Source organism: Mauremys mutica, chromosome 4 (assembly GCF_020497125.1).
Source record: "Mauremys mutica isolate MM-2020 ecotype Southern chromosome 4, ASM2049712v1, whole genome shotgun sequence".
Classification (NCBI taxonomy): Eukaryota; Metazoa; Chordata; order Testudines; family Geoemydidae; genus Mauremys; species Mauremys mutica.
Genome location: NC_059075.1, coordinates 120,097,968 through 120,235,218, shown reverse-complemented (window position 1 = coordinate 120,235,218; position 137,251 = coordinate 120,097,968). Strand labels below are relative to the sequence as shown.

Below are 137,251 nucleotides of genomic sequence, written 5' to 3'. Positions count from 1 at the left end.
TGCCAGGTGCCCCAGAGGGAGTGAACCTAACAGGCAATGATCAAGTGATCTCTCTCCTGCCATCCATCTCCATCCTCTGACGAACAGAGGCTAGGGACACCGTTCTTACCCATCCTAGCTAATAGCCATTTATGGACTTAGCCACCATGAATTTATCCAGTCCCCTTTTAAACATTGTTATAGTCCTAGCCTTCACAACCTCCTCAGGTAAGGAGTTCCACAAGTTGACTGTGCGCTGCGTGAAGAAGAACTTCCTTTTATTTGTTTTAAACCTGCTGCCTATTAATTTTATTTGGTGAACCCTAGTTCTTGTATTATGGGAATAAGTACATAACTTTTCCTTATCCACTTTCTCAACATCACTCATGATTTTATATACCTCTATCATATCCCCCCTTAGTCTCTTCTTTTCCAAGCTGAAGAGTCCTAGCCTCTTTAATCTTTCCTCCTATGGGATCCTCTCTAAACCCCTAATCATTTTAGTTGCCCTTTTCTGTACCTTTTCTAGTGCTAGACTCTCCTCTCTCCCTTCTCCAGCGACAACAAAAGGGGGAGCCTTGTGATGTTCGACGGCATCGACTCATCTTACTACCCTGGGAGCCTGAACTGGATCCCTCTCTCCGCTGAGACTTACTGGCAAATCACCATGGACAGGTATTGCCCACCCCTTGGCCATTCCACCTGGGGGCTACTGGAAGACAGGTCAAATGTTAATGAATTGTACATCGGAGCCAGGGAAGCTCAGCTGTCAGAGTCTAGACAAGATGAGAGACAAGGGAGCCACAAAAACACCTTCCATGGAGCCATAGGAATGGGACTCCCCCACTAGGTTAGGTCAGGTCAGTGATTCTCAGCTTTGTCCATACCAGGACCCCTCTCCCATCTGTCCAGCTCCGTTTAGCAGTATGGGAAGGGCAGGGTAGCTGTGACCATCAGTCCCAGAAGGCTGTAGCACAAGGAGCGACGGACAATAGCCACGGAAGGAAAAGTCAAGGATGAGACGTCAGAACAAAGTTCTTAGCAGTCATAGCAAAGGGGCGGTGGGGCACCTCCACCCCACAGGATGCTTCCTGGCTGCTTGTGGGCCTAGTGGGGATGAGATCGGGAGTCTTCTTGGGGACATTCCCCTGACTCTCTCTCTCTCTTCCAGCATCACCATGAATGACCACCTTATCTCTTGTGCTAATGGCTGCCAGGCTATCATCAACACTGGCACCTCTGTGCTGATGGGGCCCCCGCAGCCATCTCCAAAATCCTACACTATGTTGGTGCCCGCAGGGACTCCGGCGACCTGGTAAAGTCAGGGAGGAGGGATGGATGTTTCTAGGGGCTTCTGCTACACATGCACGTGGCCGAACCCCCTGATTCCAACACCACTGCCCACAAGCTGCACCCAGCTAGGACAGGGATCAACTGGGTCACTCTGCAGATTCCCTGGTGCTTCCACCCTCACCGTAGGAACACTGGAGAGGCTGCCATCCCCAGCACGTGGCCAGGCCACGTATAGAATCCGGGACCGTCTGAGCTGACAAAATTGGTTCAATCCACAGAGGTTCAAGCTTTCAGAGCCAGAGGTTCAATCCCTAGAGAGGCCGCAGTCACCCAGATCATTCAGACCCCATTGCTAACCACATGCAGCTTCCCTTTGCCCAGATGCGTCACCTGCCTCGCTGGAGAGTTGAGTGCTGGAGCCGTGACTAACCAGGCTCCTGGGTGTTGCCTTTCTCCCTACAGATCAGCTGCAGTGCCAAGCACAGCCTGCCCGACATCATCTTCATTATCAATGGCATCAAGTTCCCTCTGCCCGCCACCACCTATATCCGCCAGGTAAGTATCGGAGTCGGGGCCTCTCAGCAAGGGCTTGTGCCTGAGGCTGCAGGGCCATCACTGAAATGCAGCACAGAGTCTGTCCTTAGCATGGGGGGAGGGACAAAGAGCTCATCCCCCAAAGGAACTGTACAGGCAGCCTGTAGAGCTGGCTGCCCCAGGAAATCACCGTGCCAGGGGACTTACAAGAGAGGGGTTTAATAAGCAGCTACCCTGGCTAGGAGGCTAGCTCAAGAGAATTCACTGCCTCATGCTTTTCCCTTCTCTGGGGTGGAACTGGTGAGCTGTTTCAACAGGCAAGGAAAGGCAGTGAAGAAGCCCCAGTCCAATCATAATCACAGGGGGGGTTAGGGGAGCAGAATATAATTGAAGACAAGTGGAAGAGATTTAAACAGGGCCTTGCATTGTGTCTGCAAGCAACGGGTGCCAGTGAAAAGGGAGGCAATCAGATGTAGCCTTATTTCTGACGAGAGCAGGTTCTGGTGCATGTGTGTCTAAAATTTCAGTTAAGTCAGGCTAACTATGGAACTGTATTACAAGAATGCAAGGAGTACTGCACTCCACATAAAACTGAAACTTAGGAGAGTTTAACCTGAGGTTCCAAAAGGAAAGTGAAACTAGAGTAGAATTTGTTCCTGATCTAGAGCTGGGGAGCCAATTTTGCAGGTTTTTTTAGGGGGCAGAGCGGGGACTAACCGAGTCCCTGAGAAGAGACAACACTGTGACTGGAATGTGGAACAAAGCCAGGAGACCCAGAATCAACCCTTCATGAAGCACTCCAAGTCCAGAATGAACCTCGTGGAGGATGGACAGAGCTCTGGCGCTGCAGGCATGATTGAGAATCCAAAATGCTGTAGGAAACCCAAAGAAGAGCTCTGTGTAGCTCGAAAGTTTCTCTCTCTCCCCACCAGAAGCTGGTCCAATAAAAGATATTCCCTCCCCCACCCTGTCTCTCTAATAGGGAACCTAAGGCAGAAAGGCACACGCAGCTCAGACAGAATCAGGGAAGAACAGCACCAGCAGAAGTTCAGGCAATGCCTGGCATATCAGAAGAGATACAAGAACCGCCATGAATTCCATCGCTTTGCAAGAGTTTGCCAGCACCGGCAGAGCACACGCAGCCTGGACAAAGAGGACAATGACAGTACCACTAGCTCAGCTGTATGTTTCAGAGGAGCAACGGTTGCAGCAAAAGATGACCAGGCTGTCACAGCCGAAAAGCAAATGAGAGGTTTATTGATGTTACGTTGAACACTGGTGCACAAGACGGTGAGTTGCCACAAACAGTGTTATTGACACTAAAAGAAAAGCCACAGGTAAACTCAGGGCTTATAGCAGTGCCCTTATCCCCACTAAAGGAGTATGTGAACTAGACATATGGGTCAACTGGGAAAGCTACAATGTGGGATAGTACCCGGGAAAAGTGCACATGTTACTGGGTTAAGTGTGTCAAGCCCCTGGTCTCATCAAGAGGGTGCAAAGAGTTTGAGGACATCTTCCAGGGGATGGAGACTCTTTCAGCAGAGTACAGAATAGATCTGAAAGAGCCCAAGCGTCCCACAATTCACACCCCAAGGAAAGCTTCCCTCACCCTAAGGCAGAGGCTGAGAGAGGAGCTGGATAGACTCATTGATCTGGGAATCACAGAGCAGGTAGAGGAACTAACAGAGTGGGTATAATCACTGGTTGTTGTAGAAAACAGATAGAACCCTTCACTTATGAATAATCTCAAAAGAATTGAATGTCTTTAGAAAGGGGACGTTTTTCACTACTACAGGGAAAGACATTTGTGGGGATATGGCGAATGCCAAGTGTTTTTCTACAGGGGATGCATCACAGCAGGGTTCTGGCTGGTGCCCTAAGAAGGACAGAGTACATGTTTGTTCTCCTTCAGCATCTCCTTTGGGAGACACCATTTCCACAGATAGACACCTGGCTTGTGTTCAGCACCAGTGTTTCACCGGAAAATACAACATGCTTTTGATGGTATGGAGGGTGCCATGGTTTACGCAGGAGATGTTCTGATCTGGAGAAAACCAATAGAACATCATGACCAGAGGCTCTGGGCAGCTGGGAAATGAACAAGCATATAATTTCTGTGTAATGGAAATAATGTCACTGGGCGAGAAGTTAGTCTAGCAAGGGGCACAGGTCGATCACAGAGTAAGTGAGACCATCACCAACATGCCGGCCCCAACAGACAAGGAAGGGTACAATGATTCCTTGGAACAGTGAACTATGTAGGGAAATTTGTGCCTAAACTAACAGCTCAAACAAGCCAGCTGAGAGCACTGCTGTGCAAAGACATGCAATGCACTGTGGTGGAAATCTTCATAGAAAGTTTGAGACAATGAAGGGGTTTAAAAGGCCACAGTCCTGTGAAACTCTGACAGTAAGCTCAAAACTCAGTTGTCCATGGACACCTCTGAAGACGATATTGGCACAGCCCTCCTACAGCAGGATGGTCAGAACAGGAGACCAGTGGCTTACGCATCACAGACGCAAACAAAACCGGAGTGTCCATACACTCAGAGAGAGGAGGAAACTTCAGATTTTTGTCCACGGATGTAAAGAGTTTCATGTCTTTATTTCTGGAGGCCAGTGTTTGCTGAAACTGACCAGAAACCACGTATTACCATTGCCAAAAGGAGCCACGTATTACCATTGCCAAAAGGAAACTGACCAGAAACCACGTATTACCATCCCACTGCCCCCAAGAATACAAAGATTACTTTTTCAGCTGCAAAGATAGGATTTGCAAATCGAATACGATCCTGGGTGGTCTCCGACACGCTCCCTAGAGCATTTGACAAGACAGCAGTGGAGCAAAGTCCAGAGCTGTTCTACATGTCAATTAGATTAAAAAACCCATCCAGCCTCAGACAAAACATGGACTGCTATTGCCAGAGTTACTGCTTAGGACGAGATGCTGCAGAAATCGGTTACGGCTATTAGCACTGAGTGACCATGACCACATGTTCCCAGCCCCATCACCAGTTCAGGGAGAAGCTCTCAGTCCTAGATGGGATTTTGTTGAAAGGCACCAGGACGGTGATCTCTGAGCTATTGCAGCAACAAATGTTAAAAAGGAGACATGAAGGTCATTTAATGATTGAAAAATCAAAGCAAAGGATCAGAGACATTTTACACTGGCCTCAAATGAACAACAACATTGAGGAAGCTGTCAAGGCTTGTTGTATATGCCAAAAATACAGACCTAGTCAAGCAAAAACCTCTGTTAGTGGCAGAGGAAAATTTTTCCCCCTGGAGTAGAAATTTGTCTATATTGGCCGGAAAAAGGAAGACTATATATTTCTCCTAAACTACTAGTCTCACTTCCCTGAGGCAGCCATACTAAAAGGTACTACAGCTACACAGTTGATTGTGCATTTCTATTTTCGCTAGTCATAGTACACCTGCCATAGTGATGTCTGACAATGGGCTGCATTGGGGCATGAGTTTTAGCGGTTTGCTGTGGAGCTTGGGTTTAGAAGTGGGGAGAATATGGAAATGTCTGTAATATTTATAGGGAAAATATGCATGACTCAGTTTCCCCTACTTATTTTGTATTGCTAAGCACTGGGTCTGGAGGAGTTAATTTCTTCTCAGGGACAGGGCGAATAAGAGATGGCTGCTGGTCACCGAAGCCTGCCCAGGTTGGCATGACTGACCTATCAGGAACTGACCTCATAGCAATGTAGTGCCCTGCAGAGACAATGGAAGACCAACAACTGGGCACTGATTGGCAGCCAAGGGAAGTGGAACATGTGACCACAGTGGAACTGCAACTGGAGATGAGGACAGACTGTTAAGCAGGCTGCTCCCAGTTCACAGAGATTACATCCACGAGGCTATGGAAGAGGGGGCAGGTGATTCCGCCAACATGAATATAGAGTTAAATTGTGCTGTCCTGGGCTAATCTAAGAACTCCTCAGCCCTGGATTCCAAGTGACTAATGAATGCTGGATTGTTTTGAAAAGGCAGCACAGCAAATCTCTAATGGTCATATTGCTCCCAAAGAGGTAAAATCTCACTCGTTTGGACTCACTGGAGAACCCTGTTGAAAAACACAGCGGCTGAATCCAGAGGGCCTGGTCTTGAAGTACTGGAGCCATGGGGCTTGCCCTTGAAAAATTGGGGGCCTAGGGCCTAGTATATTAAGGGGCGCACTCCCAGAGAGACTGTATAAAGTTTGGAGGCATGGCACACCCTGTAAAAACCATGCTAGTCCCCATTATCCCACATCCAATAGAACGGTGACAAATAGTGTTAAAATAACAAAGGGCTGAGAATCAGACTCTGATCCATGCTTATCACAGTTCAGCTATGGGATGGCACCAATGAACATGGGTTGTCACCTGCAGACGTGGTTTAACAGAATACTGAGAACTAGAACGCCTGTGACAATAGAATCTGCTGTCCAAGGAACTGGGGATTTGCAGAAGAATAAAGAGAGACAGAGACAACTAAAAAAAGTCAGATGATTTGGGATCCCAGGAGCTTCCACCAAATCGTGGACATGATGCAGTGCACATCTGTGATGGAAATCAATGGCCACCAACAGCGGTGAGGTCACGTGAGGCTGCCCTGAGCTTGTATGAGGCAGTCATCCCAGACGGACACATACTGAGGAGGAAGAGGTGACACCTTCTCCAATATCCAGAAGGGAGGGAGGAGGGGCGCTGGGTCAGCTGGTTGGCGCAAGGAAGTCTCACTTAGGCAACAAATAGAGCAGGTGGAGACAAGTGAGCCCCGGGACATACCACCATGGAGCAAATGGACTGACTGCCTCCTGACAGCAGTAACACTGACACATCAAGGGAGATGGGCAATCCTAGCTATGAACGAAGGGTGCCTTGGAAATCAATTGAGCGTTACTAGTGGTTGGTTATAAGTATATGGAAAAGAGCATTCTATGAGTGCTGTTTACGTAGAGTTGTGACTGAGTTCTGTCTGGAAAAGGAGGCGGTGGCATTGGTCACTGTCCCTTAAGAGGGTTAGCATCCCAGACAGGAAGTCTAGGGGAGGGGCTGTTCTGCAGAAGCAGTTAGAACTGAGCACCAGGGAATTCCTTCAAGCACCTTGATCCCAGAGTGGTCACTGTATATCCCGTCTGAAGGGCAGCGACCCCTAGCAGCTGGCTGAGGCATTGAGTCGGTACTGACTCACCAACTGTACTCATTGCCTGTCTCCTATCCATGCCTGCTCCAGCCTCATGCAGCTTAGCTTGGGAGCTCTGAGATCTCAGCCCAACATACAGGGAGTCAGTGGAGTTCCAGCCCAATAACCCATGTCCCATTTTCCCCCAGCGCAGAACTCAGGCTCTTGCTCTCCCGGCAACCCCATAATCAGGCATGAAGTTGTAGATGTCTAGGCTCTCTACTAGACATCTTTGCTTTTCTGCGCCTGGTATGGCCCACACCTGCAGCATTTCAACATTTCCAACCAGGGTTCAAACTCCTCTTCCCCAGGAATTGGGATGCAAATAACCTTAATTTACAGTAGGAGTGTAATGTAGCCTGGGACAGCACAACCTTTTCCAATGTTCACCCCAGTGCTTTTGCCCAATCAGGGGCATTTCTAGACATTTTGCTGCCCCAGGCAAGGTGGCACGCTGCGGGAGGCGCTCTGCTGGTTGCCGGTCCCGTGGCTCCGTGGACCTCCCACAGGCATGCCTGCGGGAGGTCCACCGGAGCCACCTTCCGCCCTCCCAGCGACTGGCAGAGCGCCCCCCGCGGCGTGCCACCCCAAGCACGCGCTTGGCGGGCTGGGGTCTGGAGCCGCCCCTGTGCTCAATCATCGGCACAGGCTGCAGCCTGACCACTCAGGGTAAAGCACAAAGCAATTACCTGATGGAGCAACAGTGACACTGGGTGGCCAGTGGAGGTAAGGCACAAATCATTTCTCCCAAAGTACAGCAGTGACACCCAGCGGAATGTTAGGGGAATGCACAAAGCATTTCTCTCATGGAGTAATAGTGACAGTGTGTGTGAGTGCACGGAGCAACAGTGATAGCAGTTGTCCACTCGGTAATGCACAAAGCATTTCCCTGATGGAGCAATAGTGCGACTAGGTGGCCACTCGGGATAAAGTGAAAGCATTTCCCTCGCGAAGCAACGGTGATACCGAGTGGCCACTCTTGGTAATGCACAAAGTATTTCCCTCCTTGAGCAACAATGACACCAGGTGGCCACTTGGTTTAATGCACAGAGCATTTCCGTGATGGAGACACAGTGATACCAGTTGGCCACTCAGGGTAATACAGGTCTGTCGCATTTTACATGTGCAATTTCAGCTTTACGCGGTCAGCAAAACCTAGAAAAAAACAAAAAAGAGAAAAGTAACAATTTAAATACTCTCACTGTAGTGCAGGCGATTCCGCCCGCCATTACATTCAATGTAATTTTGACTATATGCGATTTTCGCTTTAGGCGCTGACTGCGGAACGTAACCCCAGCGTAAGATGAGACAGACCTGTACACAAATAATTTCCTTGAGAGAGCAGCAATGACACCCCAGGTGGCCACTCAGGGTAATGCACAAATCAATTCCCACACAGTGCAGCAGTGACACCCAGTGGAACATCAGGGGAATGCACAAGGCATTTCACTCATGGAGCAATAGTGACACCATGTGGTCAAGTTTGGGTACTGCACAGAGCATTTCCCTCATGGAGCAACAGTGACACTGGGTGGCCACTTGGGGGAATGCGCCCCTTTTCCACCTACCTTCCCTTGTTCCCCCCAGCTTAGCCCATCTGCCCTGTGCACCCATGCCCACTCCCGAGGCGCTTTTGCCCCTGCCCCCTTTTCTTGTTCACTGCACCCCTTCATGATGCTATAGTCCCCCCCAATTCCCAGTCCAGCCGGAGGAGCCGGTATCCCTGCCCCGCACCAGTACTTGCACCCCCCTTTCCCTTCCTCGATCGGCTCCCCTGTTCCCCCACCCCATTGGCACCCTCCTCCCCTGCCCGCAGCCTAGCAGGGAGCAGTGGTAGGCTTCTACCTTCTGTTTCCCTTCGTCCCCTTCCACAGGTGAAGCCCCCTGCCCCTTGGTAACACGGCAGGGAAAGTGGGTGAAGCCCTTCCCATTGACTCTGTGGTCCCGTCCCCCCCTCCACCACCTTCCCCGTGTCTCCCGGCAGCTAACCTCTTGACCACCGGTGCCATCTTTGCCACCGTGAACACCTGGGGCTGTAGGGTGGGTCTCCGCAGGAGTCAGGTGCTCTCCTTCCTTCAGGAGTGGGGGGTACTCTGTGCTTTTCCTGCAGGAGAACCCACATGGCTCCTGCTTCGGAGGCTAGCTGGCAGCTGTGGTGCGGGAGACAGGGTGTACTTTAGCCACCTCTACACCCATTCAGCTGGGGCGGTGACCCTGTTCTCCCCCAACCTAGGGCCCGAGGTGCTGGGGGTCACCAAGGTCATGCTGGGTCACCTGCTGGGTCACCTGCTGCATGTCCGGGCCTGTGTAGAGGGGCTGACGTTGAATTTAGTCAACATCTATGCCCTAACTTCAGGCCTGGAGTGGGTGCATTTTTATCAGCAGGCGTCCACCTTCCTCGGCACTCTGGATCCTTGCGAGTGCCTGGTCCTGGGCAGGGATTTTAATACCAGCCTTGAGGACTGGGATCGCCAGGCTGCCACAGGCGTCCTCAGGAAGATCGTCAACCATCACTCCGTGGTGGATGTCTAGCACGACCACCATCCAGATGTCAACACCACCTTCACTTATGTCCGGGTGGAGGGTGATAGGTCACGCCACTCCCAGTTGGACCATATTTATCTATCACATTTCCAGCATTCGGCCGGCCCTGTTCTCGGATCACCACTTGCTGACCATGAAGGCCTCTCAGCTTGGAGAGACTGGGGCCAGCTTTGTGATGTAAGCAGAGTCAGGATGAGCTCTACCCTGACATCTGGTGGTAAATTATGGGGAGTGCAGAAAGAAGTTTCATGTATTCGCATTGGTATTTCAATTATTTGCATTGGCACACCCACTCCCATTAGCATAGCGCACAGCAGCCTGGGATGGCTATTTTCACCGCTGTGGGATCCCCAATTTCTTTGTTATTGGGGCAGGAGGAATGAAATGTTGTCACCCTGATTGGGTAAATGGGGAACTACAAAATTATCTTGTGATGGGGGGTTTCATTGTCAGCTGGATAGCGCTTGCTAGATGGGGCACATGGGTTCCAAAACCCATTGAAAAGAGAGAGGCTGGGGACAGATGTCTGTACTTGGTGGTGCAGGCTCCTTGTGTGAGCCAGAAGCACCAGTTCCACCTATGCCTTTCTCCACTGTGGAATGTCATTGTTAATTTTTTGATTCCCTTAAGAATCAAGATACCGGTTACTGAGCTGAATTCATGGGCACTGGGCTCCCCTACTATGAGCTGGGATCACTAAGAGCTGAACTCACTGAAGAGCTGGACTTGCTGAGCTGAGAGTGCTGAGTACTGTGCTAATGAGTGGGGGAGCCTGAAGCCATACTGTGGAGCAGAGCAGCTGGCAGAGCGGAGTGGAGCAGTTTGTGCAGCCACTGGGTGAGTGGAGCCAAGCAGCTCGCGAGGACGGCTGGAGTGGCTCACAGGACAGCTGGTGGACCAGAGCAGCTGGCAGAGCGGAGCGGAGCTGTTTGCGGGGACGACTAGTGGAAGCAGAACCCCACGAAGAGGCAGGGCAGTTGGCCCCAAAACCACGTAAGGTGCCCCTTCTACCCAGGCTGGGGAGGGGGACCTCTGCAGAGAGACTCTTGAGCTCTGGGGCTGCACTGACCCGGGACAGAGACTTTTGGATTGTGGGACTTTTGGGACGGTGGGTGATTTGGGGGTTGCTGGACTCAAGGGCCCCGAGAGAAGGACATGGCCCAATTTGCTGGAGTGGGTCTTTGCTCACGGTTTGACCTATGAACTCTAGCTGAGGTATTTTCCCAATTTAATGCTTGTTGTTTGTCATGTAATTAAACCTTTTCTGCTACACCAAGACTCTGTGCTTGCGAGAGGGGAAGTATTGCCTCTTCGAGGCGCCCAGGGGTGTGTGTAAGATTTTCCCAGGTCACTGGGTGGGGGCTCGAGCTGGTTTTGCATTATGTTGTGGGGAAGGGACCCCTATGTATTGAACCCGGCCCTTGCTGCTATCGTTTCGGCCTGGCAGAAGGGTTACAGTGATAATCCTTCCGGGAGTTCTGGCTGGTCTGGCGAGGGCAGAGGCGCACCTTTCCCTCGGCGTGGCAGTGGTGGGACCTGGGGAAGGTGCGCGCCCGGCTCTTCTGCCATGACTACAGCCAGGACCCCAGCCAGTGGAGGGATGCAGCGATAGGGCAATTGGAGTGGGAGGTCTTGGAGCTGGAGAGGCATCTGGCCGCCAGCCCCGGGGATCCATCCCTCTGCGGAGCATGCCGGGAGAAGCTCCGGGCCCTGGAGGGTCATTGGGCCCAGGGCATGTTCATTCGATCCCACATCATAAGAACATAAGAACATAAGAAAGGCCGTACCGGGTCAGACCAAAGGTCCATCTAGCCCAGTATCTGTCTACCGACAGTGGCCAATGCCAGGTGCCCCTGAGGGAGTGAACCTAACAGGCAATGATCAAGTGATCTCTCTCCTGCCATCCATCTCCATCCTCTGACGAACAGAGGCTAGGGACACCATTCTTACCCATCCTGGCTAATAGCCATTTATGGACTTAGCCACCATGAATTTATCCAGTCCCCTTTTAAACATTGTTATAGTCCTAGCCTTCACAACCTCCTCAGGTAAGGAGTTCCACAAGTTGACTGTGCGCTGCGTGAAGAAGAACTTCCTTTTATTTGTTTTAAACCTGCTGCCTATTAATTTCATTTGGTGACCCCTAGTTCTTGTATTATGGGAATAAGTACATAACTTTTCCTTATCCACTTTCTCAACATCACTCATGATTTTATATACCTCTATCATGTCCCCCCTTAGTCTTCTCTTTTCCAAACTGAAGAGTCCTAGCCTCTTTAATCTTTCTTCATATGGGACCCTCTCTAAACCCCTAATCATTTTAGTTGCTCTTTTCTGAACCTTTTCTAGTGCTAGAATATCTTTTTTGAGGTGAGGAGACCACATCTGTACACAGTATTCGAGATGTTGGCGTACCATGGATTTATATAATGGCAATAATATATTCTCAGTCTTATTCTCTATACCCTTTTTAATGATTCCTAACATCCTGTTTGCTTTTTGACCGCCTTTGCACACTGCGTGGACATCTTCAGAGAACTATCCACGATAACTCCAAGATCTTTTTCCTGACTCGTTGTAGCTAAATTAGCCCCCATCATGTTGTATGTATAGTTGGGGTTATTTTTTCCAATGTGCATTACTTTACATTTATCCACATTAAATTTCATTTGCCATTTTGTTGCCCAATCACTTAGTTTTGTGAGATCTTTTTGAAGTTCTTCACAATCTGCTTTGGTCTTAACTATCTTGAGCAGTTTAGTATCATCTGCAAACTTTGCCACCTCACTGTTTACCCTTTTCTCCAGATTATTTATGAATAAATTGAATAGGATTGGTCCTAGGACTGACCCTTGGGGAACACCACTAGTTACCCCTCTCCATTCTGAGAATTTACCATTAATTCCTACCCTTTGTTCCCTGTCCATTAACCAGTTCTCAATCCATGAAAGGACCTTTCCTTTTATCCCATGACAGCTTAATTTACGTAAGAGCCTTTGGTGAGGGACCTTGTCAAAGGCTTTCTGGAAATCTAAGTACACTATGTCCACCGGATCCCCCTTGTCCACATGTTTGTTGACCCCTTCAAAGAACTCTAATAGATTAGTAAAACACGATTTCCCTTTACAGAAACCATGTTGACTATTGCTCAAGAGTTTACGTTTTTCTATGTGTCTGACAATTTTATTCTTTACTATTGTTTCAACTAATTTGCCCGGTACCGACGTTAGACTTACCGGTCTGTAATTGCCGGGATCACCTCTAGAGCCCTTTTTAAATATTGGCGTTACATTAGCTAACTTCCAGTCATTGGGTACCGAAGCCGATTTAAAGGACAGGTTACAAACCTTAGTTAATAGTTCCGCAACTTCACATTTGAGTTCTTTCAGAACTCTTGGGTGAATGCCATCTGGTCCCGGTGACTTGTTAATGTTGAGTTTATCAATTAATTCCAAAACCTCCTCTAGTGACACTTCAATCTGTGACAGTTCCTCAGATTTGTCACCTACAAAAGCCAGCTCAGGTTTGGGAATCTCCCTAACATCCTCAGCCGTGAAGACTGAAGCAAAGAATCCATTTAGTTTCTCCGCAATGACTTTATCATCTTTAAGCGCTCCTTTTGAATTTTGATCATCAAGGGGCCCCACTGGTTGTTTAGCAGGCTTCCTGCTTCTGATGTACTTAAAAAACATTTTGTTATTACCTTTGGAGTTTTTGGCTAGCCGTTCTTCAAACTCCTCTTTGGCTTTTCTTATTACACTCTTGCACTTAAGTTGGCAGTGTTTGTGCTCCTTTCTATTTGCCTCACTAGGATTTGACTTCCACTTTTTAAAGGAAGTCTTTTTATCTCTCACTGCTTCTTTTACATGGTTGTTAAGCCACGGTGGCTCTTTTTTAGTTCTTTTACTGTTTTTCTTAATTTGGGGTATACATTGAAGTTGGGCCTCTATTATGGTGTCTTTAAAAAGGGCCCACGCAACTTGCAGGGATTTCACTTTAGTCACTGTACCTTTTAACTTTTGTCTAACTAACCCCCTCATTTTTGTATAGTTCCCCCTTTTGAAATTAAAGGCCACAGTGTTGGGCAGTTGAGATGTTCTTCCCATCACAGGGATGTTGAATGCTATTGTATTATGGTCACTATTTCCAAGCGGTCCTGCTATAGTTACCTCTTGGACCAGCTCCTGCGCTCCACTCAGGATTAAATCTAGAGTCGCCTCTCCCCTTGTGGGTTCCCGTACCAGCTGCTCCATGAAGCAGTCATTTAAAGTATCGAGAAATTTTATCTCTGCATTTCGTCCTGAAGTGAAATGTTCCCAGTCAATATGGGGATAATTGAAATCCCCCACTATTATTGGGTTCTTAATTTTGATAGCCTCTCTAATTTCCCTTAGCATTTCATCATCACTATTACTGTCCTGGTCAGGTGGTCGATAATAGATCCCTACTGTTATATTTTTACTAGAGCATGAAATTTCTATCCATAGAGACTCTATGGAACCTGTGGATTCGCTTAAGATTTTTACTTCATTTGAATCTACACTTTCTTTAACATATAGTGCCACTCCTCCCCCTGCACGGCCTGTTCTGTCCTTCCGATATATTTTGTACCCTGGAATGATTGTGTCCCATTGATTGCTCTCAGTCCACCAGGTTTCTGTGATGCCTATTATATCTATATCCTCCTTTATCACAAGACACTCTAGTTCACCCATCTTATTATTTAGACTTCTGGCATTTGTGTACAAGCACTTTAAAAACTTGTCCCTGTTTATTAGCCTACCTTTTTCTGATGTGCCAGATTCTTTTTTATGCGACTGTTTATCATCTGATCCGGCCCTTACATTATACTTCTCATTCCTCTGCTCCTGACTATAACCTGGAGATTCTCTATCATCAGACTCTCCCCTAAGAGAAGTCTGTGTCCGATCCACACGCTCCTCTGCAGCAGTCGGCTTTCCCCCATCTCCTAGTTTAAAAACTGCTCTACAACCTTTTTAATGTTTAGTGCCAGCAGTCTGGTTCCACTTTGGTTTAGGTGGAGCCCATCTCTCCTGTATAGGCTCCTCCCATCCCAGAAGTTTCCCCAGTTCCTAATGAACGTGAACCATCGTCTCATCCACGCATCGTCTCATCCACGCATTGAGACTCTGAAGCTCCGCCTGCCTACCTGGCCCTGCGCATGGAACTGGGAGCATTTCTGAAAATGCCACCATAGAGGTCCTGGATTTCAGTCTCTTCCCTAGCAGCCTAAATTTGGCTTCCAGGACATCTCTCCTACCCTTCCCTATGTCATTGGTACCTACATGTACCACGACCACCGGCTCCTCCCCAGCACTACACATAAGTCTATCTAGATGCCTCGAGAGATCCGCAACCTTCGCACCAGGCAGGCAAGTCACCATACGGTTCTCCCGGTCATCACAGACCCAGCTATCTACATTTCTAATAATCGAATCTCCCATTACTAACACCTGCCTTTTCCTAGAAACTCGAGTTCCCTCCCCCGGAGAGGCAACCTCAGTGCGAGAGGTAACCCCAGCACCATCTGGAAGGAGGGTCCCAACTACGGGAAGGTTTCCCTCTGCTCCCATTGACTGCTCTACTTCCCTGGGCCCTTCTTCCTCCTCAACAGCACAGGAGCTGTCTAAGCGGAGGTGGGACAATTCTACAGTGTCCCGGAAAGCCTCATCAACATACCTCTCTGCCTCTCTCAGCTCCTCCAGTTCCGCCACCCTGGCCTCCAAAGTCCGTACATGGTCTCTGAGGGCCAGGAGCTCCTTGCACCGACTGCACACATACGCCACCCGCCCACAGGGCAGGTAATCATACATGCGACAGTCAGTGCAATAAACTGGATATCCCCCACTCTGCTGCTGGGCTTCTGCCTGCATTGTCTCCTAGTTAGTGAAAGGGTGGTTTACGGAAAGTAGTTTTAGAATGTAGTTTGGTATATCGGTTTTAGGATTTTAGGGGGGGGGCACGGGGAAGGGGTTAGGGCTGGCGAGGGGCTCCCACTCCCTTCCCAAACTCCCTTGCGAAACTCCCTGTTAGCAGCCCCTGGTCGCAAAGCTCCCTGGTCGCTTGTGCGCGGCTTTATAAAGCCCTGGCCTGAGTGAATGCCCCGCCCACTGATTAAGGCTCAGCCAATTACCAGAGGCTTCGAGCTTTCAAACCTGCCTCCAACTGCCAGCCAGAGCACACGGTCCCTCAAACAACCAAACAAACAAACAGACTGACAAACACAAGCTCAGCACACAGCAAGTAACCCCCAAACACAAACAAACACACACTACAGACAGTCACTTACCCCACAGATGCTGTATTAGCTCCTCCTTCACCTGGAGAACTCCCTTGCAAAACTCCCTGTTAGCAGCCCCTGGTCGCTTGTGCGCGGCTTTATAAAGCCCTGGCCTGAGTGAATGCCCCGCCCACATCCATCTCCCTCAGGAGTTGGATAGCGGCTCACTCTTCTTCTACGCCCTGAGGAAAAAGAGGGGGGCTAAAATGCACATCACCTGCCTTTTGGCAGAGTACAGTGCCCCCCTCACAGATCCGGAGGGGCCAGCCAGGCTCGGGGCTGGGCCAGGATCTGCAGCTTCTTGGGGGACCATCCAGGCTCAGGGCGGGGCCGGGGCTGGCAACATGCTGGTTTGCCATCCAGGCTCGGGGGCATTGCCAGAGCCAGGGCTGGAACCTTGTTGGGGGGGTGGCCAGGCTCAGGGGCAGTGCTGGGGCAGGCACCATTGTGGAGAGATGGCCAGGCTTGGGGACGGGGCACGGGCCGGCACCATGCTGGGGGGCTGCCCAGGCTCAGGGACAGGGCCAGGGCTGGTGACTTGTGAAGGGGCCGGCCAGGGTTTATGCCATGCTGGGGAGTCAGCCAGGGTTGGGGGAGGGGCCAGGGCCAGTGCCTAGCTGGGGGGCGGCCAGGCTCGGGGATCGGGCCAGGTCCGCCGATTTGCAGGGGGTTGGCCAGGCTCAGGGGCAGGGCCAGGGCCGGTGCCTAAGTAGGGGGCAGCCAGGCTTGGGGGCGGGGTCAGGGCCGGTGCCTTGCTTGGGGGACGATCAGGATCGGGGGTAGCATCAAGGCTGGTGCCCTGGTGTGGGGCTGGCAAGGCTTGGGGGTGAGGCCAGGGCTGATGCTGTTCTGGTGGGGTAGACAGGTTCGGGGATGGGGCAAGTGCCAGCCCCTTGCTGGGGGCCGGCCAGGCTCGGGGGCGGTACCAAGGCTGGCGGCTTGGGGGCGGGGTCAAGGCTAGTGCCTTGCTGACGGGTCGGCCAGGGTCGGGGGTGGGGCCATGGCCAGCGCAATGATGTGGGGCTGGCCAGGGTTGAGGGAGGGGCCAGGGCTGGTGCCGTGCTGGGGGCCCCCAGATTTGGAGGCTAGGCCAGGGCTGGCGCCATAAAGTGGGGACAGCAAGGCTCGAGGGCAGGGGCAGGGCCGATGGCATGCTGGGGGCCCGTCCATGCTCTGGGCATGGTCAGGGGTGGCACCTTGCTCAGGTTCTTTGAAGAATGTCTTTTATCTCTGAATCCAATTGGCAAGTGGTTGTGGTTCTGATATTTTCTTCACCACTAGAGGGGTGTTTTATTTGTTCTGACTGATGGCTAGGAAGGAGGTACAATTTTTCAGAGTGTTCCATTATTTGTTAATTAAAAGGCCTGACAAAGCTCAACAAAGGCCTGATAAAGCCCCCAGCCTGTTTTACAATTCGCGTTTTTCTTTTGAGGGATGCCTTTTTATCGCTCAGCTTTTTAATAATCCGACGTTTTCTTTTTAGTACACTTATTTGTTGGGGTTTCAGAGGAACGTTTCCTTTTAAAGTATCGAGTGCTATTTCTGAGATGGCCGCTACCAGGTCGTCAGAAACCGACTACAAAAAGGCGAAACTTTACGAGAGCAAGAGGAAATTCGATCTCCTGAAGTCAAGAGGACTCCGATAGGGTGGAATGTTTTTATGAAAGCCTTGGCAGAGGTGAACGTGCCTAGGTCCATTGTAGGACATTACCAATAACGAGTTTTTAGAACATCTAAAAACAGGTCTAAAGCCTGCCAAGGCCATAAGTAGCATCACCCCTTTTAAAAATGTACCTGCTAAAAAATGAAAGCTTAATTGATTAATGGTGTAAAATAAAAGACGTGAACAAAATTCAACATGTGCTTTATTGATGTACCTCTTTAAACTCACGACATGACAAACATGTCTGGACATGTTGAAACATGTTTGGGACGAGTCTGGACATACCTGCCCTTTTCCCTTTTACAAACCGCACCACAATGCAGTCATTTTCTGGTAAATCATTGGTGTACAATTTTAAAATGCGATCCAAAGAAACTCCTACTATGTTGCTTTTAAAAATATATACAGTGATAACCGCAGGTTACAGCTAGAGGGGGCTGTAGTTGTCTCTGGTGAAACACATTATTAGAGTTACGGTTTTAAAAAGTTACAATAGATTTAGGAAAGAAGTTACCGTCTGGAGGAAATCTGCAGGAGTCAAAGAACTCACCTGGCCCCTGTTTTGGTAAATAGAGGGCCAGCCAGTGTTCCCCGGGTAAGTCATGGGGGTGCGTATAACTTAATAATAAGCCCCAAAGGTCTTCTTGACACAAACCCCTTTGGGAGCAAGTCGCTAGGAAAATCATCTAAAAAAGAAGCATTCTTTGATAAAATATACTTTAGCTGCATGGTGTTCATAATCACATATAGTCAAACAGGACATTTCTTCTATGATTCACTTCAAGCACATTATCAAAAGCCCCATACACTATCATGTTAACCGTAGAGGGTAGCGCCGTTGCAAACCAAATCTCCGCTCTCAGGCTTCCAGTTTTAATCAGAGAATAATGATTGGTGCACTCCTGGTCTGGGGTCAGATCGAAGGCGTACAGCATGTAGCCCTGGGCAAATTCACTACAGTCAATCATATACATATTTCCCAGTAGCCTGCACGAGCTGCATATACTCTCTCACGTGGTTTCCATTCTCAAAATTGGGTTGTAGGGGTTTCGCCAGCACCGGTTCGCCATCCACATACAAGGCCACAAAATTAATATTGTAATATTTAAAGGGTTTTTAACATCACTGCCGCTGAAAGCATTGTTATCTATAAAAGCAATTACGAGCTCCTTGGGTAACTGTCCCAAAAAGAGGTTTTCCTGGTTACTGACATGACTGCTGGCCACAATGCTAAACAACCTTTACGCCCACCCTATCTACTGGGTACTTAGGGTTGGCGGCCATTAGAGCTTCAGTGTGCCCAAGAGGACCCCCGGAGCCGGACGGCCGGGGAGGGATGCAGGGCCGGGCAGGGCCGCGGCCGGAGCTGGAGCCCGAGCCCGAGCCGGGCGGCGGGGGAGGGATGCGGGGCCGGGCAGGGGTGCAGCCGGATCCCGAGCCCGAGCCCAAGCCGGGCGGCCGGGGAGGGACGCGGGGCCAGGCAGGGCCACCGCCGGAGCCGGAGCCGGGCGGCCGGGGAGGGACGCGGGGCCGGGCAGGGCCGCGGCCGGAGCCGGAGCCGGGCGGCCAGGGAGGGCCAAGGCCAGAGCCGGAGCCGGAGCCAGGCAGCCGGGGAGGGACGCGGGGCTGGGCAGGGCCGTGGCCGGAGCCGGAGCCGGGCAGCCGGGGAGGGACGCGGGGCCGGGCAGGGGAGGGACGCGACCGGGGCCGGGGAGAGACGTGGCCGGGGAGGGACGCGGCAGGGGCCGGGGAGGGACGCGGCCGGAGACCGGCCGGGGCGCACGGCCCTCCTCGTTCCCTCTACCCCTACCTGAGCTCCGTCTTCCTGGGCGTGAGCAGGAAGCCTGCTTGCTTCTCAGCCCTCCCAGGCTTCCCGCGCAAACAGCTTATTCGCAGGAAGCAGTAGGGGGAGGAGAAGCAGGGCGGAGCATTCATGGGAGGAGGTGGAGGCGGAGCTGAGGTAAGCTGGGGCCGCAGCAGCGAGCGCTTGTTAAATTTAAATGCCCTTTTAGAACAAGTTGTCCCAGGCGGGACAACCGGTTCTAACAGGGCGTCTAAATTTAACAACCGGTTCGTGCGAACCGGTGCGAACCGGCTGCAGCTCACCACTGGATATCCCACTCGAGAGCATTGAGGTGTGTGAAGAGGTTACCGTAACTGAAAAGACAGTGGTCATGGCTGTGCTGCAAAGACACTGGCAGGTATGATCAAGCAGGTCAAGCCTGACTCACAAAAGTTGCCTAAGATGAACACTGTGGGATCACAACCTGCACCCAGCAAAGCTTCCCACAGAACTGGTAGATTGTTGGAGCAAGTTCATAAGGAGATGACAAGCCTGCTGGTCAGGGAATAATTAAAGAGTCAAATAGTCCCTGGGTTAAGGAAGTTGTTTTGCTGATGTTTACAGGGAGCTCCTCCTGAGTGTGGGGGGCAGAATGGGAGGAAGCATTAAGGGGCTTGTTTGAAGATTTAACAAGGGAGTGATGGTGGTTAGCATCATGGACCATGTAACTGCGAACACTGTGTGCCCTTAGCCCAGGGGTGGGCAAACTGCCCTGTCTGCAGGAGCCATCCTGGAAGCTCCCATTGGCTGTGGTTCCCAGCCAATGGGAGCTGCAGGGGCAGTGCTTGGGGCAAGGAGAGCGTGTGGAGCCTCCTTGCTTTTCCTATGAATAGAAGGCAGATAGGAGATGTGCTGCTGCTTCTGGGAGCCACATGGAGACATGTCACTTGCATTTTTGTCGCTCTTATCTGGACTCTCTACAATTGGTCCACATCTTTTCCTGAAAAGTGGTGCCCAGAACTGGACACTAGACTCCAGTTGAGGCCTAATCAGCGCGGAGTAGGGCAGAAGAATCACTTCTTGTCTCTTGCTTACAACACTCCTTCTCTTACCTCCATATTACAAGTGACAAACAGAGGCAAAGGGAGACTAAACCCAGGTTTTTTAAAGGTATTTAGGCCACATAAATCCCATTGATTTCAATGGAAATTAGGAACTGAAATCCCTTTAAAAAATCTGGCCCTAAGTGATTTGCTCAAGGTTGCAAAGGAAGTCTGCAGCGGAGGCAGAACTTAAACTTAGACCCCTCAAGTCTTAGTCGAGTGCGATAACCTCTGAACCATCCTTCCTTTCTCCTGTGTCTAATGACGTGTTTCTGTCTATCTAACCCCAGACATAACCATGTCTCTGTCTATCTATCCCCATAGAAAAACATCCGTCTGTCTAGTGTCTAGCTGTCTACCTACTTTTCCATAACTAAGCCAGGAGCTATGCTATTTATAATAAGTCAATTAAAACCACAAACTAGGAATAAAGTCTGATTACGTTCAATAACCAGCATTCTTGTTGAAATCAGTAAGATTATGTTCACACTGGTTCACTGTATATTAACTGAGGAGATATGAATGAAGAGCAAAGTTAAGCAGCGGGAGCTGAATTAAAACTATGGGTGAAACCCTCATGCCTGCTCTGGCTTCTTGCACAGCCTAAAACTGGAGTTCTGCAGTGGGGAAGCAGAGGCAGCAAGTGAGTTTGGAAAAGCTTCCCCCTCCAGAAGAAAGGACCCTAATGAATACTAAGTAAAACATCTCCCTCTCTCCTGTGCTCACATGCAGTATCTTATCATCCTGTACAACCTACGGCTACAAATCTCTATAATTTACCGTGAGTGAGTGGAGACAGTGGGAGGACCAGCCTGTCCTTCTCAGAAGATAGTTCGTTAGCAGAGTCATAAAGCAGCTTCCAGAGAATACCCACTGATCTCCACCTAAAGGGCCACAATGAATTGCAGGTCAAATAGCATCAAGAAAGATGGTTCCCTTGGAAGCTAGGTGGGTCCAGATGTTCCTGTTCCTTCTCCCGCTTCAAACTAAGAAGAAAATCTCTCTTGCATAGTTGAGTTTCATTCCCTTATCGGTGTGTATCCACCCCGAACCCATGAGACCTTCCATGGGGGCAGAGAATGGTGCACTGAAGAAGCCCATTCCATACTGTACTGTCTTTATTCACAATCTTCTCTCTCCAGGGCTGTCGACTGGGAATATTTCACTGGCACAAAACCCACTCTGGGAAATTTTAAATGAAAATGTTTGATATTCAAATAAATGAAACACATTTTTAGAAAAAAAAGAAAAAACCCTCCAGTAAACAAGATTCTGTGAAACCAAGGGGTAATTTTAAACAGACTATCTTCATCTTGATTTGCACAGCGTATGACACCTTTTAACTTAGTACAGCACAATGGACCAGACACTCAGTTGGTATAAATCACCGTCGTTTTGCTCATGCTGATGGATCCGTGACAACTGATGCCAGGTGATGATCTATCCTGATATTCCCAAACTATGACATGCACCATCCAGGATAGTTTAGGCAGTTGGTCCCATTTCACTGCAAGTTATTTTGTGAGATAAAATGAAGACAACATTTTGGGGTCAAATGCATCAGCACTTTGAGAACAGAAAAGCAATCTTTTCTCTTGGTAGACAGAATGGATTTTGAAGCTTTCCTCAGGTATTAGAACTGAAAGAAAAATAGACCACTCACCTTAGTCTTTGCCCCGTAATGTTAAAACTTGTTGCAAGACAGATCAAAAATGTTTTGCATTTAAAACTGAGTTCTTAAACAAAGGAAATAGCTGCAGTTAATGAACTGAATTGATACCTTCTGCTCACCACGTCCTTCCAGATGTATGAACTGGTAGATCTCATCCCCTCACACCTCATTTTTATTCATAGATTAAAGGAAGAAAACATGTTTGCCTGCTTGGTCAACTCCCCAAGGGTTTCTTAAATCCTGTGAATTTGTCATTGAACCGAACTAGTTGAATAAACTGAAATGAGGAAAATGTTCTTCCTGCACTTTCAAAGGAGGCTACTGCTGTCGAAAGCTGTTTTAGCGCTTCAAGTAATTCTGGTTCTAGGGGCTTCAGTGGTTTGACTGTCCTTAAAACTTGGCAGTAAATATGTACTGCTTAATATTGGTTTTCTTCTATTCTCTTTCAATTATTTTAAGAGATTATAATAAGGTGAGGGTTTAACATAGGTTGTCAATTTCAAATTTAATTTTAAGCAGGTTTAGTTTAACAAACAAATCTGTGGTTAATTTAATTTAAAAAATCCAGGTCACATTTTAAAAACAATCTATTTTTAATCCATCTGCCTAGCGATTGAAAAGCCTCCTAGCTAATCTCCCAGTCCAGGAAGGGCTGATCCTCCTCGATCTAGGGCCTTGTGCTCCTCACTCTGTACTGGGCTGAACTGAAAGCCCAGATGTAAATTCTAGGGATTTGGATCTGAGATTTAATGGCCCAATGCTGTACAGCGCTTACAGGGCGGCTTTCCCTGGTTAAATCTCAGAGCGCTGACAACAGTGGGTAAGTGTTATAGATCCTGTTACTGATGCTCTCAAAGGGAGTGTTCTTCTAGTGCTCAGTGCAGGGGCCTGGACACAGGACTCCTGGCTCCATCCCTGGCTCTGCCCCTGGCTCCCAGTGCGACCCTGAGGCAGTGACTCCCCTGCCCAGGCCACAGTTTTCCATCAGGGGGGTTGGGGTCCCGCCCCCATAGCCCAGGACTTGTCAGGCATCAGGAATGTGAGTAAGGTGCTAGCAGACCCTGAGCTGGGAGGTGCTGCCTGCAGTAGGTCCGTGTTCTGGACGCCAGCTGCTGGCCTGAGTTTCTCCATTCCTTGGCAATAAAACATCGTCTTGTTTTCAAAGCCACGGTAGGTCTCCCGGTTTCTACACCCGGCCCTGTCGGCAGGGCATTGCACCGCGCAGCGCAGCACCTTTCCCAGCTCACATCGCGGCGGGAAAGCAAGGAAGAGGGCCAGGGACAGACCAACTCGGAGCATCTGCCACCCAGCTCCACGGCACCTAGAACAAGTGAGTGGCATGTAGTCCATCCTCAGGGGCTTCCCTGTTCTTCCTGGGTAGGGGCAGAAATGGGGGGAATCTCCTCCCAGGGAGACGAGATTTGCTAACCCTTGCAGCCCTTCGCTCTGGGCCTGGGCAGCACGTTTCCTCCCAGGTGTTCTCCAGAACTGTCTCCAGTGTGGGGGAAATGTCCCAGCAATGGGACTCCCGGCCTCCCCCTGTAGGAAACAGTTTCCCAGGCTGAGTCTCTGGGGGAGCCAGACCCTGCCAGGTGCTGATCACCTAGACCCCAGTCAATGAAATCAGTGAGAACTGGGGGGGCTCAGGCCCCATGTGACTGGGACCTTGTCAACTTTAGCTGGGGGTTCCCAGTTCAGGCTGAACCTCCTTCCCTCTTTCTCCAGCCTGGAAGGGAGCGTGGCCTGGGGCGAGGGGAGCTGCTGGTCCAAACTCACTGCAAACCGCACTGCTGTGACAAGATGAGACTCCCCTGGTGTCCCGGTGCCTCAGTGCTGAGGGGGAACGTTGGGAGCAGCCTGTCCTGGGAACTCCTGCCCATGCGTGTAGATTGCAGTCCCTGTGCCTCGGGGTGGGGTGTGCGCTGAGGGGGAGTTGCCCCAGCGGAGGGGGGGGGAGCAGGGAGGCCTGTTAGTGAGAGGCTGCCTTGACACCACACTCATGGCTGCTCCCCACTCAGTTCCAGGATGGAGAGGCTCAGGCGGATGCTGCGGAAGGAGGCTGTGAAGGTGGCTCCAGGGCCCGTTAGAATCCACTGCCGGCTGCCACAGGAGGAGAGCGGCCCCTCTGGCCCCGCTGCAGGGACGCAGGCTCAGGCCTGGCCAAGAGGGGGAAGTGCCTGGTGTTCTGGAGGAGGGAGACACCAGTTCTCAGAGCAGGCCTGAGGCATCTTCTGGGCCAACATGGAGGTGGCCCAGGGTGCAGCTGTGCGGGAGGGACCCAGAACAGGGCGGGAGCCGGGCACGGCCGCTCTGGGGCTTCATCTCCTGGAAGCAGAGGAGCCAGGAGCCCAGCCCCAGGGCCCAGCAGGCGCCGTCCCCCCCGCTGGAGAGCCCCCAGCCTGCACAGAGCAGGAGTTGGGCGACCAGGCTCCAGCACCAGCAACTCCACCTGCTCCCGAGGGGCCAGCAGCAGCCGCACAGTGGAGTGTGAGTACACGGATGCTGAAGGCTCCCCCATGGCAGGTGAAGGGAGACACCGGGGAAGGGAGGAGGACGGGGGGGGGCTAGTAACACCTGGCACACGTCGGTTCACCAAGGCATCAGGCCTGAGCCATGTGAGCCCCCCTGACACTCACAGATGCTTGCAGCGTCCAGCAGCAGAACTGGGCACTGCAAGATGGAGGTTCCCAGGGATGTGTCTGGGACTGGAGATATTGGCTGGTAACATTTGGTTGCACAGTCCAAGCAGCAGCTGCCCAAAGTGCTCACTCCCGGAGCTGGGAGCAGCTCACATGCCAGAGGCCATGCGGGAGCAGCCTGGGGGTGGGGGTATCTGTCACGGACTCACAGATCGTGCCCACTCTTGGCCCCGTGCGGTCCGTGGGGAGTGCCCCTTTCAGTGCAACAGCCCTTCTCGGGGGTCCACTCTCTCTTGGGGTCAGGCCCCTCCACCTCCTGGAGCCGCACCTCTCTGAGCCTGAGCACACCTGTTTCTTGCCGTGGGCCCCCTCAGGGAGTCCACGCGCTCTGGACCCCCCGGGCCTCCTCACCCCCGAAGGGGTTGATGCAACCCTGCTCTCTAGACCAGAGTGACTCTCAGCCAGCCTAAAGCAGGAGGGCTTATTGAGAGTTGAACACAGCACAGGACACTCTCAGGGCCTCAGGCTTGGCCTCTCTCAGTAACAGCACATCCCAGTCTCCCTGCATCCAGGTGGGCTCTGCCTGCTTCCCCTCTCCAGCCCACAGTCCCCCTGCTTCCCAGCTGGGCCTCCGATATCCCCAGCCCCATGCCCCGCCTCTGTCCATTGTCTTCTCTCCAGGTAAACAGGGTCGTAAACAGGAAGGCCTGGGTCTCCTCTCCTCTTAGCCCTCCTCTGGCCCCCTCTGGCTGGAACCAGATGGTCTGGTCACCGGGGTCCTCTCTCCGCAGCCCATTGTCCTCCCACTGGCCAGAACCGGCTGTGTCTCCTGAGCTGGGTCTCCAGGTCACCAGGTCACCAGTTGCTGGGGTCTCCATCCTCCAGGCCATCAGCCGGAGTCCCGAGTCCCTCTCCGGTCCTCTGTAACAACAAACTACCTCTCCCCTCACCTCGTTAAACCAGTAACATGCGGGGACACTGAGTCCCACCCCCTGTGCATGCAAACCACTGGAAAACACAGAAAACCCCAAGAAAACCCCCAACTTTGTCACAGTATCCCAGCGGAGCAGGGTGGGGCTGGCTCCCAGAGTCAAGGGCTGGAGTGAGGGGCCCCCCATGAGAATGGGGCCCCCATGAGAATGGCTGAGGCTCTGGCCCTGCCCCCGCCTAGTAGCGTAGCTAGGGGGGCAGCAAGGAGAGTCCTAATCTTAATTTTTGCTTAATAAATAAATCCATAAGAAAACTCTGTTGGGAAACTGCAACAGTTTACTTAGAAAGTGCACTTCTCCTAGGTCATAAGGATCCTATCTGTCTGAATACTGACTGCTCTTTCTTTCTTTGATCTGCAGAGTGACTGATGCTGTTCAGATATCAGTTGTGGGTACAGGAGGGTTTCATTGCATCTTCTTTCTTGGCCCCAGCTACTGTTCTCCCTTCTTGTTACATTGATAGTGGGTGGGTGTGTCTTGCCTTTTTTTTTTTTAATCATATATGCTAGGGATAGTCTTGTCCTCTTCTCCTCTCCTGATGTCAGTGTAGATGCAGGCAGTGCAAAAGGTACTACAGTCATATAGCAAAGCTGCAATTCTCTGATCTGAGGTTTGAAGAACAATGTGGAACTAGCTATTTTATGGGATGTCTAGATTTCATTCCTGTAGTAACAGAACTGGTGATAGGAAAGCAGGAAGAGGTTTTTTTGTTGGTTGTGATGGTGGTGGTGGTGTGTGTACAGCTTAAATTGGTTAAAAACACTAACTTTCAGTACTCAGTGTTTCAAAAATGTTAGACTGCCAACCTGTGTCGTAGAGATGTCTTTTGTTTAAAAAAACACTCCATGAATAAAGCTTCTTTAAGGGAAATTACTGATTTGTCCAACCCTGAAGAGCTATGAGATCTTTGCTCACCAATTCTCATAAAACTTCTATTTGTCATGTGTTTTTGGTGGCTTTAGTATTACAATCTATTATAAATAAAGTGCATTTCATTGATTGATTTTAAAATGAAATTAGTAACTGGAAAAAATGGCCAGTATTTTTTTTTAACCTGTGACAATTATAAACTACTGTATTCTGTCATTATACTTTAGATTTACTTTCTAGAATCTAAAGTTCTCCTGTGAAATGCCGGTTGTGCAAACCCTTCTGTGGCTGGATCATTCTTGTGTTTTTAAGTACAAATAAATATGTATAACAAATTTAAAAGTATGTAATTAGTAATTTGATATGTCTGGTGGCGCCTTTTTTTATGTGTTTGCTCCCCCTGATGTTAGAACCTGGCTACGCCACTGTGCTTCTGCCTTCCCCCATCCCCTGGCGCCTCAGCGCGCCATGTCCAGGAGTGGCCCTGGACACAGCTAAGGTGGCATGGCTCCAGAGAGGCCTGAGCTCCTCCCCACACAAAGCCGCGTGGTAAGGGGATGGGGCTGTGAGCTGTAGACGAGCGGCAGGAGCTCAGGTCCCGCTGGAGTCACACTGCTGCAGCGCTGTCCAGGGCCACTCCAGGACGCAGCGTGCTGAGGCTCCAGGAGAGGGGGGAGGCGGGGGTAAGCAACATAGTAAGGGGCCGGGGGTAGGGTTGGATAAGAGGCAAGGAGTCCCGACCTGGGGACAGTCAGGGGACAAGGAGGGGGCAGAGATTCTTTGGGGTGGTGGTGAGGGGAAGGGGAACAGGGGGGTTGGATCGTGGGCATTCTGGGGGTCTGTCAGGACTCGGTGTGGGGGATGGATAGGGGTCGGGGCAGTCAGGGGACAGGGAGCAGGGGGAGTTGTTGGGAAGTGGGGTCCCAGGGTGGTAGTTGGGGAGGTTTCAAGGGGGAGGTGAGGGGACAAGCAGCAGGATGGGTTGGAGATTCTGAGGGGGGCAGGAAGTGAGTGGGGGTCAGATAGGGGGCAGGGCCATGCTGTTTGGGGAGGCACAGTCTTCCCTACCCTAAAGGTCATTCAGCATTTTGAGGCTTGCAGACAGCTATTTAACACAAAGAGCCAAGCTGTTATCTTTTCCATGGGGGAGGGATCACATGAGAAGAGCAATATCCAATACCACCTACCTCCTTCCCAACCCTACCAAGGGAGACCCCCACTCCCCTGCATTCCCCGAGGCTCAAGAGGGGTTTAATTTTAGCACCCTGTGTCCATTCACAAGCATGTGCTATTTTGAGCATTTCAGTTTTCACAACATAGGCTCATCCCAGATTCTGGAACAAGCTCAAATGCTCAGTTTGTGGAGTATGTACATAAGCTATACTAAAGACAAACCCACAGTAACTGTCTCATTTGTGAGGGACCCCACAGAGCCAGTTTCTAGGAAACAGATAAATTCATGAACATTAAGTCCATTAATGGCTATTAGCCAGGATGGGTAAGGAATGGTGTCCCTAGCCTCTGTTTGTCAGAGGGTGAAGATGGATGGCAGGAGAGAGAGATCACTTGAGCATTACCTGTTAGGTTCACTCCCTCTGGGGCACTTGGCATTGGCCACTGTCGGCAGACAGGATACTGGGCTGGATGGACCTTTCATCTGACCCAGTATGGCCGTTCTTATGTTCTAACCTAAATGAACCCAAAGTTTTGGAGACAGATATGAGTCAAGGAAGCCAGCAGAGTATCAGAAACCTGGAAAAATCTCTGACTGGATGGGCTCAGGCGTTTGGTCACAAGCTGAGGTGGTTCAAAAGATTTGGATTTTTTTTAAGGAGAATTTTTTTTATTGTTTCTTTAAACAGTCAAACACAGCAAATATTTGGCCACACACTTCTGAAACCCCAAACCATGTTCACGTTTTGGCAGACTAATTTCAGCTTTTCAATTAAAAAAAAACACAACAAATTTTGAAGGAATGAAGACATTATTTGTGATTTTTTTCTGCTTTTTAAAAAAACCTTAGTTTTTGATCCAAAAAAAAAGTTTTGACGGAAAATATTTGTCCAACCCTTTTAATGAGCTTTAGTGCCTTCTAGCACTAGCTGATGCTGAGAATCAGTGATACCTTGTAAAGGTGACTTGAAAAGAAGTTCTCAAAACTGGGTTTGTGCCAAGATGTGGAAGGTTTTTCAATGTTTATTTTTCCCAGGGCTGCCCGGGGGGGTGGGGGGTGGAGTGGGGCAATTTGCCCTGGGGCCCGGGGTCCCCACGAGAATATAGCATTGTATAGTATTGCAACTTTTTTTATGGAAGGGGGCCCAAAATTGCTTTGCCCCAGGCCCCCTGAATCCTCTGGGCGGCCCTGGGTTCCTTTCCATTGATACAACACAGAATTCAAGCCCCCACCTAGTACTTGGGAAATTTACACGCCACCCAGGGCGCCTCTGCTAGGCAGTACTTCCCCACTTGCAAGCACAGAGTCTGAGTGTAGAAAATAAACTTTTTATAAAAGAAGGGAAGTAACTTGGCATTAATTTTGGAAAACACCATAAACAGGGTTCATAAACATAAACCATGAGTAAAAGACCCACCCCAAAGCAGGTTGGGCAGTGTCCTTTTCCCCTCAGGTTCTTAAATCCAGCAACCCAAAAGTCCCCTTCACTTGCCCAACCTTTCTCTGCACCCCACTCAAAGTTGCTGTCCTTGGTCAGTGCAGACCCAGAGTTCAGAGGTGCATCTGCAGAGTTCATCGTCTCCCTGGGCAGGGTAAAGAGATACCTTACTCACTCTGCTGCTCAAGCACTCGCTTGCCACCCCTCTCTGCCAGCCACCCTGCTGGCCACTCACTGTCTGCTCCTGCCAGCTGCCCGTTCACTGATATTGCTGTGCCTCCTCACCAGCTGCCCTGCTGGCCACTTGTCACACCTCTCTGCTGCACCAGCCACTCATTCACCAGCTGTCAGTCACCTTTTGCTGCCATCTGCCTCTCTGCTGTGATCTCTGCACATCAGTCTCTTAGTACAGGGCAGAAACACAGTCCTACCACAACTGATTGCAGCTCTGAATGGGCATTTAATATAACAAAGAGGCTCCTAACAGAGCCTCTTTAGCTTTATTTTTTGAAGGGGGGGAAAGAAGAAGAAAAACAGGTTAAACCAACCTAATAAGGACCTTTGATGAGGGCATATAGACTCCAAGCAAGGATATCTGTTCTCACTCCTCTTATTTTCACAGGGCACTGACATTTGAGCCTGTGGCTTAACAAGGTTCTTTCAGCTGAGGGTGACACCTGGGACAGGTTAAACACAGTCCTGTTTTACTGTATTTCTACAATAATTACAACATTGGTACCATATTTCGCTACCCCTGCATTCAGTACTAAGGTGATTTGTACCCAACATCAGCCAAAATTGATCACCATGACACCGCTGTATCTGCTAAATATGTAAGCTGATCAGGAGCAACTGTATTTACATAAACACAACCAAACTCTCTCCTCCTCTCAGCTAGCTGCTAGGGAAGCATTCATTCAGACCCTGCTTACATAGGCATCAGATATTTCTACCCAACCTCCCTTCTTGAAACCTGTGATCCATTTTGCCTCTTTGTTGAAAGCTTTCAAGGGGGGCATGGAAAATAAATTCTGCCCATTAACGAGACTAGTACCAAATTCCTGGTGCCAGAAATGTGCGGCACGGGGGGACACCTGAATAGGGTGGTTTCCGGGAGCACTCTTTCATTCCAGACCAGTTCTGCTCAACCAAACTCTAGGGAAATGAGACTTTTCCATATGCAATGTAGCACGGTCAGATCTGGCCAGTACCAGGTCCTTTCGTTGGGGCTGTAGCTCAGCATAGACAGCTTCATTCCCAGCCACGTCAAAAAAATTATCCTTCCCCTGGTGTCAATTGCTTATCCCAGCAGGCCCCGTCTATAGCACACTGGGCCGGGATTGCAGCCAAGTCTGGCCCAGTAGTCAGACTTTAGCTTTGCGCTCCCCTGCTATTTCCTAATGAGCTACCTGCGCTGTAGCTCCCAGCCTGAAGATGGTCATGGGCTTTAATGAATCACACTCATGACACGCACCAGTCCTGGTGTCTAGCACCCTGGAGCTGATTGGGAGCTGCCCGGTTGCCCAGTAGGCAGGGTTGGTTTTAGTTTTGGCACCTGTTATATGTTGGGTTTAATTTCCTTGAAATTGGTAGGTATAATCACCACCCTTCATTTAAGATAATAGAAACGGTTAAGCTCCTTTATAAAAATAACAGTGGTCTCCTGCCAAAACAAAGGCACAGGAGAGTCTGCACGTGGGCAGAGTTTTGCTGGATATTGGTTGGTGGAGGAGTCTGTGTGAGAGAGAAGCAACAAACACACCAGAGAAGCAGGAAGAAGGCAGCAAGAAAACTTCAGACACAAGCTGAACAAGCACTGAGCATGACCCTTTTCAAAGCCTAGAGAGAGGTTTGGGGCAGAGTGCTGGCTGAAAGGGCCTCGGAGCTGGGAGCACAGAAACTGTCTCCTGTTGTTTGATTTCCCCTGTGTTCAGAGAAAGAGGCCTTTGTACATTCTGTGTAAATAGGCAGGCTTGCATCAAAGATATCTGACTCCACCACCAATGTCTCCTCCTAATGGAAATAACCCAGACATTGACTTGTCACTCAGGTCAAAAGAGGGTAGCACCATTATTAAGTTTTGGTTGGGAAACGAAGATGTGGTCTTGGGAACTGTATCTGTAACAGTTTAGCTTCCCCACCAGGGAAGTTTGGGAGAGGGGCATTGTAGAACCCCATGTTCTGTTCAACAGAGGCAGCTGGAAGTGGGTCACTGAAGAATTAGGATCTCTTTCAGTGATCAGTGAACAGCCCATTGTCCATCTTGCCCAGTGTTCTGTCTCAGACAATAGCAAGTACCAGCAGAAATCCCACACCTGCCCATGGCACAAGTCTCCTCCTGGCCTCTGTTCAAGGTTGCCTTTAAACCTTGAAATCATGAGGGTGTTTAGCCCTTCCACACTTTTTTAAACCCTTACTAACATCTCTCTCATTATCCAGGTAAATGTCTGATGGACCCTTTTGGGGATCCTGCTAAACACTTGGACTCACAGATTTATTGTGCAGGTGAGTTCCACAGGCTCCTTGTGCATGGCGCAAAAAAAAAAACCCCACAACATTTCACGGACATACAAATATCTCTGTGTGTGTGGGTCCAAGGCCTGGTCACTTTCACATCAGGGACACTCACATTCTAAAACTCCCCCGCTTCTTAACAAAGTTGATTTCTGCCAGAAAGAAACACTGAAATTCTGACCTTAAATCGTTTTCCTTTTCAAAAAGTTGCATTTTTGCTTCAAAAATACTTTGTAAAAAAAAAAGTGAAAATATGTCCAATTTTGCTCTCTGAGAGTCTTATTTTTGAACCAAAGCAAATGTTCACACTAGCTGGGATTTTTCATTCCCTTGGAGTGTAATTAAACATTCACAAGGTTTGCGTTAAGGCCTTGCCTTTTGGAATTTTTTCGCACACGACCAGCTGGGGGCTGATATTCATCGAGGATAAATATTGAGGGGAGCAGTTGGGAAAGGGATGTTGTGCACTAGAACGAGGCTAGTACAGTGCAGGGTAAGATGTCAAGGTTAGGTTATGGTGGTAAATCTAAATCCTAGCCCACTGACTGTAATGTTTCACCCTCTCATGTTGTTCTAGCTCTTAGCCCAATTATAACCTTATAGCGAACCATAACCCTAGTGCTGGCCCCAACGGACTACAATGCTAACCACAGAATAGCCCCAAAGGACTTTAATCTTAATTCTAACCCCAATCCCAATTCTGCTTCATAACCCTACAAAGAACTTGGCCATGGCCAGGCTGCTGCAATGCTGACAGCACAGCCTATCATGCTGGGCCGTATTGTCTCCTTGTGTTTTCCAGTCTGTCAGTCTCTTTATTTATATCTTATCAGCTTCATGGGGGACAGCCGTTCTGTTCTGTGTTTGTACAGCTCCTAGCCCAATGGGGGCTTGGCCTGTGACAGGGGCTTGGCCTGTGACGGGGGCTCCTAGATACCATCACAATTCAAATAAATAATAAATTACCCCATCCTGTGACCTGGGGTTCTGCTAGGACTGGAGTTGGAACTAGGCTGGAGATAGGGCCTAGAAGGGGAGATCGAGATGCGGCAAGTCCAGTGAGGGTTCGGATCTCCGTGTGCAACTGATTAGCAGTTTTGGCCCAAAGTTCAGACGTGTGAGCCCAAATCCTACATTTGTGCAGTGTGGCAAAATACCTGCCCCTCTGCTTGTTAGCTCAGTCCGTCCTAGCTTCAGAGGCACAGGCTAGGCACAAGGGAAAAAAAAACCCTTCTCAATCTCACAAGGCCGGGCTGATTCCTTCTCAGCCAGCCTCCTAGTTCTAGTTTCTTTTCCCCACCCTGGGGAGAATGCCCTCCGTCCTGCAGCGAGTCTCAGAGTTCAGCTGTCCCTCCTTGCTGGCAGCTGCCCTGCTTCTCTCGTCCTCCTTCCCCCCTGGCTTCCTTGTCAGGGAGGGTTTAAAAAGGTCTGTAGCAACTGGGGCCAGCTGAACCTGATTAGTTTCTTCCCAACCCCTGCCCCAGCTGAACCTTATTTTGCAGGCTAAGCCTTCCTGGCTAATTGTTACCCCTCTCCAGGTAGCTAATTGGCCTGAATTTGCCACATATCCCCCCCCCCCCTGCTCAACACTACGGGGTTGGGCCACTTGGGTCGGAAAACAATGTACCCTTGACAGGCCATCCGCATTGCCATGTTGAGACCCGGACCGGTGCCGAACCGTGAAGTGGAAGGGCTGAAGCGACAGGAACCATCTCGTCACTCGCGCGTTCTTGTCCTTGTTCTGGTGCATCCATTGCAACGGGGCATGGTCCGTGACTAGGGCAAATCTCCGTCCCAGTAAATAATAGCGGAGGCTTTCTACGGCCCACTTTACCGCCAGACATTCCTTCTCCACGATGGCGTACTTCCGTTCTCTAGGCAGGAGCTTTCTACTGAGGTAGAGGATGGGGTGTTCGTCATCTCCGACCATTTGGGAAAGCACCGCCCCCAGGCCTACTTCCGAGGCGTCCGTCTGTAGGACGAACTCCTGCCCCCAGTCTGGGGCTACTAGGACAGGGTCCGTGCAGAGGGCCGTTCGTAGATCCACAAAAGCGGCTTCGGCCGCAGCAGACCATTTCACTATGTCCGGGCCCCGAGCCCTGGTCAGGTCCGTTAAGGGGCATGCCCTGGTGGCAAAGTGGGGAATGAACCGCCTATAGTACCCCACGAGTCCCAGGAACGCTCGGACCTGCTTCTTCCGCAGTGGCCGGGGCCACTTCAATATGGCGTCTAGCTTGTTGAGCTGGGGCCTCACTACGCCCCTCCCCACTACATACCCCAGGTATTTGGCTTCAGCTAACCCGATCGAACACTTGGAGGGGTTCGCGGTCAGCCCGGCCCTTCTCAGGGTATCTAATACTGCCTCTACCTTTCCGAGATGCGTCTCCCAGTCGGGGCTATATATGATGACATCATCAAGATAGGCAGCAGCGTACTCCCTATGGGTCCGTAACAGCTTATCCATTAGCCGCTGGAAGGTAGCGGGGGCCCCATGTAATCCAAAGGGAAGAACGGTGTATTGATATAGTCCTTCCGGGGTTGCAAAGGCCGTCTTCTCTTTGTCGGTCTTCGCCAGGGGGATCTGCCAATAGCCCTTGGTAAGGTCCAGGGTAGACATGAACCGGGCCTTTCCTAATCTGTCGATCAGTTCGTCGATCCTGGGTAAGGGGTAGGCGTCAAACCAGGATACCTCGTTCAGCTTGCGGAAGTCGTTGCAGAACCTCATACTGCCGTCTGGCTTTGGCACCAGAACCACGGGACTGGACCACTGGCTACGAGACTCTTCAATAACCCCTAGGGCCAGCATCTTCCTGACCTCCTTCCGAATTTCCTCTCTTTTGGCCTCCGGGATCCGGTATGGCTTGACGTGCACCTTCACCCCGGGCTCTGTGAAGATGTGATGGTGCACTTCCGTAGTTCGACCGGGCTTCTCCGAGAACACGTCTTGGTTGCGTTCGACCAGGCTGACCGCCTCGGATCGTTGTTCTGGGGTCAGCTCCAGGGATATTCCCACCTGGTTGGGCCGATCGTCTTTAGGGGGCGGCGCCCCCAACCCCGTTACCAGGGTTTCTCTATCCTGCCAGGGTTTCAGCAGATTTATGTGATAGATCTGCTCCAGCTTCTGGCGACCTGGCTGCCAGACCTTGTAGTTGACTTCCCCTACTGCCTCAATTACCTCATAGGGTCCCTGCCATCTGGCCAGGAGCTTGCTCTCTGCCGTGGGTAGGAGCACCATCACCCGGTCCCCCACCTGGAACTTCCGGGCCTTTGCTTGACAGTTGTAGTAGGTCCGTTGTGCCCCTTGGGCCTTCTCCATGTGTTCGCGTACTAGGGGGGTGACCCTGGCGATTCGGTCTCTCATTTGTAGCACATGTTCCACAATGTTTCTCCCCGGGTTTGGCTGCTCTTCCCAGTCTTCTTTAGCCAGGTCCAGTATGCCCCTGGGGTGTCGACCATATAACAGCTCGAAGGGGGAGAATCCCGTGGAGGCCTGAGGTACTTCCCGGACGGCAAACAGCACGTATGGTAGCAGGGTGTCCCAGTCTTTTCCATCGCAGCTGATCACCTTCCGCAACATGTTTTTCAACGTCTTGTTAAAGCGCTCAACGAGGCCATCGGTCTGGGGGTGGTAGACCGACGTTCGGAGGGTCCGTATGTGGAGCAGGTCACACAAGTCCTTCATCAGCTTGGAAACAAAGGGGGTCCCTTGGTCTGTCAGGATCTCCCTAGGTATCCCTACTCTGGAGAATATCTGGACTAATTCTTTGGCTATGGTCTTGGACAAGGTATTCCGCAGGGGGATGGCCTCGGGGTATCGGGTGGCATAATCCAATACTACTAGGATGTACCGATGGCCCCGGGCTGACTTTTCTAGTGGCCCCACTATGTCCATAGCTATACGCTCGAACGGGATCTCAATAATTGGTAGAGGGACCAGAGGGGCCCGCAAGCATGGTCGGGGCCCATGTAGTTGGCACTCCGGACAGGAGGAACAATACTGCCGGACGGCTGCATAAATGCCAGGCCAAAAAAACCTCTGTAGAACCCGGTCGAGGGTCTTATCCATCCCTAGATGGGCCCCGAACAGATGACTGTGGGCGAGGTCCATTACCGCCCTTTGATGCTTCCGGGGGACCAAGAGTTGTTCGATGACTCGCTCTTGGACCCGGACTACTCTATACAGCAAATCCTTTTTAATCATGTAATACGGTCCTGGTCCCTTAGCTCTTCCCTCCACCGGGACCCCGTTCACCTCGACTACTTCTTTAAAAATGTTATGGTATAGGGGATCATTGGCCTGGTCCTGACCAAAAGTCCCACGTGCGGCCCCTATGGGCCCCATTTCGGGGGGTCCTCCTCCCCCTCTCCCTCAGAGATAGCCTTCGGGGAACCCGGCCCAACAAATGGGCTGGAGTCGGCGGGCCTGGCCCCGCTGTCAGCTGCGCCCCTTCTTTCCCCCACCAATGTAGGCGTCAGGTACCGGGTCAGGATCCTCGTCCCCCTCCTTTTGTCGGCCCTCCGTTCCCTCCGAGGTTTCCTGGGTTTCCCCGGTGGGGAGAACACGTCCTGGCCAAACTCGTGGAAAGCGGGGAGAGGGTCCCCCGTCTGGGCCGCCCCTGGGCCCCCAGGGTTCTCCCACCCTTCCTCCTCTTTCCCGGGGAGTAGGCCATCAAATCCCGGGAAGTCCCGTCCGATAAGGACAGGGTAAGGGAGTTTCGGAACGACTCCTACCGTCACCTCGGTGGGGTTTCCGAGCACCTCAATGCGTACAGGGACGGTCGGGTAGTAGCCGACATCCCCATGTACACAGGATATTCCCGAGCGCGGGGCCTGGGATAGTTGGCCCGGCTTGACCAGCTTCCCAGAGACCAGCGTAATCGCACTGCCTGAGGTTCCTTCACCTCCTGCCTCCCCTCCATTTTCCAGGCTGGCCTCTGATATTGGCGCCTCCCTCCCCTGGGGGTCTGAGATAGTACTTGGGCTGCCAAGTGTCTCTCCACGAGAGCAACCAGATCATCATAAGAGGAGGGGTCGTTTTGGCAGACCCACCCCCGTATGTCCGGCGGCAACCCTCTCATGTATCTGTCCAATACCAGTAGTTCTAATACCTTCTCCGGACCATGGACCTCGGGGCGGAGCCACTTCCGAGCAAGGTGTATCAGATCGAATAGCTGGGACCTCGGGGGTTTGTCCTCCCGGTACTTCCACTCGTGGAAGCGCTGGGCCCTTATGGCAGGCGTCAGGCCTGCCCTCGCCAGGATCTCCGCCTTCAGCCGAGAGTAATCCATGGCTGCTTCCGCGGGCATGTCAAAGTAGGCTTTCTGGGCCTCCCCGCATAGAAATGGAGCCAGCAGACCGGCCCACTGGTCCTGTGGCCAGGCCTCCCGCCCGGCCGTCCTCTCGAACGCGAGGAGATAGGCCTCTACATCGTCCTCTGGTATCATCTTCTGCAAGTAGTTGCTTGCCCGTAGCGGTCGGGTCCCCTGGGCCCCCTGCGTCATCGTGGTCAGGGCCTTCAACTGATTCACTACCTCGGTCAGGTTTGCTCGATCTTGGGCTGCCTGGCTCATCAACAGCTGGTTGGTCCCCTGTTGCACCCGTACGGACTCCCGCTGGGCAGCCACCTGCACTCTGGTGGCCTCTTGTTGGGCCGCAGTGGCCTGCATCAGTGCCTTCAGCACATCCTCCATTTTAGAAGAAAAAAATTTTTTTTTTTTTTTTTTTTTGGTGGTCTTCACCCTGCCCAGTTACGGCTTGCCATGGAGCCTCACTCACTGGGCGTTCCCACCCCTGACACCACGTGTGGCAAAATACCTGCCCCTCTGCTTGTTAGCTCAGTCCGTCCTAGCTTCAGAGGCACAGGCTAGGCACAAGGGAAAAAAAAACCCTTCTCAATCTCACAAGGCCGGGCTGATTCCTTCTCAGCCAGCTTCCTAGTTCTAGTTTCTTTTCCCCCCCCTGGGGAGAATGCCCTCCGTCCTGCAGCGAGTCTCAGAGTTCAGCTGTCCCTCCTTGCTGGCAGCTGCCCTGCTTCTCTCGTCCTCCTTCCCCCCTGGCTTCCTTGTCAGGGAGGGTTTAAAAAGGTCTGTAGCAACTGAGGCCAGCTGAACCTGATTAGTTTCTTCCCAACCCCTGCCCCAGCTGAACCTTATTTTGCAGGCTAAGCCTTCCTGGCTAATTGTTACCCCTCTCCAGGTAGCTAATTGGCCTGAATTTGCCACATGCAGGCAGAGGGAAGACACAGGTGCCCGAGGGTGGCGGCTGCAGCCCCAGGTGCCCATCTGCATGGGCGAAGAAGAGGAGACTTGCCTGTTCCACTCAGAACATAAGCAGCTGCTTCCGGAAGCCAGGGGCTGATGGTCAGGTTGGATTCTGTCTGAGGGCCGTCCCCGAGGAAATATTTCAGCCTGTGTTGACACCCAGTGGCGACAGCTGGTATTACACACTAAGTGAAATGACTTTAGTCTGGGGCGCTGGCTTGACAGCCCTGGGATCTGGAGTCCTTCACCCATCGCAGAGGAATGAGCAAAGTCTACGTGAGCTCCCCATGCACTGGGGAAAAACCTTGTCTAAGGCTGAGATCGTTCCTCCCAGACCACATAGCAGATACCTGCTCCCAGTCACGGGGTCCCATCCTCTCCCCCATCCTAGCCAGGAGCTGAGTAAAGTTGCTTGGGGAGAACAAGCCGGCAATAGGCTCCTCGCTCTACATCCCCTTCACATCAGACACCTGCAGCCCCTCCCCTGCTGAGATCAGCCACTGCACGAATTGCCAAATCCAGGACTGGCTGAGGAGATGGTGGTAGGAGAGGAAGAACCTGCCACCTCCAGGCCATCACCCCACCATTAAGGGTATCAGCCCTGGGGTTGCTGAGCCCACCCAATCTGCACTCGTCCCCATGGCCAGAGCCAGCTGTAGGTGGCAGCAGGGAATGCTGGGATTAGTAGGGAAAACTTTATTACTATTCATCGTAGAATGGGCAGGCTGGCCCTGATGGGCAATCAGATACCTGTCCATCACGGGGAGCTTGGGAAAGCCTCCCAGCAGCACCAAGGAATCTAGGGTGGGAATTGCAAAGCAGCCCAGGGGATCCAGATGCCCAGTTGGGAACTGGGTGTTCAAATTCCTTAGGAAGTTTTGAAATCTCAGCTCTAAGGTTTAAACATGAGTCTGCAAGAAATGGTGGGAGATCTCAGGGCTGGATCCAGGGGCCCTGGGCCTGGCTGAGGCAGGGACCACCCCAAAGGGTGGGGCGATTCACCTTTCTCAGGAGCCCTGCACAGGGATCAAGCTTTGGGACCAGGTGGGCGCGTCCCACCCGATGCAGGCAGCTGGGCATGCTCTCGGCCCTTCCCCATCTCCTCCCGCACTTTGGTTGTAAGGAGGCTGGCAGCTCGCATATGCCTGGAAAATCTTGAGTCACAGTATCTCAGCTAGGCACCATGTCCTCCCAGAGCATCGTGGCACCCCTCATCTCCTGGGATTGCTCAGGCAGCCGGGCCAGGGCCAAAGCACTTCCTCCCCAACAGCAGGATGCGGAGCCGCCCACACGTTACCCCTTCTGAGGCGTCTGCTGTCCAGCGGGATCCAGGGAGGGAGCAGGCGAGGCACGGACAGGGGACGAGGCAGTGGTTCTTCCCATACATGCCGCTCAGAACAACGTGACGCCTCCTTTCCCTCCCCCACCCCGTTCGATCAAGCTCATCTCTCCTGCCAGCTTCCTCCTCCTCCTCCTCATGCTGCTGCAACGGGTCTGGCGCTCCCCATCCCCTCGACGAGGGGCACTAAGCAGCTGGCCAGCCAGGCGTGCTTTCCTCACGGGGGCGTGGCTCCACCCCCTCTGATGGGAGCGCAGAATGCTTCTGAGGAGCAGGGACCAAGCCAGCACTGGGGATGAGGGTCCGGGGGGCAGTTCTGGGCCCTGCAGGGGTGGGTGCAGGGGGCTGATCGGAGCTTGGAACTGCAGTCACCGGCCCAGAGGTTTCTATCAGAACGGTGGGGCGCAGAGAAGCCCCCGAGGGAGCCATATGGGATCCCAAGGACCCTGGCCCAGCTGGAGGGGGCCCTGCTGGAGGGGGCCCAGCATCCCAGCGGGGCATGTTCCTTCCTGCAAGGAGCTGGCGCTCTGGGCTGGGAGAAGCAGGAGCCGGGGAACTGGGGCAGAGGCGGCAGTCACTAGCCCTGGGCTGGTCCATGGAGTTCTCTCTGGGATTGCGGGATGGGGATTTCCCAGCCTCTGCGTCATCTGCGTGGACAGGGACAGGGCTGCCCTCCAGAGGGACTGGGGCGTCTGTGGTTAATGGAGACAGGGACATCATTAGCGCCTTCCCCCAGGGCTGTGGTACACCCATCCGGGGGCATGGGGCCCATGGGGGGACCAGAGTGCTGTACAGCAACGGCCTGAGATTAGGGAGCCCCAGGAACACAGGCACAAAGCCTGCATGCCTGCTCCACAGCCTGGCACTGTGCTCCCCTACATGAGCCCCTCAGGCGGGGATGGGGGGCTTGTCCTACAGGGCTACCTTAACCCCGGGGGCTCTCCCACCCCAGACAGTGGCACCCAGTTACAGCCTCACCTGGAGGCGCTGCAGTGACTGACATGATGTCACATCCCAGGGCCCTGTGGGCGGGAGGTGCCAAAGGTGCCCACGCATCAGGCCTGCTCTCCATGCCCCTCTAGTAGCCTTGCCACACACAGGAGCTTCTGAGTCAGCTCTTGTCGCTGCCGTACGAAAGGGCCTGCTCCATAGCTCAGGCAGCGGAGGATCAATTTTCCACTCCAGCCCTCCTAGCTTCAGTCCATGACAGCGACCTGTTCAGGGTCATTGCCACAAGGGCAAAGCTCCCTCTGTAGGTGGGGGAGGGGGGGGAGAGAGGGAAGAGCCCGTGCCAACCCCAAGGGCACAGGGACGGGGAGGCCAGGTGTGCAGGGCTATTACCATGGCAGGCAGGGCAGCAGGCAGCCGGGAGTGCCGACGGCTCAGTGCAGGAGCGGGCACAGGGCCTCCTCTCGCAGCTCACCTCCCCCAACTGAGAGAGGGGGGAAAGAAACGGGTGAGACATGACAGCCTGTGTGCACCCGCATTGTCCATCTCTCTGCCAGGCACGGACAAACAACCCCGATCTGTGGGGACAGCAGGGAGCCTCCCAGCTCCTCCACACACCCAGCAACCCACTGGCTTTTCCTTCTGTCATGCCTAGGGTCCACTGGACCTTTGTCCAAAGCAAAGGCCTGCAGCACTACAGGAGCCAAAGGGGAACTCCCAGCATCCCCTCCAGGCCCCAACGCTTCCCCGGAGGACAGTTCCCAGTGTCCCCTCAGCCCATATCGCACCAGCCCCCCGGAGGACAGTTCCCAGCATCTCCTTGGCCCATATCACACCAGCTCCCCCGGAGGGCAGTTCCCAGCATGCCCTCGGCCCATATCGCACCAGCCCCCAGGAGGGCAGTTCCCAGCATCCCCTCGGCCCATATCACACCAGCCCCCCGGAGGGCAGTTCCCAGCATCCCCTCAGCCCATATCGCACCAGCCCCCAGGAGGGCAGTTCCCAGCATCCCCTCGGCCCATATCACACCAGCCCCCCGGAAGGCAGTTCCCAGCGGGGCTCAGCGTCTCCTCACACCAGCCCCTGGAGACCACACAGGATATACACTCATGGCAATATAGTCCATGGGACTCTTGGTTGATGCTGAGGGATGCCCATTCCCATCCTTCCCCCAGTCACCGCAGAACAATCCCCATCATCTCCCTCCTCTCCAAGGGACACAGCTCACCTGGCAAGTGCAGTGAATGCAGGGCTCACCCTCTGGTACAAACGTCTGTCCATTCACCACCTTCCTGCCTTCATAGTTACAATCTGCAGGAGACAGACACCCAGCCAGGGGGAGAGACAAGCTTTAACATTACAGTAACTATATAGAGATTGGATGTGATAGTAACACGCACAGACAGAGAGAGTAAAAGAAGGAGGGAGACAGTGTGGCCAAGTAGATAGAGCCCAGGGCTGGGAGTCAGGACCCCTGGGATCGATTCTTGCCTCTTCTGGGTGACCTTGGGCAAGTCACTGTGACACTCCGTGCCTCAGTTTCTCTTCCCGCCCTTTATTTGCCTTGCCTATTTAGGGATAGTCCCTGCCCTGAAGAGGTTGCTGTGTGTATGTACAGTGCCTAGCACAATGGGGCTCTGATCTCAGCTAGGGTCTCCAGGCACTGCTGTAACCCAAACAACAACAGAAGAATCACTTCACCCAACACTGACATGCAGCCACCTCTGAGGCAAGAATGCTGCAGGTGTTTAGCAGCCCATGGCCATGCTGCACAAGAGAGTGTAGGACAGGAAGTGAAGCTGAATGTTGTACCTAATTCACACTGCTTGGGGACTTACCCCAAACCTCACTAAAGTGCAAACGGAGTTTTCATGACCACAAGTGGTAGGACCTTCATCTTACAACTCACCCACAAGAAAGCATATCCGACTGCACAGTCTCCCTGGCACTGCACTGGGACACTGGGGTCAGTGCTGACTGTAAGAGGAGAATACCCCATATCGAGCCTCCCTGATGCATTGGGAAAGCCTTCTACTGAGTAACCTACCCCACTCCCTGCAGCACAGCACCCCATGTTGCTCCCACAGCACAGATCCTGGCTCCCTGGGGTCAGCCCTGACTGTGAGAAGAAAGCACCCTCTACTGAGCCCCCATGCCACCCTCAGCAGCACAGCACTCCTAGCCCTGCACAGGGGCATTGGGGCCAGCAATGACTCAGAGAGGAGCTATCTGGACTGTGCCCCCCAATGCCCCTCCCTGCAGCCTGTGAGGTCTCCCATCCCAGTACTGACCACACCAGACCCTCTTCCCCCAGTGGTGAGATCAGAGGTGGTCAAAGCCCACGGTGGTTTGGAAGCAGCCTGGGTAGAACTCCAGGGCTCGCCAGGGCTGTGGAACTTACCATAACAGACAGGGCAGCATTCTCCCTCTGGGTGGAATGGATACATACAGAAGATGATACAGTCCACAGGGGAACAAGCCACAGAGCCCAGCTGTAGGACACAGAACAGCAACACTAGGACTCTACCTTAGCGGCAACACAAGATAGGCTGGTGACTGGGAGAGTACGACTGGCAGGAGACACAGTGGGTTACGCCTATGGCTGATGAGAAATTCTCCTTTGAAACAGCTTTTCAACGGAAATTGAGTTTTCAACAAAATGAAACGTTTTGTAAGAAGTGTCTGCTTTCCATGGGAAATGTCCATTTTTTGTCCAAAACACCGAATACCCAAAAACCATAATATTTTGATTAGAAACTGCTCTTGCATTGACCCATGGGCGCTTTAGTTCAATTGCCTCATGTCCCCATTCTTCTCTATGGGCTGGACTCCCTGCCTAGACTACATCTCCCATGATGCAACTGCCTCCCCTGGTGCATGGGAGATGTAGTCCAACTAGGGAGCCCAGCCCATAGAGGAGACTCGGAGTATGAGGCAACCGAACTACAACTCCCATGATGCACAGTGACCATTTTTAATAGAAAAAAGAACAGGAGTACTTGCAGCACCTTAGAGACTAACAAATTTATTTAAGCATAAGCTTTCATGGGCTACAGCCCACTTCATCAGATGCATCCAATGAAGTGGGCTGTAGCCCACAAAAGCTTATGCTCAAATAAATTTGTTAGTCTCTAAGGTGCCACAAGTACTCCTGTTCTTTTTGCAGATACAGACTAACACATCTGCTAGTGTGAAACCATTTTTAATTGAAACATTTCTGCTTTCCAGTTTCCACTAAAAAATTTAAGTTTTCTGCATAAAATTTAGAAAAAAAACATTTTTTCCCCATTTTTGTTGAAATTTTCTGCAGAGGAAAATCCCCCATTTGTCAACCTGGGGAGGGCAAGCCAGACTCCCTCTGCTCCAGACCCACAGCATCCGGCCAGCCACCCTCTTCACATCTTGAGCTATCCAGGGAAGACAATCAGCAGGACTCTCCAAGGACAGTGGCAGCAACAGTAGGATGATTGAGTTCCAGGACAGTGCCTGACCTCAAACCTATCTTCACCTCATTTTCGCCACAGATGACAACCCCCATGGCACCTTGCACTCACAGCCTCACCCCACTGGACTCTTCTTCCCTGGTCCAGGGACCTTGGTGCCTGCCTCCATATTCTGCATGTTATACCCATCTGGAGCAGCCCTGGGCCTGAAGTTGAAAGTGCAGCCCCAGGCTGGATAAAACCCCTTGGCTTAGACCGTTTGGTCTAATGGACCTGAGAGGCCTTACCTACAGGCATGCTTGGAGGGAAGGTGAAGCCCTTACCAGGCAGATGCAGCTGAGGCAGGGATCTAGAGCGGAAGGGAAGGTTTCGTTGTTGTAGAAGATCCTTCCCATGTAGGTGCAGCCTTCAGGGAAGAGAGAGAAGGAAAGGCACAGTCATGGCACCTTCCACCAGAAAGTCAACTCCCTCCTGGGGGGCCAGGGCACACCTGGCAGATTGGAGAGACCAAGAGCAGGAACAGAGCCTGTGTGGGACACACCCAGAGCCCTCTACACCAGGACGGCTCAAGGGATGGAGGGAGAGCCATTCGCAGCTGGGTCTGGTTCAAAGTCAGCCCCACACTGGTGATGACCAAAAGCTGTTCCTGTCTGAGGGCTGTTTGGCCTATAGGAGGGGGTTGGGTCTCCATGTCCCCAGGAGCACTCAGTGACCTGGCTGACGTCTGTCTGAGCAGAGAGGACGAGGGCTGGTTGGGCCATGGAGGGGGAGCTACTCTGTTCCTGGGCTTCTCACTGCAGATGGTGGCTCCCTGGGAGGGGACCCCAGACCTGGTTACCTGCTGAGCAGTCTGGGCAGCACTGGCCGGGGATTTGAATGGGGTGAGGACATGTCTCCAAACAGTCTGTCCTCTTGCAGCTCACCAAGCCATCTGCCTGCAAGAGAGAAGCACTTGACAGAAACTCATGGCACACACGGCCTGGCCGACTGCCCCCCACAGCCAGCCCTGGCCCATCGATGCTGTGTGCTGCCACAGTCCACCCGACAGGGGCCTGCATTTCAGTGCCAAGTGAGCACGCACCAGCAGAGAGCTGTGGGGACCTTCTGGAGGGTTCAATATCCATAAGGCACAGCGCTCGGCCCCAAGCCCCAGCCAGGGAAAGCTAGCACAGGGCACAGGGCGGGGGGGCGCTGCATGCTGTGAAGACAGGTAAGGAGAGTGAAGTAGAGCAGGTTCTCATTCACCTGGCAGATGCATAACTCACAGGGATCACCCGGAGACCAGATCTGTCCGATCGGAAATTCTACCCCATTGTCATCCACGAAGCAACCTGGCCAGGGAGAGAGAGCAAGAGCTTCAGAGCTGGGCTGGGGCCGACGGGAGAGGAGGGGAGTAGAGAGGAGGGGCAGGGAGCCCAGTGGGCACAGCCTGAGAGGTGAGGGGCCCTGGACAGATGAGAAGGCCTGGCACTGTGGGTAATAGACACACACACACAGACAGAACCTTACACCTACCCACCCATCACACACACACACCTTGCCCATGACAAAAACACCCTGTGTGTGACACACAAAAGCCCCTGCCCGTCGCACATACATGCACACGCCCCTGCGCAGGCTCTCACCTGACACTGGTGCAGGCTCCCGGCAGGAGAAGCAGCACTGCCCCGGCGCCAGCAGCCAGTCTTGGCGGGGACATGCCAGCTCGGGACAGGGGGCGAAGGAGCACTCCACCTCGCCACTCTGGGAAAGAGATGTGTCGCACACGAGCTGGCAGGAAAAGGGGGCAGGGCGGTGCCCCACATTTCCTTCCTCCCATGCCTCATCCTCACTGCACCGCAGGCCCTGCCAGAGCTTTCACGCAGAGGGCTCCAACCGAGGCAGCCTGGCCTCAGCTCTCACTCCCTTTCCACATCCCCGCCACGGGCTCCTAAGAGAAGGGGCCCTCTCCCTGCTAGCCCCCCAGGCTCCTACCCTGGGCATCCCCACAGGCCATGCCTTTCCCTGGCACCTAGGTCTCAGGTGGAGTAGCCCTTTCCCTCTGCAATGCGTGAGCAGGCACTGACCCCAGGTGGTGAGGACCCCCCTGCACTGTGCTAGGGAGCCCGGGACGGGGAGCTGAGGCCTACCCGGCAGATGCAGGTGGTGCAGTTGTCTCCGTCCAAGCTGAACTCGGCTCCGTGCATGTATGTGCGCCCATGGAAATCGCACGTGGCTGAGGAGGTAGGAGGAAAGGGATGGTTGGTACCGGAATGGCAAGAAACGCGGCCAGCTGTAGCCGTCACACAATGGGACCCTGGCTTCTCAAACAGGCCCCATGGGTGCAAGTCTCCAAGTGCATTAGACCAACCCGCCCACCCCAGGGGTCACACTCCCCATTTCTAGGCAGGGAAACTGAGGCACGGTGAGCTTAAGCAACTTGCTCAAGTTCCCCCAGCTGGGTAGAGAACCCAGAAGACCAGACTTGTCATCCCCATGCTCTGACCACTAGGCCATGCTGCCTCACCACTGACCACACACTCTCTGTATAGTCATTGCTACCCCATCACTGAAGCAGTCACTAGGCTCCACCTCCCCAAATCCTCCTCCTATCTGATCTACAAGCCCCATTGGGCCAGCTGATGGGGAACCCCTTTCACACCAGGAACTCCACAGAGCCTCCAGAACTGGGGGGTCGAAGGACCAACGCAGCTGCTAAGGGACCCACCTGGCTGGCAGGAGCAGCAGTTGGCCTGGGCAGGGCTGGGGCAGGGGCCTGGAGGGCACTCAGGGGAGATGCAGGACACATTGCCGGCCTGGAAGAGAGAGGAACCAAAGGGAATACCAGGGACAGATCCAGGGCCCCGTGCCACAGACGTGGCACTGGGCAACTCTCCCCTCCTCTGGGTGCTCATTTAAACCCATGTCCAACCCCACAAGGAGGGGGCCATGTTGCCATGTCTGATCCCCTCGCCAAGGGGCCACATCTCCACCCCTGACCCACCAGCTGAGGGGCTATGTCTCTGTCCCTGAACCCCCAGATGAGGGGCCACATCACCATGGCCACCACCTCTAATCAGTCACTTGGACAGTGACCTCACTAAGCCTCTGGCTCCCCACTACCCTGGGCACCGATGTCACAGGAGTTCCGGGACAGGGAAGAAATTCCTTGGGGAATCCCCTCCAGCCCAGTCTGGGTAACAAGCTCACGTCATTTCTCAGAGACCCCAGAGGTGCCTGGATCCCCTAGCCAGTGTCATGCTCACCAGGCACATGCAGACTGTGCAATTTCCATCAGCCACAGAGAAAACATCCCCCTCAGCCCGGGCGACCCCCTCGTGCCAACAGCCTGCGAGAGACGGGAAAGAAAGGGCAGCGTGAGGCTACTGGGTACGGGCCTGGGCTCACCGCTCCACTTGGGGGAGACATGAGCCTTCCCACCATGCCCTCAGGGCCACAGCTGAGCTGGGCACCCACACAGACCACCAAGAAGCGGCCGTACAGCCCAGCCAGCTGGGCACCACCCAGGCTGGTAAACAACCCACACCTGGGACAGGAACCAGCAGGGACTGAACCATCCAGGCTCTGGTGACCCCAACGGACCCTGTGGGCCTGAGCCAGAAAGACTAGGGGGTGCAGGTCTCACCTGTGCAGCTGGGGCAGCACCCGCCATCCTTCGGGGGCAGCGGGTGGGAACAGGCAATCCTGCAGCTCTCCGCCTCACACACCACTTGGCCCCCCTGCAATGGGACAGGCCGGTTAGCGGGGGACTGTCCAGAGCGCAGCCAGGGGAGCCAGGGACCCGGTGGGAGGGTACGTACCTCGCAGGCACAGTGCAGACACCCAGGCTCCGTCCAATGGCTGCTGTGCTCCCGCGGTGCCCCCTGGTGCCAGCAGAGGGGAGGCGAGGTGGCAAGGGCGGGCGGCAGAGAAGCAGAGGGACGAGGCGAGGGCGATGGGACTTCCCCTTGGAGCAGCGATGGCGGCAGTGGGGAGAACGCGCCAGGGGCAGCGGTGGCAGCCGGGAGCAAGGGGGATATGGGTGGTGGGGCAGTCAGCAAGGAAGGGGGCCGGGGGCTGCGGTCGGGGGCAGGGGCTTGTGAAGGAGGAGAGACCCTGGGGGCTAGCAGGGGTCCCCCAGAATCGGGAGGGAGCAGCAGCAGAGTTGGGGGGTGCTGCAGGGACTGCAGGATGGGAGATGGGACCGGGATGGTTTTCAGGAAGCCTGGAAGGAAACACAACACGGAGCTCTTTGGGGAGAGCCGGGGCAGCTAGGTGGGGACCCAGGGACTGGTGCGGAACATGCCCAGAGTACACTACTAGGCCCAGGGATGCCAGCTCTGCCTGTGCTGCAGGGCACAGAACCCAGCTCTCCAGACCCACAGCCCCTGTCATGGAGAACCTCCCCACACCGTGAGTCATGACCTCAACTCCCTCTCCACTCTGTCAATGGGAAGAGCCCCCTCCCCACAGCACAGAATGGGGGCGGGAGCCAACCCCAACCCTAATGCTCTCCACAACAGGGAATCATGAGCAGGCCTGCGCCCCCACCAACTGGCGGGGGAGCGGGGCCCACCCTTACCTTCACAGGACACCCTGTCCCCGCTGAGCCGGTAGCCAGGGTGGCAGGTGCACAAGAAGCTGCCTGGTGTGTTGTGGCAGGCGTGCTGGCACGGGCGCCTCTCGCTGGGCCAGCGGCACTCGTTCACATCTGGAGGTGGCAGAGCCAGGCATCAGTGCTCGGCAGCAGCACCAGCTGCGAGGGAGGGCAGGGGAACCGGGGACTGTCCTTACTCACTGGGTCTGGGCAGAAGCCAGGAGGGGCCCTTCCCCACGCAGGTTGGGACTGGGGAGATGGCCAGGCCTGGGTGTTCACCACCAGCCCAGCCTGTCTGCCCACTAACCAGGGGCCCACAAAGCCAGGCACCCCAGCGCCACATGCTGATATCTCAGACCCATCTGGAGATGGCCCTCAGCCAGGCCAAGGGGCAGAGTCAGCCTGGGGTAACCCCAGAGACTGACAGCGGGGAGCACCTCTCACTGGATCTCAGGGGAAGGAAAGGCCTTTTCTGATCCATTGTGGAGCTACCCCAGCTCTGAAAAGGCACCATGAAGGGATTCAGACCGTGAGCTCCGTGGGGCAGGGCCCATCTCCTTGCTCTGGGTCTGTCCTGCCCCCAGCTCCACGGAAGCCTGGTCTAGGAGTTGGGCTGCTCGCTGCTGCCACAACACAAATCAGCAATAATAGATTACCCCACAGCTTAATTCCCTCCCACACGCAGCAGGGTGAGCTGGGTGGGACCACACTCAAGTCGCTGCAGTGACACAGGGCTGCACAGCGGGGAGCGGGAGGGGAATAGGCCAGGGGGGCCCCCCTGCTCGGTTCACTAAAGAGGGAGACAGGGAGACCTTAACTGCCAGGGTCCTCTCTTCTGTATCAGGGAGAAGCCAGAACAATCTCAGCCCAGGGCCCATTTTCCCCATTCCCCCTGAAAGCTCTCACCTCATAGGGCTGGGCTGAACATCTGCTCAGCTCCAATGGCTGCTACCTACTGGCCCCAATGCACCAAGAGCCTGATCTTCGCTCTGGCCACTGAGCCCTTCCATTCCTGGGTCCTTTGCCATAGCCATGAGGAAACCCCTTCACCCCTCAGTGTCTCGGCTGCCCCATTGGTGGCAGGGTGGGGATACCAGCACTCAGCTCTTCCCCTCGGTTGGGGGAGTATCACTGACTGGGCAGCACTCTGGAACCAAAGCCTTACTGGAGGCGGGGGTGTCTGAGAAGGGGCAGGGCCGGGTGGGGAGGGAAGAGTGGCTTCTCAGGAGGGATGAGGAGAGTCAGATCTGCAGGAGGAGGGGGAGGCACTCACCCAGGCAGGAGTGCTGGTTGCCATGCAGGTGGTAGCCGGGGCGACAGAAGCACCGGTAGCTGCCGATGCTGTTCTTGCATCGGTGCTGGCACGGAGTGGCCAGACACTCGTCCGTATCTGGAAGAGGAAAGGATGAGACAGCCGCTCCCCACAACTCCCCAGAGCTCCCACCACCCTCCCTACACCCACCCCCCACCCCCACCATTCTCTCTGAACCCTCGTTCTGCACCCTCAGGCCCAGGGACTCACCCTGGCAGCTGTGCCGGTCGGCGGAAAGCCGCATGCCTGGGCCGCACTCACACACAAAGCCTCCCTCAGTGTTGACGCACAGCCCCTCACAGGAGGCGCTCAGGCACTCGTCGATGTCTAGGAGAGAGACAGGGCCACTTGGCAGCAGGGTCCGGGGAGGAGAGGGCACCCAGCCACTCCTATGGACACACATGCACAGCCAGCTCTGTTTACGGCTGAGGGAACATGGGTACCCCAGCGGGGATGCTAAGAGAGCCCATAGATCAGCTGTAAGGAGAAAGTGGCATTCCTGTCCCAGCCAGCAGATCCAGCCTTTCCTGGGGAGAATCAGCCAGGGATGGAGGAGCTCTCTAGGTGAGGACATCATCAGCGGGGACTGAACTTGGGACCAATGGATAGGACAAGCCTCTAATGCCAGAGCGAAAACACCCAGCTCTGCTAGCCAAGACTAAAGAAGGCTCATCCACCTCTGTCTGTGGCCCGGTCACCACACCCCAAGTGGGTGCAGGTCACCCTCTGCCACCCTGGCATCCTGTGTGTGGCTGCATCGCTGCCCATACCCAGTCAGCACTGACCTCTCCGCTCACAGCCCTTCAGAGCTCTGCTGCTTCAGTGACCCTGGCTGCCACAGGTCTGGGCTCTGATTGGGGGTCAGCCCGACACTAGGCGCCTGGTGAGTGCTCACCTGTACAGCGCACGCCGTTGGCAGTCTCCACCATGGAGAAACCCAGCGGGCAGACACGGGCCACCTCCTGGCAGCCGCCATGGTTACAAGCGAGGTCACAGCCGTATTCCCCGCAGGCACTAGGTGGATCTGAAACACATACGGCAGCAGGCTGACGGTCCAGTCAGGATTGCGGGGGCAGCAGAGACCCAGGGAGGAGAGAGCAACATTGCAGCATGAGGGTCACTGGGCACAGGGAGCTCCAGTGCCACCCTGTTTGCCTTGGCTCATTGAGACAGGAGCCGCAATTGGAGCAGGGTTTGGCAACTGCCCTGGGAGCCCATTGCCTGCAGTATGTACTGAGAACACTGGTGCAGGAACCCACCGACACAGCCACACCACTGCCTGCAGCCCCTTGCCGGGTCACGGCCTCCCAGCGCCACTCCAAGGCCCCCCACTACTCTCACCACATAGTGCTTTGTGGAGTCAGACCCTCTCCAGCTGTTGGGACCCAGCCCACACTCCATCGCTGGAAATGGGCAGCCCTGGGCTCTGATTCCTAAGGGGAGCTGGGCAGTGCAGCCTGGAAGCAGGGTTGGATATTAGGAAAAACTTTTTCACTAGGAAGGTGGTGAAGCACTGGAATGGGTTACCTAGGGAGGTGGTGGAATCTCGTTCCTTAGAGGTTTTTAAGGTCAGGCTTGACAAAGCCCTGGCTGGGATGATTTAGTTGGGAATTGGTCCTGCCTTGAGCAGGGGTTTGGACTAGATCAGGGGTCGGCAACCTTTCAGAAGTGGTGTGCCAAGTCTTCATTTATTCACTCTGATTTAAGGTTTCGTGTGCCAATAATACATTTTAACATTTTTAGAAGGTCTCTTTCTATAAGTCTATAATATATAACTAAACTATGGTTGTATGTAAAGTAAATAAAGTTTTTAAAATGTTTAAGAAGCTTCTTTTAAAACTAAATTAAAATGCAGAGCCCCCCGGACCAGTGGCCAGGACCTGGGCAGTGTGAGTGCCACTGAAAATCAGGTCATGTGCCGCCTTTGGCACCCGTGCCATAGGTTGCCTACCCCTGGACTAGATGATCTCCTGAGGTCCCTTCCAACCCTGATATTCTATGATTCTCTGCCCTTGGGACAAGCCAGTCTGTGCCACCATTGCTGCAGCCCCTCACAGACACCACATTACCACCCAACTGCACGGATGGCTCAGCCTCACGAGACCTCCCAGCCCCCGGTTTTAGCCCTTGATAGTGCCCTTCTCCTATGAATGGCTCTGGCTGCAGATAAAGGGCCACAAGCATTCAGCGAAGGGATCTGGTTACCTGGGCAGGTGATGCCCTGCTCTCCATCCCGGCAGGAGCAGACGTTGGGGGCGATGCACCAGCCACTGCCACAGCCGAAGGAGCAGAGTGCTGTGGGAGAGGGGCCAGGAGAGAAGCCAGTCATGACACAGAGGGACGCCTTGGTGACATCTCCACCCGGAGCAGCAGCTCTTACACATCCAGCCTGGCATGGGTCAGTGGGGAGAGCAGGCACTGCCTGGAAACAGCCCCTCAATCCCCTGCTGGACAGACAGGCTGCAGAGCCCATGGGAGAGCATTGGCCGCTGCGGGCAGGGGATGGTGGGGACACACGAAGGAAGCAGTTGGGGGGAGGAATGGCTCTCTTGGGGAAGGAGTTGAATACAGCCCCCTCTCGGCGATGGGAGGAGGGGCAGGAGCCATGATGGGCATTTCTCTCATGGGTGGCCTGGTCAGCAGTTGCCATTACCACCACCACCACCCCCTCCGCCCAGGTGCCATTGTGCCATGGAGAGGCAGAGTACCGGGCACATGGGGGCTGATAGGGGAGGCGCTGTCTGTGCTGCAGGTACCAGGTGGTGGTGGTGGTGGGTCATGAAGGGCACAGGATACTCACGCAGAGTGCACTGCCCGCTGGCTGGGGATGGCATCCACCCGGGGCAGCATCCACTCCCAAAGCCAGAGAGGCAAACATGTGGCCCCACACGGTGCCTGGGAAGGAGAAAAACATCAGATTCTCTGGGATGGGGCTTCAGGGTGGCGAGAGCGACCCCAGAACAAAGGTGAAGGGGGGATATAGGGAAGCATGGGAAGGACCTGCTCCCCCTACCCCTTCTCCTGCTGCAGATGCAGGGATGACCCCTCTGGGCAGAGACTCAACTAAGGCCCCATGGGGCTTAGCACCAGGCAGCAGGATGCAAGGCGTGGAGTTTCTTGGCTTTCTATGTTCCCTTGAGCCCTTGCTTTCCCGAGGCTGCGACTCCACCAGGGCCCCACTGGGAGCTGCTTCTAGGAGACCAAGAGTCTGAGCTCTATGCTGGGGAACAGGGTCCTGGGACTGACATCCCCTCTGTTCCCAACAGGAACTGCTGGAGGAAGGGCAGCCCAGGATTCCCTCATCCTTCTCCCTGTCCTGGCAGGGAGCAACAGTGCAGTGACACACACCCCAGAGCAAAACCCTGGAGTGTGACCTGGACAGACAAGCAAAGGGGAAAGGCACAGACAGACCCACAGGGAGACAAGACACTGAGAGGGACAGACAGACACCCACACACAGGGCACAGTGGGGGGGGGGGGCATGGTGATCACACGTGGACAGACACAGGCAGGAAGACTGACTGTTCCACACACACCCGGAGCAAAGGCCAGGCGTGTGCCCCGGACTGACAGACAGACGGGAAGGGCAGAGCCCGCCCCTGGCCAGACACACACTGGGAGGAAAAGGGCCCGAGCCTTGTACACACAGGACAGGCGCAGGGCAGCGAGCCAGAGCCAGGCGCAGCGCTCACACGCTGACACGCCCAGCGCACGGACACACGCCCAGGGGGCAGCCGGACACGAGGCACGGTGCACACACAGCGGCGTGCGGGGCAGACGGAACCCGAGCTCCCCCCTCCCCCGGGGCTGGCGGCACAGACAGACGCAGGCGCTGCGGCCACGCTCCGCTGCCTGGCTTGACCCCCCGCGGCACCGGGCGGCTCCTGCCGCCTTGCCGGGCGCCTGGGACTTGGCTGCCCCCGACATGGGGGCTGGGGTCGGTACCTGTCCGCGGCAAAGCTGTGCGGCTTCTTCCTGCCGGGATAGGCGCTGCCCGGGAGGACCAGGGACACACAGGCAGCCCCCAAGAGCAGCCCGGCCAACATGACAGGCGTGTCCCGTCCGGAGCCCCTTCCGTCCTCCCGCCCCGGGCCCTCTCCTCCTCCCCCGGCGGCCTGGGGGCGCTCCACGAGCTGGGGACCCGCGCGCACCGATGCGCCACCCCCAGGGCGCAGCTCTCCGGTGCCCCCAGCAGCGGGCGTGTGCGAGCGAGCGCCGGAGCGAGCTTCCCCCTCCCCACGGCGGGCAGAGGCACCGCACCGGGGGAGCAGCAGGAGTGGGAGGGTCCAAGCACAGCCGCCCTGTCGCTGGCAGGCGTGGCGGGGGGAGGCGCAGCACCCCCTCGTCCCCTTTCCCACATCTGGCACGGCTGGCTCCGGCTTCCCCTCCCCCTGGGCCGCTTGCCCAGCCCTGCCTGCACAGGGACCCACCCGAGATGCACGGCTTCAGGCCCGGCGCCCGTCGGGGCTGAGCCAGCTAGGTATAGGCTGTGGGCGGAGCGGGCACTGATCGGGCCCCAGGCAGGCAGGGGCCAGGGTGCCCGCCTCCCCAGGGGCTGACAGCATGTGGCCTGACTTACATCTGTGTAAACGGGGGCTGCTGCAGTAAAACAAGGGGACCGCTTTGCCTGACCCTCCTCTTTTCTTCTCTTAGGAGCTCCCCCACCCCACCAGCAGCCTGAACCGCTGGGCCCAGGAGCCCCAACACACTCACCTCTCCAGCTGTGAGACAGTGGTGTTAATGCAGCCTGGCACTTGGGGTCACAGCACCACTTGGGTTTGGCTCACCCAGGACCCCAGTTCCTCTGCCTGTGATAAAGCAGGCACATGATGTTTCCAGCTCAGGCAGCCAGGATTGTTAGTGTAAGGCAGGTTCTCAAACTATTGTACTGGTGACCCCCTTTCACATAGCAAGTCTCTGAGCGTGACCCCCCTTATAAATTAAAAACACTTGTTTTTATATTTAACACCATTATAAATGCTGGAGGCAAAGCAGGGTTTGGGGTGGAGGCTGACAGCTCATGACCCCCCATGGAATAACCTCATGACCCCCTAAGGGGTCCCAACCCCCAGTTTGAGAACCCCTGGTGTAAGGGGAGGGCTGGGATCAGGGCCCCACTGTGCCAGGCAATGTCCAGACACACACTGAGAGACAGGCCCTGCTTGACTGAGATCAGGGCCCTTTTGTGCTAGGAGCTGCCCAGACCCAAGAGTCCCTGCCAGAGGCAGGATTCGAACCCAAGCCGCCTGCATCTGTCTCCCCTGCCTCGCAGTGAGTGGGTGATGGAATTTAGGATTACCTCCTAAACAGGGGGTTCAACAGCCTTGTTTCTATAACTAATCCCTGCCTGAGATTCCAGCCAGGGAAATTAGGCCCATAGTACAACAGGTGATTACACCTAGCTCTGGGGAGCGATTTGGAAGGAACTAGAGAGCTCTGTAAGAGGATACATTGAAACCAGAGGCCTGCTAGCATTCTGCAGTGGGATGAAGGATTCTGCAGCATTTGAGTGTGCACGACTGCACAGCTGCCTGCAAGACCCCTGAGCTGGCCCCCTCTCCTTTGCATGGGTCAGAGAGCAGGTCAGCCTCAGTGAGCTATAAATAGAAACTGACATTGTGCATTGGGCTGCTCAGCTAGAGATCACACAACTACATATGGAAAAACCCCTGAAATGCAGCCACCTCTGGCGTGGAACAGGGCAGCTGTTTAACAGCAACGCTGCACAATAGGTTGGGACAGGAAGTGAAGGATTTTGGAGCCTGTTGACACAGCAGAGAAAATTTAGGGAGCAGCCCAACTGGAAAATGGCCAGAGAACTGGGATTAACACACCTCTGACCCTGCAAACAGCACAGCAAGACTGTCAGCAAGCACAAGCAGACCGATGGTCAGTGTTCTGTTTATATTCCAGTAGCACCTCGAGGCCCAACTGAGATTTGGACCACATTACACTAGACACTGTACACATCATACGGGATGGTGCCTGCCTGGCAGCCCTTGCAGCCTAAACTGACAAGACACAGGGTGGGAGGAGAGGAAGGATTATCACTCCCATACAGATGGGGAACTGAGGCACAATGACTTGCCCAAGCTCACACAGGGAATAAATGGCAGAGCTGGGAACTGAGCCCACATCTTGTGAGTCTCAGTCCACTGCCCTCCCCCCTAAAATGGCACCTCCTGCCCCATGCTACAGAATTACTTCCATACTAACACACTTTTGAGCAGCATCTGGATTTTGCTAGACTATCTCCCATCCAAATGCTGGCTAGGTTTGACCCTGCTTAGCTTATAATAGCCAACAGAACACACAGGAGCTTTAGAGCTCGGTCCAATACAGGTCAAGCACAGCATGTCAGGAGGATGCAGCATCCACACGAGAACCCATTCTTGTTTTGAATGGTGCCTTCTACGGTTAGTCGTTGCTCAGCTGTGCAGAATCTCTCTCTTTATAACGGGTGTGTCCAGCACAACGGGGCCTGGTCACTAAGTGTCACTGCAATAAAACTGTTACTAAGGATAAACACCACTTAGCAAGCAAGCTGCTGAGTTCCTCCAGAATTCATTCGTACAAGTGACCTGCCAAGGAAACACTTAATGGGGCTTTTGCCCTTTTCTAGCTTGTTTACGATGGATAGAGGTCTGAAATTCTTCCCCATTGCCACTGGGTTTTGCACTAGAAATTCACATCTTGTCTCCCCTGGAAGACTCTATGAATTACTGAAGAACAGGGTGGTTGGATAACATCACAGGTACAAAGGATATAACAATTGTAGAAGGGGGGGCGGGTTATGCAGACTGTTTAAAACTCTATTTAATTCAATTGCCCTGCAAATATTTGGGAGCAAAGATAATTCAGTTCAATAAGGATTCAAAACAAACAGGGGACACAAAATTCCTTTCAGGCCCTCTTCTTAGCATAAAGGGCAAAAGCCCGACTTATTTCCCCCCCACACACACACTTTTAAAGAATAATACATGGGGGATTTGGGGCCTGATCCAAAGCTCAGGGGATGAGTTCTGTTGAGTACAATGGCTCATAGAGAGCATTGAACAGAAGAGCATTTCTCAGGCAGCATTTTGCAATGTAAGGCACATCCCCTCATTTGTGTGCATATAAAAATCTGTCAGTTGTTCTTTAACGACTCAGCTTTCATTTAAAATAAAGGGGAAGTGACCAGCTATCATTGCAAAGAAAACCTCCAAAACATGATCTGTGCATAACTGATGCAGCAACAAGTGCCCGAGTTTGCAGAGAGCCTGAAACAAGCGCTCTGAGATGTGGCTGCCCCCATCATTTCAAAAGGCACTCACTCAGATGCTGCTAATGATGCTTTAAATGTCAATATCACTAATTCACTGCTCAAAGCACATAAGGAAGGAGAGGAAACATCACATTAACATCAACAGCGATGTTTCACAATGCCCAGAGAGTGCATGCATTGAAGATGCAAACATTAAGATGTGTAGCTAAGATGTATGGCAGAGCTGAAGTGGGGCCACAACTGGTTTTATTTTCCTAAGGGGGAGGAGGGGCTCAGTTTCAGTCATTTAGGAAACTACAAAAATTATAAAAACAATGAGGACTCCAGTGGCACCTTAAAGACTAACTTATTTGGGCATAAGCTTTGGTGGGTAAAAACCCCACTTCCTCGTTTTTGTGGCTATTAACTAAAATGGCTACCCCCTGATATTTTAAAGAAAAGACCTTACCCCAAGCAACAGGCATAGCAACCATGAAGAAAACAGGTCAAAAGTCACCGTGGGGAGGGAAATGCAATGATCAAAAGCCCGAGATAAAAAAAACAGGCTGAGAGCAATCTGACTGTCTAGGCACAGAATCCAGACTCATTTCAAAGGGTCATGGTCCTCTTCTTTCTATCCCTAAACATAGCCTTTCTAAATAAAGACATTTCCAAATATGGGCTTTTTAATAGTAGAGTTTTCAAAGACACAATGGCAGGGCAGCTCTGGCTGAACATTTCAGATTTGTAAAACCAAGCCTGCAAGCTTTTATAGAAGCTCATGTTTCAGAAACACCACCTACATCTCTGTCTGCTCATCCCTCTTGGTTAGGTGATACGCACATGGGCTTTTTAAATGGAGCTTCTATTTTGAGGGGACTATTTGGGGGGTTATTCATATTAGAGTCCAAAGGCCCCAGCCAAGATCAGTACCCCATTTTACTAGGCACTGTACACACACAGTAAAAATCCCTCTGCTTGAGATCTTACAGTTTAACTAGTGGAAGGGAAAGCAGCAGAGGTGAAGAGACTTGCCCAAAGTCTGAATCGGGAAACAGAACTTTGGTTTCCTAGGCCTGTGCCCACCCTGCTAGCCCATACTGCCACCCCCAGGCAGGCTTAATACTTGGCATTTTTCATCCAAGGATCTCAAGGCACTTTGCAAAACACTGATTAAGTCTCACACCACACCTGAGCTATTAGCTCCTCTCCACAGATGGGGAAACTGAAGCTAGCAGAGACTGCAACTTATCCAAGTCAACAGCAGGGGTGGGAACAGAACCCTGGAGTCATAACCCTCAAACCATTTCTTTAGGGAGAGCAGCTAGTCCCTTTGCAAGTCTCCTGTTGTGAAGCTACTTAGCAACTCACTACCCAAAAAGGTATAGCTTCCTCCTAGGTTAAGTAGACCCATTTTGCCTGCCAGAGGACAGCCAATACCTATGACCCTGCTCAGTGCCAGCTTAACACCTGTAAGCAGAGTCAGGATGAGCTCTACCCTGACATCTGGTGGTGAATTATAACGAGTGTGGAAAATAATTCAGGGGTTTGCATAGGCACACCCACCCCGCCTAGCATAGACCACGGCAGCCTGAAATGGTCACTTTGACAGCTGTGGGATCCCCAATTTCTCTGTTATTGGGGCAGGAGGAATAAAGTGTTGTTGTTACCCTGATTATGTGAATGAGGGACTATGAACCTGTTTTATGACAGAAGATCTCACCATCAACTAGTAGCACTCGCTAGACAAGGGACATGGGTTCCAAAAGCCAGTGAATTGAGAGAGAGGGAGGGGCTGGGGATTAGTATGTGTACCTGATGGTATAGACACCCCCCCCCTTTGAGGGCCTGGTGTACCCATTGCACCTTCTCTTCTCTCCACTGTTAAAGAGCAGAACTAATTTTGATTCCATTAGGAATCCACCTAGAGACTGCTCAGCTGAATTCACTTTAGGCTCATGGTGCCCTGGGGCTCCCCTACTGCAAGCTGAAATCACTAAAAGAGCAAAACTTACTGAGCTGAGTGCAGTGTTAACTAGTGGGGGAGCCTGCAGATCTATCACTAAGCAGCTAGCAGAGCTGAGCAGTTTGTGGGCTGGTTGGAGCGGCCCATGGAACAGCGAGCAAGCGGAGTGAAGTGGTTTGCAGGGACGGCGGGAGTGGCTCATGGGTTGGAGCAGCAGAACTCCACGGAGAGGTGGGGCAGTCGGCCTCGGCCTACGTAAGGTGCCCCTTAACACCCTGTGTGTGCCCCCTCCCATTTCCACCCAGGCTGGGGGGGCGTTAAAAGTCTGCAAATAAACTTTTGAACTCTGGGACAGCACTGACCATGGACAGAGACTTTTGGGTTGTTGGACTTTTGGGTGATTGGACTTAAGACCCTGAGGGGAAAAGGACATTGCCAAACTTACTTGGGGGTGGGTCTTTTGCTCATGGATTATGTTATGAATCCTGTTTGTGGTATTTCCCCAATATGATGCCACATTGTGTCCCTCCTTTATTAAAAGGACTTTGCTACACTCAGGCTCTGTGCTTGCGAGAGGGAAAGTATTGCCTCCTAGAGGCGCCCGGGGGGGTGGTATGTAATTGTCCCAGGTCACTGGGTGGGGGCTCGAGCCGGTTTTGCATTGTGTTATTAAAACGGAACCCCTGGATACTGAACCCAGCCCTTGTTGCTGCCAACTCAGAGAGGCAGAAGGGTTACACACCATTGGCAGGCACTCCTTGAGAATAGCTTGGGTGGGATTGTGCTATCCCGTTAGCCAGCCAGCTACACTGGTCTCAGGAGCCTTCAGGAAGGCATCTAAGCCATGAAGCAGGAATTGTACAGCTACACTAGATAGGGCCTGGTCTCTGGGCAAACACTATGCACAAGGCTCACAGTACAGAAGCACAAGAACCTGCTGACCTAACAGATCTAGGGGAGTAGTTCCTTTCTATCCTCTGCTGCAGAGCCAAGGAACTACACTTTGTTTCTCCAGGCTCAAGTGCCTCTGTTGGGTAACTGGGGACAGCTCCTGCTGTGTAATCAAATCTTGGTGAGTGTATAAGTGATCAGGAATGGTTAACCCCACTCTCAGACAGCCTGGATCACAGCCAAGGTGCATTATAGGGGGCAGGTGGAGTGAAGTAGCAGGTTCTAAACCACTGCAGGAGCTGGGCTATCAGAATAGACAGGAACAAAGATCTGATGAGTTTGCCATCACTTACAGCCACCAGAGTAGATAGGACCAAGGGTCTGATGCAGTGTGGCACCAGATCAGATACCAGACTAGAAAGAATCACTGGTCTAATCCAGAGTGGCGAGAGCTAGAATGAGAGTGACCAGATGTCCCAGTTTTATAGGGACAGTCCTGATTTTTGAGTCTTTTTCTTATATAGGCTATTACCCCCCACCCCCTGTCCCGGTTTTTCACATTTGCTGTTTGGTCACCCTAGCTAGAATACCAATCTGGAGGGGACAAGCAGGCTGAACTGGCATGGAGGACTCCTAAGAGTCACTTTATAATATTAGAGATACCAGGTGGGTGAGGTAATATATTTTATTGGACCTTCTGTTGGTGAAAGGGAGAAACTTTTGAGCTTACACAGAGCTCTTCTTCAGGGCTGGGAAAGGTACTCAGCATCACAGCGAAATAGAAGGTGACACAGGTTGTTTAACACAAGGACATGGGTGGCAGGTACATAGGCAGGGATAGGCTGTGCCTTCCCAAACAGCCTAGCATGGCCCTACCCACACTCCGCCCCCAAAGCCAGGTGCCCTCCTGCAGTTTCCACTCTGCCTTAGATGGCCTGCCTACAGCAGGGAATCAGGGGGCTGGTGCACTGGTGCGGGCGCTGCAGCAGCACTGCCCAGCCTCCCAGAGCTGGCCACAGCACCCGAAGCACCGGGGTTAGGGCCTCACCTCCCCAGCAGCCTGGCACTGGGGCTGCCGTGGGGGTTCTCTGGGCTCCAGTCGGATCACCGGCCACCCATGCATATAGAGTTCACGTTACAAAGGACCATTGAAGGTGAAGTTGGCAGTTAACACCTATGCAGTTATAGGACAAAAATGGGGGTTAGTGGGTTGTAGAGTGTTGTAATGAGCCATAAATCCAGCATCTTCACTGAGTCCACGATTTTTAGTGTCTAGCAAAGTTATAAATGTAAGCTCCCAGGTTCATCCTTCGACGGCGTCATGAAAATTTCCTTTGAGGGTGAGGACAGAGGGGTCAGCTATGGAGAGATTGCTTTGTGAAAAGCTTTCGCTGATGGGAAAGATCGTGTTTTTGTCTTTTATCATTTTTCTGTGCAAGTTCACATATGTGAGAGTCATATGTATCAGGGTAACATCTACAGCGCCAGAGATCACGGTCCCAAAGTGCAGCGTGCTGCACATACTCATAGTAAGAGAGAGTCCCTGCCCACACTCTAATAGTGAAGACAGACAAATGGAGAAAGGAAGGATCGTTATCCCCATTTTACAGGCAGGGAACTGTGATCCAGAGAGACTAAGTAACTGGGCTGAGGTTACATGGACAGTCAGTGGAGTGGAACCCAGGCCTGCCAAGCCCCAGCCAGTGCTGTAACCACTAGACCATCCTGTCCTCTGCAGAATTACTTTTGCCCAATGGATTGTTTCATTAGCTCAGGGGAGAAACATTGACTGCTCTGCTGCCTGACCCACACTCCTCCAGATCTGCTGTCACCCATTTCCCATGGGAGATACTAACAGCAGAGTCCCTGGTCTCACGCTCCTGCCAATGTGCAAAGAGGTACTGGAGCACAATGGACCAGCCCCCACGCCACACTGAGCCGCTCACAGTTCGTTATTTCATTCACAAACAAGACTGGAGGGAGATGGGCTGCTGTGAAAGCAGTTCAGTTTGATAGACAAAGCTATTATCTCAGCCACATGGTGACCCACAGTAAGGTGCTGGGGTGAATCTACAGAGGAGACAATGCAAAGTGAGCCAGGACTATGTTAGGGCAGGAGTTCTGGCACCTTCCTCTGAAGCATCTGCTGCTGGCCACTATCAAAGAAAGGAACACTGGTCTGAGCCAATCTGATGTTGTTCCTAACTGCAGAGATATTTACACTTGCTCATGCTACTGGGAATTGTTGGCAGAGCTTCCAAGCTGGGGGGGACTGCCCTTTCAGGCATCTTGTCATGGGAATACACTGCTCCTCTGCCCCCCTGGCAGCAGACTGAACCCGAGAAATTCATCCCACATAGCTTGGCATGAGACAGCCAGAACAGCAAGCCAAGAGGCAGGGCAGGTGGGAAGCCCCTTAATAGGTGCAAAAAGGTGATGGTGAAGCTGTCCTTTTAATTCTATAAAAAAAAAAATCCAGGGATTCATTGTCAAAAATCAGGGGTTCTCACACTGGGGGTTGGGACCCCTCAGGGGGTCACGAGCTGTCAGCCTCCACCCCAAACCCCGCTTTGCCTCCAGCATTTATAATGGTGTTAAATATATAAACAAGTGTTTTTAATTTATGGGGTGGGGGGTCACTCTCAGAGGCTTGCTATGTGACAGGGGTCACCAGTACAATAGTTTGAGAACCACTGGTCAAGATCATTCCCATGGTAACCTTAACTCTGCTCTACAGAGGGGATGGACACATTCTAGAAAGGTCTCCAGGTCTTACCTTTCCCTTGAGTATTTGGGTAACATTGGAGCACCATACGTTTAGGTACATGCCTAGATCTGTAAGAGGAGTATGCACAGTAATGCCTTCAAAGCACTCTGCACGAGGCAAAGCCCACATTCCTCAGTACGGAGACAAGTCTGAGATGACTGTCTCCAAAGTGCACACACAGAAGAATGCATCTGGGAAAGGCTCTCACCTCCTTCCCCAGAATCTGATCAAGCCACTCAGCTGTTCAGTTCTGTCCAACTTCCCCTGCAGACTGTGTGTGAGCTGAGATAACCAGGGAGAAGTTTAAGCCCAAAGGATCATTTCTGGACAAAGCTCAAAGCAAGGGAGAATAGGGATGTAGAGTGAGAGTTCCCTGTGGAGCATAGCAGGGATATGGCTCCTGTAGCAATAGTCCACAGAGCAGGGAGGGCACAGCACTACAAATCAGCCTGTGGCAGAACAGAGGGACAAGGAGAAGGCAGGAGCCAGACCTTTCCTCTTGGACTCTACTTTATTTGGTAAAACTCAGAAACCAAACCACAGAGATTTCACTTTCCAGACCCTTCCTCCCTGAGCACGCCACAAATCCTGTGGAGAGAGAGAGGCCTTCTCTATCCTTTGAGCTTCACCACCCAGACAAACAGGGCACCTCCAAAAGCCAGCCCGGTATCTCCCCCATCTTCCCAGCACCAGAGAAAAGGCTCCAGCCCATCCTCATTACAGAGGCAGAAGGGGGTGCAGGAGGCTTCCACTTCAAAACACACAATCAAAGAAAATCAAATAAAAAGATACTAAAGACAACAGTGAACGAGTGAGCCACAGGGGAAGTCCAGGCAGGGGTGACCCTTCAGCCAAGCGCTAGCAGTTACCCAATGGGAGCAATCGGCCATGACCAGTCCTGGGTTGGGAGCCGAGGTCCACAGGATTGGTGAACCCAAGCAGGAAATGACATGACACCCAGCCAAAATCACATCCCCAAGTCCCTAGCGAGATGGCTTCAGTTCAGAGGTTCTCCCCTTCCACCCGGGAAAATAATCGCAGCCTCTGGTGTCATAGTGCAACTGGCTAGGGACTCCCTGGCTGCAGGTGGGAAGAGACTCCATATTCTACCATGGAGGAAGATGCTAGGAGATGAGTCCGAATCCTATTAATGGATCCGGGTCAGCTCCTCCACGATCTTTATCAGGTCATCCACGGTGGCCTCTCTCTTCATGCCACTGCCATCGTCAATCTGCAACAAGGGACAGATGTGTTACAGCAGCATGACTGGGGGGAGAGGAGGAACAGCTCCTACAGAAGCACCCCTGCATGGACCAGGGTGAAGGAGTGCCATTCAAAAGACTAGTACCAGAGAACAGTTTCCCAAGATCCTCTGCTGCTCACCTGGAACTGACCGATTCTCACACCCGGACCCCATCTCACCTGTAGGTTTGCTACCACCTCCTGCATTTTGGGCCGGCTGATGTCCAGGAAGCTTTCAATCAAGTCACCGTCAATGAATCCTGTGGCTGGCTCTGTCTTGCGCTCAGTGTGAAATGATCTCCAGGTGCAAGTGAGAGTCAAGGAGCAAAACCCACTTAAACTGCATCATCCTTGGACTTCCTTAAACACCACTCAGAACAGAACTCCATCCCCAGGCATGCACAGCAGCTTCGCTGGACACACTGCCCTGCTTCCCACACTTACATGCTACATCCACGACCAGTGCAGCATTTGATTTACATCACGGCCCAGTATTTGAGAGAGAGAGAGAGAGAGAGAGAGAGACTGAGACTGTGAGCTCTTTGGGGCAAGGACTGTGTGCCAAGCCCAGTGGAGTCCCTGACCCCGACTGCAAAACAATACACACACTGCCGGATTCATCCTGCTACTCTGCAGAGCAGCTCACAACATTCCCCCTACCCACTGGCAGAGTCCCTAGGGCAGTGGTCTCCAACCTTTTTTATGCACAAGATCACTTTTTGAACTTAAGATCAACCCAGAATCTACCTCGCCCCTTCCCCAAGGCCCTTTCCCTTCCCCAAGGCCCCAGCCCGCTCACTCCATTCTCCCCTCCCTCCGTCGCTCGCTCTCCCCCACCCTCACTCACTTTCACCAGGCTGGGGCAGGGGGTTGGGGTGCGGGAGGGGCTGCAGGCTCTGGGCTGGGTCCAAGGGCTCAGAGTTTGGGAGAGGGCTCCAGGCTGAGCCTGGGGCAGGGGGTTGGGGTGTAAGCTCTGGGAGGGTGTTTGGATGCAGGCATCATATGGTCACACTGCACCTAATCTCGTAGAATCCACTGGACATTTCATGAGTTTTACTTTTTACTGTGACCCACTGTGGTGAGCTCTGATCACTTAGACATGGTGTCCCTGGCACCTTGAGCTAGGGCAGTGGTCACCAACCTGTCGATCGCGATCAACTGGTCGATCCTGGAGCCTCAGCCAGTCGATCGCAATCTTGGGGGAGTGGGTCTCCGTGCACTGCCTGTGCCTGCAAGCGCCATCCCCTTCCAGGAGTGGCGTGGGGCCACGGCAGGCAGGCAGCCTCTGAGCCCAGCTGCACCACTAGACTTTTAGCAGCCCGGAAATTGCGATCAACTGGCTGAGGCTCCAGGATCAACCAGCTGATCGCAATCGACGGGTTGGTGACCAAGTTCGAAGTGCCAGGGACACCATGTCCAAGTGATCAGAGCCCACCACAGTGGGTCACAGTTACACAAAGATCTGGTGAACTTCCATAAATTCTCCCACCACCCGGGCTCCTGGAAGTCACTCTAGGCTTTGGCTCATCAATTCATGAGTCAGCATTCTAGCACTCGCTTTGTCAGCCTCTATCCCACTCATGGCACAGCCTAACAGTCACGGTTTAGGTGACTGCCACTGTAAAGGCACATTCATTGCTAAGCTCCTAGATCTGCTAGAGAAGGTGGCACAGAGCAGGAGGATGGGGAAGGATATAAGGAGTGCTCGATCTTGCCCACACTCTTGATGACTTTATTGAGTCTGTTCTGCATATCCAGCAGGAGGTTGTACCAGCTTTCTGACAGTGACGTCACCAGCCCTGCAAGAGAGGAGAGGGCAATTAGGAGCAGGGCTGGACGCAGCAATTTCCTGGCAACCCTTGGACCACACTGTTGCAGCTTCCAGCAGGCTGGGAATGGCAGGCCCTTGCCTGGCAGTTAATGAGTAGAGATGGTCACAAGTGCTCCCCCCACCCAGGAAATGTAAATGGAAGTGAAAAAAATCACTCTCTTGCATATTTTCCAAAGAAAACTTCATTTTTCAGCAAAAATTCAAACCCAGAAAGATTAAAATCCAGAAAAGCTGGTGCCTCTCGGGAGCTGTAGTTCAGGTACCTTATGCTCCCATTCAATGTGGGCCAGGCTCCCTGATGGGACTACATCTCCCATGATGCACCACAATGTCCCCTCTTGGAGAGGGATGGCAGCACATCATGGGACATGTAGGAAGGCTGGGGAGCCCAGCCAAGGACAGCGAGTGGGAACATGAGGAAACAACTACAATTCACATGAGGCACCGCAGCAGCATTTCTAAATAAAAAATTCTATTTTTTTTTTTTTAGCAGAAGTATTTTAATTGCCCCCAAAAAATCAAAATTTGCTGGTGAGAGCGGACACTGTGCAAATATTTTAAATTTTTCATCAAAAACCAATCTGCCCATCCCAACTAATGGCTCCAGGAGGGCTCTGCTATCGAATCCACTTTAGCAGCTTCCTTTCAAGGCCCATGTTAGTGCCCCCTCCAGGATCTGAGATCCCACACAACAGCCCTCGCAGCAGGGCGAGAGGCAGCTGCGGAGCTCTCCCCTTACCGATCATTCCGTTGACCGTGCCGAAGAGCACTGAGCCCTGCGTCGGCGTTGACGTCTCGCCCAGGTTCTGCATGACCAGGGAGCCATGGCAGAACACGTTGACAAACTCCCCCAGGTGGAACAGCCCCACTTCCTGCAAGTGCTGGCGCTCCTCGTCAGTCGTGGCAGCGCTGAAATGCAAGGACCCTGGTAGGCAACGGGGTAAGAACACAGAGCAGAGGCACCAGAGACATGTCCCGCTGCACACAAGCACACTCCCCATCCCAGTACTCTGAGCTAACACATGCACCTCCCCACAGCCACATTCCACACACAGAAGAAAGGCAGGTCCTGCCAGCTAACACCCACCTACCTGTAAAGGAAGGGGATGATAGGATGTACCATCCCACCACCACCATCACGCCCAGAGCCAGCTTACCTGTCCTTCTGGCACACAAACAGGTTAAAAGCATTCTCTGCTCCCAGGAAGTTGTCATCGTCCAAGATCTCCACGGCACTCATCCAGTTTGGGTTGAAGTCTCGAGCAATCTTAAAGGAGATGACAAACACCAGGGAAGATCAGACCCTGCTGTGAGCCCCCAAGGTGATATCCTCATGAAGTCACCCTGCCCCACCCAACACCAAGGTTATAATGGCATGGGGGGATCCCACCCAGCTCTCTGAGCCCAGTGATGAAGTCAGGTGGAAGGAGAAAGTGCCAGCCCATGTCAGAGCTAGAGGAAGGAGGTTTGCACATTCACAAGGCCCCTTGGAGGAGCAGCAGGACTGCACAAACTCCAAACAGTTGATGGGATCACGATCCCATTTCCCCAGGAGAAGGACTCTGTGCCAGTTTCCTGCAGAAGTGGCTCTTTCTGGAGGAGCCTAGGAAGGTGGGGCCTTTGGATGAAAAGGCAGACTGATCCCTGGGAGGACTACACCAGAGATCCAGCTACCCCAGCAGCACATTCCCTACCCCAAGAACATAACAAAGATCCTGGTAGGGCAACCCATGTTGCTTGTGAGGGGGGCTGGTCTCTCATCAGGACACCTTGTACTACCAACCCTGCATCCCACCACAGGAAGCCAGAACAACCCACCTCCTGCCCCCATGGCAGGCACTGAACCAGATCCCCCAGCAGCCTGTCTCACAGGAGCCCACAGAGATCTGCCAAGGAGTGGCTTCAGTAGATCCTGTTCTTAGGGACACTGTGCCTCAAAGGGAAGCTCAACTCTGTTGGCTCTCTTCTGGACAGACTGCCCTCTCCTCACCCCACAAGCTGCTCTCCCTTTCCTGAAAGCCCCTTGCTGTACCACAGGATCGAGACCCCCATCCTTTGGATCACCCTGGGTGGAAGAGTATCAATACCTCCTCAAAGTTACCCTCCATGGGCTTGTAAGCAAGAAGCAGGACAGAGCGCATCAGATCTCCAACCAGGATGAAGTCCCCCTTGGTCTTCACGTAGAGAGCCATGATGTTATTGTAATGGTTACACTCTGTGCGCAGCTCCTTCTCTGCCGTCCACTCATACAGACGCACCTGAGGGAACAGACATGAACCAGGGCCAGCACAGAAATGCGAGGGACACAGCAGCCCAGAATAGCCCCGCACACCAGAGCTCTAGAGCTCTTTCAGTCTCGTGGCTGAGCCGTCTCCCAACTCTGGAGGAAACACTTCCCTGGGATATCCAGGGCCTTGCTGGAGCCTTACCGTGCTGTTGATGCTGGCTAGGAGCTTGCCGTTGAACTCCACCATGGAATACACAGCCCCTTTCACTTCCTTCTCAGCCAGACTCTGCAGTTTCCCTGGAACACACCAATAGACTCTTTGGTTACCCGCTGTGTCCCCCAAGAGCAGCTACAAGACCCTCTGTGGAACCCAAACAAGATGCTCTATTTAAGTCTGTTCTCTCCCTAGAAAGGCTAAGTCCATTTCTCAGCCAGTCTGTGGGCAACTGCTGGCCCAGTGACGGTAGCAGAAGGATGTGAGCGGTAAGACTGGAAAGACCATGGGATTCAGACTCTGATTCCGGAAGGAAGTTAGAGTGAAGGATTACTGTGTCCTAATGGGAGATGGGGAGAAGTTATCATAATTTGGAGGTTGGTTCACAGCAGAGCAAAAGCCCCCAAGCACCAGAACAGCCTGGGGGCACAAGCTTTCTCATGGACAACTGGCAACCATCTGTCAGCAGGCCTGTGAGGGAAGCCAAAGTGCCTGTTGCAGTGATGTCCATTCCCAATCCTCTGGGATTAGGGGGTGACCTCCCTCGGATGATTGGAGTGCTGCCAGGAGAAGGACCCCATACAGGAACTCAGCCTTCTCCCTCTTACCATCTGAGTAGTGGAAGACTACAATGCGACCCTGTTTGGGCTCAGCCTCCTCAGGATACACCATGGCCGTGCCCACAACGAAGTACGTGTTGGGGTCCTTGCCCAGCTTGCAGGAGACCAGGCTTAGGGCGTATTCATTCTGCAGGAACTGGTGAGCGTGGAGCACTGGGCATAGGAAAAAGAAAAGCAATTGGGTTGTGACTAAGAGCCCCCTCCCCTCCCATGCTACTGGACCAGCCTATCAAAAGGAATTAAGAGCCTGCCCCATGTGCCCAAGTGACAGAGCCGTCCTGGACCCCCCCTCTTTTCCAGCCTGTGCTTCCGCTTAATATAACCCCCTTGGCCTTACACCCAGCCCTCCTCCAGGAGTCCCCATCCCTTTGCCTTTCCTTCTGATAAAGCCTCTTTTTCACAGAACTGCTGGTCTCATCCATGCCCCTTTGCCATATGTGCATTGCAAGGGAAAGTGTTCCGCAGGTGAGCTGGGCCCCCTCCTGGGGGCAGGAAGAAGGGAGTATTTGGGGCTGGTACCTTCAAAGGTGTGCTGGTCTATGATGAGTAGATTGTGCACCTCCACCTCCTCTCCGAAGGATGTCTCGTGCGGGGCGGTGCTGCTGGAAAACAGCTTGCTGGAGCTGACGCTGCTGGACAGGGCCTGGGACAGAGAGCGAGCGATCACACCCTCAAGCTACTCGCAGCGGCCTGGCACACTGGGAGAGCAGAGAGGCTGAATGAGAGAGAAAGCTGGAAATGCAAGGCAGGGATAAGGCGACGAATGAGATCCCAGACAAGCCTCTTGGCCAAATGGGACACCGACGTGGGGGAACATTTCTTCCCATGGGAAAATCCAGATGCAGCTGCTCAGGGGCACATGAGCACATTGGACTCTCCCTCAGAGTCTTCTGAAGCCAGACTGATGGAACAGCAGAACAGAATTCAGGCTAAGGGCCCTTTAAGAAACACACAGAATGATGAGATGGAAGTTTCCATGGCAGCTTCTGAGAGGCCCTTTGTCTCAGCCATGGAGAAAAGGAAACAGCCCAGGATGGACCAGCGATCCCATCTAATGAGCAATCTGAATGGTAAGGCCCAGGGAAATGAAGGAGACCTGGGGCTTCGGGCTGAGAGAAAAGGGGAACATGTGGCAAGGGAAGCCAAGGAGTCTGCTAGAGATAAAAAGATCCAAGAGTCTAAGACAAGAGTCCCACCCTCCCTCCTTCCCAGACTGCCATGGGGTAGGGCAGTAGGGTACACGTACTCAACCTTGGGAATGACAAGATGGCCAAGGAAAATACGTATCGCCATTTGGCTTGAAGAGTCATGTTTCCAACAGCTGCTTATCCAGCGGCCCAGCTCTTGAGCCCACATGCCTTCCCAGAGCTTCCTCTCACCTGGGTGCTGGCACTGGGTCTCAGTGCAGTGGTGCCCCCACTGGCATCCTGCACCTCAATGCGACTCGAAAGCACGCCAAAGCACTGAGAAACCTCCTGGTAGCAGATCTTCCTGCAGGATAAACAGAGCAAGCTGTGTGGGCAAGGACTCCTCAGGGGGAGGGCAGAGAGCATGGCTGAGGCTAAAGAGAACACAGAGGCTCCTGGGACACTAGGCTGTTATATTGCTCAATTCCCAGACATCTCCTTGCTACAGTCCCCAGGCTGCTCTCAGAGTGCCAGCCACCAATCTCATCGATTCATCCATCTCACCACTTCCTTACACCAGTGGAAAGGTGGGGCGGCTCCTCTTTGGAGAACGACGAGCCGTGCCATCGTCCTTCCCCGCTCACACACAGGGTGCAGACCCAGAAACTGTAACACCCCGCTGCTCACCTGGGTGACTCATAGAGGGGAACCGTGCGGATGTGAAGCTTCTGGATCTCGTCGATGGTGCCGATTGTCAGGGTGCTGTTGTTGGCCAATGCCAGACTGTAAAGAAAGGAGACTGTCAGTGATCAGGCTTGACCAGGTGCCCAAAGAGGAAGCCATTGACTCCAGGGCTCTGCATAGCTAGGATGCTGGGAGAACAGCCAGACTAACACAGCACTGATCTCCTGATTCTAAGGGTTACTGGGACCCAGCCTGGGCAGGAAAACCCAATGCCAGTATATGGGGAGGGACAAAGTAAGCGATGGCAAGTGTCTTCTCGTTCAACACCATCAGAGCAGTAAAAGAGCTGGACTGATTGTGCAAGTGAGGAAGAAGAGTGGGTCCGATAGCATCTAGGAGGAGGGTTTCCCTTTCCCATTCTCCATGCAGCTTCAAGCTGGCCTGTGGGTATAGTGCTCAACATGCCATCATCTTCCACCTTCTTGTCAGCCAGGCCTGAGCAAGGAAGGCACGTGGGGGCATTGTGCCCTTCAGACACTAGATCAGGTAGAAGGATGTAGCTGGGAACCCTCAAGACATGCTGCTCCTTAACCTCACTTGGGCCAGTGCAGAATCCCCTCTGGCATGGGGGCAGCGTGCTCACCTGTCGGGGTAGCCATCTGAGTTGAGGGGACACATGTAGTTCACCTCCTTGAGGTTGACGTTGGAGAAGACCAGCTTGTGGTTACTGCTGTAGATCACAGTGGGGCGGTCAGAGCAGGCAAAGACATTGGTGGTAGAGAGTGAACGGAATGTCCTCAGGACAGTGGGCTGGGTGCCCAGTGTCACTTTCTTACGGTCGCTCAGCAAACCTATAGTAAGGGAGCAGCAGTGTTAGGAGCTGCCCAACCAAAGGGGATGGGAGCTTTTAGAAGAGTGGGATCAAGCCGCAAGGCACACTGGCCGGAAGGGGCCCACATGGAGGCCAGAGGCACTATGCTATCGGCAGATGGTAGCTGTCAAAGGGTCTGACACAAAAAAAAGCCACCTCATGTCCCTTCTGGGAGACGGAAGAGTAGCTCTCCCTCGAAAAGCAGGCAGGGACTGATCCCTCTCCTGTAGCAGGAATCCTGATTACATCGAGTATCTGAACAGAACCTGCCCATCAGACTCCCCAGGGACGTCAGGGTTGTTACAAACTAGTGAGATCCCTGCCCTGTCGGGGCTTGGCCTGACCAGGATGGAGAGGGGTGAGGCCATCATGCCATGGAGCCCAGCCCACCTGGGATCAGAGAGAGGATTCAGAAGTGGGAGAAAGGGGATCTGATCAGTCTCATCCCCCTCAAAAACCAGAGTAGGAAGGGCCATGTACTTACCTGTCTCAATGCTGAGCCCAAAGTAGAAGAGAGCCCCATCTCCTAGGGCACAGAGGAGATAGTGGCTGCTCTCAAAGGTGGTCATCAGAATGGAGCGGGGAATGATTTCTGCGGGGGTGGGGAAGAGAGAAGGCCCCATTAAGTGTCACACACAGCTTTGTTCACTGCTCCCAGTACAGAATGCCCCAGAAGCAGCACCTACCTCCTCCCAGCATCTCCTTGTGCAGCAGCTCAAACGAGGGCAGCTTTAGGATGCGGGCTGAAATGTCAGTCCAGAGGCCGATGGCACACAGAGGGGACATGCCATTAGAGTCCCCCAGTGGGGTGATGTCCAAGCAGGCCACCTCGTGCTCCATCTCTGTGCAGCTGGCAGGCAGGCAGGAAGGAAATGTACAGGTCAGTAACCAGGCTGGGGGCCAGAGGAACCAGACAAGGGCAAGGGGATCACACCCACCTTATTTGCCTGAGCTCCTGGGGCTGGATCTCCAGGTAGTAGAGTGCTCGCCCCACAGCCACCACCACCTGGCTGCTGTTACAGGAAGCCACGCTGATGTTCTTCCCCTTGGGCTCTTTCCATTCACTCACCAGGGCTTTGGGTTCCTGAGTGACCAGCCGCACGGAGGCAGAGGTGATCTGGAGAAGCGGGAAACACTCCAGCTCAGACGCATGGCACATTCACCCTCAATGACACTCGGCCCAGGTGGAATGCTGCCACCATCCCCATTACTGGGAGCACATTCTGTAGGTCTCCTCCCATGATACCTCACAGCCCTTTCCATTCCAGCCAGAAGCCCCCTCCTCCCCCACTGGCCTAACCAGTACCTGGATCAGTTGCTGATGGGCCACATTGCCACAGAAGAAGGTTTGCTGATCATCCACAAATCCTGTCAACTCAGTTTCCTCCACTTCCTCCCCGTTTAACATCAGAACCCTGCAAGAGGGAGAGAACTCTTTAACTAGGGGCAGAGCACACAGCCCAGAGCCTGCCCCAGCATTAATCCCAGAGCCTTACCTGGTCTGGCCTACAAAGGACAGCACCAAGGTGTTGTCGGTTTCACGATGTGAATCTGACCTCAGGGGCCATAGGCCTGCAAAGGGAAAGAGCCCACTATTACTCAGAGTAAACATCTCACCAAAAAGCTTAGGGAGATGCCCCTTGACACACACCATACCCCTGCCCAGCCTGCATGCAGGACACGTCCCCCGGTCCCCTCTGAAGCTGTGGGTCACAACCACACAGACTTGTAGAACAGGCTGACAGAGCTGAAGGCTGGCACGTATGCTCTGCGCTCCCAATGGATTTACGCACCTTTAATCCCTGGCAGGTCGATGCTGGCGTGTTCGTGAATCCCAATCCCGTTCCGGATGATCCTCAGGGAGCCCTCCTTAAAGGCACCAGAGCACGTGACCAGCTAGAGAGAGCAGGTACCCATTAACATTCCTCCAATTCCTCCCAGCTAATATCTTGGGGTGGGGAGGATGCAGGGACATCTCCTCCCACTATGAGAAGAGGCATCCAGGTAAGGGTCTTGGTAGAGGGAAGGGGTCTGGTGTCCCCTACGTCCCAAAGGAAGTTCTTTGGAGGTGGCTCATCACCACCCCAGAGTCTGATCCTCCAGAGCAGTCTCATGGGAGGGCTAATCTTCCCTTGTGAGAAGGGATCCATGGGAAGCAGCCACCCTATGACCCCTGCTTTGCACTCAGCACCTTTCCTCAATGGATTTCAAAGCACTACCATTCGCTGCTCCCAACACAGAATACCCCACAAGCAGTACTTCCAGCATCTCCTTGTGTAGCAGCTCAAACAAAGGCAGCTTGGATGCCCAGCATGGAGCAGTCTATTCCCCCTTTGCAGTGGGCATGCCCCCGTCTGGAGCAGATGCACTCAGCACTAACAAAGGGAAGGCAGAGCCATTATTACCTGCCCTTGACCCTGTCTCTCCAGATCCACCACACACATGTCCACGATGGGGCCCAGGTTGGTGAAGGTTTCCATGGCCACTACATAGGAGCCTTGTTCATTGCTGTCCACGCTGAGCTGTGAACACAAAGTCATTAGCTCCCAAAGTAAATGCAGGGAGCACCCAGAGGTGGGCAGCAGTTGGGGATGGATCTGAGCTGTTAGCAGATATTAAACTCCCATAATGCTTTGTACATAAGTCCCAGATCACTGTGGGGCATGAATCAAAGTGCTGGTATTCTGTATCTATACACCTAAATGTTCTCTGTACACAGGTTGAACCTTAGTGTGTGACCAAAAGTGATGGAATGTGTGTAATCTCTTGCTATGATCCTGTCAACCCACAGAAAAAGTCATCAGATGTCTAGGAAACCAAGAAAAGAGATCACTTGTGACTGACGAAGGATACTTGTTATTGCAGATGTGTTTTGTGATTGATAAGACAATAAACTATTGAGATGTTTTTAATTCATCAGGATTTGCTTGTTGTCAGAGACATTTTCTGAAATAACAACTTGGTTCAAAATACCTATTGGCTTATCAATCACGTATCCTGAAATACCATAAAGGAAATTTACAAGTAATTAGGCTGTTGAAAAAGGAATTCCTTTGTCTCTCTTTGTAAAGACCCATGGCACATAAGGAGCTGAGGTTTTGAGACTTAGTTGGGAGTGAAACAAGAACATTTCTGCAGATCAGTTTGGTAATGTACAGCCTTCCTTTCTGTATTCTATAATGTGCTATAGCAATCCTTAACTAATAATCTGATTAATAAATACTGACTGAGCCTGTTTATTCGACCTCTTATCAATAACAGAACCGAACCTCCAGCAAACAGAGCAGAGAGGCCTGTGAGAGGCAATGGGAAGCAAGTCAGAGGCTCCCCTGACCCATCCACGCCTCTTGGGATCCAGCAGGGAGGGGAAAGGTGAACAAATGCGGCTGCAGATAGAACTAGAACAGGAGAGGGCTTCTTCTCACCTTCACGAGCTGGGAGTCCCCAAGCCGAGAGCCGACAAAGACAACACCATTATCTAGGTAGGTCAGGCACTCTGCAATGGATGTCTAGGCGAGGAGACAGATGGACCAGCAGATTAGGGGGAAAGAGGCCTGTAGCAGATACACAATTCAAGCCCACTGGAAAGCCCCAGGCCAGAGGTGGGCCCCCTACCCTGAAAACACAAATCCCAAACTCCAGCTCCACGGGAAAGCCCCTGGAAGGTGGTTGAGATCCATAGCCTGAAGGAAAATCCTTTTAGAGAACCACCAAAGAGTACATGCTCCCTTCAATGACAGACCAAAGCACCAGCTCCAATGCAACTTGTGAAGCAAAGGACCCACACTTGGTCACTCCCACACACATCCTGGTGCCTCAGGAGGTTCGGAGCTATGAAAATAGCAGGGAATTAAATCGCACCCCATCCCAGTGGAGACTCGCTTCCCTCCATTTAAAGTCCCTGAGCTGTGCTTGCAGCTCATGAACTCCCCAGGCAGAGACCACACATGGCACAGCAGCAAGGGGAAAGAGTGCTACCTCTCCAAGCAGCTCCACACGCAGGTCCTTCAGGCTGACCGTGCCATCCATCTGCTCTTCCTTCTCCAGAAGCAGCATGAAGAGACGGCCCTCCATATCCCCCAGGAGGTAACGGGACCCATTGGGATCCACACGGTTGTGGCACACGATTGTACTTTGCTGCAGGCAGAGAAAGAGGTTGGAGTTACTGGGTCCCCTAGCTTGGTGTCCAGCTCCCAGCAGCCGCCAATGCCGGATGTGTCAGAAGAGTGAATATACCCACAATGCACCTGGCCAACAGTACAATCCTGTGCGAGGTGCTGAAATCCCCCGACCCTTGTGGCAATCTGCTCGCTCCTTGGGGCAGTGATTTGACTCCCCGCTGATTATATTGTGCCAGTGACTATATGTGAGTCTGTGGTGGAACTTCCCCATTATCAACTACTCAAAACTGTCTCAGGAATTACAGGTCAGGCTGAAACTTCTTAGGCCCATTCTCAGCTCAGGAGCAACCCCCTCAGAAACCCTAATTCTGCTGACTGAGCACTCTCAGCAGATAAATTGTCCCGATGCTGTTTTGGACCCAGACAGCTGCATGCCAGCTTTGTCTCAGGACTCTGAACAAGTGGTTTTCTGAGTGACAGATGCTGTCCAGCTTCTGGTCAAGACATTTGGTTTGGGATTTAATGGCATGCTCCTGCAGCCCTTACCCAAGCAAATCTCCCATTGACTTTTAGGGCAGATGTGCCTGTGCTAGGGCCGCAGGGCAAGGCCCAGAGAGACTCCCAGGCAGCATGTTACTTTTTTTACTAATGCAGCACACATCAAAGCATGGGCCTCCAAAGAGCCTGAGCTGACAGCCTGTCAGACACTCAAGCCATGATGCCTGTATCTATTTCCCAGAGATCTATTGCCACATTCTAGCCTATTGTTGTCTCAGCCTTCAAATGATCTTCTCATCATATCTCTGCTTTTCTTTCAGTCTAACACATAGTCACTCCCCTTGTTGCCTCTGTGATCTAGTTGATGCTTCCTGTACAACTTGCACCCAGGAATCATACCCTTCTGACTAGGATCAAATCCCCTGGCTCAGACACCCCACCTGGACTCCCCTCTTCCCAAACCAAGCATTTCCTCACACAGTGTTGTATTCAAGCTTCAGATCTTTCACTGCTACAGATCCTACCTTTGCTGTGAGCCTCATTCAGCTACATCTCTGCTTTGGCTTGAGCCAATGCCCGAACCTCACAGTGCCACCTAATGTATTTTTTTCTCTGAGGCCCCAGAGCCACAGCAGGCTTTTGGCTTTACTGCATTCTACCCGGCACTCAAAGAAGAGAGGAGCCCCACCCATATGTGGCTATAAGGGGACCAGGCACATGCCTTCTTCAACACAGAACACATCCCTCAAGTGTCCGAAGGCAGGGATCAACAACTGTACCAGAAACCCATTCATGCACCCAAAGGCCACATCCCTACATTGTCACATGGGAGTAGAGGAGTCCCATCCCACAGATATGCGAGCGGGAGAGAGCAGTTTAAAATCCCAGCCTGGAGACTCCTTAGTACAGGTGGGCCTTAGAATTTACTACACGCAGTACCTAGGCACAACATGGAAACTGAAGGGCAAGGGAGCCAGGCTCCAAGAGCAGTTGTATCCATGGCCCTAGGGATCAGCATTCTAGAAAGAAACTCTCTCACCTTTATGATGGGTGGGGCTATAGCCAGATATTTATCGCCATTGTGGTAGGTGATGGACTCTTGCCCAATGATGATAGCTCCTCCAAAGGGCTCGGGCACTGCAGAAAGGGAGAATGCAGACAGCCTCGTTAGAGAGTACCTCAGTAACAAGGGTGAAGCATCACCACTGAAGCAAGATGTAGTAGGTAAGATCTTCTATAAAGAAGAACTGACCTGCAATTACCATGGACGCTTCAGCTTCTACATTCTCCTGTTTCCAGGGACCCTTGTTGAATTCCTTCTCTCGCAGGGATACCTCGTACGTTTTGACATGGCGGCCCTGGGGATCCTGCAGAAAGAGAAGCAACAGAAATCACTGCAGCAGACAGACAGAAGTTTGTGTGTGATCATGAACATAGTGAGATTACTTACAGAGTAATAAGGAGGGTGCAGGGCCGTAATGTCTGATTAGGGGCCGCAAAACAGCAGGGAGCATGGAGTCTGACCCTCCACAACCAGTATCATGTTAGAGTGGAAATGCTTACGCAATGCCCTAATCACATTATCTGATTCTCTCGAATATAATATAATTTTCTACAACCTTAGCTGCATGTGCATGCAGTACCTTCTAGAGCTCTGCTACCTGACATGCCCAGAAGGCAATGAAAATACAGTCTGTCTTGTTATATTTCACTATTTTCTTTGTCACAGTTTCTCTATCCTGACAGTCTTTTTAAAGTCGCCTCTTCTCTCATGATATTTATGACAACACTCATTATTTGTACTGCAGTAGCGTCTGGAGCCCCAATCATGGATCAGTCTATTGTACTAGGTGCTGTACAAACACATAATAAAAACAGCTCCTGTCCCAAAGAGTTACAGTATAACAATTTGAGAGACAACAGGTGGATACAACAAATGGAAGAGCACATAGTAACAATGAGATGATACTGGATAGCATAAAAAGCAGTGGTCTCAGCAGACCCACTCTCTGACCATTATCCAGTTTACCCATGGACTCTGCTCTTCTATTCAGCCAGCAGGGCAGCCTTCCACAGATGCAGTTTAGGAGATCAGGCAGTTAACTATCAACCTAACCTAGCTGCAAACATGCAAACTAGTGTGACAGCCAGCATGCTGACTGAAACACCAGGGGGACTGAACCAGGGACCTCCAAAGCTAAAATTGACCCACAAGACTCATGCTCTGAGAAGCTGGGGCTGTAACAAACTCATATCCCTTGTGGATCAGGCACAGAGAGGGTCATGTAACACACACTGACTAATGTTTATTTGACACACAGAATAGTGCTCTGTACTACCAGGTCACAGAAAACCCACACAGCACTAATATTTCAAAACTGTATGGGATTCAGGAACTACAGACTGTATTGTAATGATGCAGGTGCCCAAATGGGCAGAGTAAAGGTTGTAAGCATGGTTCTATTATGAAAAATGACTCTTTTTATTTTCGGTCAAAGGGCACTGTTAGGCTCTCTGTGTACTCTGTCCTGGCAATTTTCAGATCCAATCAACAGTTTCTAAGGAAAAGATTTTTACTAACTGCCTGCTCTGCAAAGTCAAAGTTAAGCTGGGTTCTTTCCGGCTCACATTTGAACAAAGATTATGCAGCTGGAACTCGGTTGGCAATGCTCTAACTCAAGTTGCGTGAGCTGGATTCTCTTCTGATTGTGCTGGCAAACCAGTGTTAACCAGAGTAAAGAGCAGTAAGAACTTAAGTGTATCAGTAAAGCAAGAAGCAATTACAAGGAATACAAATGGGGAATAGATCTGATTGTAAAGCCACTGTTTTAACAGTAGTTTTTCAGAGTAAAAATGCATTTTAACTCTGGCATTTCTGGACCAATTTGAGTCCTTTCAACTGGGATGTTTTCTTAACAGTCTTTTGTATGTAATTTTATTCACATTTGTGGTATCTGCCTTTGGCGTTAAAAAAAAGAAAACATTTAAGAACATGCACTGCAATTCTGTTCAGTCCAAATTCTCTGATCAGGATTAATAAATTTAGAGAGAATTAGACATGAAAAATAAACTTGGAAACCTCTCCCCGCCTACATGCACACAATTCAGAGAGACAGCAACCAAACCAAATGTTTTATGTCAAAATTAATGAGTCAGACAGAATGCGCATCTCACTCTGCTGCAAGGGCAAAATTTACTGTGCTGCATTAAGTGTTTTTTGGCAGACACAAATCAAACCAACCCTCCCTCCTTATACCAGGACTGTTTGTTTATTATAATCAGGGCATTCATAGCGTCACTCTTAATCAGAAATGTTTACAACCCCTAGGTCTGTGGAAACAAAGCCCGGTTTTGCTACTGTCTATATGAAAGACCAAAGTCCCCTTGTCTCTGCTGCTTTGGTAGAAAGAGGCACGTTGTGAGTACAAACCTGGAATTCCTGAGTTCTTACCCAGGCTCTGACATGGACTCTATGAGCTTGGTCAAGTCACTGCCACTCTCTGCCTCAGTTTCCCCACCAGTACAATAGGGGTAATGCTTTCCTAATCTCACAGGGGTAATTTGCGCTTTAGAGAATGTTGTGTAAAGGCCATTATTTATACTTATTGGCTTTAAGGAAGCCACAAACATCCCAAACTGGGTGCAATGGTTACACAAACCCCACTGCTGTAGTATGTGTAAGTTTTATGGAGCACAGATATAATAAAAGTATTTCAGGCAAATGTCATGACGGAAGGTTCAAAATCACTGTGGTTACACGGACCCTGAAGAAGTCATCACTAAAGATGAGGGGGAAGCTCAGGCTCCCTTGGCCTCTCTGCTCAGACTGCCAACAATTAGCACACTGTGGCCTAGCAGATAGACCACTGGACTGGGAGTCAGGAGACATGGGTTCCATTCCCAGTTCTGACACAGACAGGGCATCTCTGTCACGTCTCTACTATGCGTCTCAGGTTCGCCATCTGTAAAATGGGGATAATGTTACTGACCTCCTTTGTAAAGTGTGCAGATCTACTGATGAAATGCACATTATAAAAGCTAGATTATTATTATTATTACTTGTGCTCATGACTTTTATGTGATCTAGCCATTAAGAACTAAACTGAAGCTACCAAACTCATTTCACCCAGGCACCAAGAAGCCATCAGACAGCAATGACTTTCAGTCAGTGTCTATCTGCCTGGGCTAGACTTGCACTGGCAATGTAAAGACAAAGGGCTCCATGTCCTCTCACCAATTTTCTCAGCCAGCCAGCCCCCAGAGTTGGTTTGTTTTGAGATGTGTAAGTGGAGATTTAACAGTGCTCAGAAATGTTCCCTTTGGGAGACTATCCCAACAGTAAGACAGGCTTGGGGCCCCTACAGAAATGAAAAGTAGCCTTAACCTACAGCTGAACAGGATTTACTGACTCCTTACAACAACTGAGGAGGTGGCAGAGCAGGGACCACCATCACCTTCTATAAAGAAATAGCCAGAGCCTGTAAACCCAACCTGAGCTCTCCTCAACCTACCCAATGCATGCTGAGAGACATTTCTGCTAAGCATTTAATGAGAAATAGTCACATCTAAAGCACCAGTCATCCAAGAATCTCAATGCTCCTAAAGAGGGAAGACTTGACCTCCCATGGAGTGCTAATACCCATGTGGCACAGACAGAGAAAGTGAGGCAGAGAGAGGTGAGGTGGCTTTCCCTAGGTCACACAGTCAGTCAAGTCCTGACTCCCAGCCTCTTGCTCTAACCACTAGACCACAATGCTACTTAGCATAGGTTCCAGGACAGCATAAATGACTTGGACAATTATAAGGACATTCAGGGGCTCCAACTCACACCAGCACTGCCCAATGATTTCCAATACCCTCTATTCAGGAACAACTCAAGGAAGTCACCCAGGGTACCTGGTAAACAAAGCAGATGGTAGGAGCCTGGCAGCCATAGAGGAACTTGACATCGATGACCTGCAGCTCCTCCAGGCGGATGTTAAAGGCCTTTAACTCCTTGTTGTCCCGGTCCAGAGGAATGACCTTGAAGAGGCCATCATAGAGCCGCAATCCAATCATCCGACACTCTGGGTCAATGATGCCAATTATACCCGTTTCTGAGGGCCGACCAATGCGATCCTGGGAGAGAACAGACTACTATCAGAAAGAGACCCAAACAAAGAAGCAAGAGAACACTCAGTGAGGTCAAGAGACAAGGTCAACATCCCACAGTTGAGAGTGGATTTCCTGCAATCTATTTAATAGGCTTCAGCATATTATCCAGCAAGCAAAAGGTGACTTGGGTACTCCATGTCCAAAGTGGATGTCCTTTCCACCAATGAGCCATGACATCCTCCAAAGATAAACAGCCAGCCTCACTAACTGAACTCTTAGTTTCCTGTAGCACAAACACTTCACAGTCTCTTTTCTAGGGAGGCAACATGGCTTAGTAGATAGAGCACTGAACAGGGACACACAAGACCAGGGGTCAGCAACCTATGGCATGCGTGACAAAGACGGCACGCGAGCCAATTTTTAATGGCATGCTGCTGCCTGCCAGGACTCCAGCGTGCCATTAAAAATCCTGCCTAGCCCGGCCCACTCTCCTCTTCCCTCCGCTCCCCCTGCGGGGGCAGAGAGCAGAAGCATAGGCATGCACACAGGATGGGCAAATGGCCCCACTCTCCTGGCTTGGCAAGCCGCCACGTCCTCCCCTCCCCTGGAGCCCTGCCACCGTGCGTGCAGCGCTCTGGGGGCCGGGGCTGCACACTCCCGCGGGGCAGCATATCTGGCTCTGCTTGGAGCCTCATGGTAACGGGTCCGGAGCTGGGGGTGTTGGATAAGGGGTCGGGGCAGTCAGGGGACAGAGGGCAGGGTGGGTTGGATGGGGGTGGGATCCCAGGCGGGGTGGTTAGTGGCGGGGGATCTCTGGAGGGGGCAGTCAGGGAGTAGGGGGGTTGAATGGGGCATGGGAGTCCCGGGGTCTGTCAGGGGTCGGGGGGGTGGATAGGGGTCAAGGCAGTCAGGGGCCAGGAAGGAAGGAGGGTCCGGGAGGGGGGGCATTTAGGGTGGGGGGGGTCTCTGGAGAGAGTGGTCAGGGGACAAGGAGCTGGGGGGGTTGGATGAGTCGGGAGTTCTGGGGGTCTTGTCAGGAGGCAGGGGTGTGGAGAGGGGTTGGGGCAGGCAGGGAGCGGAGGGGGGTTGGATGGGTCAGGAGTTCTGGGGGTCCTGTCAGGGGGCAGGGAGCAGTTGGATAGGCATGGGAGTCTTGGGGGTCTGTCTGGGGGCGGGGGTGTGGATAAAGGTCGGGGCAGTCAGGGGACAGGTAGGGTATAGGGTCCAGTCAGGGGACAGGGAGCAGGGAGGCTTAGATAGGGGGTGGGGTCCTGGGGAGTAGTTAGGGGCAGGAGTTCCAGGAGGGGGTAGTCAGGGGACAAGGAGCAGGGGGGTTGGGAGTTCTTAGGAGGGCAGTCACCCAGCCCTCTGCCCTGAGCCCTGACCCCCCCCGCCCCCCGCTCACACAGACCCAGCCCTCTGCCCTGAGCCCCACACCCCCGCACCCCCCCCAGCCCTGAGCCCTATACCTCCCTCATATACACCCAGTCCTCTGCTTGACTCCTTCACACACCCCCAAAAAAACCCCAGCCCTGACTCTGGTACCCCCGCACATACCCCAGCCCCCCCTCTGCCCTGACACCTGCACCCCCCTCTCATGCCCCCAGCCCTCACTCTTGCACCTCCCCCACATACCCAGCCCCCCCCACACCCCATCCATCAGCCACATACCCACCTCCACCCTGAGCACCAAATGGGAGCTCCTGCACCCCCCCACACACACACATTCCCACCTGCACCCCTCACATCAAATGGGAGCTGCCCAGGTAAAGTGCCCCACACCCAAACCTCCTGCCCCAACCCTGAACCCCCTCCCTCATTCTAGCTCCTGGCCAGACCCTTCACCCCCAGCCCTGTGCTTAGTGCGCTCCTACCCTCAGCTCAGTGCAGAGAGAGGAAGAGAATGGCCAGAACCAGGGAGAAGGTAGGTACCCACTGCCTGCTGCCGGTCTGGCAGCCAGAACCCCAGACCGGCAGCAGGCTGTGCAGGGCCAGCAGCCGGGACCCCAGACTGGCAGCAGGCTGAGCGGATCCGGCAGCCAGGATCCCAGCTGGCAAGAGCCGATGGATGGAACCGCTGAGCAGCAGTGGGCTGAGCCGCTCAGCCCACTGCCGGTCTGGGGTCCCGGCTGCTGGCCCTGCACAGCCTGCTGCCAGTCTGGGGTTCTGGCTGCCAGACCCTTGCCAGCTGGGGTCCCGGCCACAGGCCCCGTTCAGCCTGCTGCCGGCCTAGGCGAACAGAACCCCAGACCAGCAGGGGGCTGAGCGGGCTGGCAGCGTAAGATCAACATTTTAATTTAATTTTAAATGAAGCTTCTTAAAAATTTTGAAAACCTTGTTTATTTTACAATACAACACTAATTTAGTTATATAATATATAAACTTATAGAGAGAGACCTTCTAAAAAACATTAAAATGTATTACTGGCACGCAAAACCTTAAATTAGAATGAATAAATGAAGACTCGGCACACCGCTTCTGAAAGGTTGCCGACCCCTGCACAAGACCTGTGTTTTAATCCTATGTCTGCTTGGGTGACTCAGACATGTCACCAACCTGTGCCTCAGTTTCCCCATCAGTAAAATGACAATAATGATGCTTACCTCTTTTATAAAGCACTTTGAGATCTATAGATTAAAAAAAACCTATCTGAGACCTAGGTATTATCTCTTAGCACATTACAGGTAGCAAAACTGTGGCACAGAAAAGCATCTTGGCCAAGGACACGCTCAGCAACTTACTAGCAGATCAAATCTCCTAACATCCAGTCTTGTGCTCAATCCATTGCATCACAGCTGCCAAGATTTGAAATACCTCAAGATTTGAAAACAGATAAAAGGTGCTTTGGCTTGAAAACTGGTGAGGAGGGTTTTGTCTGAATACTAGTGTAAGAGACCAGGCACAGAAACAGAGTCAGTTGCAGGATCAAGACCTTAGGTTGCGAGCTCCACAAGGCAGAAACTTGTAATTATAGTTTGTCTATGCCAACAGCAAAATAAAACCAGCATTCACAAAGGGAACCCACCCAACTTACCTGCACGTTGCCATGGGCTCGGGTGATGATATCAATGCTCTCACCACTTTGCTTGTACTCAAGGATACAAGCATTATATTTGGCTGTCAGGATGAACAGCAGGTCCTTGCTCTCCCCCTAGGAAGAGGGAACATGCTTTCAGAAAACTCCATACAAAGGAAACCCATCCAAACTCCTGGCACTGAATCAGAACGAATTTCACTCATTCCACAATCTCATCCCTTCAGCACCATACCCCACCCACCACCAGGCACCACACTCACCTTTGGGTGGAAAAGCTCCATGACTGCGATCTTGCCATACATGCCCACCTCCTTGACGGGCCGCAGCCCCTCTGCCGTGACCACATAGATCTCAAGGCGGGTGTTCTTCGCTATCAGCAGGTTCAGGTCCTCCGAGGAAGTGAAGTGCCCTGTGAGATAAAGCATCACAAGGCTGCAAACCAAGGGAGCAACCCAACAGCTCTGTCCCCCCAGAGGGGCTCACACTACACCTCAAGCACCCCGCTTATTCCCTCAGCACCCTGCTCACCCCCTTAACCCCACTTGTCCCCACTCACCCACTTGCTCCCCTAGCACCCTGATTGCACTCCACCCCCGGGACCCCCAGAACCCTGTTCACTCGCCCCCCACACACACTGACTGCCCCCCATCCTCCCACCGCCTCCCCACTCGCCAGCCCGTCACTCTGCTCGCCACCCACCCACCAGCCCCCCGCACCCTCACCCCCACGCGGCGCCCCAGCTCCCCGCCCCACAGGCAATAGCCGCACTAAGACCCGCTCCCCACGAGCAGGGGCCAAGGCCCAGCTGTCACCCCTCGGGCTGCGGGGACTGACATCCCCCCCCCGTGGGCGTCCGGGCCCAACGCCCCCTCCCCGGGGCCTTCCCAGCCCAGGCCCCCGCCTCAGCTCCAGCCCCCCCCCCCGCGCGGCCGGTACCGGTGACGCAGCCGTTCACGGCTGTTGGCTTCTGCGCCGTCACCACGTAGTTGTAGGACATGGCGGGGGAGGGGCGGCCGAAGAGACACAGAGAGCGAGGCCCGCGCAGCCCTCACCGCCGCCTCCCGCACCAGCGAGATACCGCCGCCAGAGCGCCGCCGCCGCGCGGGGCACCACGGGACGGCTGCCGGGAGGACCCGCGCGTGCGCGCACGGTAAACGGGAGGCGCGCGCGTCGAGTGGGGCCCGCCTGGAGGACCCGCTACGAGCAAAAGAGTCGGCCGGCGGGCGGGCGGGTGAGGGGAAGGGGGGCGCTGCAGAGACACCCCCTTCTCCCGCCGTTGTGGATGGCACCGTGCCCCCGCCTCCCGTTACTCCCCATGGGTGGCGGCGTGCTCCTCTCCCCGCCCTCCCCCTGCGGGTGGCACCGCCCCACATCTGCATAACACCCGCTGTGGGCGGCTCCCTGCCCCCCCCTCCCGCCTTGCCCATGCTGGGAGCGCCGTGGCTGCCATCTCCGCTGCTTTGCCCCGCGATGCCCCTGGTGGAAGGGGCCGTGCCCGGTCTGTCAGCCCCATGGCCGCCTGCCTCAGTTTCCCCATCACCATCGCCCCTCGCGTTCCCCTCCTGCTGCCTCTCTCTGTGTCTCTGCCGGCCCAGGGAGCGGGGTTGCGGTTTTACACCGAGTGCCAGGCTTGGCCTTTGGGTTGGGGGCATAGCAGGCAGTAGAGGGGATGCCCGTCTCACTGGAGCACTGAGCAGCACCAGGTGGGCGTATCCCTTGGATCACCTCTCTGCAACCTTCCCTTCCTGGTGCCAGGCAGAGTTTGGACTTAGGTTGAAGTCCGTGGCCCCGGAGGCAGGATTCAGGCTGTTCTCAGTCCCACAGGGCTGTTTTGCTGTCCTGTTCAGTATCCCGCTCCCTGCCTGTCCGGACGGAGTGAGACACAAATTCCCCTGGATTCTCACCCCCAGAGCTACGTCTCCTAGGTGACCCTCAATCTCTTGCCCCAGGTGAGGGCAGCTCTGCTAGGAGGAATTGGGTCCCTTTTCCTTGCTGGAATTCGCTCTGCCCACAGGGGTGCCTCAATTCTGCCCCCATGCAGGTGAGTCCCAGCCTCAAAGGAGGCAGGGGTGGGGGGAGGGGCTATAGCTGGGAGGGCCCCATTCACACTGCAATGGAGGTGTAAATCTTCTGCCCTGCATGGGCTGACTTGGTCATGTGCCCCTCCAGCAGCATGAGGAGTCCTGGTATCCTGCTGTGATCGGGAATCCAGAGTAGTTGTTGTGCTGGCTGTATTTGACTGGTTTCTGGTCACAGATCCTGTTCCTTAGGCCTCTGGAAGGAACTCAGAGATTCGCCTGAGTAAGCGCTTCACAAAGACCTCAGAATTTGGTCCCTGGCTGGCAACAGCACAGCCATGCCCCAGACACATGGCACAGTGGGGCTGTATGAGCAGAGGCTGGCCAGGCGGGGGCCAGTCCCCATGCAGCGCAGGGCTGGGATCTATTAGAGAGGCCCAGGGTTGTGCAAGAAGGGGAGTGTCAGCATAGAGCAATAAGGGATGGGGGTGTGGAGATAGGGATGGTGTGGTAATAGGAACCTATGAGGAACCATGCCTCTGCTTCCCTGTAACAAGGAACTCCCAGTGTCCTGCAGGGGAAAGGCACCATATCCCATTCCTCAGCTCCCTGAGCCAGCCAGTCCCGCTGCCCTGGGTTGGATGGGAGCCAGCACCCCCTTGAGAGGAAAGGTCCCGTGGTCCATATCCTCCTCCCCCACTAGCCAGCCAGTCCTCCCAAAAGAGCAGTGTTGTTTGAGCCCCTGCAATTGTGTATTCAAAGCATATCTGTTTCCAGTAACTCATCTACCCCTAACTACCCAGGTAACACCCTCCCACAGCAGTGCAGTCAGGAGCTGCATGACTCCCTTCTCTCGCTGCCTTCTAGGTCTCCAAGAAGCTGGTGAACTCGGTGCCAGGCTCTGCGGACGATGCGCTGGCTGGGCTGGTTGCCTGTAACCCGGCCATCCAGCTCCTGCAAGGGCACCGGGTGGCACTGCGATCCGACCTGGAGAACATTCGGGGACGGGTGGCGCTGCTGTCTGGAGGAGGGTCAGGACATGAGCCCGCACATGCAGGTATGCGGTGCCAGGAGCCAGGGAGCTGGGCCAGGCTGGAGGCATGGTTGGGGAGCGGGGGAGCTTGAGGCCTGGTCTACACTAGGCGTTTAAACCGGTTTTAGGAGCGTAAAACCGATTTAACACCACACCCGTCCACACTAAGAGGCCCTTTATATCGGTATAAAGGGCTCTTTAAACCGGTTTCTGTACTCCTCCCTAACGAGAGGAGTAGCGCTAATATCGGTATTACCATATCGGATTGGGGTTAGTGTGGCCGCAGATCGACGGTATTGGCCTCCGGGCGGTATCCCACAGTGCACCACTGACCGCTCTGGACAGCAATCTGAACTCGGATGCAGTGGCCAGGTAGACAGGAAAAGCCCCGCGAACTTTTGAATATTTCCTGTTTGCCCAGCGTGGAGCTCCGATCAGCACGTGTGGTGATGCAGTTAAAAATCAAAATAAAGAAAGAGCTCCCGCATGGACGATGCGGACGTGATCGCTGTAAGGGCAGGCAAATCTGTTCTATCAGCGCTCCGTTACAGAAGACGAAATTCAAAATCATGTTTAAAAAATCTCCAGACAGATGCCATAGCAGGGACTCAACGCACTGCTGCGTGACAAGCGTAACAGAAAGCCAAAGAATCAAATGGACGCTCATGGACTGGAGGACTCAAGCTATCCCACAGTTCCTGCAGTCTCTGAAAAGCATTTGCATTCTTGGCTGAGCTCCAAATGCTTCTAGGGTCAAAAACAGTGTCCGCGGTGGGTCAGGGCATAGCTAGGCAATTTACGCACCCCCCCACCCACCCCCAGAAGTGAAAGGGAAAACAATCCTCTCTTGACTCTTTTACATGTCACCCTATCTTTACTGAATGCTGCAGATAGACGCGATGGTGCAGCACTCAACACCAACATCCTTGCTCCCCCCACGCTATGGATGGCTGATGGTACAATATGGCTGGTATCCATTCTCATCATCAGCCTATTGGCACATGGGGCAGTGCAAAAGGACTGGTAACCATGCTGACTAGCATCGGTAAGGTCAATCAAGGGCGCCTGGTCCTAATTTTTCGTGGTAGATGGTATAGTATGGCTGATAACCATTGTCATCATAGCAACAGGGGGCTGAGCTCCATCAGCCCCCACCCTTCATGTGTAAAGCAAAGATTCAATTGCCCCTGGACTAGCAGAGGGATGCTGGGCTCCTCTCCTACACACTCCTTACTGTCCTGTCTGGACTATCATAGCAGCTGGAGGCTGCCTTCCACTCATATCTCACTAACAAGTCACTGTGTCTTATTCCTGCATTCTTTATTACTTCATCACACAAGTGGGGGGACAATGCTAGGGTAGCCCAGGAAGGCTGGGGGAAGAACGGAATCAACAGGTGGGGTTGTTGCAGGAGCACCCCCTGTGAATAGCATACAGCTCATAATTTCTGCAGGATCTGACACAGAGCAGCTGTGCTCTCTGGTTCTATGATACAGTGGTTCTCTAGTACACTTGCCCATATTCTAGGCAGGACTGATTCTATTTTTAGATACCAAAAAGGAGGGATTGACTCAGGGAGTCATTCCCAATTTTGGCTTTTGCACCCCTGGCTAAGAGCAGCCAGGGGCACTTATGACAGCAACAGATGGTGCAGTGCAAAAGGACTGGTAGCCACGATCATCTTATTACCAATTTATGGCATGGTAGATGGTACAATATGGCTGGTAACCATCTCTGCTATCATGCAAAAGCAAAAGCATGCTGCTGTGTAGCGCTGCTGAATCGCCTCTGTGAGCGGCATCTAGTACACATACGGTGACATCACAAAAGGCTAAACAGGCTCCATGATTGCCATGCTATGGCATCTGCCAGGGCAATCCAGGGAAAAAAGGCACGAAATGCTTGTCTGCCGTTGCTTTCCCAGCGGAAGGAGTGACTGACGACATTTACCCAGAACCACCCGCGACAATGATTTTTGCCGCATCAGGCACTGGGATCTCAACCCGGAAATTCCAAGGGGCGGGGGAGGCTGCGGGAACTATGGGATAGCTACAGAATAGCTACCCACAGTGCAATGCTCCAGAAATCGACGCTAGCCTCGGACCGTGGACGCACACCACCGATTTAATGTGTTTAGTGTGGCCGCTCACACTCGATTTTATACAATCTGTTTTGTTAAACCGGTTTATGTAAATTCGGAATAATCCCGTAGTGTAGACGTACCCTGAGGCTGGGTTACCAGCCTAGGGCTCAGGAGACAATCTTATTGTCCAGCATGGTGAGTCACTAATGCAGAGTGGAGGTACAGCTGCAGGCCTTTGGCTGTGGATGGCAGGGCCCTGCTACACAGGAGTGTGCTGGGGTTGGCGCTACTGGAGGATCCCATTGCTGAAGACATGACAGGAAGCAGGGAGGTCAGAGTGGAAGCAGTGCATGCTGGAAGTGAGGCACTCCCACTGAGGCCCCTAACTGGACACACTCTCTGCCCCCCTGCCCAGGGTACATCGGGAAGGGGATGCTCACCGGAGTGGTGGCTGGCGCAGTCTTCACCTCTCCCGCAGTGGGAAGCATACTGGCAGCGATCCGGGCGGTGACGCAGGCTGGCTCAGGTACGGCAACGCGGTGTCGGGTGGGAGGGTCTCTCCTCCTAAGAGTAGCAGAGAGTAACTGGGGCACCTCACTTCCTTCTGTCTCCCTCAGCCGGGACCCTGCTGATCGTGAAGAACTACACTGGGGACCGGCTGAACTTCGGGCTGGCACTGGAGCAGGCGCGGGCGGAGGGAGCCGATGTGCAGATGGTGGTGGTGGGTGACGACAGCGCTTTCACCACGCAGAAGAAGGCAGGGAGAAGAGGGCTGTGTGGCACGGTGCTCATACACAAGGCGAGTGGGATGGGAGAGCTCCCCAGTGCCAACTAGCTGTGCCAGAGCTGTGCGGCACAGCGTTCATAACACTGTAAGCGGATCGGTCCCCAGTGACCACTCACTGTGCAGGGCCCACTGCAGGTCAAAACCACCTCAATTACTTTCCCAGCAGCCTCAGATCTAGCTCTGCCTGCTGGGGTCAAATCTGGATAGGCTGAAGGGGGCTGATCAGCCGTTCCTGTCCAGGGGATTTAGTTGTCCACATCCAGGGCCCCGGTTGCAGTGCCAGAGACTCTGCCATGTGGGGATGAAGCCTCAGACCCTGGGGTTAAAAGACAGTCATGTTATCAGTCAGATACACAGGCCTGTGTCCCTGCTCCCCTGGAGCTGGTGGGGTTGTAACTGACCCCATCTCTGCTCTCCCAGGACAGTCAGCCTGGTCACTTTCACTTGTGCATCTAGTCAGGGTCCAGTACAGGCTTTGAGGCCAGCAGGAAGCTGTGATGTTTGGGTTGCAGGCTCTGCCCACACACCAGGGAGTGTTTGAATCTAGGCACAGAGCTGTCTGCAGTGAGTTTGTTGCTTTAAGTTGCAGGGGAATGGTTATCTCTGATGATTAGCTTGGTGAAATACCCGTCCCTAGGCAGTCACTACTGCAGTGGCTTATTTGTATCTCATAGCAAGTAGGGGCCAGAAAATCAGGGCTCCATTGTACCAGGTGCTGCCCAGACACAAGGAGAGTCCATGCCCTGAAGGATGCATGATGGAAATGCACAAGACAGGCCAAAGAAGTGTCATTCTCCCCCTTTTGCGGAAGAGACCTGGGGCGATTCTCACAGGCAGTCTGTAGCAGAGGCAGATATTGAACCCAGGTGTCCTGGGTCCCAGCCCAGTGCCATCGTCACAAGACCTTTTCTGTTTGCATCCACTTTGTCTCATCCATGGATTGGGAGCTCTCAAAGGGCGGGACCATCTCTTTGCTGTGTGTGTGTGTGTGTGTGTGGTGCCCAGCATAGTGGGCCTGGTCCAGTGTTGGGGCCTGTGGGTGCTACAGCAGCACACATGCTAATCAGATGCCTTGCTCTGTGTTGGGTTTTAGCCCTGGCTGCAGCCCTGCACCATGGGATCAGGGCTGGCTACAGGGAGGAGCAGCCTCCTGAGTTGGCACTGACAAAGCCTTTCTCCTGGCAGGTGGCTGGGGCGCTGTCGGAGGCAGGGGCGAGCCTGGAGGAGATTGTTCGCAGGGTGACAGCTGCTGCAGGAGCCATGGGTGAGTGCTTAGGGACTCTTGGCATGGGCTGGGGTTGGCACCACCTCCCGCCATAGTGCCCAGGAGCTGCCAATTGGTGAGGGAGGGGATCTGGGAGGGATGTGGCCCCACAACAATAGGGGGCACCCCCCAGGGATGTCTCAGCCAGCAGATCCTGCTCTCAGATCCCAACCTAGATGGTGCCCCCATGCCTAGATGTTCTTCTAGACCTGGCACCTGCCCCTGCACAGCCCCAGGCCTGCCAAATAATCTCTGCCTTCCTCCCACTAGAGGGCTCTGTGCTGATTACAGCCTGGAGTCGTTCTCCCTGAAAACATGGAAGGATCCCTCTGGCCCAGCTTCCATGTACCTGTCACTGGCGAAGGTGGAGTTAACTCTTTCATTCCCTCCCCATGCAGGTACCTTGGGCGTGAGCCTGTCCCCCTGCAGCGTCCCTGGCTCGGGGCCTACCTTTCAGCTGGCTCAGGACGAGCTAGAGCTGGGCCTGGGTGAGGAATTGCCGCCACATCTGTCTGTCTATGTGTCTGTCACCTTGCGCCTGTCCTGAGTTTGGCTGCATCCCTCTGCCCTTGTCTCCCTTCAACCTGTGGCTGTCTCTCTGCGGGTGGGGACTGGGTGCTTGGGTTCAAAGGGGGTCCAGGTACCCATCACCTACAGGGCCCAGGTGCCCATAGGCCTGAGATGTTCATTGTCAATGGTGCCTAAGAATCCACTGTTTAGGGTCCTGGGTACCGGCCGGGCGGCCGTGCTGCCTGGAGGGGGTTACGGGCTGGGGCCAGGTGGCTCCCATTGGTCACTGTTGTGGGTGCCCATGGCCCAGGCCCCATCTCTGGTTTGGGATCAGGTGCTGACAGAGGGGATGCGGGCAGTCAGAGGCCTTGGTGACCCTTCCTGTCTCCACAGGGATTCATGGTGAGGCAGGCGTGCGCAGGATGAAGGTAGGTTGGCTCCCCCCTTGCCTGCCCTCGAGCCTGCCACCGCCCTGCTCTCACTCATCTCCTCCTTTCCCTGCAGATGGTGCCGGCGGACGAAATCGTCAAGACGATGCTCGATCACATGAGCAGCCCTTCCAACGCCTCGCGCGTGGCCTTGGAGCCTGGTGAGTGACCCCCTCCCCTGACCTGCCTCCCCCTGTCCAGGGCAGGGCTCACACCCACTCTCCTCTGCCTTCCAGGGGCCTCTGTGGTGCTGGTGGTGAACAACCTGGGTGGCCTGTCCTTCCTGGAGCTGGGTGTGGTGGCCGGTGCGGCCGTACGCTGCCTTGGTGAGTGCCCGGCCTGGCCCGGCCCAGAGCTGGTGGGGTGGGGACAGGCACAGGACAGTGCAGGGGGAGGGGCTCAGATGGGAGGGGACGCAGGGCGTCTCTCCCCTCCTCCCCATGGGTAGAGGCTGTGCCTGGGTTGTGTGTATAATGCTCCCCAGCTGTGTGCCTAGGGCCCCTCGGCACTGCACCCTGGACTTCTCTGCTCTGGATTTCTGGGCTTGGATCATCCCATGAGGTCATTCAGCGTCCACTCCTCACCCCCTGATCTCCCTGCACGGTCCTGCTGAGGGTCGGGGAGAGGGGACTGCTTCTTTCCCTCCCTCCCCAACTCCAACCCCTCCTCCATCACCCCTGCAGTCCCCTTGCTGGGTCCCCCCTGCACTCCTGAGCTCTGGTTCCTGTTCCGCTCCTCACGGTCTCCCCTCCCTCTCGCCGCAGAGGACCGAGGTGTTCGTGTTGCCCGAGCTCTGGTTGGTGCCTTCATGACGGCGCTGGAAATGGCCGGTGTCTCCCTCACCCTCCTGCTGGCAGATGATGAGCTCTTGGGACTGATCGGTGAGACCCTGGGGCATTTATTTCCCCCTGGCATTGAGCTGGGTGTTATACAGGGAATAGGGGCAGAGGAGGTACCCACGGCGCTGAATAACTTTGCTGTGGGGGAGGTGAGGCTTTCCCTGCTGGCATGAGGGCTGGGGATGAAATGGGGGTTGATGGCCCTGGGTGAGGGGCTGAGGGTCCATCTTTCCCCCATGAGAGGGATGTGGGGGAAGCGATGCTTTTGGGGTTCTTGAGGCTGGTGGCAGTGGGCCCCTTCTGGCACACGTGCAGAGTAGCTGATGCCCAGCTCCTCAGGCCCTTGGCCTCGGTGCCTCCGGTGGTGGCATGTCCTGGGGCTGGGCATCAGCCACAGGTAGAGAGGGCCCTGTGTTCCCTGGCTAACCCTGCGCTAATCTCTCAGCCCTCCCCATCTGCCGGCTGGGAGCCAGGCCCTACAAGGGGCTGGGATTCTGGGCCTGACCCTGCCATCTTACTTCCCCCTAGATGCTAAGACCACAGCTGTGGCCTGGCCCAACCTGGCTCGAGTGCCTGTGACAGGCCGGAGCAGAGTGCTGGCTGCACCTGAGGAGGGACCTACGGTGGAGGAGCCTGTCCCAGCTGGAGGTACGGAGCGGGGCCCTGTTCCTGGCCATCACCGGACAGGGCTTTGGGGACGCTGGCCGAGGCCCTGCTATCGCCCTGCCTGCTGAGGGCAAAGAGAGTGGGCGCAGCATTGAGATGGGTGAGGGGACAGACACCAAGCAGCCCTGGTATTCCTGCTGCAGGGAGGGAGCATGGGACTGAGGAAGGGCTGGCCATCAGGACTCCTGAGTTATCTCTTCAGCTCGGGGAGGTTGGGTTGGGTCTAGTGGGTAGAGTCAGGGGCTGGAGGCAGGACTCCTGGGTTCTATCCCAGCACTGAGAGGGGAGTACAGTCTAGTGGGTAGATTATGGGGGGCAGGTGTTCCCATCTGAGCAGCTGACACTCTGTGATCATAGGCAATTTACTTCTCCCCTGTGCCTCAATTTCCCCATCTGTAGGACAGGGTGCTGTTGCCTGGCTGGGGGAAATGGCTGGGGGAAATGGGGGTCTGTGCTCCTGGACTCGCGGACATCAGTAGTGTGCTGTGCGATGCCAGGACAGAGGGCACTGGGCTGAAATGGGGGTGAGGCTGAGTGGGACACACAGGCATGGGCATGCGTGTGTCACAGGATCTAATGCCCAGGCAGTGTGTGTGTGCAAGGGCACAGGTGTGAGTGCCACAGGATCAGCCCCACCACCTCCTCCCCAGCCAGGCACCTCCTCCCCCATCTAACCAGCCCCTCTCTCCCTCAGCACCAGCCTCCCAGCAGGTGCGGCTGGTTCTGGAGCGGGTGTGCAGTACTCTGCTGGGCCTGCAGGAGGAGCTCAACGAGCTGGACCGCGCGGCGGGGGACGGCGATTGTGGCAGCACCCATGCCCGGGCCGCCAGGGGTCAGTGCTGGGGCCCAGCAACTGTTGCACAATCCATAGCAGCTCCCTTGGGCTGGGGCTCACAACAGGCACAGGGATCCCAGCTTGCTGGCTTCTGGGGGGTGGCCTCCTTCCCTCTGTGGGAGGGCAGGGGAGCTGGCGGGGAGCATCTCAGTCCAAAGTGGACGGTTCTGATCTAGTCCTGGCCAGGAAGGACCAAACCAGCCCCCTCTGATAGAGGAGTCTCCATCTGCTTCCTGGCCATCTCCCAGTGCCCACAGCCTCGGGGACTGGGGCTCAGGTACCCTGCATTGGGGGAGGGGTAGTCACCCTGGCACTGCCTATGGTGCACCCACTGAGAGCATTCTGCCTGCTCACCAAGGCTAAAGTCACTTCCAGGAACCATCTCCATCTCCATTATCCCCTGGCCATGGGGCTCCCCTCCCCCACATCACCACCCCAGGGGTACAGGGTCCCAGGCTGGCTCCCCCAAGACTCCCATAGAGCAGGGGTCCCAGGCTGGCTCCCCTGAGGACTTTGGATTTCAGGATCCCTCCGCCCCCCGAAGCCCTCACTCTCCCTGGGGTGAGGCCGGTTGGTGGGAGCCAACCCTCAGCCCCTTTGCCTCTCACCCGAGGTGTCGTGTCTCCAGCCATACAGGAGTGGTTGAACTTAACGCCCCTGCCTGCCCGGCCATCCCAGCTCCTCTCCACCCTGGCCAGGCTGCTGCTGGAGAAGATGGGTGGGTCCTCGGGGGCGGTGAGTGCCGCGGATGGGGACTTGAGTAGTATTGTCCTGGCTGAGCTGATCCCTGCCCCCTCCCCCTTGGTGGGGGGCATGTTATGGCCCTTGTGGGAAGATATGAGGCCTGCGGGGAGGTTGGGGGTGGTATATGGATCCTGTGTCCCATCGCCCCGTGGGAGGGATGGTATTTCATCACCCTGGGGGAGTAGGAGCCCTGCTGTCTCTGTGCCCACAACCCTGCGTCAGGGCGGCACTGCTGCTGAGCAGCCTGGCGTTTCCCTTGTAGCTGTATGGACTGTTCCTGACGGCGGCCGCACAGCCCCTGCAGAGCCGCAGTGACCCTGCGGCCTGGGCTGCTGCCATGGAGGCCGGCATCGAAGCCATGCAGCGGTGAGTACAGCCCACAAGGTGGGTGGGAGAGTCACGCGGGTCCAGGGGGAAATTGCAGCAGTGCCTGGCCCTGCCAGGGGAGAGGGGGGATCCTAAGTGGGAAGGGCAATGGGGCATTCCCACCCCACCAGTGGCCCATGACCCCTCGGCGGTGGGTCCATGGCACTGCTCTGTGCTCGCTACTGATCCCTTTGCTTTCTGTGCCAGGTACGGGGGAGCTGCGCCCGGGGACAGGACCATGGTGAGTGACAAGCAGCTGCCCTGCCCCCTGGGCACATGGTGCACTCTGCCCATGCCTGTTACACAGCCACTGGGGACCCTCTTGGTGCTGGGCCTGCTCCCATCTACAGGCAACACTGAGGGCAAGGGAGGCCATTCAGTGCTGATACAGAGGGGTATTCCCTATCTGGCACTGCCCCCTGCTGGCTCAGGCAGGCACTGCCCCCCAGTGAGCCCCAGAGGGATCCATGGGGCAACCTCTGCTCAGTAACCCCCACCCCAGCCATTTGCCCCGTCTCCCAGGGGCCCTGCCCTCACCACTCCTCCCACTTGTGTCTTGGGCAGCTGGATTCGCTCTGTGCTGCTGCTGAGGAGCTGCGTGCCCTGCAGGCCCCTGGTGCCAACCTGCTGCCAGTGCTGGCCAAGGCAGTCCAGGTATGAGAGCTCACTTCCCACCAGGCCCCTCTCCTCTGGTGGGACAGGGAGGAGCTAGTGAAGGGGTGGAGTCTGAAGCCAAGTGGGCCTGTGAGCAGATTCCAAAGCCGCATGAGGGGAGTTGAATGTGGGGCTGTGACCCTGTTGGTCTCATGAGCAGAGTTGGGGCAGGCTAGCGCTTGGGCACCTTGAGAAAGCTGCAGGAAGGGGGGTGAATGGCTCTTAGCAAGAACTGAGCCAGCGCCTAGTGTGAGACACGGGGGGTACTGTGCCCATGGATGGCTCTTTGATGGAAATATAAAAAACAGACCCCGGCTATGTCTGGGCAGGAAAATTCCTATGGTGCGATTTGCAAAAGCAGGGGGTGATGAGTGTCAGCAGAGCTCTGGAGGGGCCGAGATAGCAGGGGGAGCGGTGGGTCAGGATTAGGGGGCATTGGCACAGCTCGGGGGGGGCAGGATGGAGGGGCATAGGGAGAGTTGTAGAGGGAAGCCCCTCTCCCCCGGCTCCTGGCTGCATGCCCGACCCAGTTGTGTTCCCCGTGTCCCTTGGGGACACTCCTGCCCATGACCTGCTCCCTCCCGTGGTCTCTTGGCAGAGTGCAGAGGCTGCGGCTGAATCTACCAAGAACATGGAAGCAGGCGCTGGCAGGGCCAGTTACATCAGCTCGGCCCGCCTGGAGCTACCGGACCCAGGGGCCGTGGCAGCAGCAGCCATTCTGCGTGCTGTGCTGGAAGGGTTACAGAGCCAGAGTGCATGACTCTGCCACCTCCCTCACTTTACCCTCCCCCGCCCTCCCCGCAAGTCCCTGGGGCCCTCCTGTGCTGACTTGCACACCCTTTGGAGGCAAGACAAGCAGAAGTTATGTTAATGGCAAGAGCTGGCTCACTGCTCCTGGATCTGCCCAGAGCAGGATCTCATCGACGGGAATGGGGGCCAGCAGGGAGACGGGGGTCAGCCCTGTGCCCACTGGGTAGCAGGCCCACTGGCCCCCCAGTTCATCTCTGCTATTGGGTGTTGTGAGCGCGGTGGCTGTAATAAAGAGCCCTGCCCCAGAGGTGATGGCCCATTCCTTTCTGTAGCAGCAGCGCCTGCCCTGCCCACCTTGTTCTCACAGCACAGAACAGTGTTGTTTCCTCCCTCCCTCTCCCTGCCCGGGGTGTTTCTGGCTTTGGAGTTGCTGTGCCTGGCTGTATCCTCTCCCCCTGCCCCCACCCCCAGAGGATCTCCGAGCACCTCATTTCAGTTGTTGGTGAATTAATTGTCCCCACCCCAGGAAGTGGGGTCAGGTAATGTCCAGATTCCTGCATGGAGGGGGAAACTGAGACACCCAGCGCTGATGGTCATACGGCGCGTCAGTGCAGAGATGGCACTAGCTCCAAGCTCCAGAGCTGAGGTTTCAGCCCTGGCCCATGCCTCCTCAAACAGTGCACCTGGGTGTGCCCAGTTACCAGGGCCATGTGCTACAGCAAGAGGGGACAGGGCAACCACTGAAGTGAGCAGCAGAGTTTCCAGTGGAGCACAGGAGCCAGGAAAGCCATTGGCTGTGCTCATCTGCCTCCCCCACCTTGGCACAGAGAGCCAGAGCTGAGCTGTGGCAAGACCCTGACTAGAGCGCACGGAAGCTGGTGACAGATGGGAGGAATGGGGTGGCACATGGAAAGATCTACATCTATCTGAGCTTGGCTAAGGGCTACTGGGGCCACACACATATGCTCCAGCAGCTGTAATGGCTACTTCACTGTAAGCACAACACCGGCTCCTGCCACCTGATGGTGAACGGGCTCGAACTCTTCCTGCTGTCCCAGCTGGGGTCTCCCCATGCAGCTTTTGGGTCGGGTAGTACTGAGGAGGGATCTTTCTTCCTTTGTGTTCTCCAGCTTCTCCTAGCAGGGGTGTCCTCTCTGTGCCTGCAGGTTGCTCCTGGGCTGGGACCCCCACACACTCTTTGATTCCCCCTTCCTGTGGGGGGAGAGCCTGGCTCCCCTGGTGTGTTTGCTCAGTACTGCCTCTGCTGTGAGAGAGCTCCCCTAGAATGTCAGGGCTATGAATTCTCAGAGCAGCAACTCAGCAGGTCTGGGGAGGGGAAGGGATGTGGAGGGAGGCAAGGTATGGGGGAGTCTGCATACACTGGGGCGGGGTAGAGAGGAGGGGGCAGGGGCTGAGAGTGGGAGGCACTGGGTTGAAAGAGCAGAATGAGGTCATGGCTCAGCTTCATAGTGAGATCCAGTGGGCTGTGGAGGCCAATTCCCTACACTAGTGGAGTTCAGCCCCTGCAGAGGAGCACACAGGGCCAGTCTTGCCCTGGTAGGGGCAGGTGACTTGGGGGCTCATTGCTCCCCACCATGACGACACCCCGTCAGCCCTTCAGGGCTACCACGGAGACATTTTATGCTACATAGCTCCTTTGCTGGGGTTTTATTTATTCCTCAGCCCTAGCCTGTTACACCAAGTGTTTCAGGCTTTGCACCTCCTCAAAGACAGTCGCTACCTGCCCTCTCTTAGGGCTCATGGTTACTTTAACTCCATGCCTTTGCCCTCTCCAGCCCTACCTTGCTGGAGGGATCATGCTGCTCCTCACAGCTCAGTATGGTTTATTCCTGCCTTGTGGGGCCTAGCTTTGTGCAGAGGGGCTAGCAGGCCCTTTTTCCTCTGGGTAGAGCCTTTCCCCAGGCTCTCTTCAAGCTCTCCCTGGGCTCCCCTTCTCCTCCCTAGGTATAGTCCTGAGCAGGTGGCACCTGTTTAGTCTTCAGGGACATTGGACCTGCTTCATTTAAGGGGCCAGACCCCTGAGATAAAGGGCCTGGAGCAGGTGTCTTCCGTATCTCACTGTCACTTGAATCAAGGGCAGGGGGGGAGAAGGGCTGAGGCCAGGCAGAGGTCTCCTTCCACAGATCCTAAGCTGGTTATTCCAGCCCAATGTACCACCCTGAATGCCACCGGAGAAACCCACTCAGCCAATGTGCCCTGGGAGAGCAGGAGCTGGCACCAACCCAGCTGCACAGGCCACATAGCACTGCTGGAGGGATTGCCCCAGGCCAAGGGCCATCCCCACTTCACCCCACCCAACTGGCAAGACTTGCAGGCTGCTATGGGATCAAGAAACAGGGCAAGGCACTGCCAGCATGTGGTGTGCATTGTCATGAATCCAACCAGGCAAGGTCTGGTTCCTGGAGCATGGACCAGCTAGACAATGCCACAGGCTGGGGGAAGGGCCGGAGCTAAGCAGAGTCCAGGAACAGGCTGAAAGGGACCTAGGAGTGGTGGGGAGATTCCTTTTCCTGGAGCGGCACAGAAGGGAGACTGTGGCACTAGCTTTTACCTGGCAGAAGCAGCTCTTCCAGCTGCTGGCACAATTCATAGTTCCAGCTAAGCCATGACATGGCAGCATTGCTGGGGGTGGGAGGAGCTGAGACATGAGCCCAGGTAATTAGCACAGGGGAAAGTGAGCAACCACTGTGCTAGAATTAGAGTAAGGAGGAAATCCAGCTCTGGGCAGGGCTGTGATATGCCCCCCCACCCCCCTCCTGGAGCAGGGTTTGCAGATGAGCATAGGGCATGTGAGGCAGAGGGCTAATTCATCAAGCCAACAGATCAGTGCACCCTGCCGGCACCAGCCAGTTCATGGAGTTGAATGGCTAAAAGGAGTATCTTCACCCCAGCAGCCTGCACCACCAGGCTCTTAGTCCTGCCTTGCTCTGAGGAGCTGGATCGATAAGGGTGGCCTTGCTCCCAGACTGCTAGAGCTGAAAGGCCAACCTCCCTATTGCCTTTGCTCAGCTCCAGCTGGTTATTCCCAGCACTAAGCCTATTCAGCAACAGCTGGGTTTTAGGAGGCTCAGTTTTCACCCCTCCCCTGATTTCCTCCCCCGATTTCCTCCCCCAAGACGACACCCCCTTGACTCCAATTCCAAAAGGGTACTATTTATTAAACAAAGGCCCCAGCGTTTCAGAATAGCCTATTCGGGTGTACGGTTTCCCAGCAAGATATCAGAAGTACCCCAGATAGTGACATGGCTAATGCTAGAGATAGGAGACAAAGCCCTGGGGAAGCCACACACTTCAGCCAAGCTTATGAGACAGAGACAGACACACACAGCAGGCTGGAAATACACTTCCCAGCTTGGAGCTTTAAGTCACGAACACTTAGCAAGGACCCAGCAGCCAGCTTCTCTCCCTGGAGTTAGGTAGATGTCCACGGTGACGCTCCACCCCATGAGCTGTCTTTGCAACAATCACTAATTCATTCCCGTAAACCCTAGAACTCAATGGGATGGTGCTGGATTGCACTCTTCCTCTCCTCGGTATAGGGGCAGTTACTCCAATTGCTCCCATTGTCTGCTTTGTCCTTTTTTTCCCCTTCAGGCTAGGGCCCACCTGATTTTTCAAAAAGCAGCAAAGTCTTGGGGCACCTTACAGACTAACAGACTTTTGGAGTATGAGCTTTCGTGGGTGAATACCCACTTCGTCGGATGCATCTGACGAAGTGGGTATTCACCCACGAAAGCTCATGCTCCAAAAGTCTGTTAGTCTATAAGGTGCCACAAGACTCTTTGCTTCTTTTACAGATCCAGACTAACACGGCTACCCCTCTGATACCTGATTTTTCAAGGTTGTCTACAGAGCTGGTTGGACATTTTCCACAAGCAGTTTTCCATCAGAAATCGCTGATTGACACAGTCAGTGCATTTTGGGGAATGCCTGGAGTTAGCTGAATGTTTGGGGAAAATCATCCCTGTCAAACGTTTCACTATTCTAGGTAACAAGTCAAACTGAAATCCTCACTGTGCTTTGTGTCACACACAGTCCTGCCACTGATTTAGCATCCCAGATCAGGACAAAGCCAGAGATTTGGAAGTCAGAGAATTTCCCAGGAGACAAAAAACTCAAAATTCCAACCAGCTGTAGCTGCATTCCACCTCTCCAGTAACATGTACTGAGCCTCTGTGTGGATGCTATCAAACCCCCTGGGGCTGGGCAGCTTCTCACATACTATACAACAAATACATTTAATTGCCTCTCTCTGGAAACACTCCTAATGAAGCCTCCAGTGTCTTCCTACGATCTCAGCTTGAGCCAAGTGGGCTCACTCCCAACCTACCGCAATAGCACACAACTCCAAGGAGCAGAACTCACAGCCATAGAGGATAGGAAGGACCACCCATCCTACTCCCCTGCAATCAGTGATGGGGAAATATTCCCCCTTGAGTCAACCATACTTCCTATCTGCCCTTCTCTGGGGCACTGAACCCTTCCCACCATGTCCCCATCTGTTACATCATGTGGGGATGGGAGGAATTAATACCTGGTGAACAATTTAGCCCATATCCTGTACATGAATCCTTAAAACAGAGTGAAGTATCTGCTTTGTGGGGACCCCACACCACCCCTGGCAGATCCAGTGCCCAGAATGGACAGGATCTTGTCTCAAACTTCTGAGCAGCTCATGGCAGATGCCACCAAAGCACATGTAAGCATTGAGTCCATTTTCATTAGTGGTGGCTGGGTCAGGCAACAGCAGCGAGTGTCTGTTGTACAGCCCCCAAATTACATCATGCCCATGGTAGCGCATAAGCACTGGGAGGAGATACAGCTCACGGTGCCTGCCCGCGCTGAGCCGGGACCTGGGAGAGGCCAGCTATGAAGACTGAATTGGCCAGGCACTAGAGAGCCTCCAGGCCCAAGCACTTGGAAATTCTTGCTGGGGTGGCTTTCAGCAGTCAGTGCAGCCGAGGCCAGAGCCAGACACCCCACATGAGGTAGGAAAGGCAGACCGGCGCCTGGTGTAGGACTGCAGGGTGGAGCTGTGATACAGCCCCAGAGTCGGCAATACAGCCTAGATCCAAACAGAGAGCTGCAGGTGAGTGGATTCTGAGCCTGAGCTGTTCTACTAGTCAGAGAAGCTCAGTACACAGAGTTTATCTGTGGATCCTGGGCAGAGGAGTGAACAGCATGGCCCTGGACAGCTCCTCCCACCTTAGCATCCCCAGGGCAGTTGGGGGCACTGCAGCAGGACTCCCTGGCCCACCTGCACATCACAGCGAAGCATGGACAACAGCTTCCTGCTCTGCAGCCCTCTCCTGGCAGGAGGAAATGTAACTGCTTCCTCCACTCAAAGAGCTGGGAGAAGGGAGTATGACCGGGGCTGGAAGCAAACCCCATGGAGAGCAAATGCTCTGAGCCCTAGCAGAGTCTCCCAGGGTTGCAGGGGACAGCACCAGAGAACAGAAGCGGGTGGCAGATCTAGGCAGGCAGTGGGAAAGGGAAGCTGGCTGGAGCTTGGCACGTTGATGCCCCGGGCACATGCACGCTGCTACAGCTGAGTGGCCAGCACAGGCTCTGGCCCCCACCTCCAGCAGAGCCAACGCCAGGGCAAGCACCCCAAAGCAGGCTTTTATTTTAGTTCGGGCCACTTGATCTAGGCCGTAGCATCAGCCAGGGCCCCTAAGGCACAGCAGCACAATGGCAAGAGGGGCCAAGGCTGCCTGGTGAATCCCAGAAAGCAGCAGCATGTGCAGGAACCCACAGCAGAAGGCAGGGGAGTGGCAAGAGCCAGGGATCCGGTAGAGCAGCCGGGTGGTAAGGGAGCACAGAGAGCACCTCCACCCCTTGTCTCCGTGCTGGCCAGACTCCAGAGACGGCTCAGCGCCAACAGCAGGAGCACTGAGCTGCCCTTCTCACCAGAGAGTCTGGGCAGCGGCTCCTCCAGGCGGCTGCTTCACTTGTCCTAATGGAGCAGGGGCTGCGGAGAGAGAAGTCATGAGCAAGGCACCCCCCTCGCCCAGCACTAAGCCAGCTTCCAGCACCACAGCCACCCCCATCTTGCTGCTCCAGAACCACCCTGGCCTTTGGTGCCACCATCCTGTACTGGACATTCCTGTCTGATCGCTGCCCCCATCTGCCCCACTGGCTGAGCCACTAGTTTCCTGGCTCCTCACTTTAGCAGGTGTCTTCCCAGGCAGATCAGCAGCGAGTTGACTTGTTATTTCTTGCCCAGGTTTCCAATCTCATCTCCCACCTTTCCCCTACCAGCCCTCCCCCCACACCGAACCCCTCAGCCCCACCCCCACCACACATTACCTCCATATTGGTGCACATAAAGTTAATTCTGCACGTGGATGTAAAATATTAGAGGGAACATTGCACCCACTCTTCCCCTCCTCATCCGCCCTAAACCTGGCCTCACTGCAACACTCCACATGCCCAACTCCTCCCCGATCCCCAACCCCACGGCATCCCCTCCTGCCCATGCTGCTACTCCTCCACAGTGCCCATGGCCTGGGCCACCAGCAACACTGACTCGGTACCTGTCGGGCCTCCAGTGACTCTGACTCTGGGCGCTTCCAGGCCGGCATGGCGAGAGCCCACAGCACCAGCAACCCAAAGGCCAAGATCAGCATCCCCAGAGAATTGGCAAACCAGGCCTCAGGGGGGAGTTTGGCGTAGGGAACCGTCTTGTTCGTCCTGAGAGAGAAGAGATGGAGCCACCGCCATCATTTGGAGCCAGCACCAGTGCAAGCACCTTTGCCCCTTACAATCCCAGCTCCCTCTGGAGAGCCCCTGGAGGGGGAAACCCTGCCAGCACCCCCACAGATGGGTGAGGAGGGGCCTCTCCCACTTCCTGGAACATCCATTGGGCCCTGTGAGATCCAGCCATGCCTCAACCCATTTCCAGGGCAGGAGGTTCTAGCCCTTCCCTGGGCACCTTGCCCAGTCATCTTCACCACCCACTCCTGCCCGTAAGAGCAGCTCCCTAGCCTCTTGAACAGCTACCTAGAGCTGGGGATGCTTCCCAAGTCTCCCCTTAGTCATCCTCTCTGCACCAAGCCTGCCCAGCCCTTAGATCTTCCCTTCTGGGGCTGTCACCATTCAGCCGCTTGCTGGCATCTCTCAGTCACATAGTGTGTACGTGCGGTGGGGGGAGGTGACCCTACCCATGCTTGGGGTGACTAACATAAGCCAAGATTGGAAGACGGGGGTGGGTCACTGTGCTGTTCTGTGCACTCCCCTGAAGCTCTGGTATAGGCCACTGTCAGAGACAAGGAGTGGTGGGGGAAGCCCTAGGCTGAATGGAGACCCACACACCCCACACCAGCTCTGGCACTCACAGGCTGAAGAAGAGCTTCTCGTTAATGCCGGAGATGGATGCTGCCATGGCCAGCGCGAGGATGATGGAGCCGAAGAAGATGTGAATGGGCTTGTAGATAATCCGCAGCCAGGCAGGGGACCAGGGTAACAGGAAAGTAGCGAATCCCATGAGCCACTAGGATGGGGGAACAGAGAAGAGTTTGGGGCACAGAGTGGATCACGCCATGGCACAGGCAGCCAACAGCAAGAGGGGGAGCCAGGGCAGAGCTGGGCATCAGAGGAGGAGGCTGGGCACCCACCTGGCAAGAGAAGAGCAGCACAGCTGCCAGCCCCAACCAGCTGTGCAGCGAGTACATGTTGGGGATTTTCTGGGCATTGTGGAACCCGAAGACTGCGACGAGACCCAGCACGACCAGGAAAAAGGCTGCCAGGGTCAGCGCCGCATGCAGCAGCTTCCACGGGAGCTTGGGGCCCACCCAGGAGCTGGGCACCCGGTACACCAGCACCGCTGCAGGGGAGAGAGAGGCCAGCACACTCAGAGAAACCCTTGTATCCATGTCCCAGCCCCCGACGCGCCACCCAGGGACAGCACCCACTTACCTCCCCCATACAGCACCAGCATGCCCGTCACCATGAAGACCGGGTGCCAGTTAAACATCTTGGTGGAGCCATCCCAGGCAAAGCCTCCGCGCCAGTGCTGGGACCAGAACCCTGTGAACACCACACACAGGAACCCCAGGGTGCCCAGCAGCGCCAAGAAGGGCAAGAACTGGAAGGTGGGCATCACTCCAGCAGCAGGGACTGCACCTGAGGGGGAAATACCACACCAGCTGATTGTACTGCCCAGCCTGTGCCCTGCTGCACTCTGAGCAAATCACTGCCCCTCATGCCAGACCCTGCACAGCCCACTAGGCCCTGCTGCCTCTCGCCCACCCTCCGTCCCTCCCTGCCAACCCTCACCTGCCCTCCCTCCCTCTCCTCCGCTATGCTCCATTCACCGCTCACCCACTTGCCCATCCCTCCCCCTACTGGGCTCTGGCCACCCTCACCCGCCCACTCAGCCTCCCTCCTCTCCAGCCGCTCCTCACCCGCCTGGCCTCCCCTCCCCTCCCTCTGCCGGGCTCCAGCCGCCCCTCACCCGCCTGGCCTCCCCTCCCCTCCCTCTGCCGGGCTCCAGCCGCCCCTCACCCGCCTGGCCTCCCCTCCCCTCCCTCTGCCGGGCTCCAGCCGCCCCTCACCCGCCTGGCCTCCCCTCCCCTCCCTCTGCCGGGCTCCAGCTGCCCCTCACCCGCCTGGCCTCCCCTCCCCTCCCTCTGCCGGGCTCCAGCCGCCCCTCACCCGCCTGGCCTCCCCTCCCCTCCCTCTGCCGGGCTCCAGCCGCCCCTCACCCGCCTGGCCTCCCCTCCCCTCCCTCTGCCGGGCTCCAGCCGCCCCTCACCCGCCTGGCCTCCCTCTGCCGGGCTCCAGCCGCCCCTCACCCGCCTGGCCTCCCTCTGCCGGGCTCCAGCTGCCCCTCTTCCCTCCCTCTCTTCCACCAGTCTCCGTCCACTCCTCACCCGCCCTCCACCCAGCTCCGGACACCCCTCACCCTGCCTCTCCACTGGGCTCCACCACCCACCTTCCCTCTTTCCTTCTCCAGCAGCCCCTTGCCCGCCCGCCGTCCCTCCCTCCTTCCTCCACCTGGCTCCAGCCACTCCTCATCTGCCCTCCCTCACCTCCACCAGCCTCTGCCAACTGCTGTCAGCCAGTGCCCTCCTGTCTCAGAAGGCTGGTTATAGAACTAGGAGCAGGCGGAGCCCCAGACCGGATCAACAGCTGCTTTAAGTGCAGCCTTAAGTAACAAGCTGCAGGTGGGCGGGGAGGAGCAGCCAACTGCCCTGAGCCCAACCAGAACGGATCCTGCTGGTTGGGAGCCAGCAGAAAAGTCCCCAGAGACAGAGATGATCTTAGATAATCAAACCCCTGCAGCCAGAGCTCAGAGGGCAAGAGAGGCCTCTGCCCACCCTGCAGCCTTCACTCCCCTTCCCCTGGAGGACAGCAGGGATCCCAGGTTCCCAAGTAGAGAAGAGCCCCGTTCTCCCCCCTCCTCCCCAAGGAGTCCCTGCCCTGCAGCACTCACACTCTGAAGATCTGTGCTGAGCCAATCAACCCCAACAGCCAGGAGCTGGGCTTTGGGGATGCTGTGCCCACACGCCAGGCACCAGAATGACACGGACCCAGCCCCCGCAGCACCGAAGGCTCTCCCACCAGCTGCCATGAGTATCCACAACGGGCTGGCCAGATCACCATCTGGGACCCAGCTAGCACCAGAAGCACAAGCAGTGCCCAGCAGCCTTCCCAGGTGGAAAACACAACCTGATCAGCCATAGAGAGGGAGCTACCTCCAGCCCAGGGGTTTCAGATCCTCCAAAACACCACCCACTCCCCCAGCGCCCAGAGAGAAAGGAAGGGCCCTCGTCACAGTCACCGAGCCTCCTGCCTGCCACCCTGGCAGCTGCACCTGTGCTTGGCACTTCCTGTGGGGAGGCAGCGGGTCATGAGACCCTCCCAACTTCTGCTTTCAGATCAGCCCAGCCCAGCCCAGCCCAGCCGCTGGAAGGGGGAGGAGCACAGAGCTAAAGGCACCTGAGACCAACAGTAGAGAGCTCGGGGGAGGGACAGCATACATGGGAGTGGGGCTGATCCCCCTGCCTCACTCACTCAATGCTCAATCCTGCCCCACAGCACCCCTTGCTATTCCCATCCCTGCACCCCATTTCTGACAGTACCCCACTATGCTGTTCCTGTATACCCCTCCCCCACCGGAGAGTGAGTCTTTAAAACCAGAAGAGATTATCAGATCATCTAGTCCAGTGGTACTCTCCAGTGGTTCTTTTGTACTGGTGACCCCTTTCACATAGCAAGCCTTTGAGTGTGACTCCCCCCTTATAAATTAAAAACACTTAAATATATTTAACACCATTATAAATGCAGGAGGCAAAGCCGGGTTTGGGGTGGAGGCTGAGAGCTCACAACCCCCCATGTAATAACCTTGTGACTCCCTGGGGTCACGACCCCCAGTTTGAGAACCCCTGATCTAGTCTGATCTCCTATGGAACACTGGGTGACAGTTCTTGGGGCACCCAGGACTGAGTCACCTCCAGCCGTCAGCCAGAGGGAGCCTTGCTTGTGCTTAACTGGGTGATAGCTCCCTGACACTGCCAGCCTGTTAGCCACCAAAACCATCTCCGCTGGGCTAGGCCAGTCCTCACTTTGCCTTTCCGGTTAACAATCGGTGCATCCCATTTCCCGGGACCCTTCAAAGCTTCCCCTGTGAGATCCAGCCTCTTCTCCACTGAACACCCACAGTAATACCAGCTCTGCTGTCCCCATGGGAACAGTGCATACACCAGCTCTGGATCGGCTCCTGATCTAATACCAAAACACTGAGATATATTTATAGTGGAAATAAGGATAAACTACTCGAGATTCAAGAGATTGTGACGAAGGATGATGGAAACAAAAGGGTTAATATAAAATAAAATCATAACACGATTCCTAGAGACTAAACTGAGCAGGCTAACCTTCCATCTAAAGATGTTTTATCTCACCCAAACATCCTTCACGGCATTTCAGGCAAGGCTGTGATCCCATTTTTGTGAAAGTAACCGCACTGCCCAATTACTTCCTAGGCGCAGGACAAAGGGGTATCTTCCCTGCCTTCCCCAGAGTTCACTGTTTGTACCCCGAGTCAGCATAACCCCTGGGTCTTATTGTCCTGTTTTGCTATCCTGTTGTCATATCCCCCTGTTGACTCTGTGATTGTGGTTTTCCACTGTGTCAGCTTACACTGTTTGATTTAGATGTCGGAAGACATGTGACTAGCCATGCCTGTATCCAACAGAAAACCCAGACCTGAAGAAGAGCTCAGTGTAGCTCGAAAGCTTGTCTCTTTCGCCAGCAGAAATTAATCTAATAAACGGGTGAAAGTGAGCTGGGACGGCGTACTGGTAAAAAGTGGCCGCTGGTACCGGCCTGTAGCAGCTGACATTAAAGTGCTGCCGCGGCAACACTTTAAGCTGGGCCCTTTGCCACAGCAGCACTTTAACGTCGTTGCTCCTTTTGCCCCACCTGGGCTGCCACCGGGGGGGGGGGGGCAAAAGGAGCAGCTGCCCTGGGACCAGCAATTTAAAAGGGCCCGGGGCTCCAGCCACTGCTGCCGCTACCCACAGCGGCAGCGACCAGAGCCCTGGCCCTTTAAATTGCTGCTGGAGCGCTGAGTGGCGTGGGCCAGGCAGCACGGATGGGCTGGCTGGGGGACACTGAACCCTAGCCCCGCCCGTTCTGCCCCCATACTGGTAAGTGTTGAGTGTTATCTCTTATTAGCAGGGATGAAAGTATTACCTTGCCCACCTAAACACACCACAATCAGGATATTCTTGTAACCCTGTGTCAAGTGGTGCTGAAGGGTTCTTAAGATCACACGTAGGCCATTATATTTCACCCTGGTACCCCTGTGTGGAACCAAGTAACTTGTAACACTGCCCTACAGCACTCCCGGTCTGACCTTGTGCTGAGCTGACATCATCAGGAGAGATGTCTCTCTGCGATGGGACAGACTCTCCACACAGGGTTATGCCAGCCCTGTGACTAAGTGCACACTAGCAAGTTCTCAGGAACTGGAGGGTGGCATCTCATTTGCTTAGAGATCTGCATCCTCCACCAAAAATACACCCAGCCACCTCAAGGGAGGAAAAGAGCTGCTCGTGGGTGAGATTACCAGCAGTGAACACTTCAGCCTCCCAGTGATCTCTGGAAATGGGTGGCTGCAAAATCCAATAGGCCCTGGGCCTCACTTTGTGTAGTCCAGTCTAGTGACATTCCTCTCACATGTCTGCAGATGCAGGGACCTTCAGTCCCATCCACTGTGCTTTATGCAGATGAGCACACATGGACTAACCAGGCGGTGATACAGGGTTTAATGTCTGCAGCCACAGGAATCCTGCCTGCTGGATGGTCAGCAGTTCAAATGCCTGGAGGTCAGGAAAGGGATCTAGGAGTTGAAAGCTCTTTAGGACAAGTTTTATGCCCTCTTACTTGCATCCAGTGCTCAGCACAATAGGACACCGGATTCTGATTGGAGCTTCTGCAATAATGGTCTTCAGCATGTATGTGAAGAGCACCATTTCCTAGTCAGGATCTCAATGTGTTTGTGCACTGAGAGGTTAGATGAGACTGCTAAGCAATTGGACAAAACAGCAAGTACCTCTCCGCAGGGACTAATCGGTTTTAGTCAGCGTCATGCACAGCTGTAGCATTCGTGATCATTTGCACCAACGGCACTGCCCCGACTCACTCTGTAGCCCCTCAGCCTCATCTTCCCCACCATAAAAACGGGGATCGTGATGCTTGTCTGTTGCCCAGGGAGGGCTGGGACGCATAAAGCCCTTTGAGAGAGCTGGAGGGAAGATGCTGTACAAACATATTGTCTGTTACACCCAGGCAGCAAGACAGTGCTGGGAACAGCACCCAGGAGCTGGCCCCTGCTGCCCCCCCCCCACCCAAATGGAGCAATTCCAACCCAAACCCTTCATGAGAGGATGTGCCAGAGATGCTGGGAGGATTTCAAAGGGACAGAAGGCCCAGTCCCATGTCCAGTCTCACACAATAGCACCAACTCTAAGCATCCAAAAGTTACAGGTCCAATCCTGAAAAATCATGACACTGGCTTAAAAAAATCATAAGGTCTTAAAAAAAATACATTTGGGGAGAACAAGCTGGTGGGAGAAATCTGAAGTGCAAGAGAAACAAAAAAGAATGAATGACTCAAAAGAGCTTGAGGGAGCAGGTCACGATAATGAGACCATCAAAAAATGCACACAAACAGGCCAAAGAAGGCTACAAAGGCAGTTGCCAAGGCAAGAATGGAGGCTAAAGAGGAATTAAACAGAAAGCTGCAGGAAGCTGATCACAGGAAATCGGTTTTTGGGTTGGCAAAAAAAAGAGGAACTCTAAAGCACAAGAAATGAAGAAATCTTCCTATGTGAAGGATAGGTACTGTGTGGTGACTAACCCCAAACAGGTGGTAGGAGCTATGGAAAAAATATTTCTAAAGGCTGTTAAATGAGAAGAGAGTTGCAAGTGCGAGCACTGCTGATAATTTTGGGGAAGCCTCCAAAAGTATAGAAGAGACAGAAGAAGCAATGAATATGATGAAGAATGGTAAAGCATTTGGAGAAGATGAGATAACTGTTGGTATGATCAAGGTAGTTGGAGATACTGGAGTAAAGTGGCATCACAGATTACTCAGAGTTTGCTGGGATCAAGCTAGGATACCAGATGACTGGAGAATAGGGTTGATTGTGCCTCTCTGGAAGGGTAAAGGTGATGCAAATGTTTTATCTGAACAGCTATCACAGCACCACCTTGTTAAGTCAGCCTCAAAGTCCTGGAGAGAATTTTGAAGGCAAGGATGATGTGCAAGGTGGAGGAGGATATAGGAGAGGAGCAACATGGCTTTAGGAAGGGAAGGAGCCAATAGACACATTTGCAATGAGACAGAAGTTTAGAAGAGTAATAAGTGGAGGGCATAACTGCTATGTAGCATTTATTGATCTTGAGAAAGCATATGACTTGGTTCCATGGAAGCTGGTGTTTGCAGTACTGAGATAGATGGGCAGGGGTGTTCGAGAAGTGGAGATGATAGACAAGTTGTATCAAGGGTCAACAGCTAAGGTGAAAACAATACGCACTATTTCAGAATTTGGAGGTAACAATCAGAGTAAGACAAGGTGGTATGCTGAGTCCACTTCTCTTCATCCTAGTTATGGAATTAATTAGTATGAGAACCAAATCTGTGGAGACACAGAGAAAGCTAACGTATGCTGGTGACTTGGCCCTTTTGGTTGACAGCAAAGAGGAATTGGTAAATATCCTAATTTACTAATTAGGGCCTCTGTGTTTGAAGGTAAACATAAAGATAACTGAAGTTGTGCAAGTAGGCAAGGCTGAAGAAGAGCTGTTGATAAAAGTTTCAGGAGAGACGCTGAATCAGAGGAATTTGTGTACTTGGGAAATACACTTAGTACCACTGGAGAGAGACATGGGGAGGGGGAGGGGAGGGAAAGAACCCAATGGGCAGCAGTGAAAAAAGTGGCAGTATTACTGCGGGAGTGGCAATTAACTAACAAGCTGAAAGGAAGTGTTATGTTGCCTGCATTTGTCCCTGCCTGCTCTACAGTTTGGAAACAGTGGGTCTTACGGAGATGGAAGAGAAAACAAAAGATATAGGTAGCAGAAAATACTATACTGAGGAGAATAGCAGGCAAGCGGAGGTAGACAGAGCACACAGGGAGGAAGATAGGGGGAAGCTGAACTTCGGACTCTCAATGACAGATAGGCAGGAGAGCACCAGTGCCCGTTTGACACGGGCTGGGCGCGTGATAAGAATGGGAGAGCAACCAGCGAAGAAAGCACAGGAGGAAGAGGACAGCAAGAAAGGGCACAGAAGACCAATGATACAATGGAGTCAGTCAAGAGAAGTTTGAAAAAAGGGCTGGAACTTCGAGTCCTAGACCTACGAACCCAAGTTATGGACCCAAAGGAGTGGCAAAGAATCATGGGCACCTCTGGGTCTGTGTAAATGGAAAAGAGGTCAAGAAATGAAATTAATTAATGCGAGGCTCACTGTATTTGCCTCATGTTATATGAGTCTCCGGGTGCACGCACGGTCATGATTTCCAGATTTTCTCTGCAACCATGACGGCTAGAAACTTACTTAACTCAGAAGGGCTGATTCTTGTGCAATCTCCAGCAGCTGAGGCCTTAGGAGCGAACACTAAGAATCATGAGACTCACAGTAAAGCGGTGAGTTGGCACCATTTAACAGGGCAGGATTTGGGGCAAAGCATTGGCGATGCGGGGGTGCCTATCGCCCAGCCTGTAACTGGCCCCTTGTGAGTGACCCAGGAGCCGCACAGTCCCCTGGGGGCAGGCCTGAGGCCAACACACCGAAAACTGGGCCTTGGGGCACCAGTGAGGCGGGGCTCCCTGCAGCCAGCCCAGCCCCACGTGCCTCTGCCTCATGGGTCAAAGCCAGGCCCGGCTGGGGAACTGGGGGCCTGTGCCAAGGGCATGCTGCTGGGGAGGGGTCACCGGGTCACCTGCTCCCCCCCTCCCCCATTGCCCCTTGGACTGTTCCTCTGACCCCTCCCCCGTCCCACTCGCACCTCTCGTCCGGCCCCGGCGCGGTGCACGCTGGGAGCGGTAGTTCCAAGGGTCCGTGGAGCCGCGCGCCCGACTCACCTCCCCCCTTACAGCCACGCCCCACGCCAGGCACTTCCGCGTCGCGCCCTCCCCTGCAGCACTATGGGAAATGGAGTCTTCGCCGTCCAGCAGCCTGCGCGGGTCACAGAGACGGGGAGAAGAGAACTCAGCGCCGCTCTATGATCCAAGGCATCCGGCGGTGCCCCTGGCCTCTGTCTGAGCGCTTCCGGTTCCGCCGGCCGGACCGGTCGCCAATGGCTGTGCGGTCTCCATGGGGATGGAAGATGGCGGCCCGAGGTGCGTGCGAGGCCCGGCCCGGGGAAGGCAGCTGCGCCAGGGGGAACCGTAGGAGGCGCGATCGGGCCGCTGCGCCCCCGGTTATGCAACCAAGGCCCGGGGGGGTCCCTGGTGGGGGCCGGCGATCGGGGGGTTCCCTGGGCGGAACCATTGGAGGGGGACCGAGGCGTGGAGGCGTCAGAAAGCTCCTGGGTCCCAAGTCCCCGGAGGCGCTGAATTAAGAGGGATGTCAGTTACGATGTCCCAGAATCGCCTTCCGCCCCTGTAAATGGTGGCAGGGATTCGCCCTGGCCTTCCTGCCCCCACCTATTGCGATCCCCTAGTACTGTTGCCCCTCCCACTGGGGGTGACCCAATTTGTTACCCCCACCCCCAGGCGGTGTACAGTCCACACACACACACACACACGTTGTAGCAATCAGAGATGATGGGGGGGGGGGGAGCGGCTGGCTCTGAATTGCATTTCCTCTTTTCTCCTATGGACAGACCCATATCCCCTCCCCACGGGTGAGTAAAACCTCATTCCTGGTGTGGCAACCTGCCCCAACTCCTATTCCTTGTCTCCTCCTCCCTGCCCGGGGTGATCCCGAGTCTCCAGGAAGGATCCCTCTGCTCCAGTCTCAGGCTGTGCGTGAGTTGCCCCAGACAAGATCACCCCATGGCTCAAAGCTCAACCCCATGTCCCTTCACACCACTACCATTGTGGCTGTGCCCCTGCTGGCTCCCAACTCCAAATGTATTTATGATCCTCTTCCCTTATGGGCATTAGTAACCCCGCAAGATTCTGTCTCCTCTATTCTTCCTCCAGGGTCATGTCCCCCCCCCCCCCATGCATTCTCTGCCAGTCTGTGGCCTGCCATAACCCTGAAGTAACCTGGGTCAGACAGAACAAGAGCTCTTGAGCCCTCTGACTATGACCCACAGGGTAGAGCGCACCCTAGGTTAGGGCATGGCTCTGCATGGAGCCCCTGAGATCCTCTCCCTGGTATGCCTGCAGCCCCTAGGTAGGAGAGGGCCTGTGTTCTGGGTGAAGGGAGTCCAGGGTTACTGCTATGACCCTTAAGGGTGTCCTCATGTAAACATCTTTGCTCTCTAGCCGGGAGCTTGGCTGCTGGGTAGCTGAAACTGAGAAGGTCCCGTGGATTTAGGTCCAGGTACTGTCTGGGGCATGTGAAGCAGCTTGGGGAGAACCCCTGGCCAAGCTGGGCTCTTGGTTGAGCTGCAGCTTCACCTCTAGGTCAGGTAGGCATTTGCCACAGGCCCTGCTGGAGATAAACCCCTTCTGACCTTCTCTTCCAGACTCCAGAGCTCAGCTGTAGGGAGCAGGGAGAGGCTGTGGTGCAGGAGGGGAGCCTAAGCCCCTCTGGCCCTGAGGATGAGCTGGCTCCGTTCTCTGGAATGCACATGCTGAGGGACCGCAGCCCTGGGAAAGGAAGATGCTCCGGACTAGTAACTACAGCCTGGTGCTCTCCCTGCAGTTCCTGCTGCTCGTCTATGACCTCTTCGTCAACTCCTTCTCGGAGCTGCTCCGCATGGCCCCTGTCATCCAGCTTGTGCTCTTCATGTGAGGCGGCAGGGGCTAGCGGTTGGAATTGGGAGAGCTGGGTTCATTTCTCAGTTGTGGGAGGGAGTGCGGACTAGTGGTTAGAGCAGAGGGCTGGGAGTCAGGAGCCCTGGGTTCTCTTCTGCTCACTGCCACTGTAACCAAGAAAATGGGAGGAGGGGCACAAGGGGGACGAGAGGACACACTGAGGCAATGAAGTGAAGGGGGAGGACTTGGGGAAGGTTTTGTCCTCCTTCCCCTCAGTGTGCAGCAGTACCTGACTGCCTTCCTCTGAAGCATCAGTTACTAGCTGCTGGGGGAGAGGGGGCGTAGCTGCAGGGAGAGTCTGGTCTGTGGACAGTGGCTCCATTCCCAGAGCCAGCCCGTGTTCTTGGCACTAAGCCAAGTGTCTGTTACATAAAGATCTGGGGAGGAACATCTGTGTCTGCCCAGATCAATTATCAAAGCAGCGAATTACTGCACTAGGAGGGGCTACCTGGGCCGGAGGAACCACGCAGAGCTGGCTGCCTCTCCTCCCAGGGGCCTGGTGCACGGTGTTGTTCCAGCACAGGCTTTGTCTTTTGTTGTGTAGTCCAGGGCAGCTGGGACACCCCCTAGGACAGAGGGCAATGCTTGTGTTGGCCACTGTGTCCAGCACACGGCCCCAGGGAGGGCTGTGGTCTCTGGAAGTGCTGTGTGCTCATGGCATCTGTCTCCCTGCAGCATCCAGGATATCGCCATCCTCTTCAACATCATCATCATCTTCCTCATGTTTTTCAACACCTTCGTCTTCCAGGCTGGCCTGGTCAACCTCCTCTTCCACAAGTTTAAAGGGACCATTGTCCTGTCGGCTGCTTACCTGGTTCTGAGCATTGCCTTCCACATCTGGGTCATGGTAAGGCAGGGCTGGGCTCGGGGGCTTCAGGGGGCGTAGGAACAGCTGTACACATCTGTCTAGATGGGTAGCTCACCCTCTTCCGGAGCAGCTGGGAGCCTGGCGCATCTGATATGATACCCATTTCCGGCAGTTCCAGAACCACCCACTGGCCTGATGTCCTGCCCCAGCTGGACACTGGCCCATCTGCACTGCTAGCCCCCCTCTGGCATGAAGGTTTAGAGACAGCCAAAATTCCACATCGTGCACCAAGCCAGTCCTGCCACACTCTGTAAGCGGTGTGCTGTCTTGGCCTCCTGCTGGAGAGCAGCTGACTCCTGAGGGAGGAGGGCTGACTCCTGAGCCTGGAGAGGTCAGAGCTTCACTCAGGGCCCCTCTCCCCTTGCAGCTCCAGAGAGGGAGGATTGCTGCTCTGTGGAACATTTCCGTCTCCCAAGGAGGCAGCAGTGCATCTCTGGAGAGTGTGGGGCACTCTAAGGAGAGGAGTGAGGTGCCAGGAGCTGCTGCTAAGCACCCTTGCACCTGGGCCCTCGCTGATTGGGGGGTTCACCCCATGCTTCAAGCAGGGGATTGGGCCTGGAGTAGAAGCAGGGGAGGGATACAAGCCCCACTTCCTCTCCTCTCCCTTGGAGGGAGCTCAGCTGGGCTCCGTGCAGTCCTTCCCCAGACCCTTCCTCCCAGCTTGTGACAGGGAGCATTGTTCCTCCCCAACTCAGATCCTTTCTTTGGGGGCACATGTGCCTCCCCAGCCTCCCCCTCTCTTCTTGGAGATTGGCTGTGGGGCTGGGCACAAGCCCGCCCCATCTGCCAGATTTGGGGAGAGCTGCTCCTTCCACTAGGCAGCATAGTCAGCTATGGCTCTTCGGGGACCTGACCTGACTCGGGTCTGTGAGCAGCCCTCCCAGCCACTTCAAGCAGAGTCCCCACTGCCGAGAGCAGGAGCAGGGCCTCACACAGCAGCCTGTTGCATGGCCATCGGCAGGTGCTGGTGTCCTGGGCCTTGTGCTCTCTTGATGCCATGGTGGGAAACGTGACCAGGGGAGGCAACTCCACAGTGAGAGTTTATTTGGACGGGGGATAGTTTGGGATTCAAAATACATTTGAATCCAACTCCTGCCTTGGTGGCTGGGGCCAGAGGATGGCGGAGGCATCGGTTCTGCCCTCAGGAGCTGTCCCGGGAGTGATCAGAATGCTCACAGTGGGGAAATCAGAGGTGTTCACTCCTAAAGGGGTGGTGGAGTGGCTGCACCGATCCATCTAGTGGGGCAGCCCACCCTCCCCCAGCACTGCTCGGGCCATTGGCCAGTCTGTTGATATCCCATCACTTCCTCCTAAAGGGATTTTGCTCCATCTAAAAACCCAAATCACTGCGCAGCAGAAGTCAGGCCTCAGAGAACACCCTCCTGGCAAGGGACTGCTGAAGCTAGGGTGGAAACTGACTTGTGTCCTCAACTGTGGTACCCATGAGAGGGTGGTACAGCAAGAGCCTTTCCCTTTGAAATCCCCCTCCTTCCCTTTTCAGCTCCCCCCTGAGCAGCAGCTCCTGGTCTCACCAGTTCTGATCAGGATCCAACAGATGATCCTGGGTTGGATCCTGTGTGGGAGCACCAGGGAGTTGGGTTTACACAGATGCCTGGCCTGGTCAGTACTTGCCCTGGAAAGCTCCCAAGCCTGCTTTAGAGTCTTGCTGGAATGGCTTCCCCACCAGCAAGGCTAATCCTTGGGTGAGCAGTGCCAGTGTCTGCGCAGGGCATTACATGGGATAAATCCCCGCCAGGAGCCAGCGCTCAGGGGTGCAGCTTGTCACAGCAGCCACAGGCTGCGAGTGTTCATCCCAGTTTGGGTTGGAGCAGCTTGTGCCCTGCCCTCCTTGGAGGAGAAGGGTAGGGAGGGTTGCTCTCCCCCCATCCTCAAGACACCCACCATCCCCTCCTCACCACTTCCGTTAACTCTTTCCTGCCCTGTCTCTTAGGCACTGTGCCCTCCCCCCTTTAATCTCACCTGCTGCTCAGAGTCTCTCTCTGCTACCTGCTGTGACATTGCCAGTCTCTTAAAGGGCTAGCTCCACAAATCCCATTTCTCTGCTGGGGCTGCTGCTTGGCTCTGAGACGCCAGGGTGAGCACTGGGGTGACGGGCTGGCTGAGACTAGTACCTGGCCCAAAGCCACGGGATAATAAACCAGCCTCTTGTGTTGGATTCAACCGTTTGGTGCTGCAGAACATCAGTAATAAGAACCACTGACGCTCGTAACCCGCTGGAACAGAGCATCATGGTGAGGCACTGCCAGCCAGATACCAGCTGCCTTTGCTGCCCTGAATGCCGTGGTCCCCCTCTGCCCTGCTCCAGTACCCCCCGCCACTGCACAGAGGGCGACACTGAGGCACAGAGAGGGGCCAAGGGTCAAATCCTCAAAGGTATATACTTCTAAGGAGCTGGGCCTAGGTGACTTGCCCAAAGCCACCGAGGTAGTGAGCAGCTGAGCTGGGAACCCAACCCAGGTGTCCTGACTCCCAGCCCTGTGCTCAGACCGCCAGACCCCATCCCTCTGAAGTGCCAATACAAGTAACTGGGAGGGCGTCTGCCTAGCAGTTTCCCCTGGCTGGTGCTGCCCATGGGCCATAGCTGGGCAGCGGGATTTAAGAGGATTTTCTAGGATCTCTGTTGGGAAGCTCGACTGGGTCTTGGTGTTCTGTATAAATCCGATGATCTGATTAACCTTTGTGTGCTCCCTGAGCTGCTTCCTGCCACTCACACCCCCACTCATAGGGAGGAGGAGGGAGACCTCTAGATGGCTGGGCCCCAGGGACGGGCTCAGAGAGGGGGATGGTTCTTGTTGGGAAAGGGTTGCTTTGGAAAGCGGATCAGTACAGTGATGACGCATTTCTCCCCCTGCTGAGAGGCTCAGCCACTAGGGGGAGTCCTCTAACCCTGGGGAGATAAGGAGCTGCTTCGTACTGGGGGTCTGGAGTAAGTGACATGGGGAGGTGACTGAACGGAGCAGCCCAGAGAAGAGAGGAGCAAGGAAGTGAGTAAAGGGACCCAGCGTGCTGAGCTCTGTGGTGGGCTGGGCAGGTGCTCGCATGGCCGTTTCCTGCCTCTGATTTCCCTTGTGCCTCTCTCTCCTTCAGAACCTGCGCTGGAAAAACTCCACCCGCTTTGTGTGGACGGACGGGCTGCAGGCCCTCTTTGTGTTCCAGAGACTGGGTAAGGGCCAAGCTCCATCATGGACCCCAACACACACACACAGACCACAGCCCCAGAGCAGGCAGTGGGCTGGCCCCATCTGCCTTCCCTGCAATCTCCCTAGGCTGGGCTTGAGTTTGTTAGGGAATGGCAGCTCTACGTTCCCATGAGCCATACCAACTCTTTCCCATGGGTGCTGGATCTCAGTGAGGCTCTGCCTGTCCTGGAGGTCCTCAGGGCACACTGGGGTGATCCAGCAGGTGGAGGATGGGGCGGGGGAGAGGACATTCCCCAGCTGGCTGTGTTGTCTCACCTTCCTCTTGCTGTCCCCAGCGGCCGTGCTGTACTGCTACTTCTACAAGAGGACGGCCTTGCACCTGGGGGATCCCCGCTTCTACCAGGACTCCCTATGGCTGCGCAAGGAGTTTGCTCAGGTCCGCAGCTGATGGCTTCCTCCAGGACCCAGAGCCGTGGCTGGTCCGTGGCTGCTCCCAGCTGGCTGGCATGGAGCCCACCCCCGTTCCACCTGTGCTCTCTATTGGCTGTCTGAGAAGCCAGTGTCTCTCAAGCCTGGTCTCTCACTCCATCCCATGAACTAAACAGGCTGGAGAGGTCCCATCAAGAGACGTGTCATCCTCACACCTGCTTCTTTGCTGGTTGCCTGCTCAGGCTCTCCATCATCCCTGGTACCTCATTCCACTCCCCTCTTGCAGATCAGCGAGCCGTTCCTGCCCCTTTCTCTCTGGACCCAGCTTCAGCCTCCCTGAGGAGTGATCCGAAGTGCCAAGCAGGTTTGGCTCAGGATTCCTGTCCTGTAACTGCAGCATGGCTCCTCTTCATCCAGAAAAATCCTTCCACCAGCCCTACGCACAGCTCACTTGCCGCCTGACCAATGTGGTCCTGTTGGTATTGGCTCCATTTGGCCTCCGCTTTGCATATCTGGTGGGATGAGGTGCCAGGACTCAGCCTGTCCTAGCCATGCAGCGTTAGGCCTGTCCTGGTGGTAGACCCTCATTTTGTACCTGCGTATTTTTGTAAATTATGAGACAATAAATTGGCTTCATTTTCCAGAAACCTCCTTGTGTGCGCATGTTTTGGGTGCATCCTCCTTACCCCAGGCCCTGTTCTATCCTAGAGGTATGTGTCCCACTCCCTCCCAAAAACACTATTCTGTTCTAGCCCACGTTGCAGCTAATTCCCCTACTGGGGGCAGGAATCCAATGGCCGGGACACACACTCTCACTCTTTTCTTTTCTTTCTTTCCCTTAGGTGCTCCAGTGGTGCAATTGGTTAGCGCACAGTACTTATATGGCTGTCCTGAGAGGAGCTATGCTAAGGTTCTGTTCACGCCTCAACTGGATTTTTTTTTTTTTATTTTTTTTTGGGAGGGAGGGAGGGAGGGGGATAGCTCAGTGGTTTGAGCATTGGCCTGCTAACCCCAGGGTTGTGAGTTCAGTCCTTAAGGGAGTCATTTAGGGAACTGGGGTAAAAATCTGTCTGGGAATTGGTCCTGCTTTGAGCAGGGGGTTGGACTAGATGACCTCCTGAGGTCCCTTCCAACCCTGATATTCTATGAATGCAGCTGCTGAGCTGCCTGTGGTGTTTAGTCATTCCCCAGTCATGGATCAGGGTCCTGCTGAGCTAGCCACTGCAGAAACACAGAACAAAGATGGCTGCCACCCTAAAGAGCTGACAATCTAAGCAGCAGGCAGGAGACAATAAGACAATACCGATCACCTTGACTGGCAGTGGTAGCAGTAGGGTCTGCATTCCTACCACAGAGTACGCATTGCTGAATGGGCAACCGCTGAATTCCTCCATCAGCTTGTTGGAGGGCTAGGCAGGGTGCAGAGCCTTGGTAAAGGCCAGGGCAGAGGTGTGTATCGAGAATGGTGCTGTAACCTAGGGCAGGCAGACTTACATGTAGACCCACTTAACACAGCCCTTGTTTCCCATGACATCTCGATCTTGGAGGGGTGAGAAGATAAAGCACTTGCTAGTCTAATGATCTCAGCTGGATGGAGAAACCCCTCAGCTTGCCAGTGAGCTGTGTTTTCAGCATTGGTTTATTTCCAAGCTGCCTGCTCCAGAGGAAGGGGTCTGGGTACTGTCTTGTGGTGATCAGAGCAGAGGGAGTACAGCTCAGGAGTTAGTTATTTAGAAATAAATTCCATAATTCAGAACCATGGTATTTCCTTTTTCCAGATGCGCTGCAGGGCTGCACTGCTGTGGGGAAGAGGTCGGACAGTGACCCAACTATGCTGCTTAGGGGAAGGAAATGGGGGTCACCGGTGAGCAATGGGGATTACACCAATGCAGGGGGAGGGACATCTCCAAATGACCTGTGTTGTCTGTGGGTGGGGGTGCTGAAGGAGGGAGCAGGGCCTCATTGGGAAGCAGTGCCAGGGGTGCTGCAGAGTGACCAGCCTTGCTGTTAGAGAGGGAGATCAGGGTCCATAGGGGACTGTGAGGCCCCCAGTATTAGCCATGAGCCGCTGGATAGGAGGAGGAGTGAATGGCAGCGTTGCCAACTCTTGTGATGTGACAAGTCTTGTTATAAAATTCCTGGAGGCAAGAGGCGGGGGGAGCATCGCAGTGGCGCCAGGCGCCGGTGGGCAAAGGCAACGAGCCACACAAACAGGAGACGGGCTTCGAACCCAGGAGATGTTAAACCGATAATCAATGGGGTGTGGGGGGGAAGTGTCTGAGCCTGCAGGCTCGGGGGGTCCCTGGGCTGCGGGGGGGGGGGAAGGGTGTCTGAGCCTGCAGGCTCGGGGGGTCCCCCCGGGGCAGTGCGGAGATGCCGGGACTCCGGGAGCTGGAGATTTGCGCAGAGCCCCCGCCCGGGGGGCCTGCCTCCGCCACCCAACGCTGCCGCCGCTGCACAGCGCCCGGCGGGTCCTCCAGCACCATCGAGCCGCGGGGCTGAGCCGGCTGGAGCGGCACGAGCCGCTCTGGCCCTGCACTTCCGCTTCCCTGGCCTGCGTTCCCGGAAGCGATGTCGCTGGGTGACAGTTTCCATGGAGATGGAAGATGGCGCCCAGAAGTAAGTGCGGGGCTGGGGGAGGGGGTCCCGGATTCCCTCCTCCCCCCAGCCCGGTGCGTGGGACTCCCCCCCCCCCCCCCCGCAGGAGCCTTCACCGAGTGCGGGGCGGCAGCATCCCTGAGGGGGGGCAATTCCGGGGGGCTTTGCCACGTGTCTTCTAAACCTTGCGGGAAAGACACGTGACCTCCCCATTCCCACCTTTGGGGGCGCACGTCCCCCTGCCCCACCTTCTGCATGGGATGCCACGTGACTCCGTCCTCGCGGGAAGGGCCCTTGACCTTCCCCTCCACGGGGGGGAGGGGCACGTCCCTTCCCCCAGCCCATCCCAGGGGGGCACCTGGCTCCCTTTCCCCCACCCCATGGACGGAGCTATGCCCCCCCCCAGGTGATGATGGAGAGAGTGTCCCTGCCCAATCGCCCCCTCCTGCGCCTTCAGGAGCTGGTTTAAAAACAAAACGAGCAGATTTTATATCTCAGGAAAGCACCGAGCACTCTCACCCCCACCCCCCCAGATCCACTGACCCCGGCTGGCTCAAAGGGTGCTGAAAAGCAGCTCGCCCTCAGAGCCCAGGCCTGGAAACTTCCCTGCAAAGCACAGAGCTACAGCCAGCAGGGGTGGAATGGAACCGGTCAGGGGTCAGGTTAGCTCTGGCACTGAGATCCATTCTCATCACTAACCTGATTATGATCTATCGGTACCTTGAAAACACTGCATACTACAGGGTTCTGTCATCTCACAGGCTTTAAGATCAGAAGGGACCATTATGATAATCTAGTCTGGGGTGGGAAAACATTTTGGCCCGAGGGCCACATCTGGTAATGGAAATTGTATGGAGGGCCATGAATGCTCACGAAATTGGGTGTTGGGGTGCAGGCTCCAGCTGGGGGTTGCGGGCTCTGGGGTGGAGCCAGATATGAGGAGTTCAGGGTGCAAGAGAGGGCTCTGGGTTCAGGGAGGGGGTTGCGTTGTGGGGGAACGGGCTCTGGTATGGGGCTATGGATGAGGGGTTGGGAGCGCAGGAGGGTGCTCCGGGCTGGGACCAAGGGATTCGGAGGGCAGGAGGGGGATCAAGGCTGGGGCAAGTGGTTGGGGCATGGGAGGGGTCAGGGGTGCAGGCTCCAGGCAGCGCTTACCTCAAGCAGCTCCCGGAAGCAGTGACATGTCCTTCCCTCTGGCTCCTACGTGGAGGCGTAGCCAGGCGGCTTGGCGCGCTGCCCCATCCACAGGAGCTGCCCCTGCAACTCCCATTGTCTGTGGTTCCAATGAGAGCTGCGGGGGCAGTGCTTGAGGTGGGGGCAGCGTGTAGAGCCCCCTGGCTGCCCCTACGCATAAGAGCCGGAGCGGGGACAGGCCGCTGGTTCCAGGAGCCGCAAGGAGCCATGGCACACGTGGAGCGGGGCAAGCCCCACACCCTGCTCCCTGGCAGAAGCTCAAGTGCTAGATTAAAACATCTGAAGGGGGAGGCTCCAGGCCGTAGTTTGCCCACCCCTGATCTAGTCTGACCCCCTGCACATTGCAGGCCACAGAACCTCACCAACCCACTCCTGAAATAGACCCCTAACCTCTTGAAGTCCTCAAATCATGGTTTAAAGACTTAAAGTCACAGAGAATCCACCATTTACAGACATATTTGTGGGAACTTTATTTCACCCCAGTCAGAACAGAAGACAAGAGCTATGGGTCTCTGGCTTGTTACTTCCAAAACAACATGTTCTACTACTAAATGACCAGCCGACACAGCTGAAAGCTTGTCTGCCACATCACTGCTGTTGGAGTCAGTGCTTCACCTTGGCCTGAAGCACCAAGCAGCTAGAAACAGCCAGCTTGGAGAGTGCGAAGCCAGCTCTTGCTGCTGTATTTCACTCCTTGCTGCCTGACACCCTGCTGTAAAGTGGGGCACGTGGCACACTACTGTGCAGCTGGGCACATGCAGGAGCTCTTTGATCTTAGTTGGGCCTGCTGCCCTGCCATGTTTTCTCTTTAAATACCAGTTTCCTGTTCTCAAAAATCCTCTTCCTGCCAAGAGTGGCACCAAGCAGAGGGAATAAAACCAAAATATAGTGGGGCAAGCTCCTGCCTGCAGACAGAAGGTGGAGAGGCTTAGAGAACCACACGGCCTGCTTCTAGCGGAGAAGAGTCGACCACGAAACGATGGCTGGAAGCTGAAGCTGGACAAATTCAAATTAGACAGTAGGCCGACGGTCCCAACAGTGAGGGGACAGAGCACGGGAAAAAACAACCCAGGAAGTGGGGGATTCCCATCACCTCTCTGGAAGATGCCTTAGTCAAACACAAGTTACTGGACTCATGCCAGATGTGAGGTCAGCCCCAAGTGGCAGCTTGCCCGGCCTCTGGGGTAACTTGGCAACCTGTGCTCTACAGGAGGTCAGACTCAGTGATCCCTTCTGGCCTGAGACACTGTGAAATCACAATAGCACTCAGCAGCCCCAGCTGAGATCAGGGCTCCATTATGCTGCACTAATCCATTGCGAGAACCAGCCCCTACCTCAGTGAAACAAAATAGACAAAAGCTGGGAGAAAGGAAGGATTCTTATCCCCATTTTACAGATGGGAAACTGAGACCCAGAGAGACTCAGGGTCAGATTTTGAGGTGCCTAAAGAGGCAGGTGAGCACCTGTCTACATCTTTAGGTGCCTACATCTCTTTGTAAGTCTGCACTCAGTGGCTTGCCCAGGTCATGGAAGGAGCCTGTTGCAGAGCTGGGAAAGGATCCAGGCCAGTACCTTGACCACCTATTCTCTCAATCAGTCCCTTGTGTTCAGCGTATCTCAGAGAGCCAGACAATCCCTCATCCTACAAGGTCAGGGCTCCCATGGGGAGTTAGGGGTTAATGCAGCTCAGGCACTTCTGGCTTCCTCTGCCCCCTTTGCGGGGAGGAATGAGGCCGGCAGGCCTGCATGGGGAGCAGCACCTCGCCCATTCATGCTGTTCATCTGCCCATCCCCTAGGCCGCCAGCTCTCCTCTACACCGCTGGAAATCCTGCTCTTCCTCAATGGATGGTATTATGCCACTTACTTCCTCCTGGAGATCTTCATATTCGTCTATAAAGGTGAGTTCCCTCCGCTGCCATTCCAGCCTCCATTTCAGATCACCACAGACTACTACGGAACAGCCTTTGGCAGCAGGGCTGCCTGTGGCATCAAGTGCCACTTGACTGAGGGCAAGGCAGGCAGGACAAGCCCTGTGGCGTACCAGCTACCTTACTGCACCCAAGCCCCTCAGGCCTCCCAGCCCGTTGCAGGGCTGCATCTGGTGGGAGGAGGAGTAAGAGGAAGCCATTAGCATTTGGTTCTGATGCTGTGCAAGGGCCGGGACCCATTAGATGAGCCACTATCTGCACTGCATTTCTGTGGTCCTGCTGGCACCTCTCTGGGGCTCTCCCCCAGACTTGCTGTCCCTGGAGGAAGGCCTTCAGCTGAGAACCACTAGCTATTCACAGCCATCTCCCCTTCCTTAGGGGCCTGTCCTGGTGAGGGACAGTGGCACCCCAGAAAGAGGGTTTGGAGGCCTTGCGCACGTCCTGAAACAGGTGACTTGTGTCCACAGGGCTGCTGTTACCATACCCCTCTGCCAACCTGGCCCTGGATCTGGTCATGCTCTTCCTCTACCTCGGCATTGAAGTCACTCGGATATTTTTTGGTGAGTGCCTAAGATCTGGAACAACAGGGTGAGCAGCCCCTGGGGGCAAACAGCTCTCAGAGGGCTGGACTGGTGCCTGATTTCACTGGGCCGCCAAGCAACCAGCACATGACTGAATTTGGTCACTCAGCTTGGAGATGGATCAGTGCCTAGAGCTGAAGAGCTCTTTGCCGGAGCCAGCTGGGTCTCTGGACCAGGGGCTTGATTGGAGCCAGAGGCCTAGAGAGGAAAGGCTCCATGTCCCATTCCTTGCCCTTGGGCTGGATTGGAGCCTGTGCCCTAGAGGGGATAGGCTCCATATCCCAATCCCCCAGCAGTCTGTCCCCCCAGTTGTGCCCCTCCAGGAAGCTGCGTGCGTGGATGGCTGCAGGGCAGGGAGCGGTTGCCTTACTAACTAACTGTGCCACGTGGCAGGCTCCAAGGGGAACCTATGCCAGCGGAAGGTGCCGCTCTCCATCAGTCTGGCCTTGACATTCCCGGCGGCAGTGATGGCGGCCTATTATCTGCTGCTGCAGACCTACGCCCTGCGGCTGGAGGCCATCCTCAATGCCATCCTGCTGCTCTTCTACGCTGTCGAGCTTCTCCTGGGCATCCTCACCCTGGCCTCCTTCTCCAGGTACCCCCCCACCCCCTCCTGCCCTGGGAGGCACTGGGAGACTGAGCAGGAGTGGGCAGCGTCTGGAGGGGTAACGTGGGAGGAGCTGGGGTGGACAAACTGGCCAGGAGGGAGACAGGATCCAAGGGGCAAAAAAGCACTGGGGTTGGAGGAGACTGGACCATTCAAGGGCTAGTGGAAATGAGGGAATAACTAGGTTATGGGCAAAGAGGGAGGCTGTGGTGGAGACAGGATGAGAGAGGGAAAGCGAGGAGAGAAAACGCTGATGATACAAACAGAGAAAGGCAGGGCAGGTGGTTCATGCACACGCCTGGGGATCAGGACTCCTGGGGTGCCATTCCTGACTGCCCCTGCCTCCATTTCCTCATCTGCACTCCTCTCCTCTGATTGGCTACTACGAGGACAGATTCCCAGGGGGGTGGGGAAGCAGTTAGGGGACAGGGTTGCCCAGGGATGTGAGGGAAGGTCCCCCCCCAGCCAGAGCTGTGTGCAGGGTGGGGTTGGAGAGGCTGCTGCGGGTCTGCTACTGACGGCCAGGTTCTCGCCTGTTTATCTCCCTCTAGGGTGGATTCATACTAAGGCTCCCTCCAGGCTGTTCCGGGCCAGACAAGGCGACGTGTTGCCCCAGCGCCTGGGACCGAGGCCACACATTCCCTCCCTCCACGGCTGGTCTGATGGCTGCGTCTCAGCCCCTCGGAGCACAGGTAGACCCAGCCACAGTCTCGTTCCACATCAGCCGCTTCTGGGCAGGAAGCCACCACTGGAAGCCCAGCGACTTGGAGAGAGACTTTAACTCGCATCCCACTCCTGGCGCCTCATGAAGCAGCCATTCCGTGTGCCCAGGCATCACTCACCCGCTGCAGGCACCGCCCTCCCCTACCTGCCTGGCAGTCGGGGGGGAAGAGGGGGTGAGGCTGCTGGGAGCTGTCATGGATTCCATTCCAGCCCCTACAACCAGGGCTTAGAGTTTGTCCGAGCCCACACACACAAGGCCAGGTGGCCCCTGGCCCAGACCACACCCCCATGGATCATGCCTGCACCTTCTGTGTCCTCCCATTTCAGCACAGGGGCAGACACCCAGGGCCCCCCCCTAAGTATTAATAAGCTCCTGTCTATCGCATGTGTGACTGATTGGGAGGTGCTTCCACCCGCTCCCCCAGATTCAGTGTTATTTGCTGTAGCAGTGACTCGTTGCACTTTCCCCCCTCCTCTGGCATCCTCCGAATCAATACTATTTTCCGATAAATATTTATTTTTCTGCTACTGCTGCTGCCTGGAGCCTTTTCATTAGAGTAGGGCTTCCCCAGGGGGCAGCAAGGAGGCACCTCCCTCCCTGGGCCACTAGGGGGCAGCAACAGCCAGCCTGCTCCCACTTCAGGGCATATGAATGCTCCCTGCTCCACAGAGCACTGCTCTGGCTGGGAGAAGCACCTTCAATTCTCCCTCCCCCTGGGCCACATCTCCTCCCAGCAGCTGGCTCCAGGTGGCAGGCCAGGCCCATGCCAGCCTGCACTGGCTGCTCCAGCCTGGACCCACTCTCCAGGCAGCAGGAAGGAGACCGATAGTGAGAAGAGATGGGCAATGACTGGGTGGCAGCAGGAGGGGAGGGGTCCCAGCAACAGGCTGGCAGCGCTTGGACAGCAGAAGAGAAGTTTATTTCAGGGCTAGAGATGCTCAGTAGCGGAAGGGCGTGGCAGAGGCTGCGTTTGAGGCGCCTGCCCACAGGCGGCCCCCCGCCTCCGCCACCAGGTACTTGCTGTTGGGAGCCTTCAGCACAAGGCAGCTGGAGGAGACGAACTGGAGAGTGAAGTTGCTGGGGTGGTCTCCACTCGCCATGACCAGCCCGTCCTGCTCCAGGCTCCAGTACTTGTTGGCTGTGGGCCAAAGGGAGCAGTTAGGGCCAGGTGACGTGGGTCATGGCAGAGGGGGCAGCCAGAGTGACAGGGCACACTTGTAACCTGCAGGAGGTGCTGCCGCAGGATGTTATGGGTGGGAGCACGCCAGGAGATGGACACCAGAGCCTTGCTGCAGAGCGGACACTAGCTGGGGCCAGCATGGACTCTGCTCCTAGAAGGATTATAGGAGGGGCAGGTGGCACTTCCCTCTTTCCTCTGAAGTGCTGGCTACTGAACCAGATGGGAAGGGGAGGAGCTGGGGGGCTTCAGCAGCTCATTGACTGTCCCCCCAGTGATGGAAGAGGGCATTTCCAGCCTGGGCAGGGGTACCCTGGGCAACCCCCCTTTCTAAGACATGGCCAAGGGCCCCTCCCCCCACCTCCAGTCACGTTGCCCTAGCACCTCTATCCCCAGGGATACCCCAGTGCCTGACACACCCTTATCACCCTGCACTCCCACACTTCAGCCCTGGCACAGATCCCCTGCCTCCTCCCCCCATGCCTGGTACTCCCCAGCCCCTGGTATCCCCAACCCCCTGGCGTCTCCATGCCCCAGACCCTGGCAGGAACCCTGTGCCGCACCGACTCTGAAGTGGCAGAAGCCATCCTCGCCGAGCGTCAGGGTGCTGGCATCGTAGGCTGGTCGATTTCCATCCAGGCGCTGCGTCCCGGGGAACAGCCCCACGAAGCCAGCCTCGCTCTGCAGAATCAGCAGGGGCCGGTTCACCAGCAGCAGCAGGAACTCCTCCTCCTTGCCTGAGGGCACAGATCCCAGCAAGCAGCGTTAGCTCCAGCTGGCCCCACATGGGGCACGGGATGGAGGCTACCGGCCCTGCAGAGGCGCTGTGCGGAGGCAGAAAGGGCCAAAGCTCTGTCAAGTCAGGTCAGGAGGGGCTGCTGCTGAGAACCATCCCTTCAGTCTACGGGGCAGGCCAGGGCCCACTCCCCCGGGGATGGCAGGAATGGGGGTGATGCTCTAGAGCAGGGCCCTGGACCTCCTCTGCCCCACCCCTCCAGGGCAGGGATCGAGCAGAGAGGCCAAAGCTGCTGGACAGCAAGCCCTGGAAACGGACGCTCTCCTTGCAGGGCAGGCCTGGCCCCTGCCCCAGGGCCTCCTCATTCCAAGGACCCTGGCTGCAACCAAGGGATGCAGTTAGTGCCAGTGATCTGGGCAGACACACCCTGGCCTCACATCACATGAGCCCCAGAACAGCCACTGCATGGGAGGGATTTATCAGCGCCGCCCCGGGGCAGGATGGGAGGCGTGGGGCAGAGAGGTGAAGGGCCTCTATCACATTGCCAACTCCCCTTCCCAATTAGGGGTATCGGCTGCGTCCTGCTCCTACCTGCCGCCTCGGGCACCAGCAGCAGCTGCCCATTGGGCCTGGTGGCCATGTGTCTGCCGTCAGCCATTCGCAGGGTCACCCTCTGCTCCCGGTACTGGAGTGAGAACCAGACCCCCTTGTCCTGGGTGCTGGTGCTCACCACAGAGTCCTTGGGGCCCTGCAAGGAGGCAGCATTAGGGGGTGGGGATGGGTGCTCAGCCCTCACATTCCCCCTTTGGGGGAGACCAGGAGCTGCTCCCATAGACTCAGACTCATAGACTTTAAGGTCAGAAGGGACCATTATGATCATCTAGTCTGACCTCCTGCACAATGCAGTCCACAGAATACCACCCATCCACTTCTATAACGAACCCCTAGCCTATGTCTGAGTTATCGAAGTCCCCAAATTGCGGTTTGAAGACCTCAAGCTGCAGAGAATCCTCCAGAAAGTGACCCGTGCCCCATGCTGCATAGGAAGGCGAAAAACCTCCAGGGCCTCTGCCAATCTGCCCTGGAGAAAAATTCCTTCCCGACCCCAAATATGGCGATCAGTTAAACCCTGAGCATGTGGGCAAGACTCACCAGCCAGCACCCAGGAAAGAATTCTCTGTAGTAACTCAGATCCCAACCCATCTAACATCCCATCACAGACCACTTAGCTGCTGATAATCAAAGATCAATTGCCAAATTAATTGCCAAAATTAGGCTATCCCATCATACCATCCCCTCCATAAATTTATCAAGCTTAGTCTTAAAGCCAGATATGTCTTTTGCCCCCACTACTCCCCTTGGAAGGCTGTTCCAGAACTTCACTCCTCTAATGGTTAGAAACCTTCGTCTCCTAGTGGGGGTCAGGCCACAGGCCCAGTCCTTGGAGCCATGTTCCTCTGCCACTACCTGATGCCCCCCTAAGAGAGGGGCAAACATGGCTCTGGGGCAGGGCTAAGGAGGGCACCAGCTGGGCACAGGGCTGGACAGAGGAGGGACAGAGGAACTGAGATTCAAAGCTCTCCTGCCCAGGCCACGGAGCAAGGGGGTTTAACCCCTAACCTGCTGGCACCTTCTGAATAGGCCACTCCTGGAACGGGGCACACTCTAGCTAGTGGCTGGGATTGAATAGCAGGGCAGGGGAGAGCCAGGGCCAGCCTGCCCTGTGCTGGCAGTTGCCTACATCCCTGTCCCAGCGATGCGTTCGCCCCTTGCTGGTGGATCGCCAGAGCTGCACTGCGGCAGGCAGCACGCTGCAGGACACAGCCGGTGGTTCTGTCGATCTCCCCCCATGGGGGGGGATCTGTGCCAATCCCCTGGCTCTGGCCACACTCACTGCGGCGAGGTAGGTGCCGGAGGAGCTGCGAAAGCAGGCCTGCTTGGTGACATCGTTCAGCAGCAGCTGGAAAATCTCTGTGTTGCCGACGGACATGGCGTTGGCATAGATGTCAGCCCCTGCGGGCAGCAAGAGACACATGGTAAAAGGGCGGGCAGTGTGGTGCCAGCCCAGAGAATCAATAATGCCCTCCCCATGGCCCAGAAGGGCCAGTATGTGTACCACTGCTGCCCTCTGCTGGCTGCAGCCGGACCTACTCCACTCATGGCAACTTCCATCCACCACAGCAGATGGGGACACGTTGACCCTGTGAAGAGATCCCAAGGGCTAACTGGCACCCTGTGGCTGCCCACATAATGCAGAGCCCCCTTGAAAATGTGACTGGAGGGTAATTAATAATGGGACACCTGCCTGAGGCTGCAGGCAGACAGCCTGAAACAACAGCTAGGAAAGCTGATCCAGCAGCTAGATGGACCGTTAAGCATGAAACCTACTGTCTGTCTGTCAATGCCAAACCCCACTGGCCATCTTCAACATGTGGGGGCAGCCCAGTATACAATGCTTTTCACAAAATAAACAGCACAGTGCAGATTTCCATATTCCACTGGGTGCAATATTGCAAACGACTTGCATCTTTGTCAGAGACCACTGGATTTTGCTGCAGAATTCACATCACGCCGTAGTTTAATACAAATAACAACAATAGGGGCCTGAACCAAGATCAGGCCCCATTGTGCTAGGGGCTGTACAGACACAGTGACAGTCCCTGCCCTGCAGATCTGACTGTTTCACTACACAAACACGGGAGAAAGGAAGGAATATTATATCCATTTTGCACATAGGGAACAGAGGCCTAGAGAGATGCAGTGACTTGAGCTAGGTCCCACAGGGAGCCAGGAAACAAACCCAGCTCCAGTCCCAGTCCAGTGCTGCAACCACTAGGCCTTCTATGTGCAGCATGCCCCAGGGTATATGGGGCCTGGCTGCCAGGTCTGCTCCTGCTGCAGCATGTGCTGCCTGTCCAGATAGCAGCCTGGAGGTGGGGTGGGGTGGGGCTGGAGTGGGAGTAGCAGCCAGGTGCGGCTCCAGGCACCAGCACACCAAGCGCGTGCCTGCGGTGGCAAGCAGAGGGGGGCGCCAGGGCGGCATGCCAGTCGCCGTGAGGGCAGCAGTCAGGCTGCCTTCCGTGGCATGCCTGCGGGAGGTCCGCCGGTCCAGCGGTTTCGGTGTCAATTCAGTGGTGGGTACACCGAAGGCGCAGGACCGGTGGACCTGCCTCAGGCATGCCGCCGAAAGCCGCCGTGCTTGGGACAGCAAAATACATAGAGCCGCCCCGGTAGCAGAAGCCAGCAGGCCAAGTGGTGCCATCTGGATGCAGCACCGGGTTCCCCACCCTGCCCCACTCACCTGGCCTGCAGCAGACAAAGCGGCCCCCGGCGAAGGTGCGCAGCGAGACCTGTGCAGCGCTGGGCTCCAGAGCAAAGAGCTCGTCACGCCCCGGCTTGTCCGTCTTGAAGGTCTTGACGGTGCCCTCGCGCCCAGTCAGGTACCTGCCGTCCGCGTCGCGCAGGGCCAGCAGCCCTCCCCGGAGCTCCAGGGAGTAGAGCGTCTGAGGGGACAGCTCGGCCTGTAGTGAGCCGTCGGCAGCCAGGAGGCTCCCAGCTCCGCTCCGCAGCCCGTACTTCTTCTCTAGAGACAGGGCAGGGAGGCAACGTTAGACAGTGAGTCACCCTGGCACCACGCTCCAGTGCCGCTGGCCTAACAGCCCTCGGAGCTGTACGGGATCCGAGCCACTGGCAATCCCAGTGATGCTGTGAACCTGTGGGACACGTGCAATGGACCAGCACGCACCTCACCTCATCTACACCTACATTCCCCATCCCATCCTGGTGCCCTGGCCTCCCACATCCTTCCCCACCCACCCCGGCACCCAATACCCCACTCCCCTGCTCACATCTTCCCCCTTCCCTCTGATCTGCTCCCACATGGCACCCCCACCCCCTTACTCTCCAGTACCTCCCCTCAGCTCCCCCCACCCCAGCAGGGCAGAGCACCCCTGAGGCAGCGGGGAGGGGCTGCCTACCTTTGAGGTAGAAGTGGAGGGTGATGACGGCCTCGGGCCCCCAGGGCAGATCGCGGTCGCAGCGCATGTGCCCAGTCTGCTGGTCGCAGCGCATGTAGCGCTGCTTGCCAGGGTTCAGCATGTGCCCGTTGGGGTGCTGGGCCAGGTGCAGGCTCCACTTCTCGCCCTCGCTCACGGTCTGAGCAAAGCAGGTGACGTTGTCCTCGGCCCCGCCCAGGTAGCGCTGGGAGAGCTCGCACTGCAGGGACACCTGCCGGGAGGGGCAGCCCATCATTGCCAGGGCGGGGTGGGTACAGACAGGTCTCCCCTGTGGGCAAAGCACATACCCAAGCAAGGAGGGGCCGGTGCCAGCATGGCTTGGGGGGCAGTGCTGGCTCCTCCAGTGCAGACCCCAGCACAGCACTCAAGGGCCCTGGTGTGCGTGTGGGAGCCTGGGGGGGAGCCACAGGAAGACCTGGGTGTGTTGGTACATGGAGGAGAGAAGCCGGCACTGTCACATGAGCCGCGCTCAGGAGCCAGAGGGGCCAAGCTGGCTGGAAGAGGACTCAGGAGAGCGGTACGTAGACCTCTCCCATCTGGGCTGCAGTGCAGGAAGGGAGCCCCAGTGGCACCCACGTCCTTACCTTCTGTGGGACCAGGGACCTGCAGGATCCCCCATTTCCTTGGTAAAGTGGAGGTGGGAAATCCTCAGGGCCCGTACGTCTGAGGAGAGGATGTCTGGGCCTTGGAGCACAGCAGCACCCCCAGCTGGGTCCCTCTGTCCGTGCTGACACATGAGCTTTGACAGCTCGTCTTTTGCCTGCTCTTCAGCCCGACCCATGGGCAGGACCCGCTTGACCCCAAGACCCCTGAGCCATCATGCCCCTGGCTCCACTTCAGCCCACATCCAAAGTGACTCAGTCAGTCCCAGCTCAGGGGCTCCACCCACCCATCATGCCGGCCCCATGGCTTGTTCGGAGGCTCCCAGCCATGGCACCTGAGACACGGGCTCCTGCCCCACTGCGCCACCAGGTTGAGATGCCTACAACATATCTGCCTCAGACCCCTCAGCAGCTGGCCCATGGGAAGGCTTTTGGTCACTACCAGCCCCAGTCAGACTCCAGTCACTGGGCTGGAGGCAAAAAGTGCCTCCCCCTCCCTGGAGCTTACAGTGGGACCAGCACCCTAAGAGCAGGCCCCGAGCCAACTGGCCCTCAGGGAGCACCCAGTCACCTCCAGCCAGGGACTTGCGCTGTAGTGACACAGCGACTGTGCCCACAGAAAAGGGGATTTCTTGGGGGATGCATGGCCCCCTGGTGGCTGCAGGGTAGAGGATCTGAGCAGGCACAGGACTAACTTCCTTCCCAACTCACGATGGGGGGCGGGGGAGGGGGGACAGAGATGAGCTCACCCATCCTGTGTTGTAGAGACCCACTACTGGTGGGCTGAGGCCATGGTCATTCTCCAATATAGCACAGTGCCCCTAAGGCCTCGGCCAGAGCAGAGAGGTTGCTCGGTGGGAGAGCTAATTCTGAGTTGACATGGCACCCGAGCTCATCTGCACTCCCCCATGCCCTGGCTCAGTGCAAGGACCCCCATTGATCTGCAGGGAGCCCCTTGGCTTTGATGATGTTTGCCAGTTGAGCCCCAGCCAGCTTTGCTCCTCCCCCAGCTATCAGATGCTGGGGGATTGCCCATAGGGAGGGCAGGGGGCTGCGGGCTCTACTGTCAGATGGGCTGATATGGCAGCAGCAAGTGGGTGCTAGGTGCTGGGGCAGGTGGGGGCTCACACCTTGCCCTCAGGTCTTGCCGCAGCAGGAGGGGGACTCAGGCTCAGTGGAGCTGGTGCCTGGGGTGTGGGGCAATGGGGAGCTCTGGGGGGGGTGGAGTTTGCACACCTTGCCATCTGGGTACTGCCGCAGCAGGAAGAGGGCACCCGGGCCCGGGCTCTCCTGGTCACAGGTGACTTTGCCGTTGGGATCAGCTGCCAGGAAGCGCTGCAGGGAGCTGAGCAGATGAAGCCTCTGCCCACTCTCCTCAGCCTGCCCGGCCGCCCCAGCTCCCTGTGAAGGCACGAAGCGCAGCATCCAGACCTGGCGGAGCCGCAGCACCAAGCCCGTGGCCACCACCTGGAAGCGGAAAGGCTCAGCGCTCAGGTACCGGTTGGCAGCATTGATAAGGCCACAGGCCAGAGAGGGAGGTACAGTGGAGTTAGCCATGGGGCTCTGATCACTCCCACTCATCCCACCTGGGCTGCTATATGGCACTGGTACTGCTCAGACACGTCCACAACAATGGGCACCAGGCAACTGGGCAGTCACTGCATAGGCCCCACCCCCCAGCACTAGCCCCACCCCCCAGCACTAGCCCCACCCACTGCACAGCTCCACCCCCACACATCTAGCTCCAGTCACACCCTGGCTCCACCCTCACCTTATAAGCCCCACTCAGGCGCTCATGGCTTCACCCCCCAACATGCACACGTCACTAACGGAGCAGCATCCACAGTGGAGGGGCCATAGCCGTGCTCCATCCCTACAACCTAGGGGGATGTTATACTTGCTGGTAACGGCTTTGCCCCCAGCCCTCTCAGGGACCTCAGCCCAACCCCCACCCTGGGTTAGGAGCAGAACCCCTCCCCCAGGCCCTCCAGCTGCAGCCTTCGACTCCAACCCCAAGCGCTGCTAAGGCCAAGCTGGTGGCAGGTAAGGACACCCTGCCCCAGGCCCCTGGGGGAGGGAACAGGAGACAGTGAAGCCATTAAGAACAAGAGTGCACATGCCACCCCAGGGCGAGCGTGTCAGCCAGCTCCTCTCTTCCTGCAGGCTCCAGAGCATCTCTGTGACAGCCCCAATTATTGGGGGGATGGAAAGTTGGAGGGCCAATAGCTGACATCAGAGCCACGGCATCTCATGGTCCCACGGAAGTGCTGGAAGAGGACAAGATTGAGCCTTGCAATACTTCACAAGGGAGGGCCTCAGAGTATCAGCCGCAGCTGCCCATCCTCCTGCGATCCCCAGAATGACCAGAGTCAGTTCAGGCTGCCCCAGCCACTCTGGCCTGGGCTCACAGGCAGGACTTCACACTCACCCGGTGAAAGGCAGCAGACTGAGCAATGTGAGTACAGACACCTGACCTCTGGCCACAGCCTAAAGCTCAGTGCTACCACAGCTGGTCTGAAGGGCGCAGGGCTAGGAGATGCAGTCTGATCACCACTGGCACTTCAGCCATACCTGGGAAAGAAGCCTGAAAGGGCAGCGGCTTACAAGACTGGTACCATGCAGGGCTGCTTTCTTGATCGCTGCCTGAAGGATGCCTCGGAGAGGCAGGCAGGCTGTTTCTCTGCAGGAGCCACCAGCTAGCCCTCATCATCCCTGGTGGGACCCATTTCACATGTGACCTGAACGTCCCTCAGCTTCCCAGGATCTCAGTGATTGGTCCAAACTCCAAGAAGGTATTGTACCCTGGGGCCCAGCACATAACGTCCCAGGGGCCATCACACTGGGGCCAGACGGAGCAGCCCTGCATCTGTCTTGTTATATGTGCTCCGATCTACCAGCTCAGAGGGGCTCTGACTTTTTCTCAGCACGGTGGCAGAGGATTCACATTCAGTTTCTACCCATCACTCTGGGGGGCTCTCACTGGACTTCACGTGTAGCTGGTCAATATAGGTGCAAAAATCACAGCTAGGCAGGGCAACTGACTCCTATCATAGCATATACTTCCCTCCTTGCCTCTTCCTCCCCCAAATCCTGCTGAGGGCCACAGCTCCTTCAGCATGGGGAAGGGGACCGCCCCCAACAATAGAGTCATTGAGTCAGAGTTCAAGGCCAGAAGGGGCCACCAGATCACCCAGCCTGACCTGTATGCTCCAGGCCATCACCACCAGCCTAACTGGATGTGCTCCATTCTCTCCTTCCCCACTAGCTTGGGTCTCCCTCCCTCCTCACACATACACGCACCACAACGTGGTGCTTAACTAACCAAGAACCAGTTCATAACTGGGACACCAAGTCCCAACCCCTTGTGCAGGGCTGCCAGAAGCCTGCATTTGCCAAGTGTCTTCCTTTTACAAGGAACCACCCCAGAAATTCAACTTGGGAAGGGGCCAATCCGGTCCCACTTAGTCCATCAGTATTGGTCCCAACAGGACATCATCTAGGAATTTGTCCCATGTCTAGTTTTAGGTGTCTTCAGGGGTGGGGTTTCCCCAACTTCCCCATGGAGATTGTTCTGCAGATCTCAACTCTGTGTGGTCCTCTCCATAGGGAAGTCTGCAACTAGCCTTCTCCCATACCTCGCTTGAGAACTATCCCCAGCTCTGCAAACACTCCACCCTACAGCTCATGTTAGCTGCTTTAGCCAGAGAGCTGCCTCAGGGAGGGATCAGAAGAGATGTTCTTGAGGGAGGAGAGTTTCGAGGAGACTCTAAAGGGTTTTTAGGTTACCTGATATTTTGCATGGCCCTTCTAAACTTGATGAGGTCTTTTGCACCCATTGTAACAGCAGGATTCCAGCCCGAGCCAAAGGCTCTGAGCAGCAGCCAGGAGAGGGAGGATTTTGACTAGGACCAGGCGTGGCAGAGATGTAGGAATCTGTAGGTGGTTTCAAATGGCGCAGGCCATGCCTATGAACTCCACAGCAGTCTGCTCCCATTGGCCGCAACTCCATCTACAGAAAGTTCCACACATTATAAAAAGCCGTCGCCAAAAACAATTTCCCAACCAAAAAACCCCCATTAAGATTGTAAAGGAACCATGAAGCTGCCCTCTGGCAATGAAATCATTAAGCACTTGAAAACCAGGAAACATGGAGATAGGTTTAAAAGGTTTGAATAGCACGATTTTAGAACAC

General features: G+C 54.7%; 7 protein-coding genes and 1 long non-coding RNA gene across 23 annotated transcripts; 4 read left to right on the top strand and 4 right to left on the bottom strand.

The window, feature by feature from the left end:
* Positions 1-37,909: 37,909 nt before the first annotated feature.
* VWCE (von Willebrand factor C and EGF domains) lies at positions 37,910-53,618 on the bottom strand. Its single transcript, XM_045017014.1, is given in 21 exon segments — positions 37,910-39,584; positions 39,586-39,968; positions 40,618-40,708; positions 41,453-41,535; positions 42,626-42,716; positions 43,991-44,073; positions 44,506-44,602; positions 44,913-44,998; positions 45,293-45,410; positions 45,797-45,882; positions 46,375-46,462; positions 46,913-46,995; positions 47,293-47,386; positions 47,468-47,871; positions 48,229-48,357; positions 49,517-49,633; positions 49,766-49,882; positions 50,451-50,579; positions 51,761-51,850; positions 52,356-52,450; positions 53,501-53,618. Coding segments are annotated over 21 exon segments (2,820 nt in total). The 5' UTR covers positions 53,602-53,618; the 3' UTR covers positions 37,910-39,329.
* A 9,299-nt stretch (positions 53,619-62,917) lies between these two features.
* Positions 62,918-85,083, bottom strand: DDB1 (damage specific DNA binding protein 1). Of its 2 annotated transcripts, none has more exons than XM_045014602.1 (27): positions 84,928-85,083; positions 84,252-84,400; positions 83,989-84,105; positions 80,757-80,978; positions 77,113-77,227; positions 76,900-76,997; positions 75,220-75,378; positions 74,667-74,750; positions 73,647-73,763; positions 73,035-73,137; positions 72,738-72,813; positions 72,548-72,656; positions 72,180-72,358; positions 71,928-72,091; positions 71,726-71,833; positions 71,014-71,221; positions 70,374-70,469; positions 69,939-70,050; positions 69,079-69,202; positions 68,548-68,712; positions 67,928-68,022; positions 67,586-67,756; positions 66,656-66,765; positions 66,238-66,407; positions 65,364-65,466; positions 63,848-63,971; positions 62,918-63,656 (listed from the first exon to the last, which is right to left on the bottom strand). In XM_045014602.1, exons 1-27 carry the CDS (start codon positions 84,986-84,988, stop codon positions 63,573-63,575), a joined length of 3,423 nt encoding a protein of 1,140 aa, XP_044870537.1. In that variant the 5' UTR covers positions 84,989-85,083; the 3' UTR covers positions 62,918-63,572. The 2 variants fall into 2 exon arrangements, with proteins under 2 accessions (XP_044870537.1, XP_044870539.1); XM_045014604.1 differs by lacking the exon at positions 84,928-85,083 and adding an exon at positions 84,804-84,820.
* On the top strand, positions 69,526-74,478 carry LOC123369256. The gene is made up of 3 exons (XR_006578970.1): positions 69,526-69,629; positions 73,051-73,150; positions 73,961-74,478. It is a non-coding gene; the product is annotated as an uncharacterized LOC123369256 (long non-coding RNA).
* On the top strand, positions 85,029-97,275 carry TKFC (triokinase and FMN cyclase). 3 transcript variants are annotated; one of them, XM_045014605.1, is made up of 18 exons: positions 85,029-85,141; positions 85,941-86,032; positions 86,877-87,066; positions 89,541-89,651; positions 89,743-89,924; positions 91,098-91,176; positions 91,575-91,664; positions 92,080-92,114; positions 92,191-92,275; positions 92,351-92,440; positions 92,879-92,995; positions 93,482-93,601; positions 94,314-94,451; positions 95,083-95,189; positions 95,461-95,564; positions 95,772-95,805; positions 96,129-96,218; positions 96,817-97,275. In XM_045014605.1, exons 2-18 carry the CDS (start codon positions 86,027-86,029, stop codon positions 96,976-96,978), a joined length of 1,740 nt encoding a protein of 579 aa, XP_044870540.1. In that variant the 5' UTR covers positions 85,029-85,141; positions 85,941-86,026; the 3' UTR covers positions 96,979-97,275. The 3 variants fall into 3 exon arrangements, with proteins under 3 accessions (XP_044870540.1, XP_044870541.1, XP_044870542.1); XM_045014606.1 differs by lacking the exon at positions 85,029-85,141 and adding an exon at positions 85,149-85,214; XM_045014607.1 differs by lacking the exon at positions 85,029-85,141 and adding an exon at positions 85,186-85,218.
* Positions 97,276-102,025: 4,750 nt separating this feature from the next.
* On the bottom strand, positions 102,026-112,711 carry LOC123369253 (lysosomal membrane ascorbate-dependent ferrireductase CYB561A3). Of its 5 annotated transcripts, none has more exons than XM_045014610.1 (6): positions 112,590-112,711; positions 104,907-105,113; positions 104,606-104,814; positions 104,327-104,481; positions 103,526-103,682; positions 102,026-102,960 (listed from the first exon to the last, which is right to left on the bottom strand). In XM_045014610.1, exons 2-6 carry the CDS (start codon positions 105,088-105,090, stop codon positions 102,946-102,948), a joined length of 720 nt encoding a protein of 239 aa, XP_044870545.1. In that variant the 5' UTR covers positions 105,091-105,113; positions 112,590-112,711; the 3' UTR covers positions 102,026-102,945. The 5 variants fall into 5 exon arrangements, with proteins under 5 accessions (XP_044870545.1, XP_044870548.1, XP_044870549.1 ...); XM_045014613.1 differs by lacking the exon at positions 112,590-112,711 and adding an exon at positions 112,514-112,578; XM_045014614.1 differs by lacking the exon at positions 112,590-112,711 and adding an exon at positions 106,807-106,819.
* Positions 108,615-119,542, top strand: TMEM138 (transmembrane protein 138). Of its 7 annotated transcripts, none has more exons than XM_045014621.1 (6): positions 112,686-112,847; positions 113,333-113,353; positions 114,146-114,410; positions 115,113-115,284; positions 118,414-118,489; positions 118,802-119,542. In XM_045014621.1, the coding sequence occupies exons 3-6, from the start codon at positions 114,283-114,285 to the stop codon at positions 118,912-118,914; spliced, it is 489 nt and encodes a 162-aa protein (XP_044870556.1). In that variant the 5' UTR covers positions 112,686-112,847; positions 113,333-113,353; positions 114,146-114,282; the 3' UTR covers positions 118,915-119,542. The 7 variants fall into 7 exon arrangements, with proteins under 7 accessions (XP_044870560.1, XP_044870556.1, XP_044870554.1 ...); XM_045014619.1 differs by having other exon boundaries at positions 112,710-112,847; positions 113,333-113,473; XM_045014620.1 differs by having other exon boundaries at positions 112,710-112,847; positions 113,333-113,477.
* A 1,131-nt stretch (positions 119,543-120,673) lies between these two features.
* Positions 120,674-127,055, top strand: TMEM216 (transmembrane protein 216). Of its 3 annotated transcripts, none has more exons than XM_045014617.1 (5): positions 120,674-120,759; positions 124,485-124,586; positions 125,084-125,176; positions 125,591-125,792; positions 126,356-127,055. In XM_045014617.1, exons 1-5 carry the CDS (start codon positions 120,747-120,749, stop codon positions 126,369-126,371), a joined length of 426 nt encoding a protein of 141 aa, XP_044870552.1. In that variant the 5' UTR covers positions 120,674-120,746; the 3' UTR covers positions 126,372-127,055. The 3 variants fall into 3 exon arrangements, with proteins under 3 accessions (XP_044870552.1, XP_044870551.1, XP_044870550.1); XM_045014616.1 differs by lacking the exon at positions 120,674-120,759 and adding an exon at positions 121,310-121,514; XM_045014615.1 differs by lacking the exon at positions 120,674-120,759 and having other exon boundaries at positions 122,799-124,586.
* Positions 127,056-127,399: 344 nt separating this feature from the next.
* On the bottom strand, positions 127,400-134,701 carry LOC123369252 (fascin-like). The gene is made up of 7 exons (XM_045014608.1): positions 134,296-134,701; positions 132,419-132,668; positions 131,743-132,024; positions 130,336-130,454; positions 129,033-129,189; positions 128,269-128,442; positions 127,400-127,666 (listed from the first exon to the last, which is right to left on the bottom strand). The coding sequence occupies exons 1-7, from the start codon at positions 134,638-134,640 to the stop codon at positions 127,467-127,469; spliced, it is 1,527 nt and encodes a 508-aa protein (XP_044870543.1). The 5' UTR covers positions 134,641-134,701; the 3' UTR covers positions 127,400-127,466.
* Between the last annotated feature and the right edge of the window lie 2,550 nt (positions 134,702-137,251).

Excerpts from the sequence above, each read along its gene's own strand:
- DDB1 (XM_045014602.1), bottom strand. The coding sequence starts at position 84,988 with ATGTCCTACAACTACGTGGTGACGGCGCAGAAGCCAACAGCCGTGAAC. Across the intron at positions 72,092-72,179 it reads CAGGAGCTCAGGCAAATAAG|CTGCACAGAGATGGAGCACG; the intron begins GTGGGTGTGATC and ends CCTGCCTGCCAG. Across the intron at positions 69,203-69,938 it reads GACCCAGTGCCAGCACCCAG|GCCCTGTCCAGCAGCGTCAG; the intron begins GTGAGAGGAAGC and ends TCTCTGTCCCAG.
- TMEM216 (XM_045014615.1), top strand. The coding sequence starts at position 124,367 with ATGCAGCTCAGGCACTTCTGGCTTCCTCTGCCCCCTTTGCGGGGAGGA. Across the intron at positions 124,587-125,083 it reads CTTCATATTCGTCTATAAAG|GGCTGCTGTTACCATACCCC; the intron begins GTGAGTTCCCTC and ends TTGTGTCCACAG. Across the intron at positions 125,177-125,590 it reads AGTCACTCGGATATTTTTTG|GCTCCAAGGGGAACCTATGC; the intron begins GTGAGTGCCTAA and ends GCCACGTGGCAG.
- TKFC (XM_045014605.1), top strand. Across the intron at positions 91,665-92,079 it reads CGAGCTAGAGCTGGGCCTGG|GGATTCATGGTGAGGCAGGC; the intron begins GTGAGGAATTGC and ends CTGTCTCCACAG. Across the intron at positions 95,806-96,128 it reads CGCCCGGGGACAGGACCATG|CTGGATTCGCTCTGTGCTGC; the intron begins GTGAGTGACAAG and ends TGTCTTGGGCAG.
- LOC123369253 (XM_045014610.1), bottom strand. The coding sequence starts at position 105,090 with ATGCCCACCTTCCAGTTCTTGCCCTTCTTGGCGCTGCTGGGCACCCTG. Across the intron at positions 104,815-104,906 it reads GCTGGTGCTGTATGGGGGAG|CGGTGCTGGTGTACCGGGTG; the intron begins GTAAGTGGGTGC and ends TCTCCCCTGCAG. Across the intron at positions 103,683-104,326 it reads GAGAAGCTCTTCTTCAGCCT|GACGAACAAGACGGTTCCCT; the intron begins GTGAGTGCCAGA and ends CTTCTCTCTCAG.
- LOC123369252 (XM_045014608.1), bottom strand. The coding sequence starts at position 134,640 with ATGAGTGGGAGTGATCAGAGCCCCATGGCTAACTCCACTGTACCTCCC. Across the intron at positions 130,455-131,742 it reads CTTTGTCTGCTGCAGGCCAG|GGGCTGACATCTATGCCAAC; the intron begins GTGAGTGGGGCA and ends TGCTGCCCGCAG. Across the intron at positions 129,190-130,335 it reads CCGGCACCTACCTCGCCGCA|GGCCCCAAGGACTCTGTGGT; the intron begins GTGAGTGTGGCC and ends GCCTCCTTGCAG.
- TMEM138 (XM_045014621.1), top strand. The coding sequence starts at position 114,283 with ATGCTCCGGACTAGTAACTACAGCCTGGTGCTCTCCCTGCAGTTCCTG. Across the intron at positions 114,411-115,112 it reads ATCCAGCTTGTGCTCTTCAT|CATCCAGGATATCGCCATCC; the intron begins GTGAGGCGGCAG and ends GTCTCCCTGCAG. Across the intron at positions 115,285-118,413 it reads CCTTCCACATCTGGGTCATG|AACCTGCGCTGGAAAAACTC; the intron begins GTAAGGCAGGGC and ends TCTCTCCTTCAG.